Source organism: Amborella trichopoda, chromosome 4 (genome assembly GCF_054954075.1).
Source record: "Amborella trichopoda isolate Santa Cruz 75 chromosome 4, AtrichopodaSantaCruz75HAP2 v2.0, whole genome shotgun sequence".
In the NCBI taxonomy this organism is placed as follows: domain Eukaryota; kingdom Viridiplantae; phylum Streptophyta; class Magnoliopsida; order Amborellales; family Amborellaceae; genus Amborella; species Amborella trichopoda.
Genome location: NC_142339.1, coordinates 29293129 through 29437307, shown reverse-complemented (window position 1 = coordinate 29437307; position 144179 = coordinate 29293129). Strand labels below are relative to the sequence as shown.

Below are 144179 nucleotides of genomic sequence, written 5' to 3'. Positions count from 1 at the left end.
CACCGTTCATGTTTGTTCTATTTACTCTTTCTTATGTGATGGATGGCAGAGCCTCATCACCGTCCATGTTTTCTTCTATTTTCTCTTTCCTAAGGCATGGACGGCAGAACCTCATCGTTGTCCATGTTTTCTTCTATTTTCTCTCTCCTATGTCATGGACGGTAGAACCTCATCATTGTCCATGTTTTCTTCTACTTTCTCCTCTATCATGGACAACAAAACCTCATCGCTGTCCATTTCACTTTCTCCTCTCTTTCTCTATCATGGATGGCGGAACCTCATCGTCGTCCATGCTTTTTCCTCTTTCTCTCTCCTCCATCATGGACGGTGGAACCCCATCACTGTCCATGTCTTCTCCTTTTCTCTCTCCTCAGTTACTGATGGAGGAACCCCATGATCATCCATGTCTTCTTCTTTTCTCTCTCCTCTGCCATGGACGGTAGAACCCCATCCCTGTCTATGTTCTCTCTCAGTCATGGACTGCAGAACCCTCTCGTCGTCCATGCTCCTTTCTTCTCTCTCCTCTGTCATGGATGATGAAACCTCATCGTTGTCCATGTTTCTCTTATCCCTTACTTCTTTTATCGCTCTCTTCTTACTTCTTACTTCTCACCTTTTTTATTTTCTCTTCTCCCTCTTTTTCATCTCTCTCTTCCTTCTTCTTCCTCTCTCGTTTAAGCAAGGAAAGTTAAGATTAACACTTTCATGATAGTCCCGTTGTCGAGCAGAATTTATGTCGCGCTGGTCTGAGTTACTGTGCCCGTATTGTTAGCACGACAAGCTAACCATTGTGTTAGGACTGGTTGGTGATCGTTCTGCCGTTGAGTAGTATTGCCACCGTGCCGGTCTGAGTTACCTTGCTCGTCTTGGTACCACGTCAGGTCAATCACTTGTTGATCGAGCTACTGTGTTAGTCTAGCCACTTGGTCAAATTCTTCTCTTCCCCTTTCCTCTATTTTATCCCTTTCTTCTCTACTTATCACCCCAAATCTTCATCTCACTGGTTCCCTTTCTTCATTTGAATGCGCATGCCCATGTGCATTCGCCCAAAGACAAGGAGGGGTCCCTTGACCCATTTGTCTTGTAAATTTAAGCATGTGTGTGTGATTGCAGAAACAAGAGAGTCCAGGCCAAGGGAGGCGATTCCGATCCAGTTGTAGGACTGGGGGATTTTCGACGTGATCTAAGAGGGTGCCCACGTGAGTCAGCGCGAGTGAGTCACGGCAGGTGAGGTGTGTCCTACCTCACATTAAAATACCTCTCTCATCGGTTGGTATACCTACCCTTGTTTCCTAACAAGGTTCTCGAGAGAGCAGTCTCAAGTCTCGAGTTTCCCTAAAACCTGAGACACGTGCCACCAGGTCATCCCTACCCAGAGGGCGAGATCGAGCCACTTAACTACTTATGAAGTCTATTGAAAGCCCAGTCCTCCAATTCAATTATGAATTCCATGTTGTTCTGTGGAACAATACTTACTGTGAGAAGGACGTGCTCTCCATCATAGGCCATATCCTTGCTAGAAATGTCTGCTCGATTCAAATCTGTCTTCCTCTGATGTGAGAGCAGCTCCTAGTAATCAACCACCCTCTTTTTCTCAAATACAAGAGCAATACTGGGGATCGATTGCTCTCTTTCCTTCTGATGTAAAAGAAATTCTTGATAATGTATACATGTACCTTACCAAAAAGGTTTTTGGTTGTAACTTGTAATTCCTCATAATGTAATAAAACGAGTTTTTGCTTAAGACTTCTTAATTTGCCTTACTTCTCTTCTTCACTACTCCTCCCCCTTTTCTTTTATTCTTTGTTCCCCTCTTTTCTTTGTTCATTGAGGCTCGAGGACATATAAGGGATAATACTTCTTCAAGTATCGCCCATTGATGGGGGGCATTGCCTCTTCCCCATCAGGGTGTGCCAATATATAAGCCCCATTTAACGAGAGTTTCTTGACTATGAAAGGGCCTTCCCACTTGGGCTCAAACTTTCCTTTGCATCGCTCATGCATAAAAATTAGCTTTTTAACTGCTAGAACCAAGTCCCCACGAGTGAATGAGCAGACTTTGACTGACTCTTTAAAGGACCTCTTCATTCTACCCTGATTGAGTTCAAGATTTTGCTGAGCTTCCAACCTCTTTTCATCGAGTGCATCCAACTCTTGATAATGGAGCTTGACCCTTTCATCTTCGGTCAGACCATGTTGTATGGCGATGCAAAGTGAAGGAAGTTGAATTTAGAGGGGCAAGATTGCTTCTTCGCCATAAATTAGGGAAAAAATGGTGGAGTTCGTCGCATTTCGTATGGTGGTGCGATAGGCCCACAAAGCTTCAGGAAGTTTCTCATGCCAGTTTTTCTTCGTTTTTTATATCGACTTGGTTAGGTGCCTCGATCTCACCCTCTAGATGTGGATGATCGAGCGGCACGTGTCTCAAGTTTCAGGGGAACTCGGGACTTTGAGATCACTCTCTCGAGAACCTCACTCAGGAGTAAGGGCAGGTAGACTAACGGATGAGAGAGGAATTTAAGGTGGGTTTGGGACTTACTCGGGCTGACTCGCATGGGCGTCCACTTAAATCACGAAGAAAGCCCCCCAATCATAGAATTGGTTCAAAATCGCTAGACACCAGAACGATCAACGGCCAGCTTGACACAATGGCTAGCCTATTGTGGCAGTAAGGTGGGCACATTAACTAAAATTGGCTCAGGAAAATACTGTTAGACGACAAGACTACCATGGCAATGTTTGTCTCAGCCTCTCTTGGTCAAATGAGAGAGAGAGCGATGAAAGAAGAGAGAGAAAGAGAAACATGCATAGTACTACCGATGTCGTGCATGTGAGAAGAAGACGAGATGAGCAATGAGAGAGAAAGGAAAAGGGAAGGAGACGGAAAAGAATGAATAAGAAAGAGAGAGAATAGAACAAGGGAACATGGGCGACAATGAGAGAAAAGATAACAAAGAATATGGATGGCGATGAGCTCCCTCCGTCCATGACAAAAGGGTAAGAAGAGAGAAGACACGGGTGGTAAGCCTCTGCTGCTCATGACAGAGGAACAAGAAGAGAGAGAAAACATGGATGATGATGAGCTTCTTTCGTCCCTGACAGAGGAATGAGAGAAGACATGAACAACAATAAGCTTCCACCATCCATGATAAAAGATTAAGAGGAGAGAGAAAACTTGGGCGGCGATGTGCTTCTTTAATCCATGATAAAAGATTAAGAGGAGAGAGAAAATATGGATGATGATGTGTTTCCACCGTCCATGATAGAAGATTAAGAGGAAAGAGAAAATATGGGCAGCGATTTGCTTCCACCATCCATGATAGAAGAATAAGAGGAGAGAGAGAATATGGAGGCGATGTGCTTTCATCGTCCATGATAAAAGGTTAAGAGGAGAGAGAAAATATGGGCTACAATGTGCTTCTGCCATGCATGACAAAAGGTTAAGAGGAAAGAGAAAATATGAGCGGTGATGTGCTTTCACAGTCCATGATAGAAGGTTAAGGAGAGAGAAAACATGGGTAGCGATATGCTTCCGTCGTTCATGATAGAGAATAAGAAAAAGAGAGAGAACATGGACAACGTTGTGCTTCCACCTTCCATGATAAAAGGGAAGGCAATGAGACTTTGACAGATGCTTGACCCGGCACTCGGGTTAAGGCTCGACTCACTGTTTGTGTCCTTGAAGCAAGAAGACATTATGCTAGGTGATAGAATTCGCCATGCATGAACAGAGAGGAAGAAGAGAGAATAGAGAGAGTAGGAAAGAGAAGCAATAGAAAGGAAAGATAAAGAAAAGAAGGAAAGTGGATAAAGATGATCAGAGAGGAAATAGGAAAGAAAGATGTATGAGAGGAGAGAGAAAGAGAGAGATAGAGATGAGGAGAGATATAAAGATGAGGAGAGAGAAAGAGAGAGATGAGAGGAGGAGAGAGAAAGAGAGATGATAGGAGGAGAGAGAAAGAGAGATATGAGAGGAGAGAGAAAGAGAGAGATGAGAGGAGGAGAGAGAAAATTACCTTCATCAAAGGGTACCAGACCTTTTCTTCTCTCTCCTCTCTCTCTCCAAGACATGCCCACGATTTGAACGTGAAAACTCTCAAAATTTATTGAAGAGTATTGAATAATCAACGGTCCTTTAACAATTGTGTTTAGCATGTACTTATAGAATTAGGCCCAAACATGGGTGGATACCCAAAAAATATTTAAATTGATGATAATTACAATTTAATTGAATTAAAATAAATTTTAAAATTGGGTGAAAAATGACTGTTTTACCCCTGCCCAACAATATGCAAAATTCCAAAACAGTCCCTACTGTTGCCCTAGAACTTGTGTGATCTTCTATGGATGATCCGGGGTTTCTCTGGTGACTGTTTGACCAAAAGATAATTGTCTTCTTGTTGGGCTCGGCATGGCAATCGATTTGATACCAACTTCGAGCCATGGATTGTGTTTTTAGGCTACGATCATGGGACTAGAAATTTGAATGAATCTTGAAAACTTCGAATCGACAGTGTGCTTATTTCTTAACTTTTTTCTTTGGTTTCTTCCTTGAATCACACCAGGAATACCGTTACTATCACGTGGCAACAACCACAGCTCGATTCCTTGTCCGACCGAAGATTTTGTCAACTTTGGTTTTTTACCAAAATTTGGAAATCGGATGGCCGGACTTTATGGCACCTCTGATGCCTCCATGTGTAAAATCCAACCGTTCATCATACATGGGTTTTGTACCAAAGATAGTCTCGAACCTTACGCACATAATGCAATTGGTTTACTTCGATCGTTTACTCGAGCGTCGTGATTTGGCCGCTCAAGCGAGGCATGCTACTGCTAAATTTTCTGCAACTATCTTCACGAATCAACTTCTTTTTAGTTTTTCTCCTTGCTCGGGTATCGGCATGGGTTGTGCCACATATCAAAACACTCGTATTGATGAGATGAACATGATCACCTAATTTGAGAGCAATCCGACTCAAAATGTTTGAGATAGGGGCCTTTAAAGTTGTTGCTCGAGACTGTGCACATTAGCCTCCTTTAATGGAGATTAGTGTACGGAGACCACAGGGGAATAGCTTATGGCCTACCCTTTTTTAGTCTTTTACTTATAACTTTGTCTTGGAATGCCCGATTAAGCCCAAACTTGAGCCGTAGGGGATTTTGATCGTGCCAGATCCAATGGCAGTGGTCCCACAACTATTTGATGCACTGAGAATATAGTTCTAGCTACGGGGTCCATTTAAGGGTGCTAGAGGCTGATTTTTTTGAAATTGTTTCTTTGTCTGCGCTGCCTTAGACATATCAGATTGAGACAAAACTTGGCAGGTGGCCTTTCAGAGTGTTTCAAAAGATTATAAACCATTCTGGGGCAATTCTGAGGCTGTCGAGAATTTCACTGTATGTTAAGTATTTTATTGACTGACTTCCTCCTTATTCCGCATCAAGGAGCAAGGTGTTGAAAAATGTCTTCAAACAGCTTTCCCCACCGAATGTTTGTGCTTCGAGAGAAGCGAGAAAGACAACATTCAAAAAATTTCCTTTGGCTTTATTACTTTTTTCTTCCTAGCCACAGGACCATGTGAACACCGAGGAGATTTACACGACGCTGCAACTAGGATGCTCAAATGTTTGGCTGCAATATACAGGTCCATCAGTGGAGACTTTTAATGGAGAAGAGACTTCTTTGAGGGATCCTGTCGAAGTCCTCACCCTCAAGGGACTAATTATGATTCTGACAGTTGAGTATTTCGTATGGACCTCGTTGATCAAAATCAAGCCCCTCTTGCAGTAGAGTGCCGTGTTTGAAGGGCATTTTTCCCATTTAGTCTGGGTTTTTTTATCCTCTGGTGTTGGTTCACATTTCGAGGATTTTGTTTTATTTGTTTTAGATGGTCTATTGAAGGCCCTTCTCTCTACATCGTCTACGTTGTGCACCAAATATTCCTTGGCAGGCAGGGTACTTGAGTTTATCGAGGTGACCGGCTTTCGGTATAACCCCTACCCACTGCTTTGTAGTTTCAACAATTAAGATACCTTTCTTCTTTGTCCGAGGCGACCCCTAAGGATTCAATCCTAATTGTTGTATCACAGGTCCAAAGTCATGGCTGACTTATCCTTCTTTAGGAACGTTTTAGCATTTTGAAGTGTGTTAGAGACCTTGTCGGAATATTACTCTTCTTCATGAGACTTGTATTTCCTTTTTGACGAGTTTTCTATCTTTCAAGTCCTTTCTGTGAATGGACTCAAGCTGTCGGAATCTTTTCCTTGAAGCGTATATTTTTGGAGTTCTGGTATTGTGACACCAGGGATCTTTTCTCTTTGAGTGTGGGCTAAAGCCACTTGTTGACACAAACGCTGCATCAACCAGTTTATTGGTTCAAGTGTCCTCTGCAAATTTTTACTTGATCTTGGGAAGTGACGTCGTAGAGACGATTTTCACTAACTTCCTTTTATTTGGGGCTCTTTTACCGATAACCTTTCGGTCATGTTTACCCTTACTTTCCCATTTTTACTCAAGGTGCCATTTCGGGTTTTTCATCGTGCCTAGGTTTTTATTGACACATAACTCTTTTACTCATGGTTTTGTGACCATGCCCCTCCATCAGTTTTACTCATGGCGTTCCCTTATCAAGTATACACCATGCCCCATTATTTTTTTATTTTTTTATTTTTTGTTAGGCGTGTTTAAGGTCATGCCTTCGGGACCTGTGCAAAGCCTTTTAAAGCCATCCGACATGGACATGCACTAAAGTTTAAGGTCATATAGCTGGACCATAGTGTAGATGAATGGCAGTCTGTAGAGGCCACAGAGTGAGTATTGTGGTGGTTTGGCTCACTCTTTGGCAGATGGGACAAGGCTATTTGTGAATGATGGATGATATGTGTGCGGAAGGTGAAAAGTGGTGACCCACTAGCTGAAGACGAGTATGAATGGTGGAATCGTTCATCGTTCTGTTAGCATGGGTGGAATGATGGATGGTAGTGATGGAGTGAATGGATTCACTGGGGAAGAAATAAAGGTGGTGCGCACACGAATGGATCGGTTGGGGAAGGTGTGCATATAAAGGGTGTGTGCGCATATTGTGGGGCGTATTTAAGGTCATGCCTCTTGGACATGTGCAAAGCAGTTTAACGTCATGCGGTTAGGACGTACACTATGGTTTAAGGTCATATAGCTTGGACCGTAGCTATGCAATTTAAGTCCTGCAGCTTGGATCATGCAGTTTAAGCTCTTGTAACTAGACCTCCGCTACAGTTTAAAGGTCATGTAGATTGAACCATGGTGCTAAGCCTGTTAATGTCAAGCCGCTAGAACATAGACTATGGTTTAAGGTCATATAGTTTGGACCGCGGCTATGCAGTTTAAAGTCATACAATTAGGATCGTGCAGTTTAACGACATGCAACTAGACCTCCGCTACAGTTTAAAGGTCATGTAGTTTAGACCATGGAGTTTAAGGTCGTGCATCTAGACCAATGTTGTGCAGTTTAAGGTCATGCAGCATGGACCGTGGTGTGAGTCGCCATGTAGGTGAAGCTGCATAGGCCTATGGATAGTAATTTGACTCCTTCGGGGTAAAATGATAGCTTGATGTGAGACAGACGTACAGGGGATTAAAGGGGAAGCACGACCCTAACTCTACTATGGATCAATGGGCTGCAGTACAGGTGTCATTTCTACTGGGGATGAAGGGAGTGGCTTGCCCCTAACATTGGATATGGTGTCAATGGCGTGCTCATAACTCCACTGGGGATAGTGGTGAGACATGCATAATGATGACCAGGGTTTAACACACATGGTGCTAGAACATGCATGGCGTTAGCATGAAGAGTGTAACACACACGACAACAAACTCAGGAAAACAAGCAGCGCTGGTCATAGAAGAACATTGGTTAGGTGCCTCGATCTCCCCCTCCGGATCACAGTGATCGAGTGGCGCGCATCTCGGGTTTCAAGGGAAACCCGAGACTTTGAAATCGCTCTCTCGAGAACCTCGTTCGAGAACAAGGGCAGGTATTACCAACTGATGAGAGAGGAATTTAAGGTGGGTTGGAGACTTACTAGGGCTGGCTAGCATGGGCGCCCTCTTAGATCATGAAGAAACCCCCCTAGTCGTAAAACTAGTTCAGAATCGCCTCCCTTGGCTTGTATTCTCCTGTTTTCTACAATCACATACATATGGCAAATGTTATAAGACAGGTGAATCAACAGACCTCACCTTGCTTCTTTGGTGAATGTACACAAGCGTGCATATTCATAAGAGGAAGAGAAGAATAAGAGAAGGAAGCTGGGAGAGAAAAGAATTTGACCTGGCAAGGAGATCAGCACAGTTACTAAGCGGGTGGGTAATTGGCCTGACGTGGTAGTAAAACAAGCTCAATAACTCAGATCGACTCAACAAAATTACTACTAGACATCAATATCGATACTGACTAACTAGACACAATGGCTAGTCTGTTGTGGCAATAATTTGGCCACCGTAATTCTGGCACAACAACATTACTGCTAAAGGACAGGACTACCATGATAGGTTAATCTCAACCCCTCTTAGTCAAACGAAACAATAACAGAAAGAGTGGAGATCATAAAGAAAAACTAAGAAGTAAGATAAGAGAAGAACAAGAGAATAAAAAGAAGGATAGGAAGAGAAAGAAGGAGAAGAGCGTGAGAGCAAAGAGAAGAACACAAATGATGCTAGGTGTCGCCGGTTGTATTAGGCAAAGATGAGGAAGAGGACACAGATGGCGTTGAACGTCGCTGGCTATGGTAGCCAAAGATGAGGAAGAGGGCACAGTCGGCACTGAGCATCGCTGACTGTGGTAGAAAAGATGAGGAAGAGGACACAGTCGATGCTGAGCGTCGCCGGCTGTGGTAGACAAAGATGAGGAAGAGGACACAGTCGGCGTTGAGCATAGCCAGCTGTGGTAGAAAAAGATGAGGAAGAGGACACAGTTGGTGATGAGCGTCGTTGATTGTGTTAGACAAAGAAGAGAGAGAGAGAGAGAACACAATCGGCATTGAGTTTCACCAGTTGTGTTAGACAAAGAAGAGAGAGAAGATGCAGTCGGCACTGAGCTTCACCGACTGTGTTAGACAAATAAAAGAGAGAAGATGCAGTCGACGTTGAGCTTCATCGACTGTGCCAGACAGAGAAGAGAGAGAGGATAGAATCGACATTGAGCTTCACTGACTGTACTAGATAGAAGAGAGAGATAATGCTGAGCTTCGTTGACTGTACTGGATAGAGGAGAGAGAGGACACAATCGGCACTGAGCTTCACCGGCTGTGTCAAAAGAAGGAGATAGAGGATAGGACACAGACGACGCTGAGCATCGCTGCCCGTGTTAGGAAAAGAAGAGAAAGAAAGAGAGATGGAGATGAGAAGAACAGAGAGAGAGAAATAAAGATGAGAAGAAGAGAGAGATAGAGATGAGAAGAAGAGAGAGAGATAGAGATGAGAAGAAGAGAGATATAAATGAAAAGAAGAGAAAGAAAGAGACAGATATGAGAAGAAGAGAGAGAGAGATACAGATGAAAAGAAGAGAGAGAAAGAGATAGAGATGAGAAGAAGAGAGACAGAGATAGAGATGAGAAGAAGAGAGAGAAAGAGAGATAGGGATGAGAAAATAGGGGAGAAGAGAGAAAGAGAAAGAATATGAGAGAAAAAGAGGGGAGGAGAGATAAAGTTACCTTACAGAAGGGTACTAACCCTTTTCTTCTCTCTCCTCTCTCTCTCTCCAAGATGCACCCACGAACTCAAGAAGAAATTGAAACTTTATTGATGCTTTTGTGAAATGAACTGAATGTTCTTTACAATTGGCCTTGCATGTTTATAGAGAATTGGACCCAAACATGGGTGGATGCTCAAAAACTACCTAAAATTAAAGATAATTACAATTTAATTGAAATAAAAGAAATTCTAAAAATGGGTGAAAAAGGACTGTTTTGCCCCTTCCTAACAATGTGAGGAATTCTAAAACAGTCCCTGCTGCTGTCCGAGAACTTGCGTGATCTTCCATGATTGATCCAGGGTTGCTTTGAAGCCCATTTGATCGAAAGATGATTGTTTTCGTGTAGGGCTCAGCATGGCAATCGATTTGACACCAATTCCAAGCCATGAATCGTGTTTTTGAATGATGTTCGTAAGACTTGAATTTTGGATGAATCTTGAAAACTTTGTATCGATTGTGTCCTCGTTCCTTGATGTTTTTCTTCTGTTTCTTCGCTAAACCACACTAAGCATGCCGTCACGATCACATTGTAATAACCACAACTCGATTTCATGTCCAGATGAAGATTTTATAGTCTTGCGTTATTTACCGAAATCTTGAAATCCAGTGCCCAGAATTTACAGCAGATTCGATGCCTTTGTGTGTAAAATCCAACGGTTCATCATATGCGAGGTTCAAATCAGAGATAGCCACGGACCTTATGCACATAATGCAATTAGTTTTGTGTCGATCGGGTACGCGAGCGTCGTGACTTGGCCACCGGAGTGTGGCATGCTGTTGTTGAATTTTTTGCAACTCTCTTCACGGATCAGCAACTTCTCTCTAGTTTTTCTCCCCGCTCGAGCATCGTCACTGGGCGTACCACATATTGAAACGCTCGTCTTGACGAGATGAACACGGTCACCAAATTTGAGCACGATCCGACTTGGAACGAGTGAGATATGGGCTTAAAAAATCACTACCCACGACTATAAAAAGAGCTACCTTTAATGGTATTTTGGTACAGGGTGGCCACATGGGAATAGTGTGCGGCCTACCTATTTTCAGTATTTTACCCATAACTTTGTCCTGGAGGACCCGACTAAGCCGAAACTTGACCCATAGGGGTTTTCGACCGTGCTAAATCCAATGCTGGTGGTTCCACAAATTTTTGACATACCAAAAATATAGTTCTAGTTATGGGGTCCATTTTAGGGTGCTAGAGGCCGATTTCGTCCAAATTGTTTCTTTGTGTTCACTGCCTTAGAAATGTATGATCCAGATGAAACTTGACAGGTGGCTTTTTGGAGTATTGATGAAGATGTTGACTAATTCTGGGGTCATTATGAGACTTTCAAAATTTCCACTGTTTATAAGCTTTATTGACCCACTTCCTCTTTATTCTGCATCAGGGACCAAGGTGTTGAAAAATGTGTTCAAATAGCTTGTCTCGTCGAATGTTGGGCTTTGAGAGAAGTGAGAAGAACAACATTTGGCAAATTTTGTTCGGCTTTATTACTTTTTTCTTCCTAGCCACAGGACCACGTGAACACCAAGGGGATTCATGCAATGGTGCAATTAGGATGCTCAAACATAGGGATATATTGTTCACGAGTCCGTCCGTGGAGACTTTAGAAGGAGAAGAGACCTTTTTGAGGGATCTTATCGAAGTCCTGACCCTCGTGTGGACTATTTGTGATTCTAAAGCCGAGGATTTTGTACGGACCTCGTTAGTCAGAATCAGGCCCCTGTATGGCAATTGAGTGTCATGTCGAAGGGTGTTGTTCCCATTTGGTCTGAGTTTGTTTGTCTTTGGATAGATAGTCAAAGGGCCTTTGGTTGACGCTGGTTGCTGTTATACCAAGTTTTCTTTTGACAAGCAGGGTACCTCTGTGGGTCCCATCCTGTCGGGTCCAGTCAGGGGCAGCCAGTCCCTAAAGTCTGGGCCTGTCAGCTAGGGAGTGATTTTGGCCAGGCGGCCTCATGGCGAGACGACATCACCTTGAAATCTCTGACAGGTTTAGCCCTGGCTTTGTCAGTTGCTTACCTTCGTGGGTGTCTTTGGTCTGTCGAAATTACTTTCTTGTTTGTTTATTTTGTTGAAGAGCCTTTTGTCAGCGCTCGTCTACATTGTACCCTAGTTGTTCCTTGGCGGGTAGGGTACCTCAGTTTATTGAGGTGACTAGCTTTGGGTATAACCCCTACCCACTGTTGTGCAGGTCGTTACACACCAAGTCCAAAGTCATGGCTGACTTAGCCTTCTTAAGGCATCTCCGGCATCTTGGAGTACATTTGTAACCTCCTTGGAATGATGCTCTTCTTCATGAGACTTGTCTTGCTTTCTTGGGAAATTTTCTGTCCTTTGAGTCCTTTTTTGTAATTGTCTTAGACTGTTAGAATCTTTTCCTTAGAGCTCGTATTTCTTGGATCCTGGTATTGTGACACCAGGGATTTTTCTCTTTTTTTTAGTGTGGGTTGAAGCCGCCTGTTGAGGTGAACGCTGCATCAACCTGTTTATTGGTCCAAGCATCCTTCATGGATTTTTACTTGAACTTAGGAAGCAACGCCATAGAGACGATTTTCACCAACTTCCTTTTATTTGGGGTTCTTTTACCCATAACCTTTCGGCCATGTCCACCCTTATTCTTCCATTTTTACTCACAGTGCCCTTTTGGATTTCACCGTGCCCATTTTTTTGTTCATGAAACTAATTACTCATGGTTTCATGACCATGCTCGTCCATCATTTTTACTCATGCCGTTCTCTTATTAAGGTATACACCATGCCCATTATTTTTTTATGGAGGCGTGTTTAAGGTCATGCCTCCGAGACCTGTGCGAAGCCTTTTAACGTCATGTGGCCAAGAGGTGCACTTTAGTTTAGGGTCATACAACTTGACCGTGGTGGAGATGAATGACAATCTGTGGAGGTCATGGAGTGAGTATGGTTGTGGTTTTTGTTCACTTTTGGGAAGATGGCACGAGGCTACCTATGAAAGATGGATGATGTATGAAAGGTGGGGGAAAAATGGTGACCCACTAGCTTACGACGAGTATGGGTGGTGGGAAGGTTCGTTGTTTTGTGAGCACGGGTGAGACTCACTAGGGAATGATGGAGGATGATGAAGTGAATGGACTCACTGTGTAGGTAATGAAGGTGGTGCATGCACATGAACGGGTCGGTTAAGGAAGACGTGCATGAAGATGCATGTAAAAACATTTGTGCGTGTAGGTGGGCGCGAGTTTATGGTCATACCTTCGGGACCTGTGCAAAGCAGTTTATTGTCATGCGGCTAGGACATGCACTATGGTTTAGGGTCATATAGTTTTGTCCGTGGTTATGCAGTTTAAAGTCATGCACCTAGGACCATGCAGTTTAAGGTCGGGCAACTAGACCTCTGCTAGAGTTTATGGTCGTATAGCTTAGGCCGTAGTGCTGAGCCTTTTAATGTCATGCGGCTAGGATGTGTATTATTGTTTAAAGTCATATAGCTCGGACCATACGATTTAGAGTCTTGCGGCTTGGACTATGCAGTTTAAGGTCGTGCAACTAGACCTCCACTACAGTTTAAGGTCATATAGTTTGGACCATGCAGTTTAAGGTCATTCAACTAGACTGTCTCTATAGTTTAAGGTCATATAGTTTGGGTCGTGCAGTTTAAGGTCGTGCCACTTGACTGAGGCTGAGCAGTTTAAGGTCATGCAGCATGAACCATGACGCACCAGGTAGTGGAAGATCCATGAGGAATAGGTATGTGGATAGCAATCCCCTCTGGGGATAAAATGATTAAAGTCAGCAAAACCAGATGGGAAGACCGACTTCATTGTGGAGAAGGGGACAAATGTAGGCCCTTTATATCCTTGAGGATAAACTAAGTAGGTGTGAGATAGACCCACTGGGGGTTGCAACAATAAAAATGACCCTAACTTCGTTGGGGATAATAAGCTGCAACACGAGTATGACTCTCCTACTGGGGATGAGAAGTCATGACCTGAGCTTGAACGACCTAGGTACCACTTTGCTAGGGATAATAGGTCTTAGTCAAGGTGCACTTCACTGGGGATAGCAGTAATATGACACACACGACTTCAGCCCGGAGTATACAATAATAGAATGCTTAAAACATAGTCGACACCGGGGATAGTGACCATTATTTCTTTTTAGTGATCAGTTGGTGATGAGTCTTTGAAATGCAATCGGCACTAAAAAAGGCTAACACTGCTTCTTAACGACTCAGCCGATGCTATATTTGTAAAAAACATAGCCGGCGTTGAGGACGACCCGTGCTATCTTGTGAACACAGTTGTCGCTAAGTTGCCAAGCGCACAACTAACGTTAAGGTTGTTGAAACACAGTTGGTGCTAGGTAACTTGGACCGCGTGGTCGACACTAGGTAGGGATTGATACTCGAGCCCTGACCCGAGCCCGACCCGGTCTTGGTCTGTGTCGCATGGAATTTGATGTGGCGATAATGAAATTTTAGCCTGGCCTCGAGTCAAAGCCTGACTCTGTTCGGCTCGCTTGTCGCTTAGCTTTCCAAGACTGGGTTGGAAGTCCAGTTTGCGAGGGACATTTGAGGGAAACCTAGACTATATAAAGGGAGTAAAACCTCATTTCCACTACTTTTCACCAAAGGTAAAAAGGACTTAAGCAAAAAAACATTAACGGTGAGAAGAGGGTTTCCAGTGGAAGCTCCGGCAAATAGTGGGTGTCCTGAAAAGGTTAACAGGGAAGGCTTCAACAAACCTAGGAGAAGTTTACAGGGGATTGGTGAAATTGTAGGAAGGGAGTGAGCAAAACGAATTCTTCGGGGAGTTTTTTGGGACGGCAAGGAGTTCTGACCGTGGTTTTCGAGGGTAGAAGAGGTGAGAGTTACAGGAGTGGGCATTTCTGCTAGTTTTGGGATTTTTTCGGGTAACTTGGTAGCATTTGGAGAGGTTTTCCGTCAGTTTCAGTGGAGTTCTGACGGGAAACAGAAGGGTCCAAGGAAATAGACCGTTGCTGAAGCTGGACGGTTAGATGTGAGACACGTGTCAGGCCACATAGGAGGACGTGGTGATGGTTGTCAAGCAACGTAGCAGGGCTCGAGGTGTCACCCATAGAATCCATGGCTCATGTGAGAGATCTGAACACTGTCAGCGCTTGACATTGGAAAACACAGTCGGCGCTAGGCGTTAGCAGACACAATCGACATTAAGCATTGGCGGACACAACCGGTGCTAGGCTTTGGCTAACACAGCGGACGCTAAGCATTAGCAAACACAATTAGCACTAAGCGTTGGCAAACACAACCAATGTTAAGCTTTGAGTGCACAATCGACATTGAGCGTTAGCGGACACAGCCGATGCTAAGCATTAGTAGACACAACCGGTGCTAAGCATTGGTGGACACATCCGGCACTAAGATTTGAGTGCATAGCCGACGCTGAGTATTAGCGAACACAACCGGCGCTAAGCTTTGAGTGCACAACCGGTGCTAAGCGTTAGCGGGCATAGCCGACGCTAAGATTTGAGTGCGCAACTGGTGCTGGGTCTCCTTAAACACAGCTGGCACTAAGCGTTAGTAGAAACAGTCGACGCTAAGCTTTGAGTGTGCAACTGGTGCTGGGTTTCCTAAAATACAGCCGACACTAAGCTTATGAAATCACAGCTGGCGCTGGTCCAGTGCCTTAACAATTTTGATTTGGGAGTGAATCTCTGAGCCCTTTTTATAATGGCTGAGCCTTCTTTGCGAATTCTTAATGTGAAGAATATTCTGAGAGGAGGAGAGTTTGGTACTTGTTAAGATTCGATGAGGCTTTAACAAGGGGGAAGCCCATTTGGCTAACTAGACAAGTATGCAAACCAAAGTGGCCCCTCAATGTCACTTTTATTACAGACCCAGTTTATTTTGAAGTCCGCGAGGGTAACGACGACAATGTCAGTATCGATGAAGGGGTAGCACTCCTTCATTGCATGCACAAGAACATAGCTTCTAAGAAGAACTTACCCACCCTCGGAAAAAAAAAGGTATATGCAAAGGAGCTACTAATGTGGTCTGGAAACGACCTTCAAATACAGGGGGATAACCAATAGTTGAAGGGATACTCTTCCTGGACTTTCAAGGAGTTGGTGTTGCACAAAAGCATTCTTGAACGTGCTTCTCTGCTAGCAGCGGTCCAGTGTTTGAGCAGCTACTATGATCGGTGTTCCAACACGGTCAAGGTACTACCTGAGACATGGCTTCACGTTAGCAATACCTGGCTTCTTGGGCATGGAGAAGCAAGAATCTCTTTACTAGATCTTCATTTTATTGGAGGCCTTCTGATGATCGGGGCTATGTATGACGAGTTCGTGCCACCGAACTCGGTCATCTTTGGTGGTGCTAGCTTGGGGGAAGAGGAGTCGTATGCCAGTCTTCAAAAGATTTTTGAGGCTTACCAGTTGGTCTGTGCTAAGTCTTGCAATGGTCAGGTAACCTTCACCGAATGGGTGAAATTCTTTTGTGGAGATTATCCGAAGGGGGTTGGAGTACTTCGAGAGGGAAAGGGAAGGCAGTTGTGAAGGGGACTCCTGCCATGTATCAACCTGAGACCAGCGATGACTTTGTCTTTTTGGCCACATATTTGGCCTTATTTTTGTGCAAGTTCGTGCTCCCTGGGTGGGCAGACAACATTCATCTAGTAACCCTCTATGTAGCCTGTGACATGGCATGGGGGAGTGAGTATGCCCACACTCACCCGTTTTATGCAATATTTACCATGGATTGGGGGCCATCACCCGTGGGAAAGCTTTCAAAGGCAAGGAGTGAGGGAATGGAATTGTAGGAGGAGAGGCCTTTCCTAGGGATTTTAAGACTCGATTCCCCATCCATTACGTGTATGGGTGGCTAGGGGCATATTTCCCTGCCATTTATGTTAGGAGTCAGGGCATAGGGAGCAAACTGTGGCCCTTATTGATGAGGATTGCTGACTAAAAGGCTATCTTCCATACCCCAAGGGAAGCTCGGAGCATGTTTGGGAATGACTCCTTAAACATGCGGCGGATCCGATTTCCGGTTGGGAGCTTCAACGATCGTGCTTTTATTGATGAACTGGGGAAGGAGCTGGACCGCGCATCAACAACCATTAGGGAGCTCACGTTCATGTTGAGCATTAGAGGAGGAGTTCTACCTTATCGGACTCCGCAAAGTGTCAAGTTAGAGGGGTATTCCCCCACCACTTCGCTCATCAGCATGGGCTTGATCATAGTTGTCCCTTCTCCGTGTTCTTCAAAAAGCATCAGGGTCGAGTAATGTAGGGAAGCTTGAAGAGCTGAGGACTCTTTATGAGTGCTAGTTGCTAGAATACATATGGAATGCTTGATCCACGTGTCTAAAAGCAACAAAGACCAGCAAGTATGCATTACCTTGCTTTGGCAGGAGGGTTTGAATGACCAAGGCCTATGCGAACTGGTGGAGGATCACCAACAAGGGATATTGGGATGAGGATCACCCTAAAAAAGGGGAGAATGGCAACTGGCACAAGGAGACTAGGCAGAGGAGAGTGGTGGATCCTCCTACTTCTGACGAAGTCTTTGTCTTGGAGTATCCCACGAACTGACAAGCTCTAGGAATCCCTCGAGGGATAGCTGTAGATGAAGTCTCGCCAGAATTTATAGCCATGAAACAGAGAACTGGGAGCGTCTTTGATGAACTCAGTTCTATATTTGAATGGAATGAGGGCCGACAGGTCCCTGTTTATGAGAGGCGTCCCACTCAGGACTTGAATGTGCTGATTGAGAGCGATTCTCATAGTAAATTGGTTGTGGGTGCTTCTCAAGGAGGGTGTAATAAAGTGACAGTTCCTCCTCTAGCAGGGGGAAAGAAAAGGAAACTCTCTACACCTACCGGCACTCAGAGACTGAAGCAAACGACTCCAACCCTTGTGAGCCCATTGTTATTGCTTCTGACCGGGAGGTAACTCCGGATCTTGAGGAGGTACCCCTAAATATAAGGGTAGTTTCTGAGTCAAAGCTGGCTCCGATGGAGACTGACAAGGCTGAAAGCTTTGAAGAAACTACTCCAGGAAGGGAATCTGATGCTGATGTGGCTTTGTGCTTCAAGGGTTTTATGCCCCTGGTGAGGCAGAGGCTATGAATCAAGAAGAAGGGCCTGTAGTTAATGATGTAGCTGGGTACCAAGAGGCTGTTGCCCTCGAAGGCACAGATCGTGACAATAAAGGAGTTGAACATTTTGTGGCCGAGGTTCTGGCTATTGCGGGTGCAGGCCAGATGGAAGAATCGACGATTGGTGAAGACCAAAGGGAAGGGAAATTCCTGAACTTGCCAATGCTGAAGTGGTAGTTCAAGAGGGTGAGAAGCATGAAGAACAGGTTTCTTCGGAGGCTGCTGGGACAGAAGTGGAGGCCCCCATAGGATAGGGTGAAGGCAACGACGCTGGTTTTGAAGAATCCAAGCACGTTGAGGTTGGGGCGGCCTCTGGGTCTGAGGTGCATGAGGGCCTAGAATTTTCCATCATTTCAGAGGAGAAAGTGGCTTAGATGGATATTACTTTGACAAGCCTGGTCCTTGAAGTCGAAGATTCTTCAGCGGTAGCAATCCTTGTAGCATCATCTAGACCCATCTTTAGCGGGGGTTTCTGGTATGATTGCAGGCATGCTTCGAGCAGGCCTTCAGGGCTTGAGGGAGCTGCCTTTAAATGATCTGGGTGAAGCTTTGGCCAAACTGAGGGAATTTGCTGCGACCACTATGGTTGGGAGTGCACGAGAAGTCCTTTCCCAATTTGATGCAACCTTAAATAGATTGGAGAACTGGTGGTCGGGAATGCTTCAACATGAGGCGAAAATCAGCAGGCTAGCCTCTTTAAAGGATTCAATCTTACGTCATCGCCAGAAGATAGATTCCTGTTCTAAGAAGAAAACCACTATGACTGGCCATCAGCAGGATCTTAAGAGGGAGTCGCAAGGTAGCTACAAGAGGATGATCGAGATAAAAGAGGAGATGCGAATATTACGGCAGGAATTTGTTGGGCTTGAGATAAATATGATTCAGAGAAGAGCCCTAGAGGCTTCTTTGGTTGCCGATTTATCTAAACTCAATCGCACCATCGAGTCTAAAACTTTGGCAATGGAGGAGGAGACTCAAGCGATGACCGAACTGAGGGAACGTGTCCAGAGCATACAGAGCAGAGATCAACAAGATAGTTGATCATTTCTGAATATGTCTTTTCCTTTTGCAAGTACTTTGCAAAAATTTTGAACTTTGTAAAAAGTTTGAACTTATTAATAAAATGTTTCTTTTTCTCTTCTGGCTGACTTTGCTGTATAACTTTATTCTCCTCTTATTTTGCTGCACGCCATGTGATTTTTTTTTGAATGCCTTTCAACATATTTTATTATTCTAAGGGGCTAATATCCTAGGCCTTATTTAGTCCCATGACGGGCTGTCGTGGCTTGGATAGCTTTGAAATAAGGAGTCATTGCTTTTTCTCCTCTTAATGTTTAATTGACCAAGGGCTTGTAGTTCATTTTCCTCATTATTTAATGCGCTTGCTCACTATAGATAGTCCAATCAAGAGGGGATTTAGCTTTCATTAGTGGTGCATTTACTTCAAACCCATTATGGCCTTTTCTTGCAAGCACAAACTCCTGTAGATGTTTCTAAGCAATATGCATAACCTCCAATTGGCTCTAAAGACTGCGAACTTCGCTTCTTAACTCTTTTAGAGGATCCTGCTCTTGAGGGGAATAAGATTATCCTTTGTCAAACCGCTCTCCTCCTGCCAGACCAGGGAAAAGTAGAACTTGTGGCTGGTGGCTGGTCACTAGTCACTGGTCCGAGAAGCATCATCTATACTTATAGCAACTAGATTTTGAAAAATCATTCGCTGCGATTGACGCACCACTTTTGCTTTCAAGAGTGCAATGGGGATATACAGGACTTTTTGATGGTCCAACGTATAGGTGATCTCTGGAGTTGGGAATTTTATGCCCTTGACTTTCTCAATCTCAGGAATGACCTCGAGTTCATCTTCTGGCCAAGGTGGCTCAAAACTAAGGGCAGAGGGAAAATATGTGAAGACGGAGGTTCCTCAGGGATGATTGTTGGGATACTAGGATGAATAGGGGCTAAAGGGGGAATTCTTCCTTACCTTTCTTCCTCTTTGAACATGTTCACCAATGTTCTCCCAACATCCTCAACATCTTCATGAGGCGAGGATGCTGTCTTCATTGTAGACTTGTGACCTCCATCATTCAGCTTCTGAGGAGAAGTAATATTTAGCATCAGCATAGTGAGTTTCTGCTACTGGGAATGGTCTCTTATCAGCATAGACCGTATGTTGTCTCCCATCTCGACTATACTTGAAGCATTGATGAAATGTCGATGGAACCACCCTTTGGTCATGGAGCCATGGAAGATTGAGGAGAATGTTGTAGGAAGTGTCAGTGTCAATTACATGAAACTGGACATAATCGTTCAGCGCATTGATCTTAAAATGAAGGAAAACCGTACCAGCTGGCTTCTCTCAGAACTGATTGAACTCAACCTTGAAATGTGACGTGGGTCGCAGTAAGATCTTCGGACCCTAACCCGAATCAAGTAATGATCCTCCATAGAATAAGGTTAACTACTGACCATCCATCTAACATTATTCGGTTGATGGGACATGCATGTAATTCACCAGTGACAAAGAGAGGGCGATTATGAAACTTTTCGCCCAGCTGGAGATCGTCCTCTGAAACGGTGATTGGCATACATCCTTCTAAAATCGCCGGGTCCACTTAAATAAGTTGTACTTCAGTCTCGTACACCTTTAGGTTAGGGAGAGCCTTAACCAAAGCCATCCGGTAATTCTTTGAGAGCATGAGGGCATCATAGATACTATGTAGAGCTGGAAGCATTCGGAGATGCCCTATCACATTATATTTCACATTTTCTTAATCAAGGCCTTGTTCTCCTAGTGCTGCCACTAGTTTGGGTGGTATGTTGGGTAGAGGAGCAGGTTTGGGTGGTATGTTGGGTTGAGGAGCAGGTTTGGGTGGAAAAGGTTTATTTTGGCCTGTTGGCTGACTTGATTGCACAACAGGCTTGTTTCGGGTGATGGAGGTTTGAGGTTTTGGAAGCAATTGAGTTAGAGGTATCCTAGGGAGTTGGAGAATAGGTGGATTGTTTGAGGTATTGGGATTAGGAAGGAGTTCAGAGACCTGGAGGATAGGTAGATTGGTATTTGGATTAGGGTGCAGTGGCGAATTAGGAAACTTTAAGATGCCTGAATTCTAAGGTGGTGGCTGCAACGTTTTCTCGGATCTTAGGCTTATCTGTCCCATGATGGGTGATGCTCCTGATATTTGCACCATATGACAAACCACTTGATCTTAAAGGCTTTGCACTCTCGATTCTCTCAGTCTCTGCTCAATGTTAGGCTTAGGGGGCCATTGGGGTATTTCGACTTTGACTTCTTGTGCTTCTTTTAAAAGGGTGGCTCTGCTTTGACTTTAGCTGCCAGGGTGTTAAGAATTCAGCTGCCTGTGTCAGGGTCATTCTCAATCGTTTCCGTTGCATCCTGCATATGTTGATTCCTTCGAATTTTCTATCGCTAGCCTTGAAGTCTTGACATTTCAAGGTTGTATGTGCATGAGACATAGGAGAAGAAAGAAGAGAAGTAGAAGAAGAAGGACAAGGGTTAGAAAGTGGGGGACTTTCAAGGTCGTTCCCCTCATCGGACCGATCTGGGCGGCTTTTAACATCATCACCAAAGTTGGACGTGTGCAGGGGGGTCTTTTAGGTCTTTCCCTTGCTTAGACTGTTGGGGAGTGCTTTTAACATCGTCACTCTCTTTGGACTGCTTTGAGGAGAAGATGACATGGGAGCATTTTCTTCATGTGGTGAAGGAAGAAGGATCGTGCTAAGGATAAAGTCCAGTAAAGTTGGCAGTGGGAGAAGGGGCCTAAGAAATTCCTACTCAACTGGAGGTTGAGCAGTCTTGTTTCTCCAGCTAGCGGCCCTTGATGCGCGTCTCCTTCTGGCTCTCTAAAGTATTGTTCGATTCGTCTCGCTAGGCTTGTGAACAATGCTAGCTTGGCGAACTGCTTCACGTCTTAAGGACTTGACTCTACTTCGCTCATAGTGGACTATCCACAGCTGGGAATTCAAGGGTTCAACAGAGTCAGAATCATTATTAGGAAGGTCTTGTGTTGGGAGATCCTCTTGTGTTAGTGGAGCAGTGGCTTGGGGATCACTTACTGGGATGTTGTAAAACTCCTGATATTCTTGCATTTTCTTTACGAATATATCATGGAAACTAGTGCATTCCCATAGGTAGTGGCCCAATATCTGGTGGTACGGGCACCAACGATCCGCAATCCCCTGAGTGAGGCGTCAAGGCTATCTGGCCTGTTAGGTGTGATTTGACCTTCTTGAAGCATTATAACAAAGAAGGCGTGAAGGATACCAGGGGCTTCATTTTCCTCTTGAACTATTACTGCATGGGAGGCTTCTGCTGCCCTGAACGCTTTCTTTAAGTCTTCAAGCTTGATTTGACCCTTCTGAATCAAGGCCTCAATGATATCTTTTCACGTGAAGTAATCATCCATTGGGTGATTGATCCTTCTATGGTAAGTAAAATAATATGCCTGAGTATTGAGCCCAACTTGCCCAGGGAACTTGGCTTCTAGAAGCTCGGTAACTTTTGTTCCAACAATAATCGAAATAGTGCAGGGACCGATTCATTCTCAAAGGGGTAAACCTTATTCTTATGCTTGGTGAAATAATCATCCTGATTACGATTCACTGGCGGGGGTACTCGGTTGTATGACTGTTGTTGCTTAGTAGTCTGAGGAGTTGTCTTTACTATGCTCACCCCTTTGGAAAGGTCCAAAGTTTGGGAGGAAGCCTTATTTGGATCAGTGTCTGCTATGGCTGCACTGATCACTCCCTTTTGTTGGCTACCCCGAGTGTTATTCTGAGAGCTGCCATTGCCCCGGTTGTTCCCCGAGCTTGCATACGATTGTCGTGACCCGCTGTGGTGACATGATAGACTTTCTATGCGGACTGATTTAGAAATTATCTCTAACATGGAAGTCGGATTAGGGGCCTCGAAGTGTAGAGAAATTTCAGGTCGCATGTTTCGCACGCAAGTTTGGGCTGCTTCCTTCTCAGGCATAGGATTCGGATGGGGAGTGGCTAAAATTCTCCATCTTGATATGAACTGGTCCACAGGCTCATCGGGGTATTGAGTTAGGGTGAGAAGTTCGATGGATGGAACCTTTCTCTTGACCTCATTGAAATGTTGGTGGAACAACTTCTCCATTTCCTCCCAAGTATATATTGAGTTTAGAGGGAGTCGAGCATACCACTGAAAAGTTGGGCCATCAAGGGTTTCAACAAATTGACGGAGAAGGAGTCTCCCATCAGCGGCTGTTTCTCGAATGCTGCCTAGAAGTGAGCGATGTGCTGATGGTGGATGTGGTCCCGTTGAATAGGGGAAACTTCCCTTTCTTGTAATCTGAGGGAAACGGGACCTGGTCAATATAAGGTACGACCTTTGATAAGGAGTTGCATCCTGTAGCCCCAGAATTTACCTGTTCTTTAAGCTATGGGTTACCATAGCATCGATGTCTTCCTGTGAGACGGGGTGAGGGACGAAGTTGTCCTATGAGGTAAAGGGAAGGGGCTGCCTTGGAGGTGCACCATCTGAGTGGTAAGAATTGATCTCATGGTTGGCTGATTGTCGTGCGACATCTATACGATCAATCTTTTCCATCATCGCATGCACCATGTCTTCAAACTTGTTCATGCAGTCTTCCTGCGAGGTGTCAGGCTCGCTCACAACCATCATGCTGACTATTTCTCCAGGGAGGTAGGCTTTAATTGCAGTTGAGGGCTTACGAACTTGACAGATCGCACGCGGCAGATGGGTCAGCAGAGGGTTGGCATGCCCTGACTGGACTAGGCTTTTGCATGCTGATCGCATGAGAACTGGTTCTCGACGGTCTTGGGACTGTGGCTGCTGAGGGCCTGGGTAGTATTCTACGACACTAACAACAGTGCAGGGCTCATGGAGGGTCATCAGAGCTGGTTACCCCGACCACCTTGGCCACTTTCTTGATGAAAATTCCTACACCCCTATCGCGTTTAGCTTTGAGGTGGACCTCACGCCAAAACCACGATCGGGACTGCGGCTGGTTGACCTTTCTTGCACAAGAGAGGGCTGTCTCAATCAGGTGCGACAAAGGATGAGGGCAAGGGACTGAAGTCGTCTTGTGCCGGGAAGGATGAAGGACTTGATCTTTCATCAGGTCTTTGCCCCGAGCTCTCTTGTGGGCTCCAGAGGCACGACAGAAATGACGGGGCTGGTTCAGGATGGTACTCTTGGAGAAGGTCTTCGAGTACCATGACTGGAGCTGCTTGCTGAAAGAAGGGGGAGCAAGCGAGAGCATGGTTGACCCATAAGAACGTCTGATTCGAGGGCGAGGGGCTATCTGAAATGGCAACGCGTGTGTGCCCCTTGAAGAAGGATCACGGGTGACCTGGGGGTCTACCCTGGCTCGAGCAAGTGGATTGGCCTTAGGAGGGTAAGAATTGTGAGCTAGTGTCTGCAAGAGAATAGGTGATGTCTGCCCCTTACATGGTGTGCTTGTGCATGCTAAGTTGGAAGACGAGAAGGTCGTCTCTGGTGTACTCGGGTTGGCGGACTGATGGCGTTGTACCGAGCAGTAGGATGCATATGAGAAGCATATGCAGAACCCGACCTTGAGAGGTCTGATCCTGGACGCTAACTCATGGTAACATAAGGGTTGGCCCGAGGTGTGGGTCGAGTGACCATCGAGCCTTATGGTGTGTGAGAGGGGTGGAAGTCTCAAGGTCTCCGCCTCGAGGTGCTGAGCCTCTAGGGATAGAGACTAGTGGTGGTGAAAGAATGTGAGGGGTAAGCCTTGCAGCGACCCACAAGAGCAATGGCAACTTGTTTGCCTTTTGCAGAGATGGACTGGGCAGTCTTCCGGCGTACCTCGACAATATGACCGACAAGTGACTTGCTGGCGGCAGGGTGCATGCTATGTGGGGCAACAGATGTGCTGCCGATGCAAGGTGCTTTGTTGGAGCTTCTACAAGAGTGAGGAGATGGAGAGTTAGAGAGTTTTAGGTCCCTCCTCACTCCAATCCAGGTTTAGACCTGGGAGCTAAACTTGGGGTCTTTACTCAAAAGAAGGGTTGGGAATAGAGTTGGAGGAACTTCTTCCTTGGGGACACTCGCGAATGCGAGGATGAGAAAATCCCTGATCTGGATGAATGGGTTACAGACCCCAGCAACCATAAGTGATGTGTGAATGTAGAAAATAAAAGGAGAAACTTAGCTAAACAAGTACGATCTGACTAAGGGGTAGTAAGTCCCTAGTGGAGTTGCCAAGCTGGTTAGGTGCCTCGATCTCGCTCTCCGGATCAGGATGATCGGGCGGCACACATCTCGGGTTTCAAGGGAGAACCGAGACTTTGCGATCGCTCTCTCCGGAACCTCATTTGAGAACAAGGGCAGGTATTACCAACTGATGAGAGAGGAATTTAAGGTGGGTTCGGGACTTACTCAGGCTGGCTCGCGTGGGCACCCTCTTAGATCATGAAGAAAGGCCCCCAGTCGTAAAACTAGTTCGTAATCGCCTCCCTTGGCCTATATTCTCCTGTTTTCTACAATCACACACATATGGAAAATGTTATAAGATAGGTGGGCTAATAGACCTCACCATGCCTCTTTGATGAACGTACACAAGCATGCACATTCATAAGAAGAAGAGAAGAATAAGAGAAGGAAGATGGGAGAGTGAAGAATTTGACTAGGCAGGGAGATCAACACAGTGACTAAGCTGGTGGGTAATTTGCTTGACGTGTTAGTAAAACAGGCTCGGTAACTTAGACCGGCTCAACAGAATTACTACTAGATGTCAATACCGATACTTACTAGCTAGATACGATGGTTAGTTTGTCATGGCAATAAAACGGGCACAAAAATTCTGGCAAAACAACATTACGGCCAGACAACAGGACTACCATGATAGGCTAATCTCAACCCCTCTTAATCAAACGAAAGAATAACAGAAAGAGTGTAAATCATAAAGAAAGAATAAGAAGTAAGATAAGAGAAGAAGAAGAGAATAGAAAGAAGGAGAGGAAGAGAAAGAAAAAAGGAGAAGAGTGCGAGAGAAAAGAGAAGAACACAGATGGCACTAGGCATCATTAGTTGTATTAGGCAAAGACGAGAAAGAGGACACAATCGGCGCTGAGCATCGACGGCTGTGGTAGACAGAGATGAGGAAGATGACATAGTCGGTGCTGAGCGTCGTCGGCTATGGTAGACAAAGATGCGGAAGAGGACACAGTTGGCACTGAGTGTCGCTGACTGTGGTAGACAAAGATGAGGAAGAGGACACAGTCAGCACTGAGCATCCCCGGCTGTGGTAGATAAAGATGAGGAAGAGGACACAGTCGACACGATGCGTCGCCAATTGTGTTACACAAAGACGAGAGAGAACACTGTTAGTGCTAAGCTTCGCTAGCTTTGTTAGATAAAGAAGAGGGAGAAGATGCAGTTAGCACTAGGCTTCATCGACTGTGTCAGACAGAAAAAAGAGAGAAGACACAATCTGCGCTAAGCTTCACAGACGATGCTAGACAGAGAAGAGAGAGAGGACATAATCGACACTCAGCTTCATTGAATGTACTAGACCGAGGGGAGAGAGGACACAATCGGCACTGAGCTTCGTTGATTGTACTGGACAGAGGAGAGAGAGAGAGGACACAATCGGTGCTGAGCTTGGGCAACTGCGTCAAAAGAAGGGGATAGAGAATAGGACACAAATGACGCTGAGCATCACGGGCCATTTTAGGAATAGAAGAGAAAGAAAGAGAGATAGAGATGAGAAGAAGACAGAGAAAGAGAAATAGCGATGAGCAAAAGAGAGAGAGAGATACTAATGAGAAGAAGAGAGCGAGAGATATAGATGAGAAGAAAAGATAGAAAGAGATAAAGATGAGAAGAAGAGAGAGAAAGAGAGATAAACATGAGAAGAAGAGAGAGAAAGAGAGATAGGGATGAGAAGAGAGGGGGGGAAAAGAAAGAGGAAGAAGAAGAGAGAGAAAGAGGGGAGGAGAGAGAAAGTTACCTTACAGAAGGGTAATGGCCCTTTTTCTTCTCTATCTTCTCTCTCTATCTCCAAGACGCAACCGCAAACTCAAAAAGAAATTAAAACTTTATTGATTCTTTTGTGAAATGAAATAAAGGTCCTTTATAATTTGGCTTTGCATGTTTATATAGAATTGGGCCCAAACATCGGTGGGAGCCTAAAAACTACCTAAAATTAAAGATAATTACAATTTAATTGAATTAAAAGAAATTCTAAAAATTGGTGCAAAAGGATTGTTTTTCCCCTGCTTAACAATGTGTGGAATTCCATATTAGTCCCTACTGCTGCCCGAGAACATGCGTGATCTTCCATGACTGATCCAAGGTTGCTCTGATGCCCATTTGATGAAAGATGATTTTTTCCTTGTAGGGCTTGGTATGACAATCGATTTGACACCAATTTTGAGCAATGAATCATGTTTTTGAACCATGATCATGAGACTTGAATTTTGGATGAATCTTGAAAGCTTTGGATCGATGGTGTCCTCGTTCATTGATTTTTTCCTTCCGTTTCTTCACTGAACCATACTAAGCATTCCCTCATGATCACGTTGCAGCAAGCACAGCTCGATTTCGTGTCCAGATGAAGATTTTGTCGTCCTGAGGTTTTTGTCGGAATCTTGAAATCCGACTATCGAAATTTATAGCAGCTTCAACACCTTCTTGTGTGAAATCCAACCATTCATCGTATGTGAGATTTTGACCAAAGATACCCACAGACCTTATGCACATAATGCATTTTATTTCGTGTTGATCGAGAATGTGAGAATAGTTATTTGACCGTCAGAGTGCGGCGTGCTGCTGCTGAATATTTTGTAACCTTCTTCATAGATCAACAACTTCTCTCTGGTTTTTCGCCCTGCTTCAGCATCGTCATGGGGACGTACCACATATCGAAAAGCTCATCTTGATGAGACGAACACGCTAACCAAATTTGAGCATGATCCGACTCGGAACGAGTGATATGGGCATCGAAAGACATTGTTCGTGACTGTAAAAACAGTCACCTTTAGGTATTTTGGTGCAGGGTGGCCACACGGGAATAGTGTGCGGCCTACCCCTTTTCGTTATTTTACTCATAACTTTATCCTGGAGTGCCCGATTAAGCCGAAACATAACCCATAGGGGCTCGATCGTACCGGATCCAATGCCGTGGTCCCACAGCTTTTTAACATACCAAAAATATAGTTCTGGTTACTAGGTCAATTGCAGGGTGCTAGAGGACGATTTCACCGAAATTGTTTCTTTGTGTTTACTACCTTAAAAATGTCTGATCGTGATGAAACTTGGTAGGTGGCCTTTTGGAGTGCTAATGAAGATGTTGACCAATATTGGGGCCATTATGAGACTGTCAAAATTTCCACTGTTTTATAAGCTTTATTGACCTACTTCCTCTTTATTCTGCATCAAGAACCAAGGTGCTAGAAAATTTTTTCAAACAAACACAACCGGTGCTGTGTCATTGAGGGAACAACCAGCATTGGTCATAGAAGAACACAAGGCGTTGGTCATAGAAGAACACAGCCGGCATTTGGTCATAGAAGAACACAGTCGGCGTTTGTCATGGGTGTCCGGGCATTCAGTCCAAGCCCGACCCGATCTTGGTTTTGAGCTTTCATGGTCAGCGGTAGTCTTTCATTTTGGCCTCGGGTCTGAGCCCCACCCGCACCAGCCTACCGTCGTTTGCCCTTTTAGGACATGATTGGTATTCTTGGTTTGTGGGGGACATTCCAGGGAAACTTTGCCTATATAAGGCAATAAAACCCCATTCTCACCATTTCACTCAAGGTAAAACGGCTAAGGTTTTTTTAGAGGTAAGAATGAGAGAACTCTCGACGAGATTTCCCGGCACCACACAGGGTACTTCGAGTAGGATTTTGTCGAAGTTTGCCTGCAAACAGGAGAGAGCATCAGGGAGAACACTGGGCCTTCGTGAAGTTGTAGGATTTTACCGACGGTATAGTGGGACAAGCAGAGAGTTTTCCATAAGTTTCAAAGACTCTGTGTTTGAACACATTTTTCAGCACCTTGGTCCTTGATGTGGAATAATGAGGGAGTCGATCAATAAAGCCTAACATAACAATGGGATTCTCGACAAGTCTCAGAATAGCCCCATAACTGGTCAAGATCTTTGTAAGCACTCCAAAAGGTCACCTACCGAGTTTCGTCGCATTTCGACATATCCAAGGCAGTGAACACAAATAAACAATTCTAGAAAATTGCTTCTAACACCCTGAAACAGACCTTACAACTAGAACTATATTTTTGGTGTGTCAAACAGCTATGGGAGCATAGCCATTAGATCCGAGACGGTCGAAAATCCCTATGGGTCAAGTTTCAGCTTAATCGAACACTCAAGGACAAAGTTGTGAGCAAAACGTTGAAATAAGAGGAGTCACACACTATTCCTGTGTGGCCACCTTGCACTAAAACACCATTAAAGGTGGTCGTCTTCACATCTCACTCCTTCCAAGTCGGACTACAATCAAATTTTTTTTAGCATGTTCGTCTCGTCAAAACGAGCGTTTCGAAATGTTGTATGCCCTATGACAACGTCCGAACCAGGAGAAAAGCTAGAAATAAGTTGTTGAATTGTGAAGAAGTTGCAGAAAATTCAGCAACGACACGCCTCACTCGAGCGACCATTGTATCAACACGAAACCAACTCTAATGTGTGTGTAAGGTCTAAGGCTATCATTGGTCCATACCCCGTACATGATGAATGGTTGGATTTTACACACGAAGGCGATGAAGTGACTGTAAATTTCATTCGTCAGATTCTAAATTCTAGCCAAAACCTAAAGTTGCAAAATCTTTGTTCGGCCTCCAAATCACGTCTCGTTTGTTTCCACGTGATCATGATGGCATGCACAGTGCACTACAACAATGAAACCGAAGAAAAACATCAAGGAACGCGCACACTAATGATCCGAAGTTTTCAAGATTCATTCAAATTTCAAGTCTCATGATCATGGTCTAAAAACATGACCCATGACTCGAAATTGGTGTCAAATTGATTGCCATGTCGAGCCCTACAAGAAAACTATCATCTTTCAATCAAACAGGCACCAAAGCAACCCCGAATAAGTCAAAGAGGATCACGCAAGTTCTCAGGCAGCCGTAGGGACTGTTCTAGAATTCCATCTATTGTTAGACAGGGACAAAACAGTCCTTTTGTACCCATTTAAGAATTTCTTTTAATTTAATTAAATTGTAATTATCATCAATTTAAGTAGTTTTTGGGCATCCACTCATGTTTTTGGCCCAATTCTATATAAATATGCTAAGCCTAATTGTAAAAGGACCTTCGGTTCAAAACTTCATTCATTTAATAAAAATTTCGCTTCTTACTTGAGTTCTGGGTGTGTTTTGGAGAGAGAGAGAGAGGAGAGAAAAAAGGGTCAATACCCTTCGATAAGGTAATTTTCTCTCTCCTCTTTTCTCTCTCATCTCTATCTCTCTCTTTTTCTCTCCTCTTTTCTCTCTCATCTCTATCTCTCTTTCTCTCTACTCTTTTCTTCCTTACCTCCATCGATTTCTCTCTCTTCCTTTTTTCTCTCCCATCTCTATTTCTCCCTTTCTCTCTCATGCTTTCATCTTTATCTCTTTCTCTCTCTTCCTCCTCTGGTTTATCATGTCTCTCTTTCCCTGCTCTTCTTTCTTTTCTCTATTCACCCATGGCAGATCTCTTGTTAGGTTTGATGTCTTATGTTTTTGAGACACAAACAGTGAGCCAGGCCTTAACCTGGATGGCGGGCTGGGCCTCTGTCAAAACTCTCTCATCTCTCTTGTGTCGTAGAAGGAGAAGTTCATTGTCGTCTGTGTTCTCTCTTTTGTCTTTCTTGTGTCCCAGACGGCGAAGCCCATTGCCGTCTGTCCTCTTTCTCTTTCCTCTTTTTCTAACATAGCCAGCAAGGAGTCAGCGCCGCCTGTGTCTTCTTTCCCTTCTTCTTCTAACATAGTTGGGGAAGTCTCGCTGCCGTCTATGTCTTCTCTTTCTTCTTCTTCTAACATAGCTGGCGAAGGCTTAGCGTTGCCAGTGTCTTCTCTTTCTTCTTCTTCTAACACAGCCGGTGAAGGCTTAACGCTACCTATGTCTTATCTTTCCTCTTCTTTCACCACAGCCAGTGAAAGCTTAACGTTGTCTGTGTCTTCTCTTTCCTCTTCTTCTACCGCAGTAGATGAAGGCTCGGCACAATCTACGTCTTCTCTTTCTTCTTCTAACATAGCCGGCAAAGTCTCATCGCCACTTGTGTCTTCTCTCCCGTTCCTTCTATCACAATCGACGGAAGCACATCGTCGCCTGTGTCTTTTCTTTCTTCTCCCTATTCGTCACAACCGGCTGGGACATAGCGCCGTCTATGTTTTCTCTCTCCTTCTCTCATTGTCGCCTGTGTTTGTCTTTACCTTTTCTTTTCCCTCTATCCTCTTTCACGCGCTTCCTCTCCTTTCCTTCGCTTTCTCCCCTTCTTTCTATTCTCTTGTTCTTCGCTTATCCTTCTTCCTTTCTCTCTCCCTCTGATATCTATTCTTCTTTTATTCTTTCGTTTGATTAAGAGGGGTTGAGACTAGCCTTCCACGGTAGTCTTGTCATTTAGCCGTAATGTCGTTGTGCTGGTCAGAGTTATTGTGCCCACTTTATCCCCACGAGAGACAAGCCATTGTGTCTAGCTAGTTGGTATTGGTACTGTCGTCTATTAGTAATTTTGTTGAGCCGGTCTGAGTTACCGAGCCCACTTTACTGCCACGCGGGGTCAATTACTTACTAGTTTAGTCACTGTGTCGGTCTTCACATCTGGTCAAATTCTTCTAACCCCAATATTTCTTCTCTTAGTCTTCTCTTCCTCTTTCTGAATGGGCACTTCTGTGTTCCCTAAAGGCAAGGTGGGGTCCCTTGATCCACTTGTCTTGTAACATTTGCCATATGTGTGTGATTACAAAAACAGGAGAGTACAGGGCAAGGGAGGCTATTCTAAACCAGTTTTATGACTGGGGGACTTTTCTTCGTGATCTAAGAGGGAGCCCACGTGAGTCAGCTCGAGTAAGTCCCGATCCCACCTAAAATTCCTCGCTCATCGGTTGGTCTACGTGCCTTTGTTTTTTATCAAGGTTCTTGAGAGAGCGATCCCAAGTCTCGGGTTCCCTTGAAACTCGATACACATGCTATCTGGTAATCCAAATCCGGAGGGCGAGATCGAGGCATCTAACCAGCTTGGTGACTCCACTAGGGATTTACTACCCATTAGTTGGATCATACTTTTTTGGCTAGTTTCTCCTTTTATTTTCTGTTTTTCACACATGGCTTCTAGGTTCTGTAACCCATTTATCCAAATCGAGGAATTCTTAATCCCTGCATTCGTGAGTGTCTTCAGGGAACAAGTTCCTTCAACTTTGTTCCCAACCTTCCTTTTGAGCAAAGACCCCACGTCTAGCTCCCATGTCCTAACCTGGATGGGTGTGAGGTGGGACTTAAAGGTCCCTCACTCCCCATCTCCTCGCTCTAGTGGAACCTCCGCCAAGGCACCCTAGGTATGTGGCACACACGCCACCACTCACAACATGCACCCTATCACCGGCAAGTCACTTTCGGTCGTACTGCTGAGGTACATCAAAAGGCTTCCTAGTCCTTCGTTGCAAAAGGAAAACAAGTTGTCGTTGCTTCTGTGGGTCACCGTAAGGTTCCCCCCCACATTTCTGCATCACCACGAGTCTCTATCCTTAGAAGCTTGTCACATCGAGGCGGAGACCCTAGGGCCTCCACCTCTTGCCACTTGAGCCACAGCCACATGCATAGCGTGTACAAGACGTAGCTCTAGGAGGTCGCAGAAATGGCTTTGCCTAAGGCTCGTGGGCTTCCCACTTGAGCCACACCTCTGGGAAACTCTCGTATTGCCTCATGCCAGTGTTCAGGACCGAACCTCCTAGGGCTAGGTCCTGCACACGCTATGCATGTGCATCCCACCTCTCAGGCAAAGCCGTTGCTGCGTCAACCCGAGTAAACAAGGAAGGACTTCCTCATCCTCTTACTCATCACACACTAGCGCACCCTATAAGGGGCAGGCTTCCACCTGTTTCCTTACAGACACCTGCTCATGATTCTCAGCCTCCTAAGGCTAGTCAATCTGCCTTAAATTCCTCTCTCATCGGTTGGTCCACCTGCCCTTTTTTTTTAGTAAGGTTCCTCAGAGAGCAATCTCAAATCTTGGGTGCTCCTAAAACCTGAGACGTGTGCCACCAGATCATCCAGATCCGAACGGCAAGATCGAGGCACCTAACCAGCTTAGCGACTCCACTGGGGACTTACTACCCCTTCGTCGGATTGTTCTTATTTGGATAGTTTCTCCTTTCTATTTTTTTGTTTCCACACTCTTATGGCTTCCGGGTTCTGTATCCCATTCATCTGGATCGGGGATTTTCTTATCCCTGCATTCTCGAGTGTCAGTAGGGAACAATTTCCTCGAAATTTATTCCCAACCTTCCTTTTGAGTAAAGACCCGGGGTCTAGCTCCCATGTCTTAACCTGTATTGGTGTGAGGAGGAACTTAAAAGTCCCTAACTCCCCATCTCCTAGCTCTTGTGAAACTCCTGTCAAGGCCCCCTGCATTGGAAGCACATTTGTTCTCGCACACAGCATACACCCTATCACTGGCAAGTTGCTTTTTAATCGTATTGCCGAGGTACGTCGGAAGGTTGTCCAGTCCCTTACTGTAAAAGGCAAACAAGTCGTCATTTCTCCCATGGGTCGCCGCAAGGTTACCCCCCACATTCTTGAACCACCACAAGTCTCTACACTCAGAGGCTCGACACATTGAGGCAGAGACCCCAGGGCCTCCACCTCTCGCACACACCATAAGGCTCATGGGTCATCCATTCGAGCCACACCTCGGGGCAACCCTTATGTTACCTCTAGCTCACGTTATGCATATGCATACCACTGCTCGGGGCAACACTATTATTGTGTCAACCTGAGTACACGGAAGATGCTCTTCTCGTCCTCTTACTCAGCACACACTAGCACACCCTGTAAGGGGTAGGTTCCCACCTATTCTCTTACAGTCACCTGCTCGCAGTTCTCGGCCTCCTAAGGTTAGACCACTTGCTTGAGCCCAGCCTAATGCCCAGGTCACTCGTGATCCTTCTTCAAGGGGAGCACACGTGTCGCCGTCACAGACAGCGTCTGTTGCTCACTGCCCGTCCCTTCGTCGAGAGCAGCAGTGTCCAGCACCGTCCAGGGCCCACGACACTATTACTCCACGGTTGTGGACGGCGATGCCTAACGTCATCGGGACCTTCCTCTTCACAGTCTCGTGTCTTCCCTTTGTTCTCTTTTCTTCTCTTCTCGCTTGACTAAAGGATAGACTCAATCTAGCACTGTAATAGCGGTTTGGCTGTCGAGCAGTACTGCCATCATGCTGGTCTTGAGTACCATGCACGTCCACTCAAGCCACACCTCGGGGCAACCTTCATGCTGCCTTGAGCTCGCATTCAAGGCTAGGCCTTCTCAAGATGAACCCTGCATGCACCATGCATCTGCATTCCACAGCTCGGGGCAATGCTAGTTCTATGCCAGCTCGAGCACACGGGGGTCGACCACTTCGTCCTCCCTCTAGCACACATGGCTTCACCCTGTGAGAGATGAGCTACCACCCAATCCCTCACAAACATAAGCTCGTGGTTATTGGCCTCATAAGGTCGAACTAGCTGACCCCCAAGTCACCCGGAGGGTTAACTCTAAAGGTGCACATACACCAGCTTCACATGTTCCTCCCCGATCCCAACTCAGGTGGAGTCGCGAGCTGGTTCCTTCTTTTGTAACCCTCCCTTTTCTAGGCCAACACCTCGAGACCTGGTACTCAAAGGTTTTCCTTAAGAGTACCATCTTGAGTGAGCCGCCTCAGGTCAATCATGCACTTGGACCTCACAAGGGAACTAGGGGCAAACACCTGATGGCAGATAGAAGCCTACAACCTCTATGGCAGCAGCCCAGATTTCCCTTTATCCTTGGACCTCACTCTCTGCTCCAACTGATGGACATAGCCCACGCGTGCTCAAGAAAGACGGGGCAGTCCAAATATCTGGCTCAATTCTGGAGTGAAATCTATTGCAGCCTCAAGATCAAGCAGAAGAGAGGCCTGCAGATCTTGACTAGAGAGGCCTCTAAGGCAGTTGAGGTTACCACTCTCGATGACCTCCTGGCTCACAATCCCTTCTTCCCTCTTCGGATTCCAGAACCTGAGTAAGAAGTCCGAGCATATGGCTCGGTGATTATCATCACAGGAAAAGATCGAGCTTCCAAGAAATCATGGTCCCAAGGCCATCAAGAACCGGTCCTCACAAGATCGGCATACAAGATTCTAGTCCAGTCGGGGCATGCTGAGCTCCTATAAATCGGCTTGCGGCGTATGACTCGCTAACCCCAGCAATCCACTACTCCACCTGGCTCTGATCCTCCAGAAGAAATGGTTAAAGTCATGGTGATCGATGAGCCGACTGAAGCCCAAGAAGAGCAGATGAACAGGTTTAAGGTGATGATGCAGTCCATTCTCGAAAAGATGGATCGCTTGGAAGCCTCCAGACCTCCTGCTTCCCCTCACCATGAGGCCAATTCCTCGCATGGTGAGGACACAACTCCTAAGCAAACTCCCCCACCGGCCTCCCAAGATAGCTCTGCTCCAGCATGGTTTCACAAACCGATGTAGATGCCATGGTGACTCATAGTCTCAAGAGTAAGATCCCGAGCATGCAAGGGGTACCATTTTATGAAAAGCCGTACCCCTCATACATTGACTAGGTGTCGTTTCCCCCAAACTATTAGAAAGGGAAGCTACCCTTGTTCAATGGTACCACATCCCCGCTTCATCATATCGCTCACATCCAAGCTACCTGTCGAGAGATGACAGCTAACGGGCCACTCCTTATTTTTAAATGGAAGGAAGGCCGCAAGGTCCCGGGTCACGAAGGGCGTCCCGTCTAGGATTTGAATGAGTTGATAAGGAGCGGCTCTCATAGGAAGCTAGCAGCCAGTTCGTCCAAATTAGGCACCTCCAAGGCTGCTGCACCGGAGCAAGCAAAAGGAAAGAAGAGGAAGCAGGCTCCCCTAGATGCTCCAGTGGTTCGTGAGTTAGAAGACGGCTCCTCAACCTCAGCTTCTTTTGAGGGCAATGTGTCTCATGTTATTTCTGCATCGCCCTCTGCTCTTGAGGATTCGCCTTCTCCTTCACCAGAACCGTCTCCTGGCCCTTCATAGGCTCAAGCTGGTGCCTCAGAGCCTACTGCCCTGATCAAAATTGCTTCAGATCAGGAAGCGATGTTCGTGGCTGAAGGGGGGGGGGGGGGGGGGGGACTCAGTCCTGATGGAGGTGAATGGGGCTGATGAGATGGTGGAGGCGAAGAGGGCCTCTAGGGCTCTGGAGGCTATCAAGGAGAGGGAAGTCCCGGTAGAGCTTGTGGTTATAGAAGAGGATGGAGCCTCAGGGACTGAAGAGGAACCACCCGAGCAGCAAGAGGTTGCTGCCTCGATTGATGTGGCTGCGGGGGACACAGAGGAAGGACACCCTCAGGGATCAAGCTTGGAGGGCTCGGAGGCGGCCCCCACGATTGTGGAGGAGGCAAGCCCCATAGGAGAGCCTTTAGTTAATGTGGTCGTCGTGGATGACCGGGGGGAAGAAAAAGAAGGGGAAGGCGTCGAACCTACCAAGGTGGTGATGGTGTTTCAAGAAGAGGGGACACAGGGAGAGATCGCTGCCTCGGGAGAGGAGCCTACCGTGGTGCAGCATGAGCTTGAGGTAGTAGCTCCAGGCGAGAAGGTCAACCTAGCCTCGGCTGAGGCTGTGGAGCTTACAAAGGGTGAAGCTATGGCATATGAGCTTGAAAGGGTCGAGCCTGACGCGAACATGATAGGAGATCTGAGCGAGAGAACCGCTGCTGAGGTACCAGAGTAGCCTGAGGTTGCTCCTGGATCTGAGGAGCTCGAGGCCTTAGTTGCAGTTGAGGATCCTCCTCTTATGATCGCTCACAATGTATTGCCCAAGCCTACTTTCAATGGGCTGTCGGGCGTCATTTTTTAGATGCTTCGGACAGGACTCCATAAGCTGAAGGAGTTGTCCCTCGAATAGCTTGGAACATCGATCCTACAGTTGAGGGGGATCGCCTTAGGGAATGCGCTTGAAGTCCTTCCTTATTTTGACAGTCTTACCAGTGAGCTGGAGGGATGGAGGATGAGGGCTATGAAGGTAAAAAAGGTTGCAACGCATCTAGAGGGCTTGCAACTAGAGTCATTGGAAGCTTCCCTAGCACAGAACTGGGAGCTGGCACAAGTCCAGGTAGGGGAGATAGAGGCTACCATCTCTTAGAAGTCTTCCCTTGTCGAGAAGGCCATAACGCGCAATAATAAGGTGCAGACCTGAAGGCGAAGATTGCTAAATGGGCACAAGAGCTTGCCAGACTGGAGGAGGAGATGGCAATTTGGGACACCGAAGATAAGGAACTGAGCCAGAAGGTGTTGGACCTTGAGTACTCCTTGGGCGAGTAGCTAGCCTTAATGAAGCACGAGGCTGAGCTGGTGGCTGAATTGAGAGTGGGCATCGAGCAAATGAGAGCCTCGACTAATGAGTGTAAGGGAAGGGTCAATGAGATCATTGACCATTTTTTACAACATCTTCTTTCTATTTTTCTCTTTATTATAAAGAAGCAACACTTGTAATATTCTTGTTTGATGAATGAAATAGTTATTTTCTTTTCTATGCGATGCATGTCTCTAATTTTTATTCGTTTTCCATTTCATTACTACCACCCTTTCATAGCTTGAGACCAAAATGAAAAGCCCACCCCTTGCTTCATCTTATGGCAACCTGCTGTGACTTCAATGACCTTGAATAGGGGAGAAGTTATTTCCTCACCCCTTAGCATTTGATTGGACAGGGGCTCGTACCGTAAACTGCACGGTCCTGGTTGCATGACCTAAAACCGCATAGCCATGATCCAAACTATACGACCTTAAATTATAACGGAGGTCTAGTTACACGACCTTAAACTGCACGGTCCTGGTTGCAAGACCTAAACTTGCATAGCCATGGTCCAAAATATATGAACTTAAACTATAGCAGAGGTCTAGTTGCACGACCTTAAACTGCATGGTCCTGGCTGCATGACCTAAAACTGCATAACTACGGTCCAAGCTATATGACCTTGAACCATAGTGTGCATCCTAACCGCATGACGTTAAACTACTTTGCCTAGGTCTAGGAGGCGCGACCTTTAAACATGCCCTCATTAACTGCACACCCCGTTCACATACATCTTCCTGTACTCTTTCCCTAACTAACCTATTTGTATGCCCGTACCCTCGTCTTCTCCCTAGTGAGCCTACTTAGGCTCACACGCACTTTACATGGATCTCCACGCACGTCTTCCCTAGCCGGCCCATCTGTGTCCACGAACCACCTTCACCATCTTTCATCATCCCCCAGTGAGTCTTACCCATGCTCACCAAACGGGAAGCCATCTAGGCACTCATATTCGTCGTCAGCTAGTGGATCACCACCATTCATCTATTTATCATCAACTCGCAGGCAACTTCATGCCATCCTCCCAAGTGAGTCAAAGTCATCACCAGACTCACTCCATGGCCTTTACAGACTACCATTCTCTACCACGGTCCAGCTGTATGACCATAAAATATAGCGCACATCCTGACCGCATGATGTTAAAAGGCTTCGCACAGGTCTCGAGGCACGACCCTAAAACTCGCTTCCTCAAAAAAAATGGGCATGGTGTACATCTGAACAAAGGAACACCATGAGTAAAAATAAAGGACGGGCATGGTCACGAAACCATGAGTAAAAGAGTTCTATGGAAAAATAAATCCAAGCATGGTGAAAACCCCAAAGGGGCACCGTGAGCAAAAATGGATGAAAAGGGTAGACATGGCCGCAAGGTCATGAGTAAAAAAAGCTCAGAGATAATAGAATTTGGTGAAAATCATCTTCATGACTCCACTTCCCCTGTTCAAGTGAAAACCCACGAAAGGGCGCTTGAACCGACCAAGCAAGTTGACGTACTTCCACAACCTCAACCGACACTCCTGTTTCATGGCTCATCAGGGAGTGAGAACCTCATAAGATCTGCCCAGTTTCATGGCTCATCAGGGAGTGAGAGCCTCATAAGATCTCTCAAGTTTCATGGCTCACCAAGGAGGGAGAGCCTCATAAGATCTCCCTCGTTTCATGGCTCATCAAGGAGTGAAAGCACATAAGATCTCCCCGGTTTTATGGATCATCAGGGAGTGAGAGCACATAATATCTCCCCGAATTCATGGCTCATCAGGGAGTGAGAGCCACATAAGATCTCCCCAGTTTCATGGCTCATCAGGAAGTGATGAGAGCCGCATAAGATCTCCCAACCACAATAAGAGTCCTTGAGGTGAGGACGATGATCAAAAGATCTCTCCAGAAATGCTAAGAGTCATCGCGAAGGCAAGAAACTGACAAAGCCAGGGTCTAACCTGCCACAGGCTTCAGGGTACGTCTTCGCCAAATCCCCTAGCCTACATGGGACCAAACTTTGGGATCGGTCAGAAGCCTCCGACTGGACCCCACTAGATGGGACCTACAGGAGATACCTTGAGCATCAAAAGAAAACCTGGTGTAGCAGCAAACAATGCCGATCGAAAGTTCGTAGCATTTGGCCTTCAAAAAGAACCTGGTTCTGTACGAGGAGATCCTGATAAAGGCCTCATGCTCCAGAACAACAGATAGTTTCTTGAGGGTGTGGACTTTGACAAAGATCCCTCAAAATTCCCAAATGATTGCACTTCTTGATTATCTCGAAGCACAACATTCGGTGGGGCATGCTATTGGAAGGTATTTTTCATGAACATGAGGCCCCCGCTCAATAAAGGCCTAGCAAGTAGTGGGAATTCCGACAGTCTCATAATAGCCCCAAAACTGGCCTAAATCTTTCTGAGGTCTCTCAAGAGTCTCCTGCTATGTTTTGTCACATTTCGACATGTCTAAGGCAGTGCAGACTAAGAAACAGTTCCGGTAGAATCAACCTCTAGCACCCTGAAACGGACGCCTATAACTAGAGCTACATTTTCAGCATCTCAAATTGTTGTGGGACCACTACCATTAGATCTGACATAGCTGTAAACCCCCAAGGTTCAAGTTTCATCTCAAACAGACATTCTAAGAAGAAGTTATATGCGAAAGAGTGAAACAGAAGAAGCCACATGCTATTCCCGTGTGGCCACCCTGCAACACTACACCATTGAAGGGACAGTCATGACCAGTAAATTTTGACGCTCATATCACACTCATCTTAAGTTGGATCGTGCTCAAATTTGGTGAGCATGTTCGTCGTCTCAAGACGAGCGATTCGATATGTGGCACGACCAGTGACGATACCCAAGCGCGAAGAAAGGTAGAGAGAAGTTGTTGATCCATGAAGAAAGTGCAGGGAAGTCAACAACATCATGCCTCACTCGAGCAGTCAAATCACGTCGCTCGCAAGCCCGATCGAAGCGAGACTAACTCCATTTCGAGCGTAAGGTCTCAGGCCATCTCTGACCCAAACCCCGTACATGATGAACGATCGAATTCTTCACACAAAGCTGATAAACATACTACAAATTTCATCACCAGAATCCTTGATTCTGGCCAAAATTTCAAACTTGCAAAATCTTCGTTCTGCCACGGAATCGAGCTGCATTTGGTGCCCTGTGATCGTAGTGGCATGCTCAGTGTGATTCAGCAAAGAAAACACAAAAAAACATCAAGGAATGAACACACTATCAATCCAAAGTTTCAAGATCTACTCAAATTTCAAGTCACATGATCGTGCGTCAAAAATACGATCTATAGCTCGAAATTGGTATCAAATCGTGTGCCATGCCAATTCCTACAAGAAAACAATTATCTTATAATCAACCAGGCATCAGAACGGCCCCAGATCGGCCATGCAAGATCGCGCAAGTCCTAAGGCAACACAAGGACTGTTCTGAAATTCCACAATTTGTTAGGAATGGGCAAATCTGTCATTGTTCACCCTATTTTTTAATTTCTTTTAATTCAATTTAATCTTAATTTCCAACAATTATGGTTACTTTTGATCATCCACCCATGTTTGGGGCACACTTCTATATATACATACCATCATTGTACGCAGAAAAAGAGAGACAGAGGCATACACACACAAGAAAGAGTTCTCACTTAATACAAGTTTCTCTTTCTTTTCATTGTGGTCTCACGTTTGAGAGAGAGAGTGAGGTGAGAGAAACTTATGATCAGTACCCCTTGGTTTGAGGTAAACGTTTTCTCTTTTCTTTTTCTTTTCTTCTTCTCTCTCTCTTCTCCCCTCTGTCCTCTCTCTTCTTCATTTGAGTTCCTTGTAGAGGTCGTGCGTGCACAGCAGTGCCAGTGCCATGCATGCCTCTCCCTTGGTCTCACGGGTTGTGCATGGCGATGGCAACACCATGCATGAGTCCCCCTCCCCTTCTCTTCGCCCGTCTCTTTCTTCAAGTGAAGTTTGTAGATGGCACTATCTATCACCGCCCACAGATGTAGTTGTGACGTCTCGATGAAGAACCCATACGATGAAGTTTATTGCCGCTTGCAGGGGTCTAACGAAGATGGCGATACCTATCGCCGCCCGCTAGAGGCTCTGGCAAAACCCATCGTCGTTCGTGAGCTTCCTCCATGCGTACAGTGCCCATCATCGTTCTCCCCGTGTCCCGCACCTATCGCCATGCAACCTAAGAGAAACTATCACCGTGTGCCTCATCGGGAGTCAGCACCGTCCGCAATGTGTCGTCTCCTCGCGTTGTCAACGGCGATGCCTATTGACGTCCGAACTTCTCTTCTCTTTGCCTTCTCGCCCTCTTCTCTTCATCCCGTTCTCTTCTCACTTGACTGAGGATAGACTTAGCTTAGCACCACCGTGCCGACCTCGGTTTCGAGTAGTGCTACTGTTGTGCTAGTCCTAAGAATTATCCCCATCTTACTATCACTCCGAGTCGGTAATATTTGGTTGTCATGCTAGTCTCACCCCTACGTCAAGCTCTCTTCTCTTTTCTATCTTTCACCAAACCTTGCACTTCATCGCCTTCTCATGTGAACGTGCATTGCCCTAAGACAAAGTGGGTCCCTTAAGTTAACCATAGAAGTGTTGTGCAGAAAAACAAGAGGATTTCAGGTCAAGGGAGATCGCTCTCATTGGTTGGTATACCTGCCCTTGCCCTCGAACAAGGTTTCGAAAGAGCGATCTCAAATCTCAGGCTCACCAGAAACTCAAGACACGTGCCGTCAGATCACCTAGATCCGGAGGGCGAAATCAAGGCACTTAACTAATCATCAAAGGGGGTCCATGTCCTCTCTTTAAGCGTAAGAACTTATGGTGAATCATCATCGACCACCATTGCTCGCGAGATCCCAAGCTACTCCTAGTCTCGAGAAATCCAGTTTGAAAGCCTTCAGGAACGCAGGCGGCCTGAAATTCCTACCTTGCTTGGTGTCATGTCGCCAAATGTTATTTTCCCCCTTCCAAGGATGATCGACTTGTCAATACCGAATGTTGACCTCCACCAATGTTAGTAGGCCTCTGTAGCCTGGCCAATCCTGCGATAATGGGGAACAACAAATTTGTTCACCTACGTAATATCGAGACAGATTGCCCAAGCTGTTCTTACATGCACTGCCTTCCAAACTTGTCGGCAAGTCCCTAATTCATCTTTCTTCCTCTTAGAACCCTCTTTCTCATACCTCTGCATCCTCGTCAGCCCCCCTTCTCTTCTCTCTCTTTCGTCTTTCTCTCTCCCTCTTTTTCTCTACCTTCCTCTTTCTCTCACACTCCCTCTTTCTCTTTAAAGCCTAACTATGGCTAGCGGCTCCACTTCTCTCCCCTCCTTGTCTCTTCTTCTCTCTTTCTCTCCCTTTCTTCATCCTCTTTCTCTGTCTTTCTCCCCTCTCTCTCTCTCTCCCTCACAGCTAACCAGATCGGCGGTTAAGCTGCCAGCTTGCCTTCTCTTCTCTCTCTTTATTCTCCCTCTCTTGCCTTCTCTTCTCTCTCTTTATTCTCCCTCTCTTTCTCTCCCTTCCTCTTTCTCTCTCACTCTCTCTTTCTCTCTAAAGCCTAACCGGGCTGACGGCTAGGCCGTCGACCCACTTCTCTCTTCCTCTCTCACTCTTCCTCTCGGTCTCTCTCTCTTGCTCTCTCTCTCGTTCTCTCTCTCTCTTCCTCTCAATTTTTTTCTTTCTCTTTTTCATGTTTCTCTCTCCTCCTCCTCCTTCTCTCATTCCTCCTCATTCTCTTTTCTCCTTATCTCCTCTCTTAAAACCCTGTCTCCCACCTCTTATAAACTCCTCCCCCTTTTTCCTCTAAATGTCCATACTATCTCCTCTACTATCATCTCACCCAAATCATTTTATTTACTTATTTATTTATACATATGAGATTATTTGACATGACAGCATCGAAAGGCTGTCAGACTAACAAATAAGTCTCATATCACCCCCATATTTTTCTTTTATATACGTATCCCTCTAACAACAAGTCAGGATCTTTCGACCTACTTGTCTGCCAATTTTATGTATGTGTGTTCACGAGCAACAGAGTGCGAGCTAGGGAGCTAGAGCCGAACCAGCTTCAAGGTAGGGGGCTTTCCATCATGATCTAAGAGGGCGCCTGCAAACGTTCGAGCATGTCACGAACCCACCGCGAGGTAGGTCCCACCTCACACCCTATAATCCTCTCTCATTAGTTGGTACATGTCCGCACGTGCACTTCACACGCCGCGGTTCCCAAGAGAGCTATCTCGAGTCGGACCCACACATCCGGATCCCCGCACGGTCCTCCTACCCATCAAGATCGAGGCCCAACCAGTCATAAGAAAAGGAAAGGCTAAGATTGAGGTTGCTCCCCCAAGATCCGCTCCCATTCCTTTACCAGGTTTTAACTTAGAAACTCGGGGAACAACTGTTCAAGTGAACCCTCACAGTAACCCTTTTCTAGATGTTGCATCCATGTCTAAATGGGGATCTATACAGTCTCATGGCTCATCAAATTGTGAGCAAAATGGATTACGAGCCATCCAACAACCAAGGATTGAATGATGGTAAAGGAATGTTGGCACCCTTTGCCGTCATCGAGACTACAGCGTCTCAACATATTCAAAAAGAAGGCATTGGTTACACGGGGCACCCAAGCCTACCCTCGTGGTCTTTCTTCATTGATCCAATCTTTCATGTGATAGTGTCACAAGAATCCCCTAGAACTTATTTCTGAAGAGGTCAACCTTAAGAAATAATAGAAGTTACCTAAACTAAAAAAGAACCGTCATCTGTGAAGCAAACAGTCGAGGTCCTTGAAATACATGAGCAAGCCATTGATTCTATCTCACTCAATGAGGAAGAGATATGAGAGGCTTCGAAATTCTTGGAAGATGGTGGTCAAGCCACGGCTCATGACTTAGAAGAATTGAACTTGGGTGATGAAACTGACCCAAGGCCCATCTTTATCTCGGCCATCATGCCCCTGGAGGAGAAGGAGTATATTGAATTTATGCAAGCCAATCGAGATGTATTTTCTTGGCATTATGAAGAAATGTCGAGCCTTGATCCTCGAGTTGCAGCTCACATATTGGGAATTGACCCATCTTCCAAGTCCGTCATGCATAAATGAAGGAGGTTCAAACCTGATTTGGAAATCTAGATCGAAGAAGAAGTGAACAAGCTTAAGACAACACATTTTATTCAAGAAGTCAAATACCCAAAATGGTTGGCTAATGTTGTACTAGTCGGAAGAAAAATAGGCAGATCAGGGTTTGTATTGACTTTCGTGACTTAAATACAACTTGTCCTAAAGATGATTTCTCACTCCTATTCACAGAGTTGTTGATAGACTCAACCGCCAACTGCAAGCATTCTGTTCATGGATGGTTATTCAAGGTATAACCAAATAAAGATGGCTCTAGAAGATGAAGAGTCCATTACTTTCTTAACTCCTAAGGGAGTCTTTTGTTACACAGTGATGCCCTTTGGCATCAAAAATGTTGGAGCCACGTATCAAAGGGCTATGACCACTGTCTTTGTAGACATGCTCCATGAAGAAGTGGAATGCTATGTAGATGATCTCATGGTAAAGTCCGACAAAAAAAGCAATCACATAAGAAATCTGGAAAAAGTCTTTGAGAGACTTCGTCTTCATCAGCTCAAAATGCACCTCTTGAAGTGTGCTTTCAGCGTACAATCTGAAAAATTCTTGGGATTCATTGATAGATATCGAGGCCTGGAGATTGAACCTATCAAGATTAAATCCATTCAAGAGGTGATGCCACCAAGAAATTTGCGATAGCTCAGATCTCTTCAAGGACAGCTTGCCTACATACGGAGGTTCATCTCTAACCTTTCAGGACTCTACCAACGCTTCTCCCATCTCTTGAAGAAGGACGTGCCTTTCGAATGGGACGAGGCACGTCAAATGGATTTTGAAGACATCAAAAGCTATTTGCTGAAACCCCCCGTTCTTTCTGTGTCAGCCCCCTTATTCTATATGTAACTGCACCAGATGAATCACTAGGAGCTCTACTTGCTCAAAACAAAAACGAGGGGAAATAAATGGCTTTATATTACTTGAGTCGAAGGATGCAAAGGGCTAAAGAGAATTACTCCTCGATAGAGAAGATGTGTCTGGCCCTCATCTTCGTAGTACAGAAGCTCCGACACTATTTACTTTCACATCTGGTTCAGCTTATCTCTCGAGCACATCCTATCAAATTTCTCTTGTCGGACCTCTGCCTGTCAAGCCACCTTGCGAAATGGTCACTACTCCTCATGGAGTTATGTGCCACAAAAAGCTGTCAAAGGTCAAGTCTTTGCAGATTTCTTAGCTACACATCCTCTACCACCTGGTACTCCCTTAATCGATGATTTGTCAGATGAAGAAGTATTTCACGTCGAAGTCTCGTGCGATTGAAATATGCATTTTGACAGAGCATTTCGATCCGAGAAAGGCAGTGTCGGAGTGGTATTCTCTACCCCTCATGATGGCCTTGTCCCTCTTTCTTTCTCTCTCTTGGAGATAGAATCACATAACAAAGGAGAATATCAAGCGTTATGCCTCCCACATGAACTTGAAATACTTGAGCATCTATGGAGATTCAAAGTTGGTCATCAAGCAACTAAAAGGGGTGTATGATGTAAGGAAGGAAAACCTCAAGCCTTACTTCAATACTTCCAAATCGTTGATAGATGAATTTGAAGAGGTTAATCTTGAACAGGTACCTCGAAGGCTTAATGCACAAACCGACGCGCTCGCCAAGTTAGGGGCGACGATTCAAATGTCACTAAAAGGGCCCATGTCAGTATGGGTAGCTGAATGGAGATGTGGTGAAATTGTTAAGAAATTCAACGATGAAGGCAAGGACCAATGGTTGAAAGAATGCCCATGCCCTCCTTACCCATTCAGGGCAGACATTGTAGATAAGAAGGATGCACAAACCTCATGTCGCTCTCCAAAATCTTCCACGATCAAAGGACAAAATGAAGAAGAGTCAGAGTTGTCAGAGCATGTGTGTGCAGAAGTAGAGCTAGTAGCAGATTGGTGCATCCCAATCAAAGAGTATCTCCAACATAATCGGCTTCCTAAAGACCTTATTGAGCACAATAAGATCCGAAGGTCAGCCACACGATATGTGTATCGTGACGATATCTTATTTCGAATCTCCTATAATGATATGCTGCTCGGATGCAGTGATAAAAAAAAAAGTAAACCACATGCTCAAAGAAGTTCATGATGGAGTTTGTGGGATGCATCAATCTGGTCCTAAGTTGTACAGAAAAATCATCAAGATAGGCTATTACTGGCCTACTCTGAATACTAACTCCCTTATGGTCGCAAAAAACTGTCCAATATGTCAAATTCATTCAAGCTTCATTCACCAAGCTCCTGAACCTCTTCATCCAACAGTGGCATCTTAGCCTTTCGCTCAGTGGGACGATGAAAACCCACAAGGGCATTATGAGTAAAAATATAAAAATGGCAGACATAGTATAAAAACCATGGGCAAAAGCGCCACAAAAAAAAATAAATACAGGGTCCTTGTGAAAACCAGAAATGGCACATGCCCCAAGGACTTGAACGAAAACCCTAGAGGGAATTCAAGTCATGCATGGAGGAGTTCAAATTCACTCCCAACAGGCTTTCGAGGCCCATCCCTTATCCCGTTCCTTGAGGAGATGAGAGTCCAACGCAAAGAATGCAAACCATGGAAAACACGAAATGTGCAAAATGCAAGCTGGAGAAGCAAACCATCAAGGGAGCATGCAAGCAAAGAAGAAAAAGAATTATTCCATATATATGTCAAAGAATTGCAAGATTCATGGGGTAACAATGATAAAACCGAAAAATAAATAAATAATTCACAAGTCCCTAAAAATTGTCAAGAGCTTCGTGAATATTTGCCTTCAACTCATCCACACACTCCAGTGCAGCCTGCCTCTGCTCCTTGAGGCAATAAATGGCTTGAGTGATTTCACTTGGCAAAGCATTAACTTATGCAATCTCGGAATTCAGTCGCTCCAATTGCTGAGACCTCCTTCATATCTCCTCTGCTGTTGACTCTGTCGGGTTTTCAGCTGCGCCACGCGAACTTGCAACATTGTTATCTCATCTTCAGCACTATGTATCTCGTTAGAGAGGATAGTGTTGTCCTCCCCAAGGCAAACCTAATGAGAAGTGAGAAAATCCTTCCTCTTCTCTTATTTCTCGATGAGACCTTGTTGCTTAGCCAAAACTTCCTCAGAAGAAGCCAAGTGTGCCTCATAGGACACCTGCACCACAGACTCACGTTGAAGGGCTTCAGCTCCCCAGCCCTCGAGGTTTTGCAGGAGCCCCTCAAACCAATCAAATACTCCCTTATCATAGGCCGTAGCACAGTCTCTAACTATAGCGACCTTGGTTGCAAGATCGGGGAGGGGGCACTCCTTTACCATTTGAAGGCTTGAGCGCAATAAAGACACAACTACCGAAGTCTTCACGTCTGAAGCGGCTCTTGGCATTGGGAAAGGCAAATGACTAGCCGTGACAAGAGAATCAGCCGAGACAGCTGGCTCACGGACAATAAGTGTCAAAGGCTCAGTGAGAGGAGTGGGAGGCTCAGTGGAGGGATCTTCAGCATGCACTTCTGAAGCTGGCACCTCTGGAGCCGATACTATCACCAAATCCAAAGAAGGAATGTCCAAGGGATGCCCCACTTCTGGCTCCACTTCTGAAGCAGATGGGGCAGGCACTCCTTGAGCTACCACCTCTGTTCCCAAGTCTTCACTGACAGCCTCAATACTCCCCTCTTCGATGACGGTGCACAGGTAAGTCTCCTGGGCTCAGGGATAGGCGAACAGGAGACCCAACAAGACTTACAGCAGGAGGTGTCACTATCTCCACCACTACAGAAGAAGCCCTTCTCGGCTCACAACTAAAACTGAAGGTGGTCAGGCTTAGCCTTTTGGACTAAGCCACAGTAGCTTCTGGCTCTACCCTTAGAGCCGAACGTGACACCATGAGGGGTGGAGTCATGACAGTAGAAGCCTCTACCCTTGCACTCTTGGCAGGTGGAGGTGGTGGTGACGTGCTCGGAATTGAGGCACTCTTCTTGCTCACGTGAGCGCTTCTTTTGGGGGCCACAGGGATGGGCTCGAGACTCTTTATCCCTTTCATCTTTCTTCCCCCTTTCTTCTTTTCCCTCTTTTCAAGGGGTTCACTACATGGCTCATCAGTAGTTAGAGCATTCTTGCCCCGACGGGGCGAGCTCTCTCCAATTTACAGGAAATCCAACTCACAAACTTGGGGGAAGAAAGGTGGAGCAAAATGTCTTCCCAACCTACTATCGTGCTTGGCACTATTGTTGGCTTCTAGGGATGCTCCGAACGCTATTAAGAACGGTTGGTGATGTTCTACCACCGCCAATAAGCTTCTGACGCGTGACCCACACGACCATAGTGGGGGACTACGAACTTGCTTAGCCTCATGAGGCAAAGACAAGTCTCCCAAGCCATCCTCATGATATCAGTCCAAGCCTCACGACTCACTCCCGGAGCTTCATGGTCTTGTTGTTCACCCTTCTTCCCATACTTTTTCTCAAAAAGGATGGTGAAGCAACACCCCTAGTCCAGGTCATGATGGCGCGCAATCCTGTGAGGGAAGTAACCTTCCAACTTCCTGTCTCCAACCCCCTTGAAGGGCAAGATGCATCCTCTCACACTTAGGAGATATATAATCTCCTTTGTCTCGGTGGCCTATTCGTCAGAAACCTTGCCAAAACCGTCTGTAATGACACCATCGGCGGGACCATCTACAATAAAAGGGCTCCCACTAGAGAAGAAGGAGACATTGGCCAAAAACTTGTGTGCTTCTCCTTGACCATCTGAAGACGGCCCTCATTCCTGCAATTTTTAGCATGCGGGAGCAAGAATACCCTACAAGGCCCCCATTAACTTCGTACACCCCAAGATTGGTTCCTCTCTCAGAAAAGTATGCGAAGAGCCACCCAAAGACGTACTGGACTGAGAAACTAGTAGTAAACTGCTTAGGAAAGCCCTCACCAACAAGGATCTCGTTCAGTGTGTCAAAAATACCCTCCAATACAACCGTCATTAGAAACCCCTCCTTGCATCCTCCTCACTTTGTGATTTTTTTAATCAAGAAAATTTTTAGTTTCATCATAGACCTTACCATACCTTATTGGAAATGACCTTACCATACCTTATTGGAAATTCATTTTGAGAACGATAGATATCCAAAACATTGAAGATAAAAATTCAAGCAAAAAGGCTAGTAAAAAATCTCTATATTTGATATTTCTTTAGATTCGGAATATCTTCTTTGAGCCCTACGAGGAATAGGAATTTAGGATGGAAATATTTTACTAACCCATATAAAAATGATAAAAACAAAATTGTGTGCAACTTTTATGGTCATATTTCAAAGGCCATGATGGATAGGTTCAGAAAACATCTTGATGGTAATAGATGTTGTTGCCCTGTATAAAAAAGCTTATGTGCATGTGAAGAAAGATATTCCAATAGACTCTTGAATATGTAGAAGTTGTGAAAATAACCAAGGAGAAGCATTTGCCATATTTGAGAGAAGAAGTTAATATTTTTTTGTGAAGATAAGGAGGATGATGAGCTGAGCCAGGGGGCATTATCTCAAAGCTCTAAGAGGCTCGTGTTTAAGGGGGCCTATTCAAGCTTTCTTTTTCTTTTTTTTTCTTTTTTCTTTTTTTTTCTTTTTTCTTTTTTTTTTTCTTTTTTTTTCCCACCCCATCCCAAGGCCACAACTGAGAAAGGGAAAGACATACGGAAACAAGCCAGTGAGTACTAAAAACGAATTCAAGGAAGGGGTCAAGTAAATCAATTCATTGCTCGCTGGTTTTTTATCCTGGAGACATTCCTTTTACCACTGCTCACCTAATTAACTTTCATACAATGGAAGCAATTAACCAATTTGAGCTAGGGTTGAAAAGCCCAACCTCATATAAACCTTCAAAGCCTTTACTAAAGAAAGCGGTAGAATACACCATGAGTCCCATAAGGATGGGCGGGGTCAAATGTGGCGTCCAATACAACAAATTCAAGGAGTGATAGGAGTATCATGAACATGTTGGTAATCTATCCTTTAGGTACAATACTTTTAAAGATGTTCATGATGCACATTACGGAGTCTATTTGATTGATGAGGACATTGAGGAGATTAGTGAGGAGCATGTAATCAAAGTTGCTACAAATAGCCCCAAAAAAGTCAATGCTTGAACATGTTTCAACATATATGCACATATATTTCTATAAAAAAAGTTGGAATATATATAAATACAAAACTATATATTTTTCACACATTGGCATATATGTGCATTTGGATGGCACATATATGCAGACACCTGAGGCTCTGCACAGTCACGTACGCACTGGGCATCCTAGGTCCCTCCTAGGCACCTAGGAGCCATACAGTGTTTTTTGTGACCTCGTCTTGGAATTAAATTATTATAGTGTCCTTACTAGTTTTTCTGAGTCTAATAGCTTTTTCTATTTACAGACAGATTGAAACTAAAAGAAAGTAAAGGCTCTACACAACAAAGGAACTGCATCCTAGATTGGCTCCACTTAGAAGCAGGATAGAAGACAACTGCTCCTCTTTGACTTCAAATCTTCATAAAAAATTGAACTCAATTTCCTTAAATTATAATGTAGCCTCCTAGATGTTACCAAGGGGCAATGCTGACCAAAACTACTGATTGCATGGGGCTGGCTTTTATTTCTTCGGGACTGTTCTCTCCCGTGTCATCTTCACACAAAAACAATTGTGGAATCCTCCAGAAAAAAAGAGTACCAAGCAGATAGAAGAACACCAAATGCACATAGTTTAAATACAATCTCATTGAAGGCAAAAAGACAAAAAATAAGACAAAGAATGGAATCGTGGATCTAAGAATTATCCAAGATACACCAGCGGATCTGCACCATGTTAAACTCCACTGTCATGCAACCCAATTTTTACATTCACCAATCTAAACTAATGTTCTTTGAAACAAAGAGCTTGTCAATATACTTGATGACAGGGTCTGAAGCAGCAATGTACCTTTTCATTTCCTTTTCCACAGAGTACTCTGCAAGACCAATAGGACAGTTAAAGAGATCCATCCACAGCAATTAGCACGAGTTCCAATCAAAACCCAAAAGTTGGAAAAAATTGTTACTCAGTATAAAAAGCTGATAATCAGAATTTTGATGGATCAAATGCTGCATATGGGAGGAGACAAAAAACTATGGTTATTTAGATAGTGAGCTCCCTTCAACATTAAAGTCAGGGAGATTCCTCTAGCCAAACTCTAATATAACAGTAAAAGAGTCCAATGTATGACTTAGTCAAATCTCCTAATCATTTAAAACTTAAAACCAATGGTAATTCAGTATAAAAGATGATACAGTTATGATAGATTTAAGTGCTGCATCAATTTGGTTTACAAGAAGAAAAAAAAAACGGAAAAAAAATAGAGAGAGAAAGAACTCTGCAGTTCTTTAGACACCAACAAATCATCTAGCACCTGAATGCAGTCAGTTTTGTGCAGTTATGTGCATCCAAGAGAAATGAGTCGCTCTTGTGAGATATTTTGACCATTTTAGTTTCTCTAAATAATCTATCTTTATATCATTCAAAGTGGGTACTACAAATGGTTTACAACAACTTCCATGATTGAATGTTCAATATGGTACATCACAAGCTTGCTGATGCACCATCTTTAAGAGCATCAAATTAGACTACTCAATGATGAATGATTGGGAGGTATTGCAGAAGAAAATTGTAATAGGAACTAGAAAGGAAGCGTTGTATGCAAATGGAGGAAACAGGTAGACTCCTTATGTTTGTGGAAGCATGGAGATTGGCAATGGTAAGTGGTGCTACTTTTGTTCCACAGTTTATAGTCATGATCTCCTAATCAAGGGCCGTCTTGCTCCAAAAGCTCGCTCTTGGGCTCCAAGGAGGGGAACCACACTCCATGCGATTTTTAAACTTTAGGAACTCAAACCTTCAAGATCCTAAGTTATATGTGATCCAAAATCCTTTGCATCATATCTGAGGGTTCACAGGTAAACTGAACTGTGGGATCATAATTCCTTTAGTGGTAGAATCTACCATCCCTCTTGGCGCTCTTTGATAGGTCAAAAGTTCAAACATTCATATTCAACTTAACACCAAGTAATGGCTATTTTGCATAACTAGCTCATACTTCTAAATAATATATAATATATTAGTTGCATGTTTTGTTCACATGAATAATCTTCCATGGTGGTAGACTATATTAACCCTTTTGGTCTCTTTTACTGGTCTCAAGTCACCTTAAGCTTCAACTATATATGTATCTTAATATTTGTTCAACAAAGGAAGATGGCCATGATTGTTCTCACGTTACATAATCCCATAAGGACTGGAGGACTCTTCAATTCCCCTTAAATACATGTCCATCTACCGGATGCCCATCAAGCGATTAATTTTGGCAACTAAAAGGAGGTTTGTAAGACCAAGTTCGATTTGGGTGTCAGAAATCAAGGACATCAGATTGGTAAATGAAGGTTCTCACCTCTATAATATTTGTGCGAATAGTATGTTGACAATTGAGGAGGAGACAATGAAGAGGAATGTGGTCCAGTAAAGCAAATTCAGGAAGGCTATTAAATCTCCAAAATTTGCTAGGCAATGGAGCAGGCTGTGGAGCAAGGGCAAACATCAAAGCAATAGTTATGGAGTTTAAGGATTGTGTTAGGTTCAGTGGAAGCATCAAAGCAGTCCACATATGCACACACGCACACACTCTTTATATTAAGAAAATGGTAGCGAGGAATCTTTGGAGCACCACTTTTGGGTATATTCATCATGACTACAAACAAACGTGCAAGTGACACGAGGAGTTCCTTTTAGGGGAACCTTGGTGACATGAAGGCAGTGATGGGTGGCTGAATATTGGTCTTAAAGCTGCATAATATGTCAAACAACAACACAAATTGGTTTAGTAAACCCCAGTTTATTTTTATACATGAATCAAACAGAAAACTCATTCTCAAAAAAATGTCCAATAAACTAGTGGGTGTTTATTTACAGCTTGAGTGGTCTAGAAGAGAAGTTTTTGCAAGTATTGATGCTAAGAATACCTTTTCATTTGTGTGTGCTTTATAGGGATGCAGAGACAGAGTAACATCAATCTATTACATTGTTGCAGCTTGATATGGCATTTTGAATTTCAAGGGCTTGCCTCAGGTGTATGAACGATAATTACAGATGCACAAATGTACAGACATCTCATGGTCTCTTCTATTGTTGGGTTGATGGAAACAATGTGTCGATGGTGCTTCTTCTAACGTGGTGTTATTTGTGGTATCAATTGATGCTCTTTAGCATGGGTTGGCTGCCTTACTAGTGTTGCCACCAATGATGTCCAGAATTTGTTACTGATTCGTCCCTTCTGTTGAACTGCATGAAAAATGTGTCTCCCTCTTGGAAACTTCTCGTGTTGGCTGCAAATGTTAGCTTTCTTTTGGAATAATAACTATAAGAATAGTGCAGCGAATATGGAAGCATATAAACTTGCTAGAAATCTCGAAGATCCAACTGTATGGAACTCTAGGCGTAATCTTCTAATATTTTATAGTTGATCATGATATAAACTGCCTCTTATAATGGCTATTGCATCATACACATTTTTTTCTTATTTCCTTGTATTAATGAAAAATGAGTAGGGGACCTTTATCTTCATTAATCTAGAAAAGAAGTGAAGCAAAGTGAGGTCATGGAGTTATGGATGTTATGGTACCCATTCTGATGGGGCAAAGGACCCTGGAAGTGATCAAAAGATCCCCTCATCAAATGAACAAAATAAACAAAATCAAAGATTGGCTGGTGTTGGGGGTTTGCAACAGATTCAGATAGGGAGAATGTGAGATGTTTTTCAGGCTCTAAGTGCAAAGAGCAAGGCACTAATAAAATCCCCTTGGACTTCTGTAGGTTCACCTGATAATCGAAAGTTTCTCAATGAATGTGGTCGAATGGCGGTAAAAAGGTGGGGCAATATAGAGTTACTTTAGAGACCAACTTCTCAGGCATAAATCAAACCAGATATGGATAATCACTGCTTCTGAAATTATAAAGTGAACTTCTGATAGAGACTTTTCTTTATCCCATAAAAAAATATATTGAATCGATCAACAGTAATTATGGTGCATATATGTAACATGGGAGTTATGTTCATTTAATTGGCACAGAAACTCGATAGTAGAACTTAGAACTGGTGCAGACCTAAAACTCATGTAAGGCTGCAGACAAATTCATTAAAGGAAAAAGGACTATACCCCCCTCCCCACATTTGTAGTCCCTAATAAGCCCTCGGGTCCATGGAGAGCCCATGGGACCCCTCCAAGTTTTAGATTGGGACATAAACCCCCTCCAACGTTTTACACAGTATGATTTACAATACAATTGTTGCCCTTTATTACATGGCCTGTTGATCCAAAGCCCTAAAACAAACCATGAAACCCTTGCTCTCCATCAAAAAAGCTCTCTTTCCACTCTAATACAACTAGTGAACCCCTGTCTTTCCATCAAAAAAGAAGGTAGAGGCCTCCAACTAGTGAACCCCCATCTTTCCATCAAAAAAGAAGCTAGGGGTCTCTCTCTCTCTCTCTCTCTCTCTCTCTCTCTCTCTCTCTTGTGATTTTTAAGTGCAAAAAAAAACCACCTCATTGATTAGGAGAATGTAGCTGTGCTCCATTTTCCCACTCCGCTCTCTCGCATCATACGCCTATAATCTGAGACTCCAACTATTAATTGAACCTAAATAACCCCAGCAATTTGACCATCCTGCACATTATGGCAACTGGTGGTGAAAAAACAGATTTCTGGGTCCGAAGAATGCCCGCTGTCTGCATTTTGAGGTGCCACTGATGATAACCATCATTATTCATGGCTGGTCTCTTTTCCTCTCAAACTACTAGTTAAGGCTTCAGAGAGAGAGAGAGAGAGACATGAGCTATTTAAGGGTGGGGGTTTGATTCGAAGGGACAAAAGAGGGATTCATGGTCATGTTTGGTTTGAAAATAGTCAATTTGAGGCCTTACAGTTTCATGACTATACCCGGGGAGGAGAAAACCACCCAAGCATCTAGCATTCTAGTGCAATTTCTTTTCCAAAACTAGCTCTCTCTCTCTCTCTCTCTCTCTCAAACACCCATTCAAGATTTTGCTTTTATTTACAAGTTAGAGAGAGAAACTCTCTCAACCTCCCCTCTTAACTCCTCCTCTCTTGATTTGTCTTTCGTCTGTGTTAGTTTGATAATGGAGAAAGCGCCTATGAGGACCGTTGACTTGTAAGAGTGATTTGATGTGTGAGAAGAATGGGAAGCCACTCTCGCTCTAGCAATGATGAGTGAGAAAGTAGGTCTCTTCTTCTTTTCATAGTTGGTTAACTGGTATATTTGGTGCTTTTCTCTCTCCTAGGTGGGGTACCATGCAATGGTTCCTCTCTAAAGAGAGGGAGGGGTTCATCGGTCAATTGGTTCATGGGTTGTCACAGGACCTGGACCAACAGATCATTTTCCAAACAAAAAAGGGTTGTATGGTACATCATAGTGGGAAAGAAGTTGAGAGGGGTTTTGAACCCTGATCTAAAAACTGGGAGAGGGACCACGGGCTTTCCATAGACCTGAGGGCTTATTAGGGACTACAAGCATGGAGAAGGGGTATTAGTCTGTTTCCCTAATTTACAATCACAACCTAAGGAAAGAGAAGTCAAAACATGTTGATGGGTTCCTCCCCATGATACAAGCAATTTAAAAGAATTTGGAATTAAATTCTTAAACTATTTATCTTTTATCAAAAAAAAAGTCTCAAACTATTTATCTACCATAGTTATGCTTCCCTAAAACCTAGTTACTCAACAAAGATGAAGCAAAACAACTATTTGTTTCCTGTCCTGTCCTGTCCAAAGAAGTGTTTGATATGAAGTTCTGAAAAGGTAGTTCTGATCAGAAGGCAGTTCTGATGAGCAGGCATCCCAAGTCAGGCAAGTTTCATAAAAAACAAGAAAAAACAAAAAAAAACAAAAAAAAATCTAATCTCACCAGTTTCATTCAGCTTATTCAATAGTTGTTCCCTTGTCGGAAGAGCATACATTCCTGCACTAACCGCTTTCCGGATGGCCCAGCTGTGATATGGAGCACAAACTTGTGTGTAAGCTGTCGATGCCGGTTCCTTCAAAGAGGATCCTCTGCAACATTACAAGAGAACATCTTACATGACACCTTGGATAATACAAAAACAGCACAAATGAATCATATTAAGCATGCTGCCACAACGGGCAATACCTAACTCGTTATCATATATCTTCACATTTATACACAAATTAATTGTAGAATCAACAGTTACAAATATTTATAGAAATAAGACCTGTATTTGAATCATAAATAATACGTTTATTCCATACATTATAAGGATAAGTTTCCATGGAACTTTATTGCATCTGCAAAAGTAACACATAATAAAGGGAAAATCTGGGGATCAAAATGGGCCAAAAGAAAAGGTTTTAAATATCTTAATCTGTATGCTTAACCTTAGAAGTCTCATCTTCGAACCATATATCTTGCAAACACTGCAAAAAATCATGGGAAAAGGTGAGGAAGTTGAAAAAAGATTGAACGTTGGCCTCTGTCAATGTGATATAGATGTATGTACATATCTTAGGAAACGGGTCCATCATCAAATCCTTCAAGACCAATGTCCTGATGAGGAGTATCTTGTTAGTACTTTAAAGAGTGTCATAAAAAAACCCCAGTATGGTACCCTCTGTTTGGGTATTTTTATAAGTTAAAGCAAAATATGGCTGAGGAGTTGCAGTCCCATAATGCCTAGAGAAAAGACTCTTAAGGTTTTATATGTGGGAAACTTCCTTAGCCCTATGGGGGCTTAGAAGAGAGAGACTTCGAGCCTGTTGGGTGCTCTCCACACACACACACGAGCATGTGATGCCTAGCTGGCTTGGCTGAAGCTGTACCTGTGGCTGAGGCTGAGGTTTGGGTTGGAGCCAAAGTCCCTTCTTTTAGTTGTCCAAACCTTTTTCCGGGCGGTTAAGCCACTGATCAGATACGCCCTAGTTTCCTATTGTTTAGGGATTTTAGTTAGGTTTGTTATTTAGATAGGTAAGATAAAGACATTTTAATTAGTAGGATAAATATGGGATAGATATTACAGTAATTTGAGATAGTGTTTAGAAGAAAATAAATAGGGAGAGAGTAAGCTGTAGAAGGGAGCCAGAGAAAAACCTAAGTGAAACCCTAATGGAGGACTGCCTCCCTCGAAGTGGCTTGTGAGGAGGTTTACACCCTCGAAGTGAAATATTATTATGAATAAAGTTATTATTTGTTTTTATTATTTCTTATTATATTTGTATGGGATCATAACAATAGGTGTCAGAGCATCGTTCCCAGGGCATTTCTGATGGATCGTGCTACAATTGAGGAAATAAGGCACATGATGAAGGAAATGATAGGAGCGTTGAAGAAACTCGAAGAAAAAATTGATGAGCGGATCATGAATAATAAAAGAGTGTCGATCATTTGTTGGAGCTAATGCCCTACAAAGAACCTAATGCCAAAGATCCTCTAGAGCCAATGCCTTGCAAAGTCAAAGTGAAAAAGAAGAAGAAGCCGCAAACGAAGAAAAAGAAGAAGCTGAAAACAGAAAATTCTCAAAAAAGGCGAAAAATCAGAAAAAAGAAAACTACATTGGTGGAGCTAATGCCAAATACCCTCTGGAGCCAATGCCTCGCGAAGTCAAAGTGAAAAACAAGAAGAAGATGCAAAAGAAGAAAAAGAAGAAGCTGAAAAATGAGACGAGGCTGAAAAAGGAGAATTCTCAAAAAAGGTGGAAGATTTGAAAAACAAAAACTACAAAGTAACCAAAGAAAATTAGGTTTCCAAATATCAACACAAAGTTACCAAATACTAACAACGAGAACTGGAAAGTAAAAGGCCGTACATTCACTTGGCTTCAAAAATGTTCCAACGGTGAAAGTGAATCGATGGTGTGGAAGTGGGAATATTTGGAAAAGAAAAAAAAGGAGAGAGAGAGAGAGAGAGAGAGAGAGAAAGTTCACCAACCTTGAGGACAAGGTTGTTTTCAAGGGGGGTGGAATGATACGTCCCTAGTTTTCTATTGTTTCCTATTGTTTAGGTTGGTTAGGCTTGTTATTTAGATAAGATAAAGATATTTTAATTAGGATGACAGATATGGGATAGATATTACAATTATCTGAGATAGTGTTTAGAAGGAAATAACTAGGGAGAGAGCAAGTCATAAAGGGAGCTAGAGAAAGACCTAAGTGAAACCCTAATGGAGGACCGGCCCCCTTGAAGTGGCTTGTGCGGAGGTTTGCCTGCTCGAAGTGGCAATGATATTAATAATGTTATTGTGTTTGACTATATTATGTATGGTATTGTAACATGATCCAACCTCTCATAGGGGTTTAGATAGAAGCTCAACTTCTCACAGTGGTTGTCCTCAAGGCCTTACAAAGAAAACCAACTTTTGACCATGGTTAAGCAGCTTCTCATCGAAGTCAATGATACTTTCTCTCTTCTAAGCCAATTAATTTGCCTCGTTTTCTCTTATACCACCTCTCTCTTTGTTTGTTATTCTACTTCTTTTATAATCTGTGGGAAGCAGAAACACTAACAGATCTCTTCTGTCGAAGATAATGGTGAGGATATAAATAATTATATATATATATATATATATATGCGAAAAAACTACGAATAGCTTGGCACCTATAATGAATAGTAATATAGGTAGAATCCCAACCGTCAGGTCTTCATTGGGTGGCACAAAATACATGTCACTATATGAACTTTAATATTTTTTTAGAGATCGGATCATGATGAAATTTTGGGCATGTGTATTAAAAAAGACGCACAAAAAAAATATATAAAACAAAACTTCTACAAAATATAAAATGATCAAAATATACCTGAAAAATGATGGGGCTGATTTGATCATATTCAATTCTTGAAAGTATTTTTATATTTTTATATGGTGTGTTCTGGTGTCAAGTATATATGCCCAAAATTTCATCATGATCCGATCTCTAGTAAAACGATTAAAATTCATATATTGATATGTATTTTGAACGTCCGATCAAGATCTAATGGCTGGGATTCTACCTATATTACTATTCACTATAGACACCACCTTTTGGTAGCTTTATCCATATATATATATATATATATATATAAATAAATGATGGGAATGTTTTTGGAGCATTTTCTATTGTGAGTCTTTTTTATTCAGTGTATTGTATCAAGTCCATCTTAGTGTGTGTGTTGAGTCTACTCTGGTGTGTCAAAGTCATAGAAGCCGATCCATGTAAGTCAGTTATCAATTAGTTTCAATTATATGACAAGCGTCTCCAATTTATGTTCATTTCTTATACTTCCTTTTGTTGAATTTTTATGTTGATATTGAATCTCTTATGTTGTATGTTGATATTGAATCTTTTATTTTGTATGTTGTTGGGTCGTAAGTGAATCTTTTATGTTGTATGATGTTGGGTCCTAAGTGTGACATCAGAGCCAAAGAGTGACTATTAAGGTAATAGTAGTGTTCATCACAGTTTTGAGTGACACCTAAGTCACAGTGAGCTCATAAGTCCAGAAGACAACTTGGTTAAGACGTATAAGAGCATTGTTTCCTGTGACTATCACCAGAAATTTCTTAGGTGAACCAAACCATTATCCTGATCGCCAGCATACTAAGATCTTTGTCTCGTAGATCTAATAGTGATAATATTATGCATGTCAATAATACAGAAGAGGTTATTATTCATAATGCTGAGAAACAAATCCAAAATTGGAATATCCCTAAAGTTTCAGCATATGATGTGTATTAGAAAGGAACATTTGAATTTAGAAGTGATTATTCGATAAAAGCGGTTGAGAAAACTATAACTGTAATGGAAAGTCATGATAGTTTTCAATTGTTATCCAGAACTATGATTGAAGATCATAAGAGGAAAAAGTATAATTACTTGCACATTGGCCTTATTCAGGTAGCCATTAAACCATTAACCAGAATAGGATTAAATAATTCTATCTTATTATGTGTTCGTGATTGTAGACATAGTTTGTTGATTCCTTATTAGGAATAGTTCAATCTAGTCTTTGTGAAGGACCTATTTATTTTAATTGTTACCCTAATTTCTCGGTAGCACTCACAGATCCTAATATCTTGAAGGTTCTAACTTTGAATCTAAAAACTCAAGGATTTGATATGGACCTTGGATCACAAAATATTGCTATAATTTATAGAACCTATTACAAAGTCATGAATACTCTCTGCCTTGATGTTAAAAGAATCAATTCTATGGGACAAACTGTCTTCTTTCAGACCAATGTAGGAAAGTCCAATTGAATATTTAGATGGCGAAGTTGAAATCCAATTCTTTCTCTCTCTCTCTCTCTCTCTCTCTCTCTCTCTCTCTCTCTCTCTCTCTCTCTATATATATATATATATATATATATAAGAGCAACACTCGTTTTTGGTTTTTTTTTTTTTTAATTTCTTGATCGGATCTGAGTTTATTCAGGATTGAATGATCCAATATTCAGCAGGTTCCACAGATTTGTTCTTACCTTCTAAGAAATTTGAAATAGACTGATTGAGTTTTTTGGGGATTAATAACTATTTGACATCCAATAGCAAACCTCGAAACCCCTTTATGTCTGAAATTTTGTCAGCTGTTTGATGGGTATCAAATCTTGCAGCAATTTTATTTCTGAATTATGCATCCACGATTACATATTTGACTTCCCTATGCACAAGGTTAGTGCATTCTATGTTTACAGAGAGTACTTGCATAGCAATAAGAAAAGAAGGGTGACAACCAACCTAGAGAGAGATCAACTCACAAGCTCAGCCCTAGTTTGTTCACATAGGATTTCTATAAATCCTAGTTGATTTTTGAGGTCTCTAAAACCCTAGAAAAAAAAAAGTACTACCTACAAAGCTTCCCTATGTCAAAATTTTCAGCAACGTATAAAAGAATAAAAGTGTCATCGGTCAGGGAATCGGGTGTAGGGTGCACCAAGACCTGGGAGGGTAACTCCAGGCATCTATTTCTTTTGTTTAAAGCTCTTGCATAGTTGATTTTTTAGGTTTCTAAAACCCTAGGAAAAAAAAGTACTACCTACAAAGCTTCCCTATCTCAAAATTTTCAGCAACACATAAAAGAATAAAAGTGTGTCATTGGTCAGGGAATCGGGTGTGGGGTGCACCAAGACCTGGAAGGGTAACTCCAGGCATCTTCCAATAAGCCTTCCCAGTATTTTTAATTAATTTTTAGTATTATTTATTATTTTCTATGAATTTTCAGGCATTTATATTGTCCAAAAAAATTTAATGGAAGTTTGTTTAAAGCTACTACATAGTTTCTATTTCTTTTGACAATGAAAATAAAGATGCTAGGTTTATCTAGGGTATTATTTTAATTTACAACAATATATAATGGCCCATGCAAGTGGGATTCAGGTATATTAAATAAAAGTAAAAACAAATTAGAATTTAATACCTTGAGTTCCACATAGCCACTCCTTTCATTCAAATCACTACTATCAAATTTTATGGTACAAAATATTTGGAGTGGGCTAGATCTCTAAGGTTGTTCCTTGGGGCTAGAAAAAAAATGTGCTATATTTTTCGTCATATAGTGAAACCACCTGCAAAGGAGCCATCTTGTGCCGATTGGGAAGTTGATGACATGATTATCATAAACTGGTTTTTGAGGTCTATGCAACCAAACTTGAAATGGACATTTATGAATTGCATACTTCAAAAGAGTTAAGGGACGCAATGACAGAAGCCTACTCAAAAAAGAATATCGCAGAAATTTGTGAGTAGTAGTAAATCAGCAACTTCAAACAACAAGATTTGGTTGGAGAGTAATATGTTGCTTTACTGGGTTTTTGCATGAAATTAATCACTACTACCCCATAAGCTGCTCATATTGTGCAAAAGAACATAAAGAAACGATGGAACAAAAGAATATACCTTTTGGGGGGCCTTGATTCTTAATATGAAACGATCATATCTAATGTTCAAGGTGGTAGAATCTGTACCATCATTTAAACAGTATTTCCTTCTTTTGTGTGAAAGAACTCGTCGGAAAGTTATGGCTGTCTATTGATGAATCAAAGATCTGCCCTAGATTCCAATGCTTTCCACAGTCATGGTCGTGGACATAGTAGTGGTCGAGGTTGAGGTCATGGGCTACAAAAGCCTCACATAGATGAAAAGGATAAGTTTCAATATACCCATTGTAGAAAGTCTCGACATACTAAGGAGATCGGTTGCGATCTCATTAGACGCCCTAAGCTCAATACAACTCAAGCATGTGCTACATGGACTAGTGATGAGACTAGTCATACTTTGTCTAGACAAAAGGATGCTACTGGTGATTTACCTCGTGACTATACATCTTCTTTACCTGAGGATAAACTGGTCATTTTTTTCGAAGTGAAAGCTTCTTGATCTTAAGCAGCAGGCCTTCATCCATGACGAGCCTTCTTCCTCTAAGTTGCATCTTGCCCAATGAGGTATGTGTGCATTATACATCACGTCTCCATGACTCCATCTCTAGCTCCTTGGATCACTGATTCAGAAGCCACTGAACATGTGATTGGTATGTCACTGATTCAGCCACTGAACATGTGATTGGTATGTCCACTCTCTTTACTGCTTATGCTACTTGTGTCAATCATGGATCTCTTCTAGCAATTGAAGGAAAGAGACCATTCCATTAACTTCCTCCATAAATTTAACCTCCATTTTGCATGATTGTAAGTTGTCCAATAATCTTCTATCCGTCAACAATCTTACAATAAGTTGTCCAAAAATCTTCTATCTGTCAACAATCTTACAAAAACTTTGAATTGTTGTGTAACCTTTTTCCCGTCTATTTGTTTTTTTCAGGACCCGGGGACATGGAAGACATTTGGGCATGGCCATTAGGATGGAGGATTGTACCTTCTGCAGATGTAAATCAAGCTCCTAAAACAAGTCAAACAATACCATGTCTTGATTGGTAATAGAGAAAAGGTGTATTTGTGGCACACCCGTCTTGGTCATGCTCCTCTTTCTATATTGCGTTGTTTGTATCTTAAGACTTTTGCATCGTACAGTCAAGTTAAATTACAATGCAAGATTTGTTAGTTGCCAATACATTGTAGAACTTTATTTCCAATCAGTAATAATAAAAAGAGTGAGAAAAGAATAACACAAAAAACTGAGCATTAGTACTAAACCAGCAGTTTCAAACAAGAAGATTTAGTTGGAGACTTATATGCCGCTTTACAGGGTTTTTGGCATGAAATAAATCACTACTAGCCCATAAGCTCCTTGGATCACTGATTAACAAACCACTGAACACATGACCGTATGTCCACTCTCTTTTCTACCTATGCTACTTGTTTCAATCAAGAGTCTGTCTTTGTTGATGGATCTCTTGTACCAATTAAAGGAAAGGGACCATTCCATTAGCTTCCTGCATAAATTGGATCTCCACTTTGCATGTTCCTAAGTTGTCCTCTCTGTCAAAAATCTCACAAAACCTTTTAATTGTTGTGCAACCTATTTCCCGTCTCATTGTTCTTTTCAGTACCCAGGGACAAGACATTCGGGTATGGTTGTGAGGATGGAGGGTTGTACCTTGTAGAGACATCAAAGAAAGCTCTTAAAACAACTCAAGAAGCGCCACGTCTTGATTGGTAATTAAGAGCAGATGTATTTGTAGCACACACTCTTGGTCATGCTCCTTTTTCCACATTGCATTACTTGTTTTCTAAGACTTTTGAATTGTAGGGTCAAGTTCAATTGCCATGTAAGATATGTGAGTTGCTGGTATATTGCAGAACTTCTTTTCCCATCAGTTGTAATAAAAAGAGTGACACTCCTTTCTCTATTATACATTCTAATAATTGGGGCCCCTCGCATGTGTATGCGTTTGGCTATCATTTCTTTGTTATTTTTGTGAATGATTCTTCTAGATTGACCACATTTTATTTAGTGAAATGTAAGGATGAAATTGCAAACCTTTTCTAAGTTTCCCATAAACTAATTTGATCATAGTATAATACTATAATGCAAATATAGAAATACTTCATTTGGATAATAGTGGTGATAGGTCTCTAATCATCTCAAAGATTATTTGATGAATAAGGGAATAGAGTTCCAAGCAACATCTCCTTATCCTCCTCAACGAATGCAGTTGATGAGACAAAACTGATACTTAATGGAAATTACTTGATCCCTCTTGCTCAGAATGAAAGTTATAAAAAGCTTATGGTTTGAAGTTGTCCTTATTGTTGCCTTCTTGATAAATCGTATCCTATCAGGGGTTCTTCAGGGCAAGTCTCCTATCCAAACTCTTCTTCTTAGTTCCCCTTTGTTTCCCATAACTCCAAATGCTATTGGTTGTGTGTGTTTTGTTTGTGTTTTGGGTCCGATGAGAGACAAACTTGGCCTTAAGCCATCAATTGCATTTTCTTAGGATATCCAGCAAATCAAAAAAGGTTTCAAATGTACGATCCTATTAACAAAGTTTGTTTTGTCGATGTGGATGTTACCTTCTTTAAATCCATTTCATTATCTCTACCTTTTTCAACCCCCTTCATTTCTGAAACTAGCCAAAAATGAAGATGGAAATGCCCCAGTTGAACGTAAAGAGGAGTTGAAGACGTATATTTGAAGAAGGGAGTTGGTACAACCTGGAGTTCAGAACAAGCATCACTCAAGTGCCAACTCGGAACCACGAATCAACCTTAACTCAGACAATCCTTCCTATCCTGCTATTTCCTTTGAGCCTCCTAGTTCAACCACGCGTTGGACCTTGACTTACTATTGCATTATGTGAAGGTAATATTCCTGCACCCAATGTCTTATAGGCATCTCTGTTTCATATAATTTGATATCAACTTATCATGTTTTCCTGTCATCCTTAACTGTTGTTAGCATCCCATCCTATACACAGAAACCCTATCACAACCTCAGTGGAAGATTCTAGAGTGGGAAGAAATGTAAGTTTTTGAAAAACAAAATATATTTGGAGCTCACAAAGTTTCCTGAAGGAAAGAAGCTAGAAGGAACCAAATGGGTGTTTACATTGAAACACAACACAACTAACACGACAAAAAGAGACAAGGCATGATTAGTTCCAAAAGGTTTACACAGACCAAGAGTATAGACTAAAAAGAAACCTTTGCCCCTATACCAAAGTTAAATATTGTCAAGATTATTCTCTTCTTAGTGGCTAATAAAATCTTGCTGTTTAAATCAGCTGGATGTGAACCATCCGTTGATAGAGGATGCCAATGAAGAAAGACTATCAAGCATCCACTATTTATCTCTTTTTAACTTTAAAATATCCAAGGGAAAATTAAATCAAACACTTTCCCTTTGGCATAAATTGTTTTTAAACCATAAACACCCGTAATGAAAAAATAGAAAATAAGGAAGGTGTCTTTTATTTAAACAAACAATGAGAAATTTAAAAATATTCTATGAAACATTATGAGAACTCTATTAAGGATATTTAATAAAATAAATTTATATCGAAAAAATTTTAACCCCTTATTTTATGGTAGCCAAATATTTTAATTATAAAAATTTATAATTAAAATTCAAAATATTTAGAAAATATCTTATTCATTGATTTACTTGCAAATATAAAATCAATAAGATTGAAGAATTGGTTTTTTTGTTCTTCCTCAACGCCTGGAACTTTCTTTATAAACTGCTATTGTTCCTTGGTGAAAGGCACATAGTCCTTTCAATTGCTTTTTTTTTTTTTAAATAGAGGTGGAGATCTTCAACTGGAAGTCTATATGGCCATAGCTTCATTCATCTTCAGGGGTTGCCAATAAAGTTGTGCAGATTAAAAAAGGAGATTTATGGCCTTAAACAATCGCCTAGAGCCTAGCATAATAAATTCAGTAAAACCTTGCCAAAGACTAGGTTCAAAAGGAGTCAAGTTTATCATTACATTGTTTGAGAGGAAAAATTGTGTCAAGATAACAACACTCAATGTGTATGTTGATAATATAATAGTAACATGTGATAGAAGACACTGAAGATCTCAAGTGTTACTTGAGTAAAGTGAATGGCACAAAAGATTTAGGTACACTCAAATATTTTATGGGTATTGAAGTAGCAAAGTCAAAGAAGGGAATAACTATTTCTCAAAGGAAGTATTGTCAACAAACCAGCCAAACAAATGGATACTCCCGTGGAAGCCAATCATAGTGATGCAAGAAAATTTGAGGGAACAGGAAAATCAGCAAGAAACAAAGCTAAACACATGCATAATTCAAAAAAAAGTAGGGTTCTTCTTCATATCCCAAGCTAGGGTTCCAAACGCTTAAGCTTTTGTCTCTTTCAATTTCTAAAAATCATGTGCAATTTTTACCCCCTTAAGGCCCCACATACCTCTTATATATTATAATTTAACGTTTCAAGTACAAAATGTGTCCAAACAAATAATCATTGACCCATATATCCTAAACTAAATTTAATTTTCGTAATGACAGTTTTACCCTTGTGAATAATACTCGTGAATAGTACCTAAGAATAGTAATTATGAAGAGCAACTAATGAATAGTAAATAAAATATATATAAAAAAAACCCATAATTCCTAAAAAGCTAAAGACCCCTAGAAATAAAACTTAAAACTAAAACTATAATTTAAATCCTTTACAATTGAATAAAAATAAAATATAAGAATAATTTTTCCCTCCACCACATAACCTTCAGGGATAGATGCAAGACACACTAAAGGACTAGTCAATATCTAAGGTCAGTTGTCAAGCTTACATAACTCAAGCTTACATAAATTAAAAACATACCTCATAATTACATGATCAAATATTTCTTATGCGGTTAGTATAGCAAGTCAATTCATGAAAGCCCCATGAAATACTTACTTAGATGTTGACTATCACATTCTAAAGTATCTCAAATCATTTGGAGGGGAAGGATTGTTATTAATAAATAATGGCCATATGGGTTTTGCTATCTAAGCTGATGCAGATTGAGCAGGTTCTCTGACTGATAGAAGGTCAACTATAGGTTATTGTACCCTAGTTGATGATAATATAGTTTCATGGACGAGTAAAAACCAGAACATAGTAGTGGCCAGCCCAAGTGCTGAAGCCTAACACAGGAATATGGCAAATGGAACTTGCGAAATTGTTTGGTTAGAACTTAGAACCATACCAGCTGATCTAGGAGTTAAAGTTTAGTTATCAATGACCCTTCATTGTGATAATAAAGCAACCACCCACAGTCATGAGAACCCCATATATCATGAAAGAACATCGCATATCGAAGTAGATTGTCATTTCATATGGGATAAAATAGTAGCTGAAATTATTTTGTTTGCCCTTCACTTAGCAAATACCATTACCTCAAAGGTAATTTCTCACAAGCAAGATTCTGGCTCCTAACAATCTCATACTTTTGTGTTAATCCATGCTATTAACTCATAGGTCCTTTGCTTCCCAACCTTGATGTTTCTTCAAGCACTAGAGCACATTCACAAGGGGGGGAGGACCATAGTGTCTTAGCTCCTCCTACATTTCATAGGTATAATAATATGCAACCATTATATATGATCATCTTGTATGCAATTGGCTCTCTCTCTATAAAGCTGGAACAATCTAACACTATTATTCCCTTGAGAAAATTGTTCTTCGATAGCATCCTATATTTCTTTTGCTGTAGCAAGAAACATGAGTCTGTCCCTAATGTTTGACTCCATTGAATTCCAAAGCCATGCCATGAAAATAGCATCATTGGCATGCCATTCATTATATCCTGAGTCTATTGGGGTGATTTCATTGACCCATCAATATAACCCAACTTATATCTTTCAAGGAAAAAGATTCAGGGTAATCAAGACCATGGAAAATAAGTCAGCCCATTCAACTTAACAAAAGTAATCATAATACCGGGGTATCGAGTTGCACATTCTTAAGGCGGTCAGTGGTAAAGTTCTTGGCTCTTGGCATGCCATAGCTTAGCCGATCTCATGCAAATCAAGAAAAGAAACAGCAAATGATAAATAGAGGGATGTAGCCCGAATCTCAAGTTGGTAAGGTATTCAATTCAATACCAAACAATGATATCTCTCAGTAAATATCAAGGAAATAGGCCCCTTACCATCAATAACCAAGTCCCAAAACACCACCTTCTATATATTCGATCTTAAAACAACTTCAGAAAGAGAGAGATCAGATGATGGCGGTCCAAACGACAATGGATAAGTAAGAAGATTTTTGTTTTGAGCAAATCACAGGACAAGGAACATCGACACACAAACTCACCAATGTAAAAAGGTCCAACCTGCTTCACATGGCTTACAATGGCTCAAGACAAAGTATAGCTCTGATATCCTCACCAAGTCTGCCCCAAATGATACCCATGATCGAAGGTTTTCAAGAATACATAAAGATTTATTCTAAGAACCAAAAAAATGAGAAAATAAAAAGTGTGGCTATGTAGAACTGAAGGTATTAAATTCAAAAAAAATTCTTTTATTTTTATTTCAAATACCTGATTTCCACTTACATGGCAAAAATATGTTGCTTGAAATTAAAATAATGCCCTAGATACAACTTAGGATCTTTATTTTCACTACCAAGAGAAACAGCAATATCCAGAAACTTTAAACTAACTCCCATTACAATTTTTAGCACAAAATAAGTTCCTGAAAATTTACAAAAAATAAGAAATAATACTGAAAATTAATTAAAACTACTGGGAAGACTTATTGGAAGATGCCTGGAGTTACTCTACCAAGACTTGGTAAACCTCGCACCCAATTTCCTAACCAATGGCACACGTTTATTCTTTAAGGTGTTGCTATAAATTATGAGATAGGGAAGCTTTATAGGCAATATTTTTTCTCTAGGGTTTTAGAGAGTTTAAAAATAAACTAGAGTTTATAAAAACCCTATCGGAACAAATTAAGGCTGAATCTATAACTTGATCTCTCTCTAGACTGGGCTTCTCTCTTCTTTCTTCGAAATACAACAAACTCTTGCTCTAGGGTTTCTCTATAGCACCACCTATATTTCCTTTTTAAGATAAAAATATAGAAGAGAGAAGATGACGTGCCTCCCTATGGTTAAAGAGAGGGTGGCATGGAAAAAATAAAGGGAGAGAAAATTTTAGGTGTGAGACAGGGAGAGGATCTAGTTTTGGGAGAGAGAAAATATCTTTTAATAAGAGAGGGAGATCGAACTAGATCTTTACATAGAAAGAAATCTCTCTCCCAGTTGGAATACGATTCCTTCTAAGTATTGCCCTTATCTAATTTTCAACTAGACCTTTAGAATAAATAGGAAATATATGAGGTGAGAGAGATTTAATCAGAACCACCCATTCCAAAAATCAACCATCGCGATTTTGGGTGGAAAGATAAGAACCTTATCCTCTTGGAATTTGACCCAAGTCCAACTCATAAATTGAAATATAATCCATCTTTATCATAGATCTTCCATAAGGATAGGAAACCAAATCTAGTTTGAATTAGATTGTCCTATTTTAACTTATCTTAAAATATCTTTTGACAAAAATAAAGAAAGAAGTGAGGCGTGGACCCTTTCCCTATAAAGGTGACATGCCCACATTTTCTTTCAAGGAAAGTGGCGTGCTACCAACATAAATAATATTTTAAAAATTATGAAAAATATTTAAATATCAAATAAACATTTAGAATACCAAAATAAAATATACTAAGAGTAGACCGGTACTAATGGGTCAAAATTAGCGACGCTAAGGGCACTCCACTTGCCCCAAAAACTATTATCCAGTATTATTTTTTTATCCTACCAAAGAAAGACCCATGACCCACAATCTCAATCCAGGGGCTCATGATTGGCTTGTCAAAGTTGGACAATAAAACAGTGGAACCATGATCCTGGAATGTGAATTTCACTTCCCCTCTTAAGGAGCAAGTCTAGTACTTGTCACCACCATGCAAATGGGGCTCTCTCTATGCACATGTACACGTGATCCTCTAAAGGATTGCTTCCCAGTAATGCGATTGGCATGTATGCATGTCATGCGAAAGTTTGTTGAGGCTTTGGCCCTTGCTCTCACAAGCCTACAACCACACACAGGAGACCACACAGTTTTTCTGACCTACAAAAATGATCCTTGGGCATCATCTCTCTAACCTCAACAAGGGATGACCCACTGCAAACCCTTCTCGATAGTGCCACATGCTCTAGGCTAAGGGTTTTGGGCATGATACGGTCATAAACCGCCCAACCCTTGATCAGTCAATACACACACTCACACTGAAGTGCATATTCTATTATAAATGTCATTGTTTTACAAAGTCTCTAAGCCTTTAAAGGCACAAAACCCAACATCTCTCACTTGGCCATTGAAGGCCATACAATCATTCCTTCTCTGTTTCTCTCAAGCCCATCCCATGTACATATTTAGCAAAAACATTTGCCACCAATCCTTTGGTCAAAGGATCTGCTAATAGAGCCTCTGTCAGGAGATATGCAATTTGAATCTCTCCAGCTCGGATCTCGTTGCGAATGTGCCAGTAGCACGGCTTTAAATGCCTCGATTTGTTGTGAAACCTCAGCTCTTTTGACACGCAAATAGCTGCCTGGTTGTCGCAGAAGATTCTGACACACGAGCACTTCACTGGATCAAATCTGAGTTGATTCAAGAACTTCTTCAACTAGACTACTTCTTTAGTCGTGGAACACATGCCACATACTCTAACTCCATAGTCAAGAGTGTAACAATATCCTGTTTCTTTGAGCACCAAGAAACAGCTCCACCTGCAGGCGTGAAGATACATCCGAATGTGAACTTACTCTCATCTGGATTGCCTTGATAGCCCATATCTAAATATCTTGGGATCTGTATATCCAAGCCTCCTCCATAAGTGAGTGCGTAATTGATGGTTCCCTTCAAATATCGCAGTGTTGTTTTGATGGCCTTCAAGTGCTCCAAGCCTTGATTACTCTGGAACCTGCTAATCAAATTCATGGCAAAAGACAAATCCAGTCATGTCCCTGACATAGCATACATTAGTGACCCAACTGCATTTTCGTAAGGAATTCTCTGCATCGCTCTCTTTTCTCCTGGAGTAGTGGGACACATGGCTAGTCTAAGCTTGGTATTCTTATCAATGGGGGTTAACATGGGCCGACAAGTTTCCTTTTCAAATTTTTCAAGAATTTTCTTACAATGTCTCTTGAGATAATTGAATAGTTCTCTCTTTTCTGTTTCGAGTAATTTTGATTCCCAAAACATAAGAAACTTAACCAAGATCCTTCATATCAAAATGTTGTGACAAGAAAGCGTTTTGTCTCCAATACGAGACTCATCGAACTACTGGCAATTAACATGTCATCCAAATATAGAGAGATGAAAACCACATCACTCCCACCGACCTTGACATATAAATAGTAGTCCTCCTTGTTTGACACAAAACCAGCAGATGATAAGGTCTCCTGAAACTTAATGTACCATCCTTGATGCTTGTTTAAGGCCATAATGGAACTTTTTAAGTTTATATATTAGCTTTTTCTTTCCCTTTTTTATGAAGCCCTTTAGTTGTTTCATATAAATTTATTATTCTAACTCCCCATTCAGAATGCAGTCTTTAAATCATCTAGTGGAGTTCGAAGTTGAAATGGGCTGCTATAGCTATTAGGATTCTAATGGAAGGGAATTTTGTTACAGGGGAGAAGGCTTCATCATAATCTATTCTTTCTTTCTGAGCAAAGCCTTTAGCAACTAAAATGGCATTGTATTTCTCCAACTCCCTTCTGAGTTTACTTTTTTTTACAAATCCATTTGCAGCCTATGGGTTTACTATCAGAAGGTAGTTTTATTAATTCCCAAACACTATTTTGTTTGATCGAGTTAAGTTCATCAATCATGGCTTCTTGGTAGGAATAGGGCTCATTTAGGGATTCTTCTTCAATTCTCTCATAATACTCTCCTAAGTACGTGTAGAACTCAAGTTTTTTCCTAATTCCGTTACTTCTCTTAGGATGAGATGGTTCGGGATCCAAGGCCTGATGTGTCATTTTCTATCTCATAAAACTTGTCATGTTTCAAAATGGCACGACCCTCGAGGAATTCCTCAAGGAAATGAGTGTCCCTGCTCTCAAGGACAACCCCTATGTCAGGATTATAAAAATAGTATCCCTTATCAGGTGGTGGGTATCCTATGAAGATGGACTTAACAATTTTAGGATCTAATTTTGTTTGGGCTTCTATCTCAGCTTTATACTCTTTGAACCGGTCTTGGGCATCGGACTTTTCACTTAACAGATAGACATGGCCAAAACAGGAGTGATCATCTATAAATGTGATAAAGAACCTCTTGCGGCCCTTAGTGGCCACATTCATAGGTCCATAAATATCACTATGGATAACCTCTAATATAACAGTAGCTCTCTGAGCTTTCACAAAGGATTTCGTAACCAGCTTTCCTTGAACACATGATTCATAGACTCTAATTAAGTCTCCACTTAGAATACTTAATAATCCCTTTCTCTTTAATCTCTCTATCCTTTTATGATTTATGTGCCCTAGTCTCATGTGCCATATTTATGCATCATCATTGTTATCATTATAGTACGAGACATAAGAAATGAAATTCTTTATTGCAACTAAAAAGAAACCATCTACAAGATAACCATTCATAAATAGTTCATCTCCATATTTCACCTCCACCTTATTATCAGTAAAAATGGTGGAGTAGCCTGCCATAGCCACTTTGGCAACCAAAACCAAACTCTTCCTCTTCTGAGGAGCATAAAGAGTTTGCTTTAGGACCATGCTTTTGCCATTATCAAGTTGAAGGATGAAATCTCCAATATCCAGAATTTCAGTCTTTTGATTCCTACTCATATAAATATACTGATCCCTAGGGGCAACAGGCTTGAAATTTCTATATCCATGCTTAGTGTTTGACACATGGGAAGTGAACCCAGAGTCAAAACACCATAACCCTACTTTAGGGTCAGCTAGCATAGTCTCAAGGACCGCACAAGCATGCTCCCTATCGCCCTTGGGATTTGTATTCTTGGGTGTTTTGCAATACTTAGCAATGTCCCCAAATTTCTTGCAGTTATAGCACTGGGTATTCTTAAATATCCTTCTTGTTCTTAGGCCCATTATTCCCCTTTTTATGCTCCTTTGTTTTGTTCTTATTATTTCATTTGCCTTATTTCTTCTTGAATGAACCAGAGTTGGGTTTAAGACTTACTAGATTTACAAAGTCATTTAAGGCTGAAGTATCGCAAGACAATCTCCTTTCTTCTTCTGCTTTAAGTTTGGTGATGACCTCATCCAACTTCGGCATGCTCTCCCTTGCGGTAAGGCCTGAAATGAAGTTTTTCCATGAGCTCGGCATAGAATTCAGCCATTGGCAGATTTGTATGTTTTCATCTGGCTTAACTTGTGCAGCCTCGAGTTCATGACCTAAAGCTCTGAACTGCTGTGTATGGTCGATTAACTTGCCTCCTTCCTTCATCTTCAAATCTGAATATTGCTTCATAGCCATTGTCTTCCTAGTGAGAGAAGGTGAGGCATAATCGGTCTCTAGTCGTTCATGAATCTCCTTTGCAGTCTGCAAATGCTTATACTCAAGAGCATGGGTGTCATCCATGGCCATAAGTTGCACATGCTTTGCTAAAGTGTTTTTGTGCTCCCACTGAGCATAAACTTCTCTTATGGCCTGTCTTTAAGCATTACCTCTTGGGACTGGTGGGAGTTCATCAGTAAGCATTTGGCTAAGTCCTTCCAAAAGGATATAGCCTATTTTTCTCTTCCAACTAGCATTCTTCCCATCAAATCTTTCAGACATAATAAATTCAGTCATGAAACCTTTTGAAGTCATGTTTCTTAGACCAAATAAAAATGAAAATAAAAACTCTTAAACTATGGCAGTAAAATATAGAGGCTCTGATATCAATGAAAGGTGTAGCTACGTGGAACCCAAAGTATTAAATTCAAAAAAAAATTCTCTTACTTTTATTTCAAAGACCTGAATTCCACTTACGTAGCACAATATGTTGCTGGAAAATTAAAATAATGCCCTAGATACAACCCATGATCTTTATTTTCTCTGTCATGAGAAATAGAAACTATCCAAGAACATTAAATTTAACTCCCACTATAATTTTTAGTACAAAATAAGTTCTTGAAAATTTACAGACATTAGGAAATAATATTAAAAATTAATTAAAACTACTGAGAACACTTATTGAAAGATGTCTGAACTTACTCTACCAGGACTTAGTCCACCCCGGAACCAATTACCTGACCAATGGCAAACTTTTTTTCTTTAAGGTGTTGCTAGAAATTCTTAGATAGGCAAGCTTTATAGGCAATTTTTTTTTCTCTAGTATTTTAGAGAGCTCAAAAATAAATTAGGGTTTATAAAAAGGTACGGTTTGTATAGAGCCTAGGCTTTAAACAATCAAATTAAAGCCCACCTTCAAACAGTGTCAAGAAATGTGGTTTCAATAGTGGAAATCTTTGTGATAGCCTTAAAATATATTTTTAGATTTATTTATAAAATTTAAAGCTTCATAAATAGTGTAGATTGACAGATCCATGAACACTTGAAAATATTGAAACTTGACGTTCCAAAAATGTGTTACAAAATACAATATTCCAAAACTTGAAATCCATTTTTTTCTCATATCCATACATCTTAATGTCGAGATGATCAATTTGTAGATATTTGGGCATCAAAACAACCTCTTCTAGTGAAAGTTTTGAGGTAGGCTCAAATTTGATTGTTTAGAGCCTCGACTCTATATAAACTTTTCCCTTTATAAAAACCCTATCGGAAAAAATTAGCGTAGAATCTGTAACTTGATCTCTCTCTAGGCTGGGCTGGCCTGGGTTGCTCTCCTTTTTCAAAATACAGCAAACCATTGAGCTCTAAGGTTTCTCTATAGCCAACTTATATTTTTATTTAAGACAAAAATATAGAAGGGAGAGAGGGTGGTGTGGAAAAAATAAAGGGATTTTAATGAAAATTACAGCAGAAATAATATTTTAAAATTCTGAAAATATTTAAAAATCAAAAAAACATTTATAATACCAAAATAAAATATACTAGGAGTGGACTGGTACCAATGAGTCAAAATTAGCGGCATTAAAGGCACTCCACTCGCCCTAGAAACCATAATCCAGTACTATTTTTTTATCCAACTCAATAAAGACCCATGACGTACAGTCTGCAAGCAAGGGCTCATAATTTGCTTGTCAAAGTTGAACAGTAAACAATGGGACCATGATCTTGGAATGTAGATTTCAATTCCCCCTTTAAGAGCAAGTCTAGCACTTGTCACTACAGTGCAAAATGGCTCTCTCTATGCACATGTACACGTGTCCCTCTAAAAGGATTGCTTCTCAGTAATGCGGTCGTGTGCACATGTCGTGCAGAAGTTTCATGAGGCTTTAGCCCTTGTTCTCACAGGCCTACAACCAAATGCAAGAGACCACACAGTTCTCTTGGCCTACAAAAAAGATCCCTGAGTATCTCTCCGACCTCAACAAGGGATGACCCACTGCAAACCCTTCTCGGTAATGCCACATGCCCAGGGCTAAGGGTTTTGGACATGACTAAGACCATAAACCGCCCAACCCTTAGTCAGTCAACAGTCACACTCCCACTGAAGTGCATATTCCACTATAGATATCACTTTTTTTACAAGCTCTCTAAGCCTTTAAAGGCCACAAATCCCAATAAAAAAAATGCTTTGATTTGGTTAAAGACTTTCAATTCATACAAAAAAATCGTCCATGCGAGTGATGGCAGAACTATAGCGATGACGCATCAGCCTCAGGTTGTGCTGGAAAAAGTTATTGATCTTCCCAAACTTCTGATACCAAGTAAAATCTAAGGTTTTCCAGCACAGAAAAAATGTTAAGAGAGAGCAGAAAATGAAAAATGAACCAGGTACAGTGCATTTATTAGATTATATATCAGATATTGTTGAACATCTACCCTTTGTTCATTTACAATAACTACATACAAATCCTTGGACTAAAATGACAGTCAGAGTACTAGAATGCATAATACACAACACAGACTACATACAACACTATCTTGTACATAGAGAAAATTGGGAATTTGCATCTTGAAAGATATCATGGAAGTCTATTGAAGGGAGATATAAGGCAATTATGTACGTTTTCAGTTATTCTAGAATCTGTTACTCCAACTAAAACCAAAGATAAAGAGAGAAGAACACATACCATAGAGGAACCAAGTAAAAAAACTTTTGAGTAGGTTTTGGGATTAACATTCACAAAAGAAATGCACAGTTTAGGGGTTCACTTGTAAAATACATGACAAGCAGACACATACACGAGAGAAAAAAAAGTAATGGAAAAAATAAAAGAAAAAATAGAAGCTTTCAGATAGCTGGTCGCAAGTAAAGAAGAAAAACCAAATCTCTGACACTAAATATCAAAATGAGCTGAAGCTCTCACAAATTAGAATAACAGAGCTAAAACTTTTTAATGGCTTTGAAAAGCAAACGTGAACCAAAGGAAGGATAAGGAAAGCAATTTGTGGAAGAAAATATGTTTACTCCTAGAAATTTCAAAGAAACAAGGGGCTTTAAAGATTGCAAAATTTGTGAGATACAAGCCACTAAATTCTTAGGGAGAAGATTTCTTGGCGAAATCTCAATCCACAGATGGATATTTATATAATAAAACTTGGGTCCTACCCAGCCAAAAATAAAATAAAGAAAACCTTAGGACTTGCAACACGCTAGATTCCACTACGCTCAGACACCATCCCAATATGTACAAGGCATAAGAAATTGGATAAAAGGAATTCTACTCTCTTAGAACAAGAAAAAAGAAGAATGTAACATCCTGACTGGAAAACGATGGTAGGCAAAATAAACACAGTAGAATCAAAGCACCTAACCATTACATTGGTTACCTAGGAGCACAAAGAGCAATGGCATGTTGAATGACATATCAACCAAATGGAATCTGCTCATAGCGAACGAGACTATAACTGTGTATGTGGTCAACAACATATTTGACAGAATTGATTTTTCTCCCAACAAAACTCCTGAGGAACAGAAGGGAACTAGATAGGCCATTTGTAACATGTAATGAAGAAAAACTGGCAAAATTGAAGAGTGAAAGATAAATTGGTAACATGAAAGGAAGAAAAACTGGCAAAAGTGAACAGTGAAAGATCAATTCTGTGAGTCCCAGAATGTATGAGTCCCTTCTTTAGCCTGACTTTTTTTTTTAGTGCAAGTCCCAATATTGGCTACAATTTATCCTTCCTTAACACAGTAGGGGCAGGAAAAATCATATGAGATTCAAACTTCTTCTAAAGTACAGAAGCCACCCAGAATGTACATAACCATTTGAAGTTGTCTTCCAAATGTGCAAATACACTTCAGACAAGCAATTGTCCATGAAAGGGACAATTATCATGTGAACAAATTCACGCACTAAATGGACAATAACAAACTTATCAAAAATTGAGGATCAAAAACTAAGCAATAAGAAAGATTTAACAATAAAACTGTGATAATTGCAGAAAGAAAGACATCATAATTGATAATAACATGTAAGGAATTTACTTACTTGGTTAAAAGAAATTGCTCAAATATAGCTTTGATGAGGTCAAGCCCCTGCCTAACTCTACGCAAATTACGTGAAAGGCTTCCTGCCTTGCTTACAGAGTTCTGTTTGATATCCCTATCAAGTATTGTCTGCAATGTATTGTAAATCTTTGACGCCTCAATCAGATTATTTACCTGAATAGGAAAATCCAAATGAGACACTATCCATCAAGCAACTCTAAGACACCTATCATAAGGTGAGCTAGATGTGTGATGACTTTAGAATTCAAGAAGAACCACTAAAAAATCATGCCCCGTCAATAATGTCACTTGAAAGGTTCAATTCTAAGAGAAAAGTTCTAAACTAATCCCAACATAGTCCACATATAACATAATATTGTTATAGAGTACAACGTGGGATTCGAACACTGATTGTTAAGGCGTCACAGGCAACAGTTGGACATCTTTCTATATTGTCTTAAATGACATCTATGAAAATGTATCTTCGACTTCTAGAATCAGTTAAGAAAAAAATATATATGAACCTTAAATTCTATCAATGGCATAAGAGCCTCTGGATTTACTGCTCAAATGCTCCATAGTACATAAAGTGGGTGATCTCTCAGCATGCAGTCTGAGATGAAAATGATAGATGGTGTCCTTGAGTTATCCTGGTACAAATAACATTCACAACTCTTAAGACAATAATGTATAACATCATAAACTTCTGTGAACAGCTAGACATTCCAACCACTCTCCTATTATGTTAAGGAGCTAGGAGGCTCCTATTATGCTGATGTATTAGGATCATCATAATATAAAAGAGGTAAAATCAGTCTGTTCCATTCTTACCGCCAGTTTGGCATGCAATTTACGTTTTGATTAATGTGCAGTTAGCATTCCAACAAGCATTTTGCAAACAGGATGAGAACTGGTATTTCTATTATCATCTTGCTCACAAAACTCCAGCGTTTATTTTTAGCACAATCACCTACTTTGGGTTTTAAAGTAACACCCCTAGAGGCAATCTCAACCACAAATGATGCCTCATCTAAAACACCACCCCAAAAATGCCGAACTATAGTTCAGGGCGGCATGCAAATGACACCTTACTTTTTCACAATACTCCAGTGGGTGGATAATACAAGTCACAACAGCTACAGTCATCATATCAAAGCCGAGTAAAAGTCAGTTGGATATTTAATTGACGGTCAACTATTGAAGGGATACTCATATTTCACATGTGCATTGCTGATGGCAGAAACATGGTTGCAGATCCCCCAATGCAGAATTTAGGAACCACCATAATGTTCATTCATCTTAAATAAAAGGAGAATGTTGGGAAGCGTGATATTGTTTATTAAGAATATATTGACTAGTTATAATGGAATATTGAAAATAAGAGGCTTGTTTGGCTGCCATGTTTTTAGTAATCCACTATAGCTATGGGTGGCCAGTACTAAATCCATAATGGCTAGTTGGAGAGGGCAAAATTATTCTTATTTTTAATATTAGTTTAATTTCAAAGGATGTACAGCAAAGGGATAAAATTGTCGTTATGGATTTTATGTTTCAGTTCGGTATTTTTTAGGGTCATTTTAATTATTGTATGGGCATTTAATGGCCTTAAACATTGAATATTATTATTTAAGAGGTGTGTGGGGCCTAGAGGGGTCATTCCACATGATTTTCAGAATTGAAAAAGAAAGAAAAGCTTAAGATTTTTGGAAACGTAGCTTGGGTGAGGAGTAAACTTTAGGATTTCTCCAAATTTTGCATGTTTTGGGCTGAAAAATCGTGTTCTTTTACTGTTCTTCAAATCTTTCCTGCCTGCATCACTAGTATTGCCGGCACTGTGGGTGGAATAAAAAGATTGGAGGAATCACAAAAATGGCCAAACTAACGGCCTTGAAAAGTTACACCTTACTAGCAAAATTGAACATCATAACAATTTGAATAAAACTAATAACATACAAGTATCAAACGTGGCTTAGAATTATCTCACTGCTACCTCACAAGTTAAAGGACACATTATGTCCTTGGTACTCTCCCACGATGAAATCACCGATATGCACTAACTTAATATGTGCAAAGAAGAATGCATTGTCAATGATGCTGGTAACACTTCTAGTGGAGGGTGAGGAAATGGAACACACCTAACCCTCAATAGATAAGAGAGACATGTAATTTCAGCCAAAATCCCTACCATAGTGTAATATTCATTTTGAAACAAAAACAACTGCAAATATCAATGTGTCAAGACTCACCCGATTCGACTCGGACTCCACAGCTCGTGGAACCCGAGTAGGGTACCTAGGTGCCCAGTACAGTACTATACAATACTCGGTCGAGAATTCTACATGTATCGGTATAAAAAAAGGAAGGGGAGGCTCGTGGAACCCCAAGCAGGGTGCTTAGGTGCCCTGTACAGTTCCATACAGTACTCGAGCGATTGCACATGTATCGGTATAAACAAAGGAAGGGGGGCGCAGAAATCCATCCCCCTTTTCTCATTGATTTTCCAATTTGAAGCCCTAAAGCATACCAATTTTAGTAGAATTTGAAACCATAGATTTTAGCTATATCCATCCACTAGAAACAATGGATTTGAGAAGGAAAAATAAGATCCAATAAATTATTTTAGATCAAAAACATTGGCCAACTTTTTTGTCAATTTTGAAAAGTCGTAATTTCTTCACAATGGATGGTCAACCTTTGGAGAAAATTTGATCCTTAAGCCTATTTTGTGTTCTTAATCCAACTATAGGCTTATTTTATATAAAATAGCATAAAAAATTTAAGATTGGAGATATTTGACAGAATTTAATATCCCATTGCGCTTATTTATCAAGAACACAAATCTACTAGATCCAAACTCGAAACTCAAAATTGCTTCAGGGATCTCGATTTGAGTTATTTGAGGAAGCTTTGACGAGAATTGGAGGCATCGACTCCTACTACACACGAAGACTTGGCCATTGGCCTCAAAATTTTGGGATATTTGATTTATTTTTTAGAAGTGTCACTCAATCTGGTGATAGTTATGTTATTGTTGCATATATCTGTCGCATTTTAATTTTCATTTACATAGAGATTTATAGAACTCGTAATGAGTCTGGTTATAGTGCTAGGTTTTTTTAAAATGTGATGATGTTGATTCTCAGTCTTCGCACACCAACCCCCAACCCCAACCCCAATCACCTACTGAGGCATCTCAAATTGACCCCTTAAAGTATGATTATCACCAAAAGACCCTTAAGGCCTCTTATGGGGATCTGGCGTTATGGATGAGATAAAAAGATTGATTACTAGGCTATTCTATGACATTGTTGCCACTTTCAATGCAACAAATAGTGAATAGTATCAAATGATGATATCCATTACAGCTGTAGCAGGGCTGGATTCAAGGGCCACAATGCCAATGAGCTTGCATGCTCCTTGTTAGATTACGAGATGACCAAGATGGACTTATTCCTTGAAGATTTCAAGCAGATGTCATCTAAGACTGGGTTTAGGACATAGTTGTTGCAATTTAGGAATCGGAATCGTGGAATTATGGCTGGCTAGAATATTCCTATTTTTGGAATGACATCCGTATACGGGGAATTGTGGGAAACGAAATTCCTACTTTATACAAATCAAGATTAGACCCAAATAGAATCGAGATCCTTACAAATATGGAACTGAGATTCCGTCCTCTTTGGAATCAAGTTTCTATCATATTTGGAATCAAGATTCCCTCATATATGGAATTGATATTCCAATATCTTTGGAATTGAGTTTCTAAATTGATGCTTCTTATAGGTTCTGAATTGTTTATTTTGTAGTTTATGGCCATATGTTTATGTTTCTATTTGATGGCGAAAATATCATTATATTTGGAATCCAATTTCAATAAATGTAGAATCTAATAGAAACAAAATCGATCCTAGTTTTGGAACAGTGTGGAAATATTATTCTTTCGAGAGAATATAATAAGATAAGAAAGTGTATATTATATAAGTGTCATACATAAGAAAGTATTGACAAGATAGGGAAGTGTATATTACATAGGTGTCATACATAGGAAAGTGCTGACAAAGTAAATTGTATATGAGTTGTATTCCTTCATCATCATTCTCAAAACCTTTTCCCAACTCATTGAGGTCGGCTATTACACTAAAGTTGTGTGAATTTTCTCTCAAAAAGTTCCTCTCTCTATAGGTATCAGAGAGATCATCGATCCTAGTCATAGCTTCCTATGTTAAATTTGTTCCTTTATCCAAAGTAAGTCCCTCTCTCTCTCTCTCTCCCCATTTTTCCCTTTTAACCCCTACCTTATTAGCACCTTCTTCTTTAATCTCTCTTGCACAAAACTCGTCCTTTTTTTTTTAACACTCTCTCTACGCACTAAATTTGTGCTCCTTTTTTTTCTTTTAACCCACATCTTAGTAACACCATCTTCAACCTTTGAATCCTCATGCCCTCTTTAACCAACCAACCCTCACACTCTCTTCAACCAGCAATCACACCCTCGCACCTTTCAGTTACGCACTCTTTATATTTCTAAAAACAAAATGGCAACCCATCCCTATATCCTCAAATACCACCTGATCCATTTCTGATCCATTTCCTTATCCATCTCTTTAATAGAGCATTGTTGGTACACTTCAATATAATACCATAACACAGTCTGACCTTTCCCATAGCGTTAATACAATGTGTCAATTTATGCATGCCCCTATAATTGCACATTTTCAGGCAAGTAAGTGGATTCTTCATTATCTCAATGATACATAGTCCTTTAGTACAAGAATTATCTGCTAGTTACCTTGAGTTATACAACTTCTTTGATGCAGACTAATCCAGTTGTCCAAACACTCGTCGTTCAACCACTGGTGTCTGCACCTATCTTAGTTCAATCTGGGAGTCCTAAGAAAGAGTTGACTGACTCATTCAAGTGTTGAAGTTGGATACAAATCTATGGCATCCATTGCTACATAATTGACATGTTTTTCTTTTATTCTTCGAAACATAGGGGGTGCCTTTTTCTCAGCCACCAACATCTTTTTGTAATAATAAGGTTTAACTTTCTCAAAAAAAAAACAAAAAACTTTCTAAAATAATTCTATACTCTCTACATGACAATTAATTCTTTTCTCATGCCCGGAACAAAGCACATTGAGCTAGACTATCATTTTGTGTGTGAGATGGTTGCTCTTGGATCGCTTGTCACTCGGTTTGTGTCCTCTTGCAATTAAGTAATTGATATCTTCACCAAGACTAGGCCAAAAGATGTTTTTCAAGATCTTTGCTTCAAACTTGGGGTTTTTCAAATGCCTCCTCGGTGAGTTTGAGGGGGAGTAATTGAAACAAAATCCAGCACTCCTAGTTTTGGAAATGCCACAGGGTGGAAATATTGTTATCTTCGTTTTAAGGCAATTATGTACAACACATGTAAAGAAACTCTAAGAGAATATAATAAGATAGGAAAGTGTATATTATCTAAGTATCATACATAGGAAAGTGTTGACTAGATAAGAAATTGTATATTACATGGGTGCATACATGGAAAAGTGTTGACAACATAAATTGTATATGAGTTGTACTCCTTTACCATTGTATTACCATGGCATATATGGGAATAAAAGAACCACTACAGTAGTGTGAGGCACAATTTTCTCTCAAAAAGTTCCTCTCTCTAAAGATTTTTTTAGATTCAAAATTCAACAATTGCAGAATTGATAATAAATAAATATTAGAAACAATATTGAATTGAGATCCCTAAAATAAAGAATTGGATTCTTGACTTCACAGAAACGGACTCTGTGAAGATTCCTTGTTGGAATTGGGGAATTAGAATTCCAACTCAGAATCACGACCTTGGGTGAGAGATTCAGGTAACTATGGTTTAGGATCATGTATGATGATAGGAAGATGGAAGAGAGAGGGATACCATGAAATTCAAGGTGTATTACCCAAGAGGGACAATTTTCCACTCCAATGTGGATCTCTCCCATAAAAAGAGGACTGGAAAGCTTTTATTTAGATGGCTTGATAAGGTAGTAGAAGAGATTGGGGAGGAAAATGTTGTAAAGGTTATTACTGATAATACAAAAAGCCATGTGAGGGCAAGAAAATTACTAATGAATAAGAGGAAGAATTTAGTTTGAATCCCCTAAGCTGCACACTGTATTGGTTTAATTTTAGAAGCCATCAGAAAATAGAGGTGAAGGGCAGTGCTGAGCAACAAAAAAGGATCAGAAAATTCATAGACAATCACTCCTTTATCTTAGCTGATGATGCATAATTATGATAGAGAGCTCATTAGGTCTGTCATCACTACATTTGCCACCACATACTTGAGACTAAATCAATCCTACAATACCAATCACGATAGAAGATGGTGGCATAAGAGGAATTCTACACCTGTTGCAAGGTGTACTGCTGAAAGAGAGGTTGAGGAAATTAGTAATAACCGAGTATTATAGAATATGTGCAAACAGGTTGTTAGTGCCACCATTGCACTTCTACAAGCCTTGAGGATACTGATTCACATATTAAACCTCCCATGGAATACCTGCATGAGACATTAGACCATGCAGAGAGGGCCAAACAAGCCAAGCCAAGTGCAAATTCTTCAATACATAGAGGGAGATCATTGATAAATAGTGGACTGGCACACTACACTACCCCAATCCATGCAGCTTGTAACTTTCAATTTTGAGTGTATGTTATTATCTGAATTTGTGATTTATGTTTCGTATTTGACCCGGGTGTTGATATTTTCAATTTATAGAGGTTTGTTCGTTAACCCAGCGTATGACTATCAATTGAGTCAAGTGATGACCCTAAGATCATGGAAGGGGTGAAATTCAGTATTGTCAAATTTGCTTCGCTTCGGCCGAAGAGGCTACAGCCTTCAAATTTCAGGCCTAGACCGAAGTGAAGAGAAGCACAGTGCGGCCGCTTCGGTCAAATTCGGGCTGCTTCGATCAAATTCAGGTTTTCTTCAGACAGATTCAGTCGAAGCTTCAGCCTCTTCGGCCCAAGCAAAAAGAATATCTATATAAAAAAAATTTATTTAAAAAATTTTATTTTTAATTTTTCTATTATTTTTATATATTGGCGTTGCCACTTCGGTCAGATTCGGGCCGCTTCGATCATATTCAGGTCAGCTTCGGGCAGATTTGGCTGAAGCGTCGGCCTCTTCGGCCCAAGCAAAGAAATACTATAAAAAAGTAGTTCTTATTTTTTTGAAATTTTTATTTTAAATTTTTTTCATTACTTTTATATATTTTTTATATAAATATTAAATTTATTTATAGTAAATTAAAAAAAAATTCTGAAGTCTTCCCTCAAATGGACAGAAGAACCGAATTGCTACATTTTTCTCACCAAACCGAAGACGACCTCGAAGTGAATTTGACAACATTGGATGAAATATTGTATCAAAATATTAGAGCCCGATGTGGATTCCCAAATTCAGTGAATTAAAAGTGGCCTGCCTAGCGCCTAGGCGGGGCACCCACTGAGCGCCTAGCCCTGGGCAGGCACCTAGGGACAGTGCCCTCCCAAGGGCAAAAATGCACCTCATGGAGAGGCATTTTTGTTGGGGTTTTGTGGTCATTTAAAGTCCTTATGAGAGCATGTAATAAAAATATAAAATGAATTATTGACTCCAGTGGGAGTATGGTCCATCTTGGACTGTAGGCTTTGATAATGCCTCAGACGCACATGAGTTTTGACTGGCTATGACTCAATGTGAAGTCCAAAGTCATGGGCATCGTGTAAGCACAACCAATAAGGGTTTTAATGGGGGGTTATCCCTAGATGAAGTCGGCGATATGCCCAGGACAGTTGGCCAGTGGATATGGATTTGACCCATGTCTGTGATGGATAGCCTGAGAGGATAAGGGCCTAAATCTTCATCATTACCATCACACGACATGTACACTAGATAGCCATTCGGGGAAGCGACCCTTTGGATAAGGGTATGTAACGTGCACATGTGTGGAAAAGATGACTCCCTACAACACTGGATTGTGTTGGAAGGACGCATGGAGCATACTACTGAAATGGGCCCTGGACTTGTCCTCAAGGAGGGACCTGTAATCCATAGCCTACGATCGTATCTTCTCCACTTATTAGCTGATCTTTGATAGTCCAATCATGAACCCCTATGATGGGTTGTAGGTCATGGGATCTGTTGGGTCAATTTGAGAAGATGCAGTGAGATGTGGTCTCTAGAAAGGATGGCATCCTTAGTATATTTGTCAAAATCCTAACTCTATGAATCCAATTCCCATCAAATCTTCGTTATTATGTTTAAATAAAGTTTAATTATTTTATAGATAATTAAAATAAATTTTTAGACCTCTCTAGGTATTTTATTTATCGAAAAATGATTCTCATATAAGAAAAAATCAAATTTTAATCAAAGGGAAAAAAAAAATACTTGGAGGTTTTGACCCGAGTTCGTTTTCTGCGGCCACTGTCGACCGCAGGGGAAACACATGTCGGCCCCCTCTCGGGAAACATGGGTGGGGGTCCAACAAGCACTTCCTGCAGAGGGGGGCCCACAAGCACCCGGTATTAGTATATTGAAGACCCAATGGGGTTCAATGGGCCCACCAATGTGTGGGGCATGGGGCCCACAAGGACACCACATGGGTGGTACGGCCCACCCCATGCAACTTTCCACATTGTGTTATGTGCCTTCTAGGGCATGTGATGATTTAAAGTTTTTGGAAACTTAAGGTGCAGAGATTTGAATTGAATCAAGATAGGAAAGTGTTAGATATTAAATAATATAAATTAAATACGTTCACTACACAAAATATTTGATGGGAATGGAGTTATGAAAACGGAGGGATAAGGTTCGACATCATTCATTTAAGCATGATGGCTGATTTAAGAAATGAATGGTTGAGATCACTTCACCCCATAGGTCTCCAAGATCAGAGGTCAAGATTAAACCTCATAATGATGGAAAAACCCTAACCGTAGAAACCCTAGCCTCTTGTCTATAAATACTAGCTATGTGGGTTCTATTTCTTATCTCTCTATCTCTCTCTCTAAGCAACCAAAGGGGGCACGCCCCACTCAAGCATTCTCTCTCTTCTTCTCTCATCCAAATTAGGGGTTTAGGAAAGTTAGCCTTAAGGGGTGGCATGCCCAAGCCACACAAGCCCTAGCACTAGGTCCTTGCCTCATGCTCATGTGTTGAGCCGTGGTCAAGGAAATCCCATGTGATGCTCTTGAAGGGTTTTGCCTAAGCTTCCCTAATTGTGAGGTGTGTTCTTGAACCAAAATCCCATGCGCCATCGGTGGAGGAGACCCGGTTTGGGGTGTACGAAGTCCTAAGGCAAGGTATACAGTATTTCATATTTTGTATTTCTGTTGCTTCTAATGCGCCCTTCTGTAATTTTCAGTTCTACATGATGAATGTAATTTTCTTTTAATGGCATGCAAGTGAGAGGTCTTAGCTATTTCATTGAGTTAAAATTGTATTTTGGATACTTGTAAGTGATCCAAGTGGCAATACGTATAAAAGTGTAAAAAATTTTAAACAGTATTGACTTGCCTGGTCACATAGTCCACCTTTCAATTTTCATCCTTTTTCCCCATAAACAAGGGGGGAACTGGGGGTTGTTTAGGTTCTTGTATGGCTGAAACCCCTTTGGTTACACTTTGGGGTGAAACTTTTTTTGACGAAATCACATTTTTACATTTCAGTGAGATCGATCGAGGTACATCAAAAATTTTAAAAATCTATCTAAACATTATCTTTTTTGTTTGGATTGTAGATTTTTATAAGCTAATTAGAAGGTTTTTAGCAAGCATCTAATTTTGGAAAACATCTCAAACATTAAAGATTGAAGATCGAGCAAAAAGGTTAATTAAGAATCTTCATATTTGAGATTTTATTTTTATTTCAGTGTCTTCTTCGGGTTCTTCTAGAAGTGATGATCCGGGTTGGAAGTATGTTATAACCAAATCCAAACGACAAAAAATTGTATAAGATATAATTATTGCTAAAAGATACTAATGGGGGCATAAACCGGTTCAAAAAAATACCTTGTTGGTACTAGGGGGATGTTGCCCCTTGTAAAAATGTTCTTAAAGCTATCAAGGAGGAGATTAAGCAATTTTTTAGTTTAGTAAAATGCAAAAAGGAACAAAAGGAGTCTTGTCGTTTGGATAAGTCTTCCTTTGGCTCTTCTAAAAGTGATGATCTGGGTAGGAAGTATGGCTATAACCCCAATCCAAATGACAAAAATTGTAAAAGGTGTATTTTTTTTGTGAAAAAAATATCAATGGGCATATTACCAGATTTAAGAAACATTTTGCCAGTATTAAAGGAAATGTTGCATCTTGTAAAATGGTTCCTAAAGCTATTAAGAATGAGATCAAACAATATTTGAATTTGGTAAAACCGAAAAAGGAAGAAAAGGAGCCTTGTTAATTGGAAATGTCATCTCAAGGTTCTTCTAGAAGTGGTGATCCAGGTTGGAAGAATGGTTATAACCCGAATATGAACGACAAAAATTATATAAGGTGTAACTATTGTCGAAAGGATACTAATGGCGGTATTTACCGATTCAAGAAATACCTAGCCAGTATTAGGGAATGTTGCCCTTTGTAAAAAATGTTCCTGAAGCTACTAGGGAGGAGATTAAACAATATTTGAGTTCAGTAAAACACAAAAAGCAAGAAAAGGGTGAAGAAGCATGAAGTAGAGCAGCCAACACTCCTAAGGCCTCTAAACCATCTGCATAAAGCACGAGGGGAGTAGAAGAATAAGAGGAAGAGGCAGATTCAAAATAAACGGAGGACGAGTGTTATGTTGAAGAGGGAGATGACATTGATGATGATGGCGACTCCAATACATATGATAAAGCTTACCCCACTTTTTCTGACGATGACTGAAGACTATTGACTCTTGAATCTTCAAGTGTATATTTTATTTTTCATGTTTTCTAGTTTCTACTCTTATGTGTATGTCTATATGGCTATATCATTGCGTGGAACTACGAATTATGAAGCATGGAGTATGGATTATGGATTGTGCATGTATTACTAATTTACAATTATATTTTATATCTGGTTATGCTGGTAGTCTATTACAAATTTGCAACGGTTTGGAACTTTGGATTATTGAACTTTAAAGTTTTTTAACATTTTATGATGCATTACTCATATTCCCCTACCTCTTTTCTTCAACCTAGGCCACGAAGAAATCTGGGCACCCTCCTAGGCGTGGGTGGCCAGGACCCCCCATAACTGCCTAGGCACTGCCCAGCGTTTTTTGGAACACTGTCCAAATTAAAACCTTGAAAGAGGTAGGCTTTTGCCTACAACTTATAATGTGCAAAAAAGTTGCTGTTTATCATGTAATAGGTTTGTAAAATGAGTGTACTGTTGTTTTAACTCGCTTTCTACATGAATGCACACAGCAATTTTGGGATCAATATGGCTAGAAGAAGTCAAGACACTAGATCCAGATTAGCATTCAAATTTTCATCCAGATTAGCATTCAAATTTTCATAAGTATGATATCCTAACATAATTTGAATGCATGACTGTACTCGTAAATGACTACTCTACCTTAGGTATTTATGGCGAAATAATAGGAATTACATGGAAGCAACATACTCCAATTAAAGATTGCAAACAGAGGTCCTCAGCCAACTTGTTCCACCATGGCATGTGAAATAAATGGAGTATCCATGCCCCAAGGAGGAACATGGTGAAAATTGAGAGGCTGCACAAGCTAGTCCATGTGCACTATAATCTAGATTTGAGGAAGAGGCAGGTGAGGAGAGAGGTGAAGGATTATGATCCTATCAACCTCGACTACATATTAAACAAGATCCAGCAGAAGATGTCTGCTGGAGCAAGAAGAACCAACAAATGGGCCCTTGAAGAACAAGTTCTTGATGAGCTAGATGACGTAGAGGTGGAGGGGGCTAACAGGCTACTCAAAAAAAAGCACAACCAGAGGAAGCTGAGGATGGCCAAGATGGTGGGACCTCTATTGAAGAGGAGGTCATGGTAGTAGGCAACAAAGCGAAGATAGTGGGAGACGATCCAAGTGGTGAGTGACAGAGTCAAGGTGGCAATGAGCATGAGGCTAACTAGCCTTGGCAACTTTGGGTTAGAAACTGCTGGGGCTAGCACTAACAACTTTGAGTTAGGGACTGCTAGGATAAAGAACACTCCTTGATCACGCAGGTATCTGGGAGGGACCCCCTCCCTAACACCTAGACCCCTATGTATATCCACGATGCTCCTTTTGGTACTAAAGCGTAGAGTGATGTATTTTGCATTGGAGTGCTCTCTTTGAGACTATGATTTTGTGTTGGTGAGAAATTGTAGACCGCATAGCGATAAATTGATGGGCCTTATTTGAATTTCCACTAGAATAGTACTACAAAATTAACTACAATATCATTTAGTGCGTCATCAATTGTTTTGCAGATAAGATCAATTTGTCATCATTTTCCATCTCTTACACACTTTTTTTTGTTTGTGATCTTTTTCATTTCTGCTGAGCTTTTTTTATTTTTACAGATTTTTCAACATTTTCTGGAATTTTTCTTTTTCTTTTTTTTGGCATCCCTTAATTGACTCAGACACGGCTCAAGGAAGCCTGAATAGAAAAGCCTGAGTAGTCAGTTCAGGCAGGTGTCGAACACCTTGTGAGCTGTGTTTTAGAACACTGGTAAATATTTTCTTTTTGTGGCAGCAAGGACGATAAAGGACCACAAAAAATCAAAAGGCAGTAGTAGCTAGCTAACAAAAAATGAGAAATTTAGGCTCAAATGTGCCATCACGAGCAAGAGCTACTAAATTAAGCCATACAATAAACTATAAAATGCCAAGTGACTGTGGTGAATAGATATATAGACATCCCAGATCATGGATTTATGATACTCCAGTAGATGAGGAAAATTTTCGAAACAAAAAAGGAAACCTTTTTCATAACAGGGAATTTCTGAATAACTGTTAAATAAACAGTACTAATGCAAAAAGCGTATTCAAATGCATATGTATCAATACCCAGACCTCTGTCCCACTCTTAACGTCTAAGGGACATCTCTTAAGTGGTCTAGAGAGGTAGACAACTAGATATGATGGATAAGGCCTTCCTAGAATTGTACATACACATGAACACTCGTGCACACACACATATGAACAAGTATTGAATCTTGCATACATAGATATCATCAAGTCATATCTTGAATATCTCAATTCTAGAAGGAAAAAAGCCATTGCGCTTGCTAGTGATTGACAAAATCACCCATTTCATGGATGTTATTCATCAACCTTGTGGGGCCTAATTATCCACAATTAGTTCCACACCTTAACTTCAACATGAGCCTTGTTGGATGTGTGTCAACATCGAGAACTCGTGATCTACAAGGTATAAGGAAGTTGCAGCTCATTTCCACATCAATATTCTTTAAAAAATCATTTGTGGATGCCCAATATAGCAATATCCATGGAAAAATTGGTAGCTTAAGGGGTAAATTTTGGAAAGATGATGACCCTAGAGAATTTTGGTGATGACACATTTTTTACTATTTGACCTGAGGTGAGTTTCCTATTCTTCGGATGCAAAGTGCATTCCTCTGAAGTACCTTGTCGTCAGTTATTAAACATAAAGTATTTATCAAATGTTGATGATAAACCAAAAATACAAAACTTTCTACCTCGTTAAATCATTATGAACTTTACATGCCCTCACTAAACTTCGGCATTCATGTGGGAATGCCTGAATCGATGATCAAAACTCTATCCAAACACTATAATGACAATGCAAGTCAATAAATAACTTCAACATCTTAAGTTGTCCATCAGGTTCTCATGTAAGAACACCTGAAGCGATGATCAAAATTCTATGCCAACACTAGAATGCAAATGCATAGAAGTAGATAAATAACTATCACATACGCATATGACTAAGCAATAAACCTCACATTCATGACAAAAGGCGTTCATGGAATGATCAGAATCTATCTTAAATGAACAATTTCGTTAATGCGGTTAAAAATTAAAATCATTAATTACATTCAAGAGAATAACACATGAACATTATCCGCCATCGTTGCACAAACACTTCTCAAAATGAAGAACAAATGAACATAACTGATATCTGATCTGTGTTTTCACAAGGACCGAAATGCACAGTGAAACAAAAACCCTAGAGAAAAAGGAATAGATGAACAGAATCCGGAGAGAGAGAGGACCTTAGCGACATAGTCAATCTCGGCGAACTTGAATGCAATGCCAAGGCGGCCAAAGAGGACAGACACCAGGGAGCATGCATTCGAGAAAGGGGCCAATCGCAGGTCTTCCCCAGGCCTCAAAGCCAGGGACCTGGCCAGCTCCTCAAACGCCTCTGCTATTATTGAAAGAGGAGTGCCCACCTCCTCAAATCTTTCATCTTCTTCGCCCATTCTCTCTCTCTCTCAACACAAGCACACGAAAAAAAGCACACTCTTTCCCTCTCAACAAATATCCAAGACCAAACAAGAAACAGAGGCAGAAATAACCCCAACCTATATTTCTAGTAATATCAAGCAGAGGAGGAGGAGGAGGGTGATGGATGGTTATTGGAAGAAAGGAATTGGAATAAAGTGGATGGGATAATTCAAAGGCCATGGACCTTTGGACGACCGAAAGCGTTGTTAGAAAGGAGCAAAAGGAGGGTTCCTATATTATTCCCTGCTCACTACTTCCTTCCTGGAGAGAGTCCACGCTCTTTGTTCTGTGGCCGTCAGAGGAATCCATTCCCTGACGATGCGCTCAGCGGCCTTTCTTTCCATTCCCGTACATTAATGGGCATATTGAGCTGTCCGAATTTGAATTGAGTGGGTGTGTGGCTCTTTTTCTCTCGGCGCGGTTTCCCCTGGGGTGCGTGCCTTCTTTTCTTTTCTTTCTTTCTTTTTTTTTTTTTTTTTTTTTTTTCGCTAATCGGTGCTGTTGATGACGCCTTGACTGGTCAACCTGACTCGCATTGGACTGGGGTCGAACTTTTACAATTGTGGGTCGCAGATCGGGTCTGGGTACAAAAGTATGGACCTAGTCAAGGTTTGAAAAAATTCATCGACGAGCCGGATCGGCCTCTCCAAAACGTGAATCATGTGGATCGAAAAGTTTTGGCCCAAAAAATTTTAGAAAATCTCTAAAATTAGTGTCTTTTTAGTTTTTTAAAAAATTTGAGTAATGATCATATGAGACCCTCCCACGTTCATGTAAGACCCCATGGATCGTCATTAAATTTGACACAGATATCTAGAAAAGTTATCACATGGGTGTGGGACTTGACTTATCTAGAGATTTGTGCTAAATTTAATGTTGATCCATTGGGGTCCTACACACATGGATGTGTGAGTGTCTCATAAGGTCATTTCCCTTTGTAAAAATACGTGAATACTAAAACACCATTTTCCAATTTGAATATGTATTAACCATTCACTCATATCACTGAAAAAGAGCTTATAATAATCAATATAAATGTAAATCAGTGGTCTAAAATGGAACATACAACAATTAAATTACAACCATATACCAAAATGAAACATGTTACTGTTCTTCCTCTTCACCGTGTTGGTGCCACCCATTAAATTGTCTCGACAATTCAACGAGTCATTCCATGTACGCCTTAGAATTGTCTGAATAACATGATATATATTCTATATAACAATAACAACTTAATATAATTTTAAAGAAAAATGTTGGCGTTGGCCCACTAGCTCATAGTTGCATATGAGCCCAATAGCCCATAAGACAATTTAACGGCCACGACCCTGTTTTGTATTTTAATTTTAATTTTTTTCTACAAATCTAAATCATTTGAAATTTGGAGCGTTTGTTCTTCAAAAATAAAAGAATCTATTAAAATATCAAAAAATAATAATTTACAATTAAAAAATTGGCCAAAAAACCTCTAAACAATTTTATAGGTATTTTGGTCAACTTATTTATTGTTGATTACGTTTTTAATATTTTTATGAGGTGCTTTGATGATAATAATATACGTCTAACATTTCATGTGATTTAGATTTGTAAAAACATTAAAATTAAAATACGAAATAAAATTGTAACTGTCAAATAGGCTCATATTTAATTTGGGCCATTGGGCTCATATATAGCTGTGAGCTAGTGGGCCCATGCCAGCTTTATATATATATATATATATATATATATATATATATATATATATATATATATATACTACAAAACTCCTATAGGCGAAAATGAACAGTGATTTCGTCTACCCTCATCACCATCCAAACTTCATTGTACGGTCACAGTTGTTTGGTAGTATTTCAATTTTCATTTTTTTATTTTTACTAACTGAAATGATTACAATTTTGGATCATGTGTACATCTTAGTGAGACAAACCTAATAAAAATATGAAGAAAATAATTCGTAAAATATAAATTGATAAAAATGCCCTTGTAAATTTTCAAGGGTATTTGGTCAATTTATATTTTTCAAATTATTTTTTTCATACTTTTATCAAGTGCGCCTCACTAAGATGTACACACGCTCCAATTTCAAGTAATTTGGATTTATAGAAAACAAATGAAAATTGAAACACTACCAGATAACTACGACTGTGCGATGAAGTTTGAATGATGATAAGGGTAGGCGAAATCAATGTTCATTTTCGCCTATAGGAAAACACTACGTAACGCCTATAACTGAAAATGAACAGTGATTTTGTCTATGCTCATCACCTTCCAAAGTTCATCACACGGTCACAATTGTCCGGTAGCGTTTCATTTTTTTTCTACAAATCAAAATGATCTGAAATTTGGAGCGTGTGTTCATAAAAAATAAAAGAATCTAATAAAATATAAAACAAGTAATTCATAAAATATAAATTAACCAAAATACCTCTAAAAATTTATAGGAGCATTTTGGTCAATTGATAGTTTACAAAATATTTTTTTCATATTTTTATTAGGTGCGTCTCACTAAGATGTACACACGCTTCAAATTTCAAATCATTATGATTTATAGATAAATAAATAAAAGTAGAACTACTAACAGACAATCATGACCGTGCGATACACTTTGGACGGGGATGATGAGCATAGACGAAATCACTGTTCATTTTTTCCTATAAGCATATGGAAGACTTTTTCATATATATATATATATATATGTTATATTCAGTGGTGAACTGAAAAACTTTGCACAATTAGATTTTTAGTTAAAACTAAAGTCGTTGTGACCCAAAGATCACTGTTAAGCCAGAAAGGCAGGAAAAGTGTAGGGATTGTTTTCAGTTGACTTAGATTAAGGATATAAAATCAAATATGGAAAATTTGTTTAGAACACGATCGAGTAGAACCGCTTCTACCAGTACACTCCGTGTTAATAATAAGGAAAAGTTATTATCCATAATATCGTAAAGCAAATCCAAAATTGGAACATCCCAAAAGTTCCCATAACAGATGTTTATAGAAAATGAACTTTTGAATTTAAAAGTAGTTTCTCACTTAAAACTATTGAGAAAACTATTTCTGTCATGGAAACTCTGGATAGTTTCCAACTCCTATCCTCAAGAATCGTTGAAAAACATAAACAGAAACATTTCAACTGTCTGCATGTTGGTCTTATCCAAATAGATGTTAAACCTTTAACCAGGACAGGGGTTAAACAACTTTGTTTTGCTTTGCTTAAGGGATAACAGACATAGAAGGTCCATCTATTCTTTATTAAGAATAGTCGAATTAACTCTTTGTAATGGTCCTATATATTTTAATTGATTTCCAAATTTTTCAGTGGCCTTATCTGCTCCTAATCTATTAAAAGTTTTAACCCTGAAGCTAAAAATTCAAGGTTTTGATATGGATCCTAGATCTCAAAACTTAGTTTTTGTTTAAAAATTTATTATAAAGTTATTAACATTCTATGTCCTGATGCTAGGCAAATGGATACTAAGGGTCAAACCATTTTCTTACAGACTAATATGGATAAATCTAATTTGGTTATACCAATGTATGTATCTTGGAAACATGTTAAATTACCAGAAAGATGGTCCCTTCAGCCTAAAACTCAGACTAAGATTCCTAAAAAATAGAGAACCTAAATAAATAATTGAATATCCGGATGGAGAGATAAAAATACAATTTCCTTCATCTAAAAAAACTAGGCTGAGTATTCCAATACACTTCCTAGGAATCCACTTAGAACCTCAACCTCCTCTATTCGTCAATCTGATTATGAGAAAGCCCATAGTGAGAGAATAGTCCTTGAAGGACTTATAAAGGCTTCAAATCAAGTCCAACATACAATATATAAAGTTGACACTCCTAGTTCTTCCCACACTGAACCAGAAGAGCCGACCCTATCTGAATTTAACTTTGAGATTCTTACAATCCAAAATCTAGATGAGTTTGTAATTGATAAAGAATGGATTAAAAAAGATTTCATCTCTGACGAAAATAAACAAATAAAGGAATGGTTTTCTAAGAATTTAAAGAAAAATTAAGGGATGTTTTTCATAAAAAGTTTAATCAACTTATGATACAATATAGAAGAAATGTGAAATTCTTCAAATGGCTTAAGTACATCCTTAGAAAAAAAGGAATTAAACTTCCAAAGCTTAAAATAAATATAGCTCAAAATTCCGTTTAAACCTTTCACACAATCAAAGGTGAAACAATAGAATCTATCCATCCCCCTGAAACGAGTTTACAATTAAGAAAACAAAACCTTGAAATAAAAGCTTCTCCTTTTAAGTTGGGGCCTAAAAAATTTGAAAATCTAATAGCTAAATTAGAAGGAATATCACACATTATAGAACAAAATAATTATACAAATCTTTTCTTACAAACTATAGGAAAACAAACCACGAGAATTGAAAGTGTCTTGAATAATTTGAAATCTATATGGCAAGAAAAGAAAGAAGAGAAGGTTAAGGAGACAGTCTTATTTAAGCCATCACCAAATATAAATACAAGAAAATTCAGCCTGCAAGAAATCAAGAGAAAAAAAGATAGTAAAGAATTGGTTGATGAGTTAGTCAAAAGACTTGCAAAACTGAATATTGATGATAAGAGAAAATTAGTGATCGGTGAACTACAAGTCCTCCCAAAATATCAGAATTATACAAACCAATAAATATCTGAAATAGAAAATGCTTTTAAGACTAAAAGCTTAGATCTCAACAGAATGGATTATGGGTGGAAGACTAGGCCAGTCGCACAAACTATAATGTATTATCCTAGATCCACTCCTATTTGTCCCAAATAGAAGAAGATCTTATTGTTACTTCTATGTCCTATTCAGGATTGTCAATTGTAAATTGGAATATAGATAGCTTGTCTGAAAATCAGATCCTTGACCTTATAAAACACATGACAATATATGCCACGGCTTGTAAAGCAAGTGGGAATAAAGATCATGAAATTGTTAAAACTATCATATGCGGCTTTACAAGATGGCTTAGAAGATGGTGGGATTTTCATATGGATGAAACTGCAAAAGATCAAATCCTAAATGCTACTAAGCAATGGCTTATTAAAACTGAAATCGGACCTAGACAGGTCCAATAAAATATAGATGCAGTTAATACACTAATCTACACTATCACCCTTCACTTCATTAGAAGTACGATCCTCTTATCTGCTAGATCTGAAGATCTGTTTTCAAATTTACGTTGTCCAACTTTCTCTCAATTTAAATGGTATAAAGATGTTTTCTACTCCAGATTATTATCTAGGGAAGATAGTAAGGCTGATCATTGGAAGGAAAAATTTGTAGCTGGACTTCCTCATCTTTTTGTCAAAAAGGTTAAAACATGACTAAAACATAAACATGGTGGAATTATTCCCTACTCCCTTTATACCCTTAGAGAATTATCAGCAGAAATTTACGTTAAAGGTCTTGTTTTATGCACAGATCTGAAACTTCGAAGGCAATTAGAAAAATAGAGAATGACAGGGGAGAAAGAACTATGAGACTTTTGTGAACAATTTGTATATAATACTTTACCCATTTCTAAACCCACTCACAAAGAAAAATATAAGAATTTACGAAAATCAAGATCTAAACATTCGCATGAAAGAAAAAATCATACATTTCCTAAATTTTTGTACAAGATCACTCTTTCATGCAAATGGGAAAAAGAAAGATATCAGTTTGCTATAACTGCGAAAAGGTAAGTCATTATAGAAATAAATTTCGAGTTAAAAAAAAAATCAATGCACTCGAAATCGACCCAGATATCAAAAAATAATTATTTGATATTCTATTAATAAAAAGATATGATTCTGATAGTTCTTCTAACTTTGATGAAGAAATGATAATTGGAGAAATAAATGATGAGGATTTGATCCTCACTAGCTTTGACTCTGATTTTGATTGTAATGATAATCCTGAAAATGATTGCCAATGTAATTTCTTCAAAGCTAACATTGATATGAATGGTTTAAACATAAATACTCTTACAAAAGAAGAAAATGTAATCATTGACCTTATTGATAAATTAGTGACCCCGAGGCTAAAAAAAAGTTCTTGATTCAATACATCGATATGACAAAAGATCCTTCTAGACTCACTACTCCTAGACCTTCTCTCGTTCCAACAAGAGAATAATACAGTTTCCACGACATCCTTAAAAGAGTTCAAAACAAAACTCAAATTATTAGAGAACCTTCAATTCCTGAGTTAAAGCATGAGATAAATGAAGTTCGCAATGAACTGATATCTCTGAAAATTAAGGTTCAAATCTTGGAAATAGGAACTACCACTTTTAAAAAGGAAGGCATTTATGAGAAAAATATTGAAGAAGAATTTAGTAACATAATGAATGATTATCACCATGATCTTCTACCACCTAAAACAGAAGATAGAGTTCTAAAAAATGATGACCCTGAAACTTCAAACAATTGTAATATGCTAGGAAAGATCACAATTCAAAACTATAAATATACTAACCTATTAGACAAAGTGATAACTCAACGATGGTTTACTATCGTTAAAATCGTAGTTAAAAAAGAATATACTTTCAAACTGCTGCTCTTATTGATTCCGGAGCATATTTAAATTGCATAAATGAGGGCTCAGTCCATACAAAATACTTTGGTAAAACTACACAGGTCTTAAACACCGCTGACGGAAGTAAGATGTTAATAAACTATAAATTATCTAATGCGGTAGTTTGCAATAACGGAGCATGCTTCAAGTTTCCTTTTATCATGGTTAAAGGATTAAGTCAATCGGTTATTCTTCAAACTCCTTTCCTAAATATGTTTTACCCTGTCAAAATTGATGATACCGGTATTGAAGCCAACATTGAGGGACATGAGGTAAAATTTACCTTCATAGATAAGCCCAAAGTTTAACATTAAAAATAAAATATCTACCAAAGAAAAATTCCTTTTTTATCTAAAAGAGGAAATCAGGTATAAAACTGTTGAGGAAAAATTTTTATCTCCTGAAATGCAAAATAAAATTAGTAGTTTCAAAACTATTCTCAAAAAAGAAATATGCTCTAATGTCTTTAACACTTTTTGAAATAGGAAGCAACATATAGTTGAACTTCCCTATGAACCAGGCTTTGAGGAGCAAAAAATTCTTACAAATGCAAGGCCTATTCAAATGAATAGTAAGCTCATTGAAATTTGTAAAACTGAAATACAATAATTACTTGATATAAACTTATTAGAAAAAGTTCTTCACCTTGAAGCTGTTCATCTTTTTATGTTGAGAGGCTTCTGAAATCGAAAGAGGAACCCCTAGATTTGTTATAAATTATAAACCATTAAATAAAGCATTAAGATGGATTCGATATCCAATTCCAAATAAAAGAGACATCTTAGATACATTGGTTAATGCTTGTATATTTTTAAAATTTGACTGAAAATCTAGATATTGGCAAATCCAAATAATTGAAAAAGACAGAAATAAAATAACCTTCAATGTTCCCTTCGGGCATTATGAATGGAATGCTATACCTTTTGGTTTGAAAAATGCACCTTCTGAATTTCAAAACATCATGAACGACATATTCAATCCTTATATAAAATTCATGATTTGTATATATCGATGATGTTCTTGTTTTTTTGAAACCATTGATCAACATTGGAAACATCTAAATACATTTTTTAAAGCTGTTAAAAATGCTGGGTTAGTTGTATCAGCCAACAAGATAAATCTTTTTCAAACGAAAATAAGGTTTTTTGGACATAATATTTATCAAGGAAGGATAGTTCCTATTGATAGGACAATTGAATTTACATCAAAATTCCCAGATATCATTAAGGACAAAACTGAACTTCAACAATTTCTCGGCTGGCTAAATTATATCTCTGATTTTTATAAAGACCTTGCTTTAGACGCTAAACCTTTATTTCAATGATTAAAAAAAAACCCTCTTGATTGGACGGACGAGCATACCAAGGCAATCAGAAAACTAAAATTGAAAGCAAAAGAACTACCTTGCTTGGCTTTATCTAATCCTACAACGTTTAAAATTATTGAAACCGACGTCTCAGAACAAGGACTAGAAGGCATACTTAAACAAAAACTCCATGAGCAAGAACAATTGGTTTGTTATACTTCCAAAACCTGGAACCTAGCTCAATAGAACTATTTACTGTTAAAAAAGAAATTCTGGCCATTGTTCATTGTGTAACTAAATTTTAGAGTGACCTACTAAATCAAAACTTTTTTATTCGTACTTATTGTAAGGCAGCCAGAGATATCATTGAAAAAGATGTAAAAAATCTGGTTTCAAAAGAAATATTTGCTCGATGGCAAGGTATTCTTTCATCATTTGAATTTACAATAGAACATATTAATGGTAAAAATAACCATTTTCCTGACTTTTTTACTGGAGACGTTTTGTAGGGAGAGTAGGCAAAGGCAAAATCACCCAATGGATATAATTCTCAGTCCGGGTAAAGGCCTGGCTTCACCAAATCATCCAATAAATATAGTTCACAGTCCAAGAAAAGGGGTGGCTACATCATCAACTCCAAATGCTTTAATAAGAAAGCAAGTACAAAAGATTAATATATCTCCCCAACAATCTCCTTTAAGCACTAATGGTCCGAGTGCTAATAGAACTCCTTTCCTAGAAACAATTTATATACCATTTATAATTGTTGAGAATGATCATAAGGTAAAAGACCCTACTGAGATACCAGCAATATATCTACGAAATCACCTTCATCCCAATTTGGGAGAAAAATGTAGAGAATGGTACGAAACCATACTTATAGAAACTGGATATGTGACAATAGTACATCACTATAGAAATAATGACGTTGAAATTACGTATTCAAAATTCGAAATTCATAAAGTCATCTCCTATAGAGACTGGGGATTGGATCCTTTAAACCCCAGGATATTAAATACCAGAGGATTTAAAACTAAATCCTATCATTATTTCGAATATATAAAAGCATGGGATGAAGTATTTACGTATCAAAATACCAAGACTTCACATACTTGGTACATACAGTTTAAAATAACTTAACCAGTTGAATTCCCTAACTGGTTAAAAAGTTGGTTCCTTTTATGGGGATCATACAGTCAAATACTTCCTTCAAAAATGCAGATATCACAGAGAAAGTTCTATGACTACAATAAACATTGTCTAAAAAGATATTATCATTTATACTTCATGGCCTTATATCAAGGCCCTTGGATTCTTTAATGGACATATCAGTTTTCAGAAGATGATATGGACAGATGAGATTATATTCCAAAATTGCGCCGACAAATATCGGTAAAATAGTGGGACAACTATAAAAATAACTCCTTGGATCCATAAAAGATTTATATGAAAATGATACCATCCTCCTCGCCAAATTCCAATATGGATATAACAGATTACGTTGCAATAATGCAACAAAAAAATCCTAAATTATCAAAGGCAGAGCTTAAAAGAAAGCTCCCATTGGCACTAGAAGAAAATATTGATCAAATGTCCACATCAACAAAAGAAGAAGAAGAAACTGATGATTATAGTTCGTTCAATGGTGATGACTATGCAGGAATTGATTTTCCTTAAAATAACTAAAAGAGTGTAGCAGGGACGGTATGACTCAAACCTACGCAGGACATGTGCCCCTAAAGCTGTCAACAAAAGATAATAGCACTATAGCCACCGACAAATTATTACTACCGACAAAACTTTTCACTATAACAAAAAACATGGCACCTTTTCCACCATGCTAAGGGAATCTTACTTTTCCAAAAGGTAAGGGAATCTTACTTTTTCAAAAGGTGTTAGTATGGATTTGAAATGCTTTGACATCCGATTACTTCTCATCTATAAAAGGAGAAGGCTAGAAAGGAGAAACACATCCGAAAACAACCGAAGTATTTGAGTGTTTGTAAGTTTGAGTGCTTGTAAGTAGGAGTGTTTATCTGAGTATTGGTTTGAGCAGAAGTGAACCACTTTGTTGGTGCATCAAGCTTATCTTATCTGTATCATAAGTGAACCACTTTGTTGGTGCATCAAGCTTATCTTATTTGTATCATAAGTAAACCACTTTGCTGCCGCATCAAGCTTATCTTATCTATATCATAAGTGAACCACTTTGTTGGTGCATCAAGTTTATTTTATCTGTATCATAAGTGAATCACTTTGTTGGTGCATCAAGCTTATCTTATATGTATCATGTAAGTTTCATATTTCTATGTTCATTAGCTTTCATATGTTTGCTGCCTTTGTTATTTAGATCTATTTACTATTATTTGTTGTTTATTTATTATTTAGTTCTATTTACTACTATTATTTGTTGTTAATTTTATTTTATCTAATTCCGTTATTTGGGCATGCTCGTCATGCCCGAAATGAACTTTGTCTAATAGGTTAACATATTTATTGCCTTGGTATTTGCCGCTATCTAATACCAGAGCATTTGGAACTAAATCCTATCATTATTTCGAATATATAAAAGCATGGGATGAAGCATTTGCGTATCAAAACACCAAGACTTCACATAGTTGGTACATACAGTTTAAAATAACTAAACTAGTTAATATATATATATATATATATATATATATATATATATATATATATATATATATATATATATATATATATATATATATATATGGAAAACACTACGCAACGCCTATATGCGAAAATGAACAGTGATTTCATCTACCCCCATCACCGTCCAAAGTTTATCGCGCGGTCACGATTGTCCGTAGTGTTTTATTTTTTATTTTACAAATCGGAATGACCTGAAATTTGAATTGTGTATTCATCAAAAAATAGGGGAATCTTCAAAAAATATATAAAAAATATTTTACATGAAAAAAATCCACCAAAATACCCCTGAAACTTTTTGGGAGTATTTTGATCATTTTTTTTTTGCGGATAATTTTTTTAATAGTTTTATTAGATGCACCTCAGTAAGATGTACATACTCTCCAAATTTCAGGTCATTCCAATTTATAGAAAAAAAATGACAAATAAAACACTACCGAACAATCGTGACCGCGCGATGAAACTTGAATGGTGATGGTGATGAGGGTACGCAAAATCACTATTTATTTTCGCCTATAGGCGTTAGGAAAACTTTTCCATATATATATATATATATATATATATATATATATATATATAGTTGGGTCTAGCTTGCAATCCTTGGGTAGTTACATGAGTGTTGTTAAATATTAAAGTTCACAAGCATGAAAGACCATCCATAAACTAATCCAACAATACATGCCATATCTTGTTTCCCCATATCAAGTTCCCACTCAAATCAAAATATTATTATGCATGTTGTCTTACAATGAATAAGGCCTTTACATGGCTACAAATCCTAACATATCTCACTTGACCTTTTGAAGGCCTTACAATCTGTCTCATAATACATACATGCTCATGTCCACGCTAATACATGCTTAGAAAATATATTGAAATAATGCCCTTAGTAAGTGGGCTAGCTATCATAGCCTTGGTCAATATACAAGTAACCTCAATCTCACCATCCTATATTTCATTTTATATGAAATAATAGTTAACCTTAATGTGTCTTATGAAACTTTGGTTCCTTAGCCATATTTATGTCGGCTTGACTATCACATGTGGTTCTCATAAAATCATATTTTATTAGGTCAAATCTCATTTACATCAATAATTTCTTAATACATACAACCTCTTGGGTTGCTAAACAGTATGCCACATACTCGTGGATAAGGAAACAATAGTTTACCTTTCACAATATGACATCACCACCATATAAAAACACATAAATTAAGATCAACTTAAAATCATTGAGATCCTAGGGGTGAAAATTGGGTTGGGTCTACCCGAGGACCCGGTGGATCGACTTGACATTGGTCCATATTGTGAGAAACTGTATTTATGTACATTTGGGCCCTAAAGCTCTTATGGTAGATGTATTTAAGAGCTTATCGAAGATGTGAACATGAGCCTCAATTTATAGGGTTACAAAGCTGTGTACTACTAAAGAAAGTAACATATAAAATGAATCATCTTTTTAATATGGATACACATAACAGAAAGAAAAATATTGAACCCAAAAATAAGTGGAGGTTTTTATAATTTCCACACTCCCCCTCAAACTCAAAATGCATTAAGAGGGAGCAACATAAGTTTGGACAACTGAATGCAGGCTTTAGAAACAAAACAGGAACAAAAGAAGCTTGAGTAATTGCAAATTAGCAATTCTAAAAAACTGACACCTCGAACAGAGAAGTCTTGCACAGCAGCAAATCAACAAGCCTTCAGAACAGACAGGATCGACTAACGAAGAAAACATGATATTCACACAAGATGGAATAACATAAAACTCCATCATCCAATAGAACTGAGGAACATAAAACTCAATCATTAAACATGATCGAGTAACAATAAACTCCATCATCAACTAGGATCGAGAAATTCGATCATCAAATCGGAGGCCCTTGGAAGAGCCAACAAAAATTAGCGGCGGATCAACAAGCACATTTGGACCTTAGATTAAGAGTTGAGAACAATAATATCCAAAACAGATTAGAGAATCAAAACACTACTCGGCAGATAGATATATTATATAATCGAAACACGACTCGATGGCGCTTTTGCAGATGGTGCATATCGGTTGCTTTTAGAGGCCATTGGCAGAGGTGGATTTAGAGGTGGGTTTCAAATCCGGCTTACCAAGGGTCCGACATCAGAGAAGAGTATGGCAGCAATGGTTTACCCTAAAGCAATGGGCAATGACAGATGACTTACAGATCACAAAGATCTTATTTTTTCCATCAAGTTTTATTGTTAAGACGTCTCCTTTTGCAAAATCCATAGACAAATTATATGAGCGCCCTCATATGTGATCAAGAACTTGGATCTGAGATCAAAACTCTGATGGTATAATTTTTTTTTTTTTTGTAATAAGATCTTCCAACACCGAGACAGCAGATTGGGAAACTTTCAATGTACTGTGAAAGAGATCAAATAGCAAGCAAGGGTAAGACGGTGAACAAGACTTTGATGATTTTTCCTCAGTGGAAGACGAACAACAAACTGTGTTTTAAGATAAAGTTTGGATGTGTAGCAATGGTTACTAGGCCTTACACCAAAATGGTGCAAATCCAATGGTTAACTGGTGCAAACAATTGGACGTAAAACAGAAAGACGGAAACATTTAAAAGGGCTAAACGGTGTTCCTTTAATGGGCTCAAATGGATTTCAATCGGTGTAAGCAAAAAAACACATAGAAACAAAGATAGAGTAGCCAGAACAAGATAAAAGAAGGCTAGGTGAAAAAAAAAACAAGGGGAGCCAAATGAAATATGAACAAAAGACAAGAAAATAACAATGGCCTAAGTTCTCATGAAAGAAACTATAGGATTCACAACAATAAAATTATGCGGTAAGGGAGAAAAAGACATTTGGAAACGAATTTACAGATAAACGTTGAAATGTGAGGACAAAAGGGCACTGCTGAAAACGATTTCATGTGAGAAACTGTATTTTTGTATATTTTGGCCTTAAGCCCCTATGGAAAATGTATTTCAGAGCTTATCAAAGATGTGGACAAGAGCCCCAATTTATAGGGTTATAAAGCTGTGTATTAATAAAGAAAGGTATATATATAATGAATCACCTTCTTAATATGGATACACATAAAAGGAAGGAAAATATTGTATAAAATAAGTACAGGTTTCTATAATTTCTACACACTTATGGGTGTAAGATTTAGACATGACATGTCGGGTCCGGTCCATGTAGACAAGACCCTGACCCGACCCAAATTTATTAACTTATTTTAAATACATATATATATTTATAGTTATAATAATATCCGAAAGACGAATGATCGATTGTAGGTCAATAAATCTAATCTTCGTATATCACTAGCAAATACCAATTACCCCATATTAATTTAACTTGAATTACTACACACAGAGAAAGACTCATGATCGCCCAATAGTAGACATCCATCATCCTCACACGCACAAGCCAAACAGTTAGGTTAGCCATCACCCTACCCTAAACCTATCTTTAGACACTATGTCTCTACCTTAGTCAACTCTAAAAAAAAGTATGTAAAAGGAAGCACTCGGTTCACTCCACTGAAACAAAGACTCTCGATCTGCTATTAGCGGCATAGTTAATCACTGAATGCATGGTTGGCAATTGCAATTGGTTCCTTCAGTCAAGTTCGGGAAACGTATCCACTGCAACCACCCTTAGCAAGTGTGCATGCTATCAAAGATTGCCTAGGACGCAACTTCTTAAGAAAATTACAAAACCCCCCTTGACTCAACTTTCTTTACATTCTTCCACCAGCTAAATTTTTTTTATCACAACTTTTACCCAAAAACTAAGTTTTATAGCAAAGATCCCCCAAGTCAAAAGTTATAGTTTGAAGGATGAAAATACCCTTCCCCATACATGAAGGTGTCACAGTCTTGTAGACGCTCAATCACCAAAGACGGTTCGACATATATTGCTGTTGGATTGGAACCCATAACACATACACTACCGGGCATGAAAAATAAGCCGGACGGAGGCATCACAATGTTGGACCAACAAACTATATTGTCGAATCGTTTTAGGAATTACCGGATCATAGGCCTTGCAAGAAAATATGCCGAACTAAATGGCAAATATGTCGGACCGAATGGCAAGAGAGAGGCGTTTTAACTAAGTAACATTTTGGTCTTTATTTGACTTTTTTTTTTAACTTGAGGGGTATTGCTATAAACATAGTTTTGGGGTAAAAGTTGTAAAAAAAAAAAGTTGTTGGGGAGAGGTTGTCTAGAAAGTTTGTTTTGGGAAATATCTGTAATTTTCCTACATTTTTTTTGAATTTTGACCTTGATCAACGAAATAAGTACATCTACCCAATTTTTTCACATCCAATAATCAAGATTAACTATGATCACCTTGTATCAAAGGTAAATAATATCTTTTTACCATATTATAAGACATGAAATTAAAAGTAAATTATATAAAAGATTGGATAACTAATATTAAATAAAAGTTAAAATATTCCTAAAATGATTTTCAGTTGTTTCAAATATTTTTTTTTTAAAATATCTTTCATCTAACTTTTCATTGAAGCATCGTTCAAGGCATGCTAGTTTTTATTATTGGTCTAGGGAGATTATGGTTCCAATTTCCTTGTCTTTAACAAATAATAGACTTTGAAAAAGCATGGACAAGGCGTGCATGGCTAATGCCATGGCATTTACCCAAAAAAAAAAAAAAAAAAAAGCAATTAAAAGGTACAAAGGTATAATATTAATGCGAACATGGCAAGTAATTTAATAGGGGAACTAGGAAATAAATTAATTCATTATCTCCCAATGTCCCTTATGTTTCATGGGTTTAACTTTTGTTTATACGGGTGCTGACCTATTACCAAAGTCCCATGTCCTGAGTCCTCCCTATAGTTCCTATTTCTCGTACAAAATTTATTACCAGCGTTGTGACGACTGTGCCACCTATTTTCTTGTCACTTGTTTAGGGTTTAATAGTTAGTAAACATACAGGCACATTCTCTCTTCTCAAATGACCAAATTTGGTAACGGGTGCTGACCTATTACCAAAAGTCTCATGTCCTGAGTCCTCCCTATAGTTCCTATTTTTCGTACAAAATTTATTACTAGCGTTGTGACGACTGTGCCACCCATTTTCTTGTCACTTGTTTAGGGTATAGTTAGTAAACATACAGGCACATTCTCTCTTCTCAAATGACCAAATTGATCCTTAACATGACTCTCACTCGTGTCATCATTTTCAAAACTTTATTTTACAAACGGGCACATTTGGTTCCTGGGAAAGATTTCTATGAGAAATTCATTTCTTACCGGACTACAGCTTTGTCATTCTAGTTCCATGAGTGAGCGGTAGATATTGCGGTGACCATGCTTTCCTGCATTTCCAAATATATTGGATTTTTATTTGGAGGAAAAAAATTTATATGCTGTTGCAGCAAAATATAGTAAAAAGAGTGTTTTAAAGTTGGATGACCTTCTAATTTATTATATTGACTTTGAGATGTATAAATATAAGGAAAAAAACAAATATTTTTAAGTGCTAAAAATAATGCATCTTGTAACAAATTATCTGGAATGTCTATTTTCAAGAGTTCACATCTTGATATGCATGGACCTTATCAGGTTGGGTCGGATTTGGGTTGGGGTCAATTGTACCCGGCCAACCGAGAATAAAACATATAAAACTATATAAAATATGTACTAAATAATCTATAAAATAAATTTTTTATTTTTACTTGGATCTTGTCCAGGTCAGGTCTGGATCCAAATAACTTGGAAACAACTTGGGTTCGGATCCAAGCCTGGGTGAAACCTAAGTGGTTCGGGTCCAGGTCCAACCCTGACCCGACTCGTACCCAGCGCATTACCATTTCTACCTTCCAAGGCAGGCCTGAAATGTGCTTTCGGATGAAACAAACATGTTAAAAATCTTGGGTGAATTTGGAAATAAGGTAGCTGAGAACTGGGAGCGTTTGGTTGGTGAATTTCCAGATAGGGGTATTTCAGGAAATATTCAAAATATGTCGCTCCGACTGTATTAACTTTAACAATTAGGGATATAAATATGTTCGTAAAACGAATATGAAATCAGTGCAATTAATGGAGCGGCAGATGATAAGCAAACTGAACTGATGTTGTAAAAGTATATATTTCTGCAATTTATGTTCGGTATTGGTTCATGAAACGTGTTGAAAGTTTTCGGAGTCGCGTATTTGCAGTTTGTCATCCTCCAAAAATACAATGGTCTTACACACATAGAGAGGGAATGTTATTCACCTGGTTTTGAGGATGAGGCAAGGCACTGTGAGACAAGCTGGAGAGCTGTTCTCCTGGTATATATGGGAAATACTACTTTTATTTCTTTTTTTTCTCTCTCTAAAAGTTTACTCCGACTTATTCCTGCTTTCTTCATTGTGATTCTGCTCTTGCTGTCGCTCATTGCCTGTGGAGAAAACTTGCTTCCTTAAATTTTATGCTTCCTCGGCCTTTTCGTGAAATTTTTCTTTGGGGTTTCCATTGTTTCAATGACTAATATCAGCATGCTTTTTGGCATGAATGTTGTTTTGCTAATATGAGTCTGTGGTATTTTGAGTTTGAGCTGCTCAGACCACGATGGAAGGGGCTTGGTTCACTTCATCGTCTTCCCCTCTTCGTTTCCTCATCAATATTGTTAATTCCTCATCAATCTTGTTAACTTTTTGAGGGCCTTTATGTACAATAAAGGATGATGGAGATGTCTCCCATACCTATTATTAGCAATACTATATTTTTCATTGTTGTTTGTGGACAAAAAAGAGAATAGCATTTGTCTCCTGTATTCCTTTTTTTTTTTTTTCCTTTTTCTTTCTCCCAATAGTAGTTTGACAGATGAAATAGTATGAGTTGATCGGACTTATCTACTTTGGCCACTGTTTCTTTGTGCTCCTCCTCCTTCTGATTCTTCTCGTAAGGCTTTTATATTTTTGATGTCGGCAAATTGTTTGGTAGTATGTTTTGTTTGGTTGTTAAAATCTTACATTATCATAAGTTCTATTTATGTATGGGAAGCTTGATATTTCAAATTGCATACAGTATCAAATAGTCAGCTGAGTAAAAGTAGAATATTGAATATGAATTGATGTTGCTCATCTCGATGATGAAAATGGTGTATTAATGATTGAAAGTTTGAGTTCATACATATTTTTGGACATAGAAACATGTTCCGGTAAGGATGGAAGGGATGTAATCTTCTGTGTAGCTTCAAATTGTGGGGGAAGCTTTCTCTAAATAAGCAACGTGTATCACTATCTTGTTGAGCTTTCCTACATTTGCAAGGCAAGCATGTCAAAAGCACATTTGATGCTTATCTCCAAATCCAGTTGGACGTGGGTGCTTTGAGAGGTGCCTATTGTGAGGGGGAATATGGGGGGCAGACAATTGGTAGATAGGGAGAGATTTGATGCTAAGAAATGGACTTGCTAAGCTGTTATATAGGGTTCTCTTTTTGTAGGTTGTTACTTTATTCGTTCTGTTTAGGTCATGATGTTTTTGGATTTGACGTATACCATGCAGATTTACTCTGTTGCATATTTGTCATATTTGATTAGGATAAGAATAGTTTTAATTGCACTACTATTAACACAATGGTTTTGAGCTTATTGCATGATCAACCACCAGCTATTGGAAGTCAGTCATCTGAAGGAGATAAAAGTGTTGCACATGAAAAACATGATAAAGAATTAGTAGTCTATCAAAGAAGAAAAAAAGGGAGCAGCCCATGGAGCACACTTCGAGCATAGAAACTGTGCACCAAGAAGAAGAAACTCATGAGAGAGAACTTGACATATCCCTTCAAAGGCAATCAATTCCAGAATGTCGGACTTCATTGTTTATAGATTTTGGGGACCAAAATCAGCTTAGAGGATTGGCTTGCACTCGACATCCAATAGAAAGGTGGGAAGCTATGATTCTCTTTCTATTGAACATCAAGTTTTCTTGACAGAAATTCTAAAAGAGCATGTGTCCGGTTCGTATAAAGTAGCAACAAAGAATGTGAGATGGATAGAGGCAATGAATAATCAGACAAGCACCACAGTTGTAAAACGTGGGTGACAGTCCCAAGGCCTAAAAGAAAAATGTTGTTGGGTCAAAATGGGTGTATAAAATAAAGTATAAGGCTGATGGTTCAATTGAGGAGTTCAATGCAATGCTAGTTGCATATGGGTGCTGGACTATAAAGAAACTTTTAGTCCTGTGGTAAAAATGGGCAGTGCTCAATTTGATGGAGAAGATAGAAAAGGAACACTCAAGAACCATGATTGGATAAAACATAGATGTCTTTCTCATTGTTTAAATCATGGGGCAATGTGCCCTATGTATACAAATGTATCCAAATATGGTTAAAATACAGGTCATCATGCATATAGGTTGTTACAACTATCACGCATGTAGGTTACAACTTAGTACATATATGTTACAGTCTTACAGTTATTGAAGGATCCAAATATAATAGGACACTTAACAAATTTGGTATTTTCGAGGATGCAAAGATTCTTAGTTAATATGCCTCATCACTTTATAGTCCATCATAGGAGGTTCCTTAATAGGTGTGGGGCCCATAATATTTACTATATTCCCCCTCAAGCTGGAGTATATATAATAGATCTCCAGCTGGCTCTAAGTGTCTTTTACTTGAACAAGATTAAAAGCCTTGGTAAATGTGTTTGCCAATTGATTCTTGGAGTGAACAAATGGAGTACATATTACTTATGAAGTGACATTTTCTTTTAAGAAGTGACATTCAACCTCAATATGCATGGTTCCTTTATGGAATGTACGGTTTGAAGCAATATAAGTGGTCTTTTGATTATCACAATGTGAAGGTGTAAGAGTCGATACATTAACACCCATCTCTTGAAGAAGAGAATGGAGTGAATTATTTCTTGCTTCTATTGAAGATCAGGTACAACACTTCGCTTTTTAATCTTCCAGGTGACTAAATTGCCACCCATCATTATAAAGGAGCCACTAGTAGATTGGCAATCAAGAGAACACGCAGCCAATCTGCATCACAAAAACCTTTCATATCAAGGTCACCATGATTGAAATAAACTAGTCTTTCCATGGAGTTGATTTCAAATATAGTAAATTGCGATAAACACCCTCCAGGTTATGGGAGCATGGTGAATGCATAAACTGACTCGTCAAGTTTAAGACATACACTACATTTAGTTGTGTGACAGTCAAATAGATAAGTCTACCAACTAATCTTTAGTATACACCAGGCTTACTCATAGGCTTTAATTACTAATCGTACAATTTATGATTTACTATTGATGGTACCTCATCTCTACTTTCATAAGATAGGTCCAACTATAACAAGAGTAGTCATAAATGAATAAGATAAAATACCGACATCCAAATAACTAGGGTAGGGCCCCAAACATCATAATCAACAAGGTGGAATGGTTTAGAACTTTTATTTTCAATAGATGGAAAATCTAAAAAAAAAACTAAACTATAGGGCTCGTACTTCTCAAAGATCACAAGGTGCTGAATGAAGTGGTAGGAGAGGGGGGTGAGCGAGTTCCGTACATGGACAGATAGAGGGATTGGGATCCCTGACTTTTAGGGATTGAGTTCCATATCTGCAAAGGAGTGGATCCCTTATGGGATGGGAATGTGTTCCGCTTGTTAGGATCTAGGTTCTTGAACTTTAATTATCTATCTCTATTGTAATCTGAGAGCGAGATCCATTTAAGAGTATCTTTAACTTTTTCCAAATTCACAAAACCAAGTATCAATGGAAACAATAATCATGTCATTGAAAATCTTTGGACTTTTTGTTATTAATGGAGAAAGATTTCACGAATGAGTACTGATATTAAGAAATCAATATGGTGGTGTAATACCTAATAAGTCCTTCGACACGAATGGCGCTTCGTGTCCTCAGAGATATCTTTTTATCTCTCCTTCTAGCTCTCCCGTCAATTGGTGAAGTGATATGTTCATTGAGGTCTTTTATGTACTCTTATTCTCTTCAAATTCGTTGGGGAACATTGTGGTCTACCTTCCTCTCAACATTGTCAAGAATAAACTCGCTCAACTTACCTGTTGTAGGTGCATTGAAACATGTGCAAAAAAGTAACGATAGAGAGGAAGCGTTTCTCAGAGGCAATCTTGCACTTGCAATGAAGGAACCTTTTTTAACTACCCATCTTGTTTGTATCTCATCCCAACTTATTCTTTCTTCCATCCCAACTGCTTCCTTCTCTCTCCTCGCCCTCTCTTGTTGCCTCTCTTTGAAACTAGACACAAGTCACAATTCACAAAGTGTGTAAAGTCGTGAATTGTAAAATATATAGGAAATCGTGGCATATAGAAAGTTTGTAGGTCATAAGAAAATGGAGATCCACACTCCATTATATACGAACAAAAAATGTGCTGTAGAATTTCGTACTCAAGGCATAGGATACTCGATTCCATGTTAGTGGAATCGTGGTTCTGCTTATTCATGAAAGGGTGATTTCTAGTATAGGGATCTGGGGTAAAGGATTGAGATCTTTGATTTCCTAGATCGAGATCATTAATATCAAGGAATTACCCGGAATCGCAATCCCGAGTTTCGGAATGCTGGAACGAGATCTAGGAGCGGTAGCGACCCCTCTTTAGAAGATCCCAATAACTATGATATGGGCTACTGCCTCCAATATATCCTTTGTAGTTCGTAGGAACAACAATCCCCGGTTGATACTCGGCTACATGGAATAATGGAGCCATGCAATTATCGTTAGTATCTTACTTTCCCCTTTCATTATGGGATGGATTATCTATGGGAGGCTCTTTCACCTTCCTTGTGATGTAACCCAATTTTCTCTGGCTTCTTGTGAGCATTTTGGAAGGTTGGGACATTTTTAACATTGTACTTACTATGGCGATCAGTAATCCTAGGTGGTCATAATTCTCAAGGAATATTGTGCTTGATTTATGACATTTTTGCTTTCTCTTAACGCAAAATCCTAAGTCTTTCTCTAAGTTACTAATTCCTTGATTTCAAATCTTGAAAAGAAATCCCCTTTTCTGGTTGTTTGGGTGAGAAGGATTCGGAATATATATATTTTTTGATTTGTTTAGCCTAAACGAACTTCTTTGGTAAAATTGTGAGATGGTCTTGTTGGAAAAATATGGTGATGTTGATACGCCACATCTTCAAGCCCCCAAAGAGAGGAAAATTTTGATTCTAAGGTTGCTAGAAAACAATGGATACCCTAGGTTACAAGCCCTGCTCTAATACCATGTTATAATAGAGAAAAGGAGCACTCAAGCACCACGTCAACATCCATATAGGATACATATACAAGTCATCATCCATATAGGAAATTCTACAAATTTGGTGTTGATTGAGTTTCTAAGATTGAGAGGATTTTGATTAATGGGACCCTTATCACCACATGCTCAATCATAGAAGGTTACCTAATAGGCATGGGACCCATAATATTTACTATAGGCACCATTAGAGTTATTCTATCCCTTGCCCTAGCCCATTATTGGGAGAATATTGATGTTAAAAATGCATTTTTACATGGGCACCTGAAAGAACTATATATGGAGCACCAAATGGGATATAGTGAAGGGCATCCAAAACTTGTGGTGTGTAACTTAAATCGAGTGCTATATGGGTTGAAGCAGGTGTCACGAGCTTGGTTTGATAGCTTTCTCAGGTAATAAGGAAGTATGACTTTTAGAGAACTCTAGTGGACTACTCCTTATCTATTCAGTGTGATGGAACATATATCATCATTCTACTGCTCTATGTAGATGACTTTGTCCTCATAGCCAGCTCATTAAAAAAGATGAATCACATAAAAAAGGTTACATTTCAAATAAAAAATTTGGGAAGTCTCAAACATGGTTACCGGGACTGGGAGTGAGGGTGGCTCACAAATTTGAATTGGGACAGTGGGATCGAGGGTGGCTTGAAGATCCGTGGATGAGGGATTGATCCTTACATCTTTAGGTGAAGTGATCGAGTTCCCCAACATTAAGGGAGCACGATCTAAATTGCCCATGATTGAATGCTAAACAATATGGCAACGCGATCCATTGAACTTAGGATCGAGGTTTCTATCATGCTTAGGATCAAGGATCCCGGAGTTCACATAACTATAGTACTCTACTTCAAGAACGAATTCCATTCAACAATATGATTAATTTTCTAAATTAAAAAACAAGATTATCATTAAATACAAGAACCTTGTCTTTAAAATTCTCTGACTTTTTGTTATCATTGGAGTGTGTTTCACACATGAGAAGTTAAACTGAAAATACAATATTAGGATGTAAATCTCAAGTCCTTAGGCATGAAAGGAGCTTAGTGTCCTCCAAATTCCTTGATGGTATGTTGTGATCTCTTGCTCTCTCTCTCTCTCTCTTTATATATATCGGAATAGTCTACAATTCACAACCCTTCAAGTTACAAAGGTTAATGTTAGAATGAATTGTGATGGGTGGATTTTATAAAAAGTTACTTTTTATCATTTCTTGCTCATCAAGTAAGGGTGTTTGTGTAAATATCACTAAAAAAAAAGGGGTACTTTTGTCATTTTCATAAGGGGTAAAGTTGAAATTCTTGCTAAGAGACAATAGTACTCTATAAATAAAGTTCCAGGATGCTAATTTCCAAAACACCATTGTACTTTTGTAAAAATTTCTAATTTGGCCTTTCTTAAAGATGAAGTTACCTATTAAAATTATTTTTTAAGCAAAAAGTAATGACTTTTTTAATAAATACACCCATCACAATTCATTCTAACGTTAACATTTATATTTTGAGGGGTTGTTAACTCTAGACAAAGCTATATATATATATATATATATATATATATATATTGAATATATTAAAGCATAGCATGAGGTCTTTGCTTTTCAAAATAATATGAATTCTCATACATGGTTTATACAAATAAAAATACCAGTAATAGGGGAATTGCCAAATTGGTTCAAGAATTGGTTCCAATTATGGGGATCTGGAACAGAAATACTACCATCTAATATTCAAGCTTCTCAACAGAAGTTCATAGATCATAATAATAATAATTCCAAAATAGATCTCCATATGTATTTTATGGCTTTATACCAAATCCCATGGATCATGAAATGGTCCTACCATATATCAGATGACTATACAAATAACTGGGAATATATCCTTGAATTGGGCAAACAAATATACATAAAATGGCGGGATGTCTACGAGAATGATGCCCTAAACCCTGAAAAAATAAAAATGAGAAAGGTACCCTTTTCATCCCCTGAAACAGAAGTTAATATGGCAGATTATGTAAATAAAATTCGCCAACAAAATCCTAATGCCACTAAAGAAGAGCTCAAAAAGAAGTTACTACAGATATTTGATGAAGAAGAGGAAGCTATGTCTACATCCACTCAGAATGAGGAAAACTACGAACAAGAAAATGAAGATATGGATTTCGGAATATCACAGTAAAGAGAGATATGAATGTCAGAAATATCAAATACAAAGGACGGAGCGACTGCAAATTCAAAAGCACACGAGTCCTAAGCTGCCGACAAAATAGTGACCAACAACATCTATCACCTTTTAGTCCATTCATCTGTCACCTTTTACCTTTTAGTCAGATCACCAGCCCTGTTCATACTGACAGCATTTATCACCTTTTAGTCCATTCATCTGTCACCTTTTACCTTTTAGTTAGATCACCAGCCCTGTTCATACCGACAACCTCTATCACCGACACAGACAGCATCCACCACCAATAAAGTCCCACTATCACCAGACTACTATTCGGACTTGAAAGAAAAATTTGGAATCTGAAAGGAGTCTATAAAAGGGAGGGGGGGGGGGAGATGTTGAAAAGGGGAGAGGTTTTGAGGAGAGGTTTTGCAGAGTAAGAAGAGAAGTCTACAAGTTTTAAGTTGAGTGTTTTAAGTATTTGAGTTGTGAGTGCTGTGAGTTGTGAGTGCTGTAAGTTGTGAGTGCTGTAAGTTTTGAGTGCTAAGTGTTTGAGTGCTGTAATAGTTTAATTGCTGGATGTGTGACTGCTATTGGGATCGTCTACCCAATTACTGTCTAGAAGAGTGGAAGTAAGTGTTAGATGTAAGTGCTTTCATTTTCTTTCCATTATGACTGTAACTATATGATGTCTATAATGTGTGAATTTAGTAACTATTGCTGTGTGAATTTCGTGACTATGCAATTGAATAGTTTCTTCTTCTAGTAGTACACTACGCGTAAGAAATAGAGAAGAGATAACTATAGACAACATAGAAAAACAGATTCAGAATTGGAATATTCCCAAAGTTCCCGCCTCAGATGTTTATAGAAAAGGAACTTTTGAATTTAAAACTAGTTTTTCTATTAAAACTGTAGAACAAAGTATTTCTATTACCAGTGAACAGAATAGTTTTCAACTCCTCAAATCGTATGATACAAGATCATAAGAATAAGAATTACAAATATTTACACATAGAACTTGTCCAAATGGCTATAAACCCACTTACTCAAATTGGTTTAAGTAACTCTGTTCTTCTTTGTTTAAGGGACGAACGGCATAATAAATTCTCTGATTCGTTGTTAGGAATAGTAGAATCAAGTCTGTACAACGGTCCTATATACTTCAATTGCTTTCCCAATTATTCTGTGGCCTTAACAGATCCTAACCTCCTAAAGGTTCTTACTCTAAACATAAAAACCCAAAGGTTCGATATGGATACAGGATCCCAAAATATTGCTCTAGTCTATAGGATATGTTATAAAGTAATGAACACTTTATGTCCGGATGCACTTCAAATGGATACTAAAGGACAGACAGTGTTCTTCCATACCAATATGGAAAAATCTAATACTATTATACCAAGGTCTACGGCCTAGTCGCAAATAAAACTCCCTGAAAAATGGTCTTTACACTGTGAAAACCAATAGTCTAGAACCCCAATGAATAGAGAGCCGGAACAGATAATAGAATACTCGGATGGAGATGTAGAAATACAATTTAATCCAACTAGACAAACTCGAATAAATATTTTTGAAAGACCGTCTAGAATTCCTTCCAGATGCTCTACTTCCTCTATTCCACAGTCTGACCATGAGGAAAATCATAGAAGACCCATAGTTGATGGGCTGATCAGAACAAATAGCCAAGTCCAACAACCGGTCTATAGAATATTCGAACCCAGTTCCCCAGATAGAGAACCGACACCTTCTGACTTAGATTTTAATGTCCTTACCTTCCAAAAAGAAGAAAGGTTTAAATAGACAAAGAATGGATAAAACAAGACTTCTTGTCCAATGAAAATAAGAGGATCCGAGATTTGTATTTGGCGGAATTTCCCGAAGAATTATTGGATGCTCTGCATAAAAAATTTAATAGATTTATATTAAAACATAAGAGAAATATAAAATTCTTTGAATGGTTGAGATACATCCTAAAAGAGAAGGAGATCAAAATTCCAGAATTTGATCTCAATACTTTTGAAAGTCAGTATCAAACCTTTCATACTACACAAGGGGAAGAATTGGACTCCATTCATCCCCTTGAAAGAAGTCTTCAGATAAAAGTAAAGTCAAAAGATAAACCCGAGGCTTAGGCTTCACCTTATAAAATTACCCCAAAAGATAATGATCACCATATCCATAAAATAGATGCAATTCCACATATAATTGAGCAAAAAAATTATACTAATCTCTGTTTACAGACCATTGGAAGACAAACAACTAGGATTGAGAATATAATCAATAAACCTCAAGAAAAGATGGTGGATCATAAGTCTAAAGGAAAGAAAGCTTTACTGTTCAAACCTCCTCCAGCTATCAATAAAGAACAGTTTAGCCTTCAAGAAATGAAGAAAAAAGATAATAATAAAGAATTAGTGGATGTGCTAATTGAAAAATTAGCAAAATTAAATATAAGAGAAATGGGGGCAGCTTCTAAAACTAGTCTTGAGCAAGGAGCTATGGTCCTTCAAAAAAAACCCTTTTCTAATAGCGAACTTAATAAAATAGAACAAGCTTTCAAGACAGATAGCCTTGAAATGAATAGAATTCAATGGAAAAAAGTTTAGGCCTACTTCTCAAACAAGAATGTATTATCCTAGGCTTACTCCTGTAGATCTCCAGTTTGAAGAAGATTTAATTACAAGTTCTATATCTTATTCTGGAAGATCCATTGTAAATTGGAATATTGATGGAATGTCAGAAAATCAGATTCTTGATCTAATGAAGCATATGACCATATATGCGACTGCATGCAAATAAGTGGAAACCAAGACCTAGAAATAGCTAAAGCCATCATTTGTGGATTTACGAGATGGTTAAGAGGATGGTGGGATTTCCATATGGATGAAAATACAAAAAATGAAATACTAACTGCCACCAAGCAGTGGGCGGTTAAAAATGAATTGGGCCAAGATATAATAAATAATGAAAGTGATGCAGTTAATACTTTAATATATACTATTACTCTCCACTTTGTGGGAAGTACTGCATTACTTGATGCTAGATCAGAAGACCTACTTTCAAATCTAAGATGCCCAACACTATCCCATTATAAGTGGTACAAAGATGTGTTCTTCTCTAGACTCAGTAAATCTGATCACTGAAGAGAAAAATTCATTTTTGGTTTACCCCATCTTTTTGTCGAAAAGGTTAAGATACGATTAAAGAATAAACATGGAGGAATAATCCCATACACTTTATATACAGAAGGCCTTGCTCTCTGTACAGATTTAAAGCTGAAAAGGCAGCTCGAAAAACAGAGAATGATTGAAAGAAAAGAGTTAGGAGATTTTTGCGAACAGTTTGGATTTAATACTCTGCCTTCTTCTAAAGACTCCGATAAGAAAAGATATAAAAATAAAAGATATAGTAATAAGCCAAAATTCGATAAAACTTCTGTCAAAGAGAAATTTTCTAAAAAATTTTCCCCCAGAAAAACTTTCAAAAAAGCCAAAGGGAAAAGAAGAATTCCTGTTTGCTACAACTGTGGTAAAGTAGGACATTATAAGAATAAGTGCAGAATTAAGAAGAAAATAGATGCTTTACAATTAGATGATAACATTAAAGAACAACTGTTTAATATACTACAAATTGATAGTTCTTCTGATTCTGAACTAGAGATGCTGACTGGAGAAATACAGGACGAAGATTTAATCTTTAGCAGCTCAGATTCAGACTATAATAATCTTGATGCCACTTGCTTTTTTAACACCCTTACCAAAGAGGAGAATCTGATTATTAGATATAATTGATAAAATAACTGATCCTGAGACTAAGCGAGAAGCTTTAGTCCAGTATATAAATATAGCCAAAACAAACAAAAAACCTTCTCCTCCTCTAGTTCGCACTCAGGAAGACTATAGTTTTACCGAAATCCTTACAAGAGTCGAGGATAAAAATAATGATCGCAAGGAGCCTTCTATTTCCGAATTAAGGTAGGACATTAATGAGGTTCGTAATGAACTAATAAGCCTGAAAAATAGAGTACAGATTATAGAGTTAGCCTCTAACCCTGTAGAAGATAGTCCTGTTAATATAGATGATGAAGTAGAATTTAATAATATTATAAATAATTATAAAAATACTCTTCCCCCTAAGGCAGAAGAATTTCTCCCTAAGGTAATTGATGAACCAGAATCTTCTAATACAACCCAAGATTGTAATTATGTTAGTCTTCTTGACAAAGTAATTACTCAGAAGTGGTTTACCATGATAAAAATAATCGTCCATAAAGAATATAGTTTTCAAACTCTTGCTTTAATAGACTCAGGAGCAGATCTAAATTGCATCAATGAAGGTCTGGTCCCTACTAAATACTTTAGTAAAACCACGCAAGTCTTGAATACGGCAGATGGCAGTAAAATGATTGTAAACTATAAACTTTCAAATGCTGCGGTTTGCAATAATGGCAAGTGCTTTGAGTTCCCTTTTATTATGGTAAAAGGATTAAGTCAGTTTGTAATCCTGGGAACTCCATTTCTAAATATGCTCTACCCAATAGAAATTGATAATACCGGAAATTAAGCCAATATAGGACATAATGTGAAATTTGAGTTCTTCGAGAAACCCAAAATTCGAGAAATCAATAATATAGAAGAAAAAATTTCTAAAAAAGGAAATTTCTTATACTACCTTAAAGAAGAGGTAAAATATAAAACAATAGAAACCAAGCTCTTACCTCCTGAGAATAAAATGGCAATAAAAAACCTCAGAAAAAATATTGAAAAAGAAATATGTGCTGAACTCCCAAATGCTTTTTGGAATAGGCAAAGGCATATTGTTTGCCTACCTTACGAAATTAATTTCCACGAAGAGAAAATTCCTACCAAAGCTAGACCAATCCAGATGAATCCCAGACTTTTGGAAGTTTGTAAAAAGGAAATTGCGGATTTGCTTTAGAAAAAACTTATTAGGAAAAGCTCTTCTCCTTGGAGCTGTTCAGCTTTCTATGTAGAAAAAACTTTTGAAATAGAATGAGGGGCTCCACTATTAGTTATAAACTATAAACCACTTAATAAAGCCTTAAGATGGATAAGGTATCCCATTCCTAATAAAAGAGATGTGTTTGATAGACGTGTTAATGCTTGTATTTTTTCTAAATTTGATCTAAAGTCTGGATACTGGCAGATCCAAATTGCCAAGAAATATTGATACAAAACTGCTTTTAATGTCCCTTTTGGACAATATGAATGGAATATTATGCCTTTTGGGTTAAAAATGCCCCTTCAGAGTTCCAGAATATTATGAATGATATCTTTAATCCTTGTACTAAATTTATGATTGTTTATATTGATGATGTCCTAGTATTCTTTGAAAATCTAGAACAGCATTTGAAACATTTTAATATTTTTGTCAAAGCAATCAAAGTGGCTGGTTTAGTAGTTTCTTCCAAAAAGATTAGTATTTGCCAGACAAAGATAAGATTTCTAAGACACAATATTTTCCAAGGAAGAATAATCCCTATTGATGGAGCCATTGATTTTGCCAATAAATTCTCAGATATAATTAAAGACAAAACAGAGCTTCAGAAATTTCTGGGTTGTCTCAATTACATTGCTGATTTTTATTATTTTTTTCCTCAACTCTTCTAAGGATTTTGGCAAAACTATGGTCTTTTTGAGTGCAAACTAGGGGAGAAGAAGGTTTTTTGTTTGTTTTGGCTATATTTATATACTGGACTAAAGCTTCTCGCTTAGTCTCATCAATTATTTTATCAATTATATTCATAATCAGATTCTCCTCTTTGGTGAGGGTGTTACAAAAGCAAGTGGCATAAAGATTATTATAGTCTGAATCTGAGCTGCTAAATATTAAATCTTCGTCTTGTATTTCTCCAGTCAGCATCTCTAGTTCAGAATCGGAAGAACGATTAGAAGATTCTTCCTCAATTTGTAGTATATTAAGCAGTTGTTCTTTAATGTTGTCATCTAATTGTAAAGCATCTATTTTCTTCTGAATTTTGCACTTATTCTTATAATGTCCTACTTTACCACAGTTGTAGCAAACAGGAATTCTTCTTTTCCCTTTGGCTTTTTTGAAAGTTTTTCTGGGGGAAGATTTTTTAGAAAATTTCTCTTTGACAGAAGTTTTATTGGATTCTGGCTTATTGCTATATCTTTTATTTTTATATCTTTTCTTATCAGAGTCTTTGGAAGAAGGTAGAGTATTAAATTCAAACTGTTCGCAAAAATCTCCTAGCTCTTTTCTTCCAATCATTCTCTGTTTTTCGAGCTCTCTTTTCAGCTTTAGATCTGTATAGAATGCAAGGCCTTCTGCACAAATTTCGGCCGACAGTTCGCCTAATGTATATAAAGAGTATGGGATTATTCCTCCATGTTTATTCTTTAATCGTCTTGACTTTTTTGGCAAAAAGATGGGGTAAACCGGAAATGAATTTTTCTTCCAGTGATCAGATTTACTATCTTCTCTAGAAAGGAGTCTAGAGAAGAACACATCTTTTTACCACTTATAATGGGATAGTGTTGGGCATCTTAGATTCGAAAGTAGGTTTTCTGATCTAGCATCGAGTAATGCAGTACTTCCCACAAAGTGGGGAGTAAATTGATCCTGTTTCTAAGAGGATGGTTTCATACCATTCTCGGCTTTTATCTCGATTATTAGGATGTAAATGGTTATTCAAATATGTAGCAGCTATTTCACATGGGTCCTTGGTTTTATGAATATCCTCTATTATGGTAATAATTATAAAAGAGGTCTCTATGAATCTGCTCTTTTCTCCTGTAGTATTTATAGCTATTGATATTGGTTTAGGGGAGAACGTTATTTCCTGGGCTTGTTTTTTGATTATTTGTTTTGGGGTTATTGGTGATGATGATGTTACCAAGGCTTTACTTGGCACATGAACTATTTTCAGTTTCCCTTTTTTGCTAAACTCCTCTTGCTCCCCTTGCAAAAACTCACGAGTTAAAAAATCAAGAAGGTAATTAGTGGTGCCTTTGATATGTTCAACCTCGAATTCAAAGGAAGAGAGTATACCTTGCCATCGAGCAAAAATCTGTTTTGAGACGAGATTATATGAATTCAAATGGATACTAAAGGACAGACAGTGTTCTTCCAGACCAATATGGAAAAATCTAATATTGTTATACCAAGGTCTATGGCCTGGTCGCAAATAAAACTCCCTGAAAAATGGTCTTTACACTGTGAAAGCCAATAGTCTAGAACCCCTATGAATAGAGAGCCGGAACAAATAATAGAATACCTGGATGGAGATGTAGAAATACAATTTAATCCAACTAGACGAACTCGAATAAATATTTCTGAAGGACCGTCTAGAATTCCTTCCAGATGCTCTACTTCCTCTATTCCACAGTCTGACCATGAGGAAAATCATAGAAGACCCATAGTTGATGGGCTGACCAGAACAAATAGCCAAGTCCAACAACCGGTCTATAGAATATTCGAACCCAGTTCCCCAGATATTTTTATCCTCGACTCTTCTAAGGATTTTGGCAAAACTATAGTCTTCTTGAGTGCGAACTAGAGGAGGAGAAGGTTTTTTGTTTGTTTTGGCTATATTTATATACTGGACTAAAGCTTCTCGCTTAGTCTCAGGATCAGTTATTTTATCAATTACATCTATAATTAGATTCTTCTCGTTGGTAAGGGTGTTACAAAAGCAAGTGGCATCAAGATTATTATAGTCTGAATCTGAGCTGCTAAAGATTAAATCTTCGTCTTGTATTTCTCCAGTCAGCATCTCTAGTTCAGAATCAGAAGAACTATTAGAAGATTCTTCCTCAATTTGTAGTATATTAAACAATTGTTCTTTAATGTTGTCTTCTAATTGTAAAGCATCTATTTTCTTCTTAATTCTGCACTTATTCTTATAATGTCCTACTTTACCACAGTTGTAGCAAACAGGAATTCTTCTTTTCCCTTTGGCTTTTTTGAAGTTTTTTTGGGGGAAGATTTTTTTAGAAAATTTCTTTTTGACAAAAGTTTTATTGGATTCTGGCTTGTTGCTATATCTTTTCTTATCAGAGTCTTTGGAAGAAGGTAGAGTATTAAATCCAAACTGTTCGTAAAAATCTCCTAGCTCTTTTCTTCCAGTCATTCTCTGTTTTTCGAGCTGCCTTTTCAGCTTTAGATCTGTATAGAGAGCAGGGCCTTCTGCACAAATTACGGCCGACGATTCTCCTAATGTATATAAAGAGTATGGGATTATTCCTCCATGTTTATTTTTTAATCGTGTCTTGACCTTTTCGGTAAAATGATGGGGTAAACCGGAAATGAATTTTTCTTTCCAATGATCAAATATCTGTAGTAACTTCTTTTTGAGCTCTTCTTTAGTGGCATTAGGATTTTGTTGGCGAATTTTATTTACATAATCCGCCATCTTAACTTCTGTTTCAGGGGGTGAAAAGGACACCTTTCTCATTTTTATTTTTTCAAGGTTTAGGGCATCATTCTCATAGATATCCCACCATTTTATGTATATTTGTTTGCCTAATTCAGGGATATATTCCCAGTTATTTGGATAGTCATCTGATATATGGTTGGACCATTTCATGATCCATGGGATTTGGTATAAAGCTATAAAATACATATGGAGGTCTATTTTGGTATTATTATTATTATAATCTACGAACTTCTTTTAAGAAGCTTGAATATTAGATGACAGTATTTCTGTTCCAGATCCCCATAATCAGAACCAATTCTTGAACCAATTTGGGAATTCCCCTATTACTGATATTTTTATTTGTATAAACCATGTATAAGAATTCATATTATTTTGAAAAGCAAAGACCTCATGCCATGCTTCAATATATTCAAAATATTGAAAATATTTATTGTTGAAACCTTCCGCTTGCAGTTTTCTAGGTTTCAAGGGGTCCACACCCCATTCTTTGTATGAAATTATTTTACGTATTTGAAATTTGGAGTATGCTATCATATTAGTATTTTTCTTATAAAAATGGACTAGGGTAATTGATCCTGTTTCCAGGAGGATGGTTTCATACCATTCTCGGCTTTTATCTCCATTATTAGGATGTAAATGGTTATTCAAATATGTAGCAGCTATTTCACATGGGTCCTTCGTTTTATGAATATCCTCTATTATGGTAATAATTATAAAAGAGGTCTCTATGAATCTGCTCTTTTCTCCCGTTATATATATATATATATATATATATATATATATATATATATATATATATATATATATATATATATATATATATATATATATATATGGGAAATGCTAGCGTAGGCCAGTGGGGCTATAGCTACATATGAGGCCAACGGCCTAAATTCAATCTGGGCTGATCTGACGGACACGACTTTATTTCGTATTGGAATTTTAATTTTTTTTCTACAAATCCAAATTGCTTGAAGTTTTACGTGTCTATTCTTCTCTTCAAGATGTACCTAATAAAAATATTAGAAAAATAATTCGCAAGATATAAATGGACCAAAATACCCTTGAAAAGTTCTATGGGTATTTTGGTTAATTTATTTCTCACGAAATATTTTGTTGATATTTTTATTTGATTTTTCTATTTTTAAAGATCACACGCCCAAAATTTCAAGTGATTTGGATTTATAGAAAAAATTTAAAAATCAACTATGTAATGCAATCGTGATCATTAGATCGTCCCAGATTCAATCATGGCCGTTGGGCTCATATGTAGCTGTAGACCCAATCCCTACGCTAGCATTTCCCTATATATATATATATATATAGAGAGAGAGAGAGAGAGAGAGAGAGAGAGAGAGAGAGAGAGATTATAATATACCATCAAGGCATATATATATATATATATATATATATATATATATATATATATATATATATATATATATATATGCCTTGATGGTTTAAAGAAAGTGACAAGGATACACTCTGTTATCTCCCATGTCTTGAAATCGATGAAACAAAGTGGAAGCACTTAACAGAGACCACCATGTCCTTTCAATGTAGTGATGGACCTCCTTTTTAGCTATCTAATTCATACAAAACATATCTTGTGTGTGGTGTAATACACACATGTAGTCATCAATTGTATGTTATCAAGTCGGACAGTGGAGATGAACCATGTACTTGGTTGAATGCAAGTCCTTGGAATTCAGCTATTATTTGACCATCCTTAAGGATGGACGGTCGATACTGGGTTAGTGATACACGCATGCACACACCCGATGTGGTTGTATTTGATACTATATTTGGGATTTCCCATTTCGATGACGTTTTTACTTTAACCGTTCAGCCACACTATTTGGAATCTTGGTTCCCGTTACTCATAGATATGTGTGCATAGTTGTTGGAGATGATTACAAATTTGAATCGTTTTAGGAATCAAAATCGCGAATCAGAGCCAGCTAGAAGAACTTGTTTTCGGAATCAACGTCCGTACCAGAGGAATTGTGGAAACGAGATTCCTATTTTATAGGAGCCAAGATTCGATCAAAATGGAATCGAGATCTCTAAATAGATGAAATTGAGTTTTCTAGCTTTGTAGAATCGAGTTGCGACCTATTTGGAATCAACCAATATGGAAGCGAGATTCCTTGATTTATGGAATCGAGATTTCGACATCTTTGGAATCGAGAGGGAACTGAGACAGAAAGAATGTGTCTCAATGTCATTCATTGACTGACATGCCATACATGCACGTTTACATTATTTGTAGTACATTATTTCTAACATCTTGGACTTCAAATCACTCCATTTAGGATCAATACAATGCATACTTAAAGAACGTGGACCACCATGTTAGTTTCCATTGGTCATTTCACACCATAAAATATGACTACACCTTGTAGCTTAAGATCGTGAGAGTAGTTTACTGCTTTGAAAACCTCTAAACATCACTTCTCAGAAAAAAAAAGAAAAGGGGAAAAAAAGGCCCGTCGGGGGGGGGGGGGGGGGAGTTGTAGAATTCTGATAATGTGAAAATTAAACTAAGGAATCGAGACTTCACAGAAATGGGTTCTATGAAGATTCCTAGTCAGAATCATTGTGAAGATTCCTAGTCAGAATCACTGAATTGGGTTCCATGAAGATTCCTAGTCAAAATTGCCGAGTTGAAGTTCCAAATTGGAATTGCGACCTTTGGTGAGAGATTTGGCTAACTATGGATCTGTGATTTTGAAAATAGGGGTTAGATCCCATTAACTTGGGATCTAGATCCTCAATTTCATGGAACAAGATCCTCAATTTTGTGAATCGAGATCCCTAAATTAAAGAAACGCTTGGAATCAAGGTCCTGTGTCTCGAAGCACTGTATCGAAGTTTCAGAGCAGTATCAACCCCTTGATTGGGAGATCCTGGCATAGTTTCAAAAAGTGCTAGGCAGTCTGGGGGGTCCAGGCCGCCTAGTGCCTAAGCGGGCGCCGAGAACTTAGGCCGCCCAGTTGAATCCAAAAAGCATTCTACAGTTATATATTGTATAAAATATAAGAATTAGGTATTTAGGGCACATCAAAATTCAAAGTATACTACACATTAGCACACACTCCATAAGCATAATTATAAGTCGATCCTTATTTAATTAAAACTTAAAATTTACCAACCAAATTATCAAACCAAAGTTACCAAATACCAAAGCAGTGGAACTGTAAATCCACTATCCACAAGATCACAATACACAACCAAGAGGAAGAAAACAAAAATAAAAGTAATACTTGAAGACTGAAAAGAATCTTCAATAGTTCAATCAATGTTCAAACTTCAAAGTTTAATCATTATTCAACATTCATCATTCATCATCTGAAAAAGTAGGGTCTGCTGCATTTGCATCATATTCATCGCCATCGGAGTCGTCACCCTCCTCGACATATCTGTCCTCCTCCTTCGCTTCTGAATCTGCCTCTTATTCCTCCTCTTCCTCCACCCTTGACCTCTGTTTAGAAGATCTAGTGGCCCTAGGAGGGTCAGCTGATGTCCTTGAAGCATCTATGACCATGTCCCATGTACATCCTTCATGCCCTCGACCTCATCATAATCAACTAACCACTCCAGAGCATTGCCCATATTTTTTGATCTGATGGGGTCATTGAGCCTATTTGATTCAAGCCTGTTCCTTCTCTTTGTATGAATCCAACAAAATCAAATGAAACTAATTAAAATCTATGGTTCATGTATTATTACTACAATTATACAAATAACCTTTATGACCGTACCCCTTCAAAAGTACTCCGATTGCGCTTACAACCGGATGAATAAGTTGTCAGGTTTAAGATCCAAATGACCAACTTTTGTAAATTTGGGGAAGTACACCAATTGGCTGCAAAGATATGGAATAAAATCATAAATAAATAATGGAATTATAAAAATGAAACTTGATGAACTTAACTACCTGGATAAATTTTGGTCCTTTGCCTCATCGCCATTGGACTCCCAAAAGACTTTAATGAGCACTTGTAATTTATCAGCTCATCAACAGATATAATATCCTGGATATTAGGATCAGGGACTAGCACATCTACACACTTATTAAATCAAGTCATAATTGTGTCATTTGTTTGTATATCCTTATCAAGATAAAAAAAAGCTGGGTTCAAATAATAACCAGCTGCATGCAATGGCTGATGTAGCTGCCTATCCCACTTCTCATCAATAAAACAGGTTTGTAGCGGTTCTCATCATCATCAAAATTTTTGGCTATCTCCCTTTTGCATTTCTCCATAGCCTCATATATGTAGCTTATAGAAGCCTTGTCACTATCAACCATGCGAAGGAATTTGACAAGAAGAAAAAATGCCTTAAGAGCGCCCTTTACCTCTTGCCAAAAAGCCTTAGAAAGGATAATATCTCTCACATTCTTCCCAACCTTATCCTTGAACCATCGCATGCTCTCCAGTCATCTGTAGTAAACATCTACCTCAATTGCACTCTCCTCGAATGTATGCTATCTAAGCATAAGTACCAGGTCGCAAATCTCATGACCCTAGGCTTCATAAGCTCTTTCTTCTCTATAAATCTACACATCATGCTGAGGGTGAGACGGTGGCTATAAATGAAATTTGTAACTGACTCTGCCTTCTTCACTGGACCTGATATCTCGGTTATACCACCAAGAGCCTCAAGCATGAGGTCTATACAATGTGCTGTACATGGTGTCCAAAAGATTCTAAGATAAGTTATGCGCAACCAATTAGCTGCAGCAACACTAGGAGCAGCATTGTTTGTGACAACCTGTACAACAAGATGCTCCCTAACCTCCTTGATTCCCTTCTCTATAATTTGGAATATATAATGGGCATCGTGGATATGATCAGAGGCATCAATAGACCTAAAAAAAATAGTCCCTAAAGGACAATTCACAGGAAAATTCATCTGACTTCTTCTCTTCTTATCACTCCAAGCATCAGTCATAATAGTAACCCCATATTGAGCCCATGCATCATTCTTAACTTCTACAGCCTCCTTCGTGACACTCACCGCTTTTTTTAAAAGAGGCTCTGAAAGCTCCTATGGGGTTGGGGGTTTTATCCCAGGCCCAAATTGGCAAGTTGCCTCTACCGCGGCATAGAAGTTGCTTAGGTGAGCAATATTGAAAGGAATGCCCGCCTCATAAAACCATGTAACAACATAATAAGCAGCTCTATCTCTCTCTTCCTTCTTCATTCTATTTTCAATAGTGGTTTGCTTCTTTGTTTTCTCTCCTGCAGCCTTAGGGTTAGACCGTGGCAAAAAACTATCCTTAGGGCCTCTAACTCGAGGCGTCTTACTCCCAGAACTAGAAGCAGTTACAACTCCCTTTCCCTTTCCCCTAATAATGGATTGTTCTACCTCTTGACATCCCTCCCCAATCCCATCCTCATCACTATCATCATCATCATAATTGACCCGAACCCCAGACCTAATATCTGCTATGGAGGCAAATCTCTCATATTTTTTCATTTTTACTAGACTAAAAAAATTGGTTATTTCCTCTTTAACAACATCAGGAGTCTTTTTACATGGGGCAACATCGCTCCTGATACCCAGTAAGATGTTTCTTGAACCGGTTTATGCCCCCTTTTGTATCCTCACAAAACTTGTATCTTATGCAATTCTTATCATCAGGATCTGCGTTGTAGCTATATTTCCAACCGGGATCACCACTCTTAATAAATCCCGAAGAAGACATCTCAAAATAATACAACTTATACAAGCAATAAAAAAAATCACTTACTTCGAGTTTGATTTCTCAATCTCTAAACTTCTACCTCAAAAATGCTTCTAAAGAATCAAAATCTTCTAAAAAACCCCCCAATAGATTTATTAAACATCAAAAATTAAATCTAATATCAATGGGTGATGTTTTGATCAATTTCTCATAACTTTGCTAAACCCTTCGATCCTAAAGAAATTATCAAAAACTAGTTCTCTCTCTAAAATGGGCTCTAATGAGTTTTAGGTTTTAAATGAACCTAAAACCCCATTTTTGGCCCCTTAGTATAAAAAAATGGACAAAAATAGCCCCCACTGAAAGCATTTTCCGCCTCTGGGCGAGGTGCTGGACTTGGACGGCTGCCTAGGTTTGGGCGCTGGGCAGCCGCCTAGGCAGTTTCCTGGGCACCTAGGCGGGAGCTCAGGAACTTCCGCTTTTTTTGGGGGCTTAAGCCTAGGCAATGCGCCCAGGCCCAGATCCACCTAGGCGGCCTCCCAGGCGCTGGGCGGTCTGCTTTTTGAGACACTGGATCCTGGTATCCATTATCTAAAGTGTTTCCTAGGTATAGAAGTTGAATGAAAGAAGGTAGGATGATACTTGGGCATGGCAAATAGGCTTTGGACCTTTTGAAATGGACAAAGACGTTAGATGCAAAACCGGCCTTTAAACCTACAGTTCTGAATGGATGATAAGGAGATTGAAAGTTTTAGGTATTGTATTTCAAAACCAGAAGTATATAGAAGTATAGTTGGTGCTTTACAATATCTCACCCTCACAATACCCAATATATTGTATGTAGTCAATCAGGTGAGCCAATATATGCATAGTCTTAGAGTATGCCCAGATGATATTAAGATACATAAACGGTACTACAAATAATGAGCTCTTTTTACTTTTTTTTTGACCATAGCTCATTTACGTTAAAAATAATCCTAAGGACATGAACCTTTTTAATGGTTGCAGTCGTTTCAAATGCCGACTGGGCTGGGGACCCACGTGCTAGAAGGTTAGTTACATGGTATTTTGTGTTTGTGGGCAACAATTTGGTATACTGGTATAGCAAGAAACAAGGGATGATGGCAACATCTAGCGCATAGGCTGAGTATAGGGCCATGGCATCGATCACTTCTCAAACTTACTTGGATAAGAAGTCTTGCTATGGTTCTTGGTCTCAAATTATGTAGTGCCGTTCTATATTGCATTAATCAAAGTGTAATAGCCATCGTCATGAATCTAGTGCTCTATGGAAAGACCAAATGTATTAAGATAGATCAACTTTTTGTGAGAGAGAAAATTAAAGTAAAAGAATGGTTGCAAAATTTGTTGGGATCAATGAATAGGTGGCAGTACAAAGGAGCTGATCAAGTAGAGACATAGACTTCCAAAGGGCAAGCTGTGCATGATTGTTACTGATGTATGTAACATGGTTTGCAAGGGAAAACTTGTAATGTTCTCGTATTATGTAACTATCAATATTGTCATAGACATGTTTGTAATATATTTTGTTAATCACATATATAAATACAAGGATGTCCAAATCAGAAACAAGTCTTGGATGTCCCCTTATTCTTTCCTCCTTGCTTGTGCTTCCTCTTCTTTATTCATGAATAATTTTCAGCATTTCAATGAAATCGATCAGCAAATCAGTTATCCAGGAACTCCTAAGCACAATGAATAAGCAAAATGCTGGAACTGATATTTCCTTGTAGTGAGTTGATCCCTCTGGATTGATAAGGCAATTACAGGGACATAGGTGTGAAGGTGAAATAGTTCTGACTGCACATTATTTTGTAAATGATGTGCACGTGCATCCTGAAGCCTGTCTCCTTAGATTAATGGAAAATTATCAAAAGCCTTTTAATATCTCACATCAGTGTCATTGGTTGTGTCTATTATGTTAAATTTCATCAGAACAGTGACAAGCTTGATGCTAGGTCCGCTAACTGTGTCTTTCTTGGATATATCACTCACTAACAATACATGTAATGATCCTACTGAGAAGAAGCTTTATGTCTGCGCAATGGTACTTCCATCATATGTCTTTCTTATTTTCTAGAAACTGGAGAGTTGTCCCTTGGAGTGATAGCGAACCTAGATAGGCTGCACGTCATAAGCCTTTACATATTACCTATTATGACATCCTATTCAGATTGTTGTACAATGAGAGAGACTGAAAGATACCAAGGAAAATGTCAGCCAGAACATCTTTATTTTAGGAGAAAGGTAGTCATACCAATTGATGGAAAACAATCCAAGGACAAGCACCAGGTAGTTTGCATTCTCATTTTCATTTACCTGTTGCTTTAAGAAAAAGAAAAATATTTGATTTATCGTTTCAAACCTTTTTTATGTCCTTAAGTGCTGTAATTTACTAGACCAACAAACAGTGGCACTTATCAGAGGAAAAGCTATGGCTTGGGCCGCTTGGCTATAGCAATTTCTTTGCATAATATAACAAAAGAAAATTCGCAACTTGGGAGGTGATTGGACATTGCCAGAATAAAGCTGTATCAGTGTAAAATAATTTATCAAATAGACAATGTATGCCTGGTGATTCTAGAGAAATAGACAAGAAGCTGAAACTTTGTCAAAGTTTTGTTGTTCTTGAGATGTGATATGGATTGAATTACATTCATTTGAAAGAAACGGTTGCTAGTTTTCCTGTTATATAAAATTAAATGGAGTGATTGCTTAGTGTTAATATGCATGTGGAGTGGGGTGTAAAAGGCCACCCAGGCAGTGGTCTGGAGGCAGGGCAGTGGAAAACTGCACAGCCAGGGCCGGGCAGGTTACTTAGATCAACTTAACTTGGTGCCCATGCATGGACTGTACAGCCTAAACTGCCTAGACAGTTGCATGTTAGTTAAAAAAAGGGCAAAAAAGAAACCAAAGTTCTATGTTCCTCTTCTTCTTTTATTATTATTATTATTATTATTATTATTATTATTATTATTATTATCATTATTATTATTATTATTATTATTATTATTATTATTATTATTATTATTATTATTATTTACCACTTGGAACTGGCTGCATCACACTTTTGGTTACATTACTGTATGTAACATTGTGTCGTCAATCGGGGCCTTGAACATCATATCACTTCTGATCTTTCAGCATAAGCCTCGCCTTGCACCATTTTCCCTGTATCATTGTCATGGTTACCATATGCATGGCCTGAGATCCCTTGTATATTTGAGAGTCTATATATCTTTTTGGACAAAGCAAACTGCCTCTTCAATAATAGTTTGGCATCTTCAGAATTGTGTTATATTCTGTCTTGACCTGTTGTTATGTTTTCCACTTCTTATATTTTTTGTGTTGTCTGCCACAAAGAGTATGTGGAAGATCTTAGTCTTTGTTACCCAGATGTCTATACTGGTTGGCTAATTGTTTTGTAATTTCACTTTCAGGTCATGTTGGTGTTCTTGCTCACTTAAAGGATGCCATGTGTATCTGGTTCTTCTATTGTGCGTCTTGTTTTCTGTGGTTCTATCTTTGCCTTGTGCATCGAATAACCATTTAATTTCTCATGCAAAAGGTATGAAGTCGGTCTTGGATGATAATGCATGTGTCTTTTGCAGCGGAAGTGATGAAAGTCTTCTGGATTTACTTGTGGGTGATGTGAGATCAACTTATGCTCAAGAAAATTTAAGGGTGACTCCCATCCATGGTAGTTCTTGTACCGAATCTGACTTCATGTGCTTTCCATCAATGCTGCATGATTTTGTGGCTGAGAAAAAACCCTGCAGAGCAGCTTCTCCAGAAGTGGTGTCCAAGGAATTAGATGGCACACTCTGTCATCATATTGGGGACGTTAACTCTACTAGGTCTATGGAGAATATGTTATTTAAATTATTGAATGGAATGGTTGTTTCCTGTTTTTTATACTCTGATAGGGATTTTGGTAGAAATTCGCCCTTCCAGGTTGATAATGTCGATCTTGCTGGGTTCCCACATGGATATTCAGACCCTAATGTTGCACTGAAAAAATCAAGCACTCTTAATCTAGATTCATATGGAATTAAGGGGGGTTCTTCATCACCACATGTGGTAATTAGCCCACCTTCCTTAGACTGGGGGTGTAAATATTTATTTTCCCCATCTGTAGAATTTCTAAATGTCACAAACACATGCAATGATAGTATTTTGCATATTTATAGACCATTCAGCTCCGATCTGCAGTTTTATGCATACAATTTTGATGATACGTTGGTGGCACCTGGTGACACAGTTTCAATTTCTGTTGTCTTCTTTCCAAAATTTTTGGGCTCGTCATCTGCTCACCTTGTATTGGAAACTAGTTCTGGGGGATTCATAGTTCATGTCAGAGGCGAAGGAGTAGAGTCCCCCTACGGTATACAGCCTTTAGTATGGCATGATGTGATATCAGATGGCAGTTTGCTTAAGAATATAACCATCTACAACCCTTCTGATGACATTCTTCGTGTTGAGGAAATAACTGCATCGATTTCAGTTTCATCTTCTGACAATGGAGAAGATTCTGTACATGCAGTTTGCAGAAGAGATTTACGTCATGAGTTGGACGACCAACTTCATCCAGTCCCAAATTCTAAGGAGCGCTTGAACTTCAAGACTGGTCAACTGGGATTGCCATCACTTGGTTTAAGGCCATATAAACAGTGGGAAGTTGATCCTCACAGCAGTGAAACTATCATGGAGATTGATATTTTTTCCCATATGGAAGGAAAAATTTCCGGGTTCTTTTGCATTAGACTCTGGAATGCTTTCGAAAATAGCATCGATACTGTAATGGTTCCTCTTGAAGCAGAAATTTTTGGCATAGAAGCATATGGTGCATCTGAGGTTTTCTTTTCCATATTTCTAGAATCTCTTACCTCCTGTGATGGTAAGGAATTTTTTGTTATTGCCCTTTCTCTGAGGGACGGGGCTTCAAATTTACTTAGGTTGTGTGAAATTATTGAAGTAACAGAAGGCACGAAGGTGTTCCATGTCCAATACGTGCACGGATTAATACTTCTTCCAGGGACCACCACGCGTATGGCCGTTGTGACCCTCAACCCTGTTCCTTCTCAAGATCCTGAACCCAGACCTCCAACTCTTTCACCAGATTGTAAGCTCGTTATAGTGACAAATGATTCTGTTAACCCAAGAATCGAGATTCCTTGCCCAGATTTTTTCCAGATTCATCAGGAACATCACCGTGGTCCAGTTTTTTATAACTCATATCAAGTGATGGATGTCCAAAGTAAAAAAGCGGAATCTGGCACTCTAAGACTTGGCCTTTCGAGAAGCGTAAGCAAATCATATGCGTCAAAGGTATGTCACATTTCTCCATCATTCAAATAAATGCATGGTTGGCCTCTTTCTTTCAGCCCCTTTGTAGACTTTTTGTATAATACATAATAATTGGAAGATCCAATTGATAAATGCTTTCAGCCCCTTTCTAGACTTTTTGTATAATACATCATAATTGGAAGAGCCAATTGATAAATTTGTCCACCAGAAGAAGTTTGATAGCTCTTTCAATGAATTCATTTCATATTCCTTACATAAAATGCATTTAGTTTCTCATTTATTCTATGCTGTGCTCGGGTAGGCTCTTATTGCATTGTTTTCCTATTTGGTTGAAGATGCTATAGGGGTCAACATGGCATTGTTGGCCAGCGCCTTATACCATGAGAGAGCTACCCAAACGCTACTCCATGCATACGCTTTACGATAGTAGCACAAAGACCTCATGAGGTCTTTTAATTCCTATTGTAATTTTTACAGTGAAAGGCCCCACCTATAGCATGAAAGTATTTATGGGCAGTCTTGGCAAGCTAAGTCTTAGATTTGACTTTTGGTTTATGTCTTCTTAAAAGAGGTGAGTGTGAGTTTATATCGAGGAACTAACAGATTATCTGCATTATGAAAGAAAATCCTTTTCCATTTGCAGCTTTATCATTGAAATAACGGATTATCTGCATCATTGAACTTGTATTTATCTGTTAGAATTTTTATATCAGTTTCTAATGGAAATTGTTGGTATAATGAAAATTGAATTCGGAAAGTATCAAAACGAAGTATATTATGTTCCCTGGAACTGTTGATCACCATGGTTGGTTATTGCGGGATTGGATTTTACTTACACAGAAGTAGGATTTGATATCCGGAAATTAGAAAGATGTCAACAAGGTTTGCATGATGAAAGTTATGATCTATGTTCGAAAATGCTGAAAGAAAATTCACCGTTGAGTAAATTTGTGATGGTCAAGTATCTTATCTCGATGAAAACGACATGGATCTTCATAGCTTCTTGGGAATGGGTAAATTACATGGTTTTGGAATAATGTATGACTTCAATAAAGAACCACTAGCCTCTCATTTTGTCAATCCAAGTGAGGGACACTTGGGTGTTTCAGAGCTAATATGGGAGGTTCCACAACACAATGACCAGGAAAGGGGCTTCAGATATTATATTAGAGAAGATGCTGGTTGTTATCTACAACTTGAGGTGGCCGAGAATGTGTTGATCTTGACAACATATAATAGCAATGAGTTAAACTCAAGTTGAGCTTGACAAATCTTGAGGTTGAGATCTATAACGTTGGAATAGAGTTAGCTGATTTGGCATGGATGTCTGCTGCTAAAGTTATCTGCACTGAACTGCTAGCACTATGGGAAAAATGAATAACTTTATGATTGAAGGAAACAAAAAAGAAACACACAGTGGTATCAAAGAGACACACATATGATACGTATTAACACACAAAAGTACAGATGTGATGTACTTGATGAGCTTGACTTGATAACACATCTGCATTTCCATGGCCCTAATATGAGCGACTAGCATCCTGACAAAGGTTCAATAAGCTGGACCTCAGATGCCAAGTCTCCCCCCCTAGATGTATGCTCTCCACCCAGATGCTCGGTTCTATTTTTACAGAATGGGAGCATGCAGTAATTGTGCTTTAGCCAAAATACAACTCTTGCATTCTTAGACATCACATGAGAATCTAAAAAAGGCCCTCTCTCTCTCTCTCTCTCTCCATATCTATCTATCCATCCATCTAGCGGTATATCCGTGTGCATGTGCTCATGCATTGTGCGTGTGTGTATGTGTTGAGAGGGAGAGAGGGGCATAACAATGTGGTGTGGCATTCAAATGTGTCATTTAATGAGGTTAATTTTGTTCCTTTAGATTGTTCATTTGAAGTTTGGTCTGCTGCTCTCTCCATGTTTGACCACTCTCTTTGTTTCTTCACTGTGGACTTTCAGGCAGAGGTTGCAGAAGCAGACGAGTTGATACTAAGAAACTGGAGGTCGCAAAGCACCTCAAGGAACATTTCTGTGCTGGACAGTCTTGAGTTGCCATTCCCCATAGTCCCAGTTGGCAAAAAGTGCTCCAAATGGATCAATGTAAGAAACCCAAGCAAAAAACCTGTTGTGATGCAGCTCATTCTTAACTCAGCAGTGATTGTTGATCAATGCAAAGGGGGCAGTGATGAGCCCATTAACATCTGGGCTCAGACAAGTATCAATACATTCTCAATGGAGGAAAATGCAATCACTGAAGCATATGTCCATCCTAATAGCACAGCTTCATTTGGGCCAATATTCTTTCATCCAACAGATCGTTGTCTTTGGAGAAGCTCAGCTTTAATCAGGAACAATCTGTCTGGTGTAGAATGGTTATCTTTGTGGGGCTTTGGAGGGCTAGTTTCTTTGATTTTGCTTGAGGAATCAGAGCCTGTTGAGAGCCTAGACTTCAAGATGAACATGCCACAAACCCTTAATGTCACTCCTCAAGAGTTGTTGGTCCACATGGAGGGCACAAGGGCTGCATGCATTCACCCAATTTCGAAAGAGCTCTATGCAAAGAATGCTGGTGATTTGCCCCTTGAAGTCGAGAGAATTGAAGTCTCAGGCACCACATGTGGTTCAGATGGGTTCACCGTACATGGTTGCAGTGGGTTTTCTCTTAATCCAGGGGAATCAACTAGGCTCCTTATTTCTTATCAGACAGATTTCTCAGCTCCAGTGGTTCACAGGAACTTGGAACTGTCACTGTCTTCGATGGGTATTCTTGTATTCCCCATGGAAGCAAGCCTTCCTGCTTACATGCTGAGCCTGTGCAAGAAATCCTTCTTTTGGATGATGGTGAGGAAGGCATCAGTAGTGGTCTTGGCTGCTGCTTCAATAACCTTCCTCGTGTTTTCCCGCTTCTTCCTCCCTCAAATGACTGCCTCCAACACGCATACCCATTTGCCCAAAAGCAATAAGAGCTCGATCGCTACTTCAACCAGAAGTCTTAAAATACGCTCACAACATCAGAACCACATTAGTCCCAGGTTTCCTGAAACTATTATTATTATTATTATTATTATTATTGTTTAAAAATTCATTGCATTTTCTCTGTTTTAACTCTTGTTCCTCTTCTTAGCATTTCTGATTTTGTTGAGTTCATCAAATATATGGCATTGTTTTCCTTGTTTTTCCTGTTTGGATATGTCTTAAGCATGTCTTCTATGTGTTTTGAGGCTTGCAGGTCTGTGTCAAAACATGGGTATTTGGATGCATTAGGCCATTCTTTGCGTCACCCAAGCGACGTTGCGGAAACAGTAACAGCTGCTTCTCAGCATACAAATTGGGGGCCTAGTAACCAGAACAGAGTCTCAGCTTGCTTGGATGAGAGAGAGGGTTCCCCATTGTCATTGAAAGGTAGGGATACAATGGAGGAGTCAGCCTCAGCCCCATGCCAAACCCATCAACAAAACAGCACCAGCAACCTCACTGTCAGAGTTGAGAAACTGAAAGGAAAGAGAAGGACGAGAAGGGGCATTGGAGCCAAGCGTGATATCTCTAGCAGCCAGAGTGGGAATTCTACCCCATCTTCCCCCGTCTCTCCTCTCACACCCTTAGTAACTTCTCGACCGAACAGCCCACTTGTAAAGGGGTTCCCCACACGCACTTCTACTTCCATATCATCTGAGGCTTCTCCAGCAGTGGTAGACATTTGTTCTAAGCCAGAAACTCATAATTTTGTGAATAGAAGTTACGATGACAGTTATCCGAGCACATCATCATCATCATTGGAGCAGTTGAAAGAGAAGAGCTTTGTGCACAGGCCAAGAAGTGGTGGATCCAGGCCTGTCTTGATGCCTTCTGCTACATTTCCTTCAATGGGTTGGCGTGAGTCAAGCTTGCCAGTACGGGCTTCATCATCAATCTCTGCAATTGCACCGCCACCGTATCCTCGTGCACCAGGGTCCAGGATTGGGGCACCAAATATAGTGGAGGAGGGCCACCCTGATAACTTCACCTATGACATTTGGGGTAACCATTTCTCGGAGCTCCGGCTAATGGATCAAGGAAGGGCATGTTTTCCTGGCGTGCTGGGTGATTCTCAGAGTTTCTTTGCGAGGACACCACATGCTCAGGTCGAAAAGGGTCCTCTGGCACGTGCTGGTTCTCCAGCTCCTCCCAAATAGGTCATGTATGCTGTAACTTTTTTCATTAGCAATTAATGATCATTTTCTTTTTCCTCATATGAGGTTTTTGGAGCTCTAGCTATGGTTCTCTCATTCTCTCTCTTCTGCTTGTGTGGTTAAGTCAAGCTCAAATAGGTCCAACTTACTTCCGGGTCATGGGACTCTCTCTCTCTCTCTCACTCATTCATTAGATTCGGTATCACTGCTCTTACTCTCTTTCTTTTACATATGAGAGAATGAGGAAAACACATTTTAGTCGTACACATGGATTTGCTAGTCCACAACCTTGCTTTTGAAATTAGTTAAACATATTTTTAACTCCACTTACCTGAAGTTCTTGCCCATTGCTGCCACTCACTTTTGTACAAGGTGGCTTCATTTGTAAATGCCATTGCAATGAGATCCATTGGCTGGGTTGGTTTTGCTTTTAATGATAACACATTCCCCTGATGTGCACTTTTGACTCTCTTCGTTACTGGGTGGCCCTCATGACCCTTTTGATGGCTGCTGTGGGTTACAGGAAGTGAATCCAGTAAGGGCAACCGGCAGGGGTGGTTGAAGCCATGAGAACAAGAAACCAGATGGAATCCCCCTTGGGAACGATGCCCACCCTTCGCCACAAACCCAGTGGACACAGCATAGTCTGTCGATTGCTGTTTTTACCTCATGGGATAAAGGTTTATGCAGTAAGAGGAAAGGTTGGATATGAGTCTGACCCTATGTTCTTCGAGGCACCAATGCAAAATGGTTAGAGGGATCAAGGATGGCTAGATTTTCATCAAGGTTGGCAGGGAGATGGTTAATGAGGGGCAAGGCTGTTAAAGGCTACAGTAGTGGATTTTTTTGCCCTCTCGAGGACATTACATACCTACATTAAGCCAATGGAGGATGGAATCCCAGTCATTTGCCAGAAGCTCGCTCTTAATGGGCTATTGTGTTTATTTTTTCCTAAAAACGTTCTGGGGCTAGAGGCTGAGGTTGGTAAGCATAGTTTACTGAAGTTTCAAGGGCTCCCTACGCATTGTACCTATGTTGCGACCCAGGATGCTCCAAAGCCTACCCAGCCCTAACAGTTTATGGGTCACAGCTATTTTTACATGCCTGGAATTATGGTGTTTCCTGTGGAGTTGTGAACTAAGATATGCTCAAGAAAGTAGATTGGAAGATGATGACTGGTTTGTTTCTGGGCTTCCGAGAATCAAAATAGAGAGTAGCGGGCCCTCACCCATCCTTCCCCAAATCTGGCTGGTGCTAGAAGAAGCTAATTTCAAGGGACAAGCTAGAGCAGTGGAATTCAGAAAACTATGGTCAAGCGGGGCAGGGGTGGTGGGGCAATAGAGCCACGACCAACATTAAAGACAGCTACTGGTAAAATGGGAAGGAGAGGTTGAGATCACTATGAGTGGAAAAATCCAAGGGGAATGTATTACTGTAAAAAAGAAAGGATAGGAAGGTGGGGCATGAAGGAGGGATAAGAGAGTTAGCAAACCAATATCAAGGAGACCGATCCAACTGGGTGCTCTTGTGACAGTAGGTACAAGAATGAAGCTACAAGAGTTCCGGTACTGAAAAGTTCTGGCTCTCTAGACACAAATCTTGGCAAAATTAGTTTTGAGAGGGTACCTGAGGATTTAAATTCGAGTTACATCAAGGAGCAGGAGACAGCTGTGTTAATTGCATGGCTGTGAACGTGCCCCTAAGAGCTCAACAGGTGGCCCTCCTCAAAACCTAAAGGGCACCGGAGGCATTAAGACAGCAGATGGCTAGAATTTTATCCAACATCATCTGAGGATTCAACAGATGATGTTGCATCATTGCAAGCGGTGCCCATAAGGCAACCTTCTGGAATGACATAATGGCTCAAAGGTTCTTTGATTGCCGCTATAAAACCCCCTCCTCCCTTCGCATATTAGCTGAGTTGAGATCAACTATTGTGTTTGGTGGATTTTGCAGTCAACTACTATTACCTCGACACTTGGCCTATGGCCTCGTATCGTGTGTCGACACGTGGCAATGAGTGACTTATTATAATCATCATCACTAGAGCTTTTTCTCAACTATTGAGGTCGGCTATATGAATCCTGGTCTGCCATTCTACACTATCAATGGCCATATCCTTAGCGAGGTTATATATCCTTATATCTTTTTGCATTACTACCAACTATATTTTTTTGGGCCTATCTCTCTCTTTTTTTGAGCCTTCCACTTGATTTAACTCGCACTTCCTAATAGGTGCTGTACTGGGTATGAGCTGCACACAGCCAACCCACTTAAGTCTACTTTCTCTCATCTTATCACCTATTGGACCCGTACCTGAGTTGTATCGAATGCATTCAAGTGGTTTATTACAATGCATTGGGAGGATTTGAACCTTGTTGATTTTGAACTCCTCGTGTGGTTCTATGGTTGCTCCAACGACTTGGCAACTGACATAGGATGTAAAATTATATTATATATATTAAATATAATATTTTATTAATAAGAAAACAAATGCATGGACATGTCTTAGCAGTATCAGGTTTTTAAGCTGCCAAACTAGACACTTAAGACACTGACACCCATATCGGTGTCTATGTAAGACTGCAGTCAACCCATGTAAGGCTCTTAGCAACCGTTGTTAACGCATTTCTTATCCCCCAAGTTCTTTTTTTGCTTTCCTAAGGCTCTCCCTACTTTATTATTTTCTTCTAAAGAGTGGGCGTTCCCATGGCTTTTACACAGAGGGTATGGGTGCAGGATGAGAGAGAGTGGGCAGAGAGAAGAGTCCCCACATGGATCGCTGGGTTTACTGTAGTTGCAATCATTTCCTTTACCGCAATTCGGTAGTTCCATTCATGCTCAAGAGAAGACCACATTGCTCCGGTGCAGCTGCCTTCACCTTGACTATCAACGCCTGAAGGACGAAGCCACCCAGCAAATTATGATCTCTCTGCTTCTCCACCTTGGCCTCATTCCTGAATAGCCTACCGTGATCACCAAGGATGAAGGAAGACATTGCATTTCGATACATGGAGGAAGATAGATGGGAGGATGGGGCCTGTTTGACAATCGAAAACTTGAGATTTCGGAGAAGGAAAGACAATGGCGGGGTAGCTCCAGGCCGGAGCCCACCCTTGTTTTGAAGGCCATATGGATGTTATGCGATGCCAGCTGGGCATGGATGAGCCTTTATGGGATATTCGGATGTTAGAATACGTAGAACCAAGTTTGGCGTGCCAAGGTAGTGAAGCATAAAATGTGGTTTGGCCCATTTATTTTTGGGTTCATAACCAGTTTTTGGAAATGGCACACAATGGAAATTTTTTATTCCCAAAATCCGTAGATTTACTTGTTTCACCTTTTTATTCTTCATCTTAAACTATTCAAATTTTGATCCCTAATACCCCGTAGATTGTTTGAACCATATAAGAACAATTATCAATTTTAGCTTGAATAGTGTGTAGGGGATGCCTTCTTTGATCTATTTGACACGGGCAATCTCTTTTCCGTTCAGACGCCCTCTCAATTTGTGCTTGAATCCTTTTTGTATTTGCTTGTTCAGCTAATTCAACATCTAATTCAATAGCTTTTTTCATTGCTTTTCGAAATGAAACTTTATTTTTTAATTCGTAATTCTTCAATTCTTCGGGTTGGACCCTCAATTAACAAATTCGAGGACCCAATGTAGATTGAGACATGGATATGATTAGTTCTTTTTTGAATCCCTATATGTGCAATTCCTTGGAACCTTGAGGATATTCTCATATGTTTTTGTACATAATTCTTGATACACTGCCATATTTTTTCTTCTTCTTGTAGATTGTTCGAATGATCCTTTGGTTGTGCGAACCAAAAGGCATGATGACTATGGGTTGTGCCAAGTCTGAAACCAAGTGGATTTATTTTTGGTCCCACATCTATCTATATAATTTTCTATTATTTATTTTTTATATATTATTTAAATTTTATTTTATTTTCTTTATTTCAGTATTCAGTTAAGGTAAGACTTTTTTTTTGTTA

General features: G+C 39.5%; 2 protein-coding genes across 8 annotated transcripts; one reads left to right on the top strand and one right to left on the bottom strand.

Moving 5' to 3' along the window:
• Positions 1 to 51126: 51126 nt before the first annotated feature.
• Positions 51127 to 92606, bottom strand: LOC18425366 (ACD11 homolog protein). 3 transcript variants are annotated; one of them, XM_006829919.4, is made up of 4 exons: positions 92333 to 92606; positions 78121 to 78293; positions 56516 to 56661; positions 51127 to 51514 (listed from the first exon to the last, which is right to left on the bottom strand). In XM_006829919.4, exons 1-4 carry the CDS (start codon positions 92540 to 92542, stop codon positions 51408 to 51410), a joined length of 636 nt encoding a protein of 211 aa, XP_006829982.1. In that variant the 5' UTR covers positions 92543 to 92606; the 3' UTR covers positions 51127 to 51407. The 3 variants fall into 3 exon arrangements, with proteins under 3 accessions (XP_006829982.1, XP_088720087.1, XP_020517658.1); XM_020661999.2 differs by lacking the exon at positions 51127 to 51514 and adding an exon at positions 53546 to 53905; XM_088863961.1 differs by lacking the exon at positions 78121 to 78293.
• Positions 92607 to 109154: 16548 nt separating this feature from the next.
• LOC18425368 (uncharacterized) lies at positions 109155 to 143672 on the top strand. 5 transcript variants are annotated; one of them, XR_016053454.1, is made up of 6 exons: positions 109155 to 109421; positions 134136 to 136023; positions 137968 to 139040; positions 139238 to 140180; positions 140701 to 142305; positions 142917 to 143672. XR_016053454.1 is itself a non-coding variant. In XM_020661990.2 (5 exons), exons 1-4 carry the CDS (start codon positions 109378 to 109380, stop codon positions 140178 to 140180), a joined length of 3948 nt encoding a protein of 1315 aa, XP_020517649.1. In that variant the 5' UTR covers positions 109155 to 109377; the 3' UTR covers positions 140701 to 142559. The 5 variants fall into 5 exon arrangements, 3 of the variants coding, with proteins under 3 accessions (XP_020517649.1, XP_011629323.2, XP_088720086.1); XR_016053453.1 differs by having other exon boundaries at positions 142902 to 143672; XM_020661990.2 differs by lacking the exon at positions 142917 to 143672 and having other exon boundaries at positions 140701 to 142559.
• The last annotated feature ends 507 nt before the right edge of the window (positions 143673 to 144179 follow it).

Coding starts and splice junctions, on each gene's coding strand:
- LOC18425366 (XM_006829919.4), bottom strand. CDS start 92,542: ATGGGCGAAGAAGATGAAAGATTTGAGGAGGTGGGCACTCCTCTTTCA. Junction 78,294..92,332: donor AGATTGACTATGTCGCTAAG/GTCCTCTCTCTC, acceptor TTTCCTATTCAG/GTAAATAATCTGATTGAGGC. Junction 51,515..56,515: donor GAATAAGCTGAATGAAACTG/GTGAGATTAGAT, acceptor TTGGTCTTGCAG/AGTACTCTGTGGAAAAGGAA.
- LOC18425368 (XM_020661990.2), top strand. CDS start 109,378: ATGAGGCAAGGCACTGTGAGACAAGCTGGAGAGCTGTTCTCCTG. Junction 136,024..137,967: donor GCAAATCATATGCGTCAAAG/GTATGTCACATT, acceptor GTGGACTTTCAG/GCAGAGGTTGCAGAAGCAGA. Junction 139,041..139,237: donor CAGAACCACATTAGTCCCAG/GTTTCCTGAAAC, acceptor TGAGGCTTGCAG/GTCTGTGTCAAAACATGGGT.